Raw genomic sequence first — 144179 nt, forward strand, 5'->3', positions numbered from 1 at the left:
ATAAACAGGGGTAGCTTTAAAGTTATGGCAATAGATAGTCTAAGTGCAGCTCTGAGACATGTCCTGTGTAACTGCAGACGGACAAGGGACAGTAAAGGATGGCTTGCAATGCATTGATATAAACTACATCCACCTCTTCCCTGACTTTATCTTAAAATATTGGAATAAACTGAAAATTTAGTTGTGAAGAAAATATATGTATTGGGGGGTGGGCAGAGACCGAGTTTCTAATTCCAGGCAGGACTGGGTTGGGTTTGGTGCCAGCTTCTCCCCCTCCAGAGCTATTACAAGGATGGGAGGTCCGGGCGCAGCCTTCCCATCGCCTCCCCGGGGCGCCGCTGTCCGCCCATCGGCCCGACCCCCCCTCCCGCAGCACTCCCCCGCCGCTCGGCCACGGGCAGGTACGCGGGGCCGGGCCGCTGCCCCGCCGCGAGGTGTGTCCCTGTGCCGCGGCTCGGCGGTGACTTGGCGAGCGATTGGGTAGGACGGGCGAGCGGCTCCCCGGCTCCCCCGCTGGGCTCCCCGCCGCCGCGCTCCCGCAGTAGCAGCGCGCTCCCCGCCGGCGCCGCCGCCCGCCCGCCCCGCTCCGCTCCGCCACCGCCACCGCCCGGCCCGGCCGCCGCATCATGCCGCATCCCGCGGCGCCCCTCGGGGCCGCCCTGCTGCTCGTCCTGCTGGCGGCGGACTCCTGGCAGAGTGAGTACTGCGGGTGATGGGGGGGGCTCCGAGCATCCCCCACCGCCCCCGGTGTGTGTGCGGGGGTCGGGAGCTGCTGGGGTGGAGGGTGGAGGCCGGGGATGCGCAGCTTCACGGCTGCGGTGGGGAAGGCGGCGGCGGGGTCGCGGCGACCCACGGGCAGGGGTGGGCGCCGGGTAGGGAGGGGGCTTGGTCCCCCACGGCGGGGCGGTGGATGCCCCCCTTCCCCGGCCGGGCGGTTTGGTGTGCGGGGCGGGGGGTACGGAGCGGCCAGGCGGGCTCAGCTATTCACCGCTGCCTCCCCTTCCTCCTGCTCCTCTCCTCCTCCCCCTCCTCGCCCCCCCAACCCTCGCCGACCCCGGCGATCGGTGGCCCAGCCGTGCTGCTGCGCGCCTCGGAGGCTTCCCAGTTCCTGCGGCAGAGGCAGCGGCGAGCCTACCAGATCTTCGAGGAGACCAAGCAAGGGCACCTGGAGAGGGAGTGCGTGGAGGAGCACTGCAGCAAGGAGGAGGCCCGGGAGGTCTTTGAGAACGACCCCGAGACGGTAAGGGCGCGGAGCCGCCGCGGAAGACTTGGGTGGGTTGTCCGGTTCTGCTCTCCCGCCCTCCCTCCATCCATCTGCGGCAGGGTTCCAGCTGCCGGCACAGCTGGGGAAGCCGCTGGGAGGAGGAGGAGGAGGAACCAGAACCATTAGGTGAATGACCGGGAGCCAGACGGGGTAACCAGCGCTCAGCCTGCGCAAGGGCTGTGTCAGTGCTGTCCAGTTACAAATGCCACCGTGAGGATGGTGTGGGTGAGGATGGTCTGGGTGAGTGGCCCAGCCGCTGGCAGGGCTTCAAGCCATGAAGCAAGACCAGTGTGACAAAATGCTATGGCTTCTTTGTCTGGACACCTCACCATCCCTCTTTCCTTCAGTTTCCCATCCCAGCTGTATCTATAATCCCTTAATGTCATGCCATATGTCTGAAAGGGGTTTCATGGAAGAAGTATGTCACAAACACACTTCAATCCTTTTGGGCCATATTCAGCTTGGTCAGCATTTTGGAATCAGTAGGTTCAGTACCTGTCACTACGACAGCCCAAGAGTATGCGGATGGGAACGTGGTACCGCTGCATTTCTAACACTAAGCGCAGATTCACACAGTTACAGCCCACACACCACATGTGGAGCTGACTTTTCCAGTCTTCTCAAGGCTCTCACTCCAGTCATCTTCTCACTTTGGCCAGCATGTGGATGCAGTTGTGTTGCTTTACTAAGTTTGGCTTACTCTTCCAGTTACTTTACACCTCCTCTCCACGCTGTTTTGGATAGGCTGTTCTCATTGCAGAGATTATCTGGCACTGATTTAGCAGTGGGAAGTGGATTTTCTTGGTGTCCAACTGAGGCTTGATACTGCACAGCGTGTTCCTGTTAATGGTATGATGCTCTAGGGAGAAGATAGGACACAGAGAGAGAGAGAGAGAGTATATGTGTGTGTGTACACAGAGACACACACACACCACAGGCAAGGGAGGGACTCATCTGAGGAGATGTTTTATGCTTCAGTCAGACAAGTCTTGACATGTGTGCTTTGTTAGCAGGCTCTGTGCTGGATAGACAGTGCAGTAGCTTGTTGTCACAAGGCAGTAGTAAGTATGGCAAAAACATTGTGATGCTGGCTTTGCTTTTTGACAATCTTTAATTCAGAGCTTAATATGGAGCACTTGCCCAGGCGGTGTTTAATGGCACACCTCTTAGGTGTACGTGTAGTCACATCTGCATGCCAGGGTGTTTGCTTCTGTCCTGTAAAACTGAGCTAATACAGAATATAGGTAATGTGGTGAGAATGGCTGGCACAACTGTTTCCATATTCGTGTTGAATAACGTAACTTCAAGCTCAGTATAAATATTCACCATATAGCAGCGAATGGAGGAAAAAATATCCCAAATGTGAGTTTGTAGCATTCTGGTGAGAAGGTGATCTGAGGTCACTTGGCTTCTGGCCAAGAAAGTAGCCCAAGGCGATGTATTGATAGATCAGTTTAGAGGGTGGTGGAATGTATAAATGTGTCAGGAGTTTTTACCAATATTTGGTACTTATTTTGTATATTGGAAAAAATATACAGTTCTCCTACAGTAATGAGAATAGCAAAATCATTTTGGTTAAAAATATTTTCTTATGTAATATAAATTTTCTAAGATCCAGTCATGCCATTTAAATATGTTTTGCAGGACAATGCAAACTTTCCGTATTGCAAATGATTTCGATTTTTTTGGAGCATGTCCTTTGTTACTGCTGCTAAGTCTTTCTCTAGTTCTGAAAACCTCTGAAGCAAGATCATTAAGTCTAGATGAGCTTCTAGTGTCTGTCCTCCTTGCTTATTTTACATGCGCTTCTACACCAGAGTACTGTATTTTATAGCACTTTTAGGTCTGCAGTGACATAAGATCCTGCCTTTTCTGAGACACAAACCTCCCAAGAGCTAGGAGCTTGCTTTTTATGTGCAAGCTCATAGCTTTATATGTATATGATAGAATCATAGAATGGTTAAAGTTGGAAGAGACCATAAAGATCATCTTGTTCCAACCCCCCTGCCCTGGGCAGGGACACCTCCCACTAGACCAGGTTGCTCAAAGCCCCATCCATATCCTGCTTCTTGCCGTTACTCTGCTTCAGTTTGACTGGGAAGCAAATGTGCCACCGCCTGTCAGGGGGATTTATGGCCCTTCCTATCCATTTTGCAATCAATGTGTGACACGAAGGCAGCAGATGCTGTTCAGTAGCAGTTTTCTAATGCATGGTGGCAGAGGTCATGTGTGCGGGCTGTTATTACTTTACACATTGGTAGCCTTCAGTGCTTTGTAGGGCATAGGTGACTGCTCCTCCAGCAGTATCCGTGGATTTGATGGACAGAGTATTAATACGCATCTGAGGCAATGGAAGTGTTTCTTAAATGCTAGGAAGTGGTCATGCTGTCATTTCAGTGATGCTGCCGTGTACGCCCTGTCCTGGTGACTGACAGGAGAAGGACGCTAGCTGAGACAGACTTGACTCAGGAAAGATAAGAACTGTTGATAAACAACACCTAGCAGTTTGAAGAATTACAGGAATTGCAGCCACGCTTCAGCATATTGTCAGGCTGCAGCTGGACCATGCTGGTAAAGTGAGGACTTTTTATTGACTGGGGAAACATACATATTGCTGTTGACAGCTGATGATTCCTTTTAGTTGAGGAAGGCTGGCATTTTTGTCTCTGCCTGCTGAATCTGGTCACAGAGATGAACTACTTGGGTCCTAACAGAAAGAAACAGCCATGGCACTTTTTGCCCTGTGCTGAGCCCTGTGACCAGCCTTGTAGCAGGCAAGCCGCTGGGAGCACATCAGCACACTGCTCATCTGTGCTGTTGCATCTCCCAGATTTTATGCTTTGAAGCACCAGATGAGCATGAATGTAGGCATTTCGCTGTTTACTGTCCCATGGGAGCAATGGTCTTGCAGCTTTGACAGCTGAAGATTAGTTTGAGATTAGTTAATAGCTTGCTGCTTCTGTTCGACCTCAAGAAAGGCTTGTGATGTGAGCACAAACGTGTTGTCTCTCTTCTCTGTCCCCCCCATCAAAGGACAATGAAATGTATGAGTCTTCCTTACAAACCTTGCCATTTTTAGGTCTCCTATGGTTGTGTGAAGAGAATTTCAAGGCCTAATGTCCAAACCTGTAACTTAAAGGTGTGATACGAAATCGTATTAACCAGTTCAATCAGACAGCACCAGAAGTTCAGGTAAGATGAAGCAAGGCTGTAGTGTAGCTTGCGTGATGCTTCCCAGGTTAAACCATAGCTTGAACCAGCCAATTATAACATCTAGCCAAGAATAACATTTTATGGAAAGATACTTACTGAAGCCATGGAAGGCAAGGAAAAAGGGTGCTCTGGTGTAGGTAAATGACATCTCATTTCTATTTACTGGTGTACACCAGTAAACAGATCCTTTACCTGTACCAGAGCACCCTTTTTCCTTGCCTTCCATGGCTTCAGTGATGAGCTTTCCAAAGCAACATCTGCAAGCCGTCAGCAGAAGATACACATTCTCTGAAACCTGAATGCGGGTGTTACCACATGTGTGATTGCTTACATCAGCTGCTAAGAATAGTGTGTTAGGCGGGGCTAAATAGCCATTCATTTGCAGGCCAGTGCAGCTTTTGTCTTTTATGTTACGGAAAATATAAATATCAGCTTGCCAGACTGGAGGAAGGAAGATCAATTGAAACACTTTTAGATTGTGTTTTTTTTTAGGAGGTAGAACAAAACTCAGTCTGTGCCATTTGTATGACTATACATGGTAAAAACAAGCATAAGCCTAGGTTTATGAGTCTTGCAGCCTATCCTTTTTTATGAAGCTGATTATATTATCATTAGATATTATTGCAGAATTCTGGGATGGTTCCTGTTTTATAATTCATTTATGCTAGAGGTACCAAACGGAAAAATGAAAAGATAATATGAGGGGAAAAAAATAAGGATGTAAAACATGTTCATGGGAGGTATGAGGCCTGTTTCTAAATGTGATCTGTTAAAAAGATATGCTAGGTGTGATAGATAGGATGAAGTTACAAAATATCTTGAATATAGAGATAAGAATGTTATCTTATTTAAAATGTTGACGAGCCTTATAAAAAGCAGAAATATTTGACCTTGGTATGCAGTCAAGGTATTACAGCTTGTTAACCAACTGATAAACTGCTCAGGAATTTGGTTGACCTGTTCTAAAAATGTGGTCATCCAAGCATGTAAAACACAGAGCAGAAGGGAGTGTAGTTGCTGTTGATCTTGGAAACATTGGATTTCACTAAAGAATGAATTCAGCAAAAACGTGTCCTTGTGTAAGGCGTTTCTCTGTTTTGAGAGGCTCAGCACAGGGAAGGTGTTTGAGTGCAGCCTCTTACCATTTGGTACTACAGTTTCTCAGTACAGCATCTGTCACTGCACATCTTGCTTACTGTTGTTCCTGTTGAAGAATTGCTGGTCTTCCTGCAGGTCACCGTTGAAATTGCCGTGCTGAAAGCTGTTAGGCCCACCAGAAGCACTGACGTAGGTCAGCCTGGCCACCTGTGTTTGCTGTTTATGGAATTGTCCCTCAATAGAGTACCATGGAAAGCCAGCCGGTTTTCACATGTGTGCAGAATTAACATCTGATTCACAGGCATCCAAATGAAAAGTTCTCTTGCTTTTTGAGGGACTTGCATCCAAACTCCTATTAAGATCTACGGCTTGGCAGATACACAAAACACTGGCAGAGGATCACAGAGTAACTCGGGCTGAAGGGGACTCAGGAGGTCCCTAGTCCACCCATCTAGTCCAGTCTCCCACTCAATGGCAAGGGCAGCGGTGAGACTAGACCAGTTTTTTGGGGGCTTTTTGCAGTCGTGTCTTGAAAATTACTCATCCTAACAAAACACCCAGCGATGCCAGCATTCTTTCTGCTAGGCTGGGTTTATCGAGAAGCTGAAATGCAGATGAAGCAATATATAGGGTGTGATAATGGTCAGTTTGGTTGTGTTTCATAGTGTTAGTGGGTCATTGGTTTTATTTCTTTATTTGTTCCATTTTGTGACATGGTCAACGATAACACAGATGAGCTGCTTGCGTGGACTAAGTCATCCAGACTTTATGCTGATCTTTTAGGAGGGGTGGTTGGCAGACAATATTTAGGTCTTATTTCTAAGAATAGCAAGGTAGATACACATTTGCAAATACTAATCAGAAAAGTATGAAGGCATGCAGGGGGAGGAGAGGAGCTAGTGGGAGAGTTAAGCAGTATAAAATTTCTTTGAGTAATTTAGTGAATGTTGTGTAGTCTAGACGTGAAAAATACTGATACCATCTTTGAATAGACATTTCATTATCCTTCTATAGAATATTCCTTTCTAGATCCAGGCAAAAATACCGATTTACTTGCTGTGAAAATTCTTCTTAATATCCCAATTTGTTATGGCATTTTGGCAGAGTATGGAGGAATGGCTAGATTTATAGCTTGTATAAATTTTTGTATCCCTTCTTGTTGGTGCAGAATTCATCTGAGGGAGGGAAAGAGTTACCAGAGAACTCTGTGCTGATGATTTAACCTGCTTGGACTCAGTATATGGAAGGATGGATTCCCAGGAACAGTGGTACCTGCTTAATAGATTCTGAGAAAGGCAATAAGGGAAGATGTAGGCTTTTGTCCAGGAATAGCTTGAAGGAGAAAAGAACGAAGTAGAAAAGTCTGAGTGCCCAGATGTATGCCACACTGGCATCCCAGCTTTCTGCTTGGATGAGATCTGGGTGAGCACCAGTTGGTGTCCCTTCCCTTTAATCCTTCTCCCTGTAGTTTCTCATAAAGAAAACACGGAATGGGAGAGTTGTACCAAACTCCAGTGGGTCTAACTGATCTGGAAGGCAAGCAGATTGGGACTGTGGAGCAGGATACATCTATCTTGGTGGTACAGACAGAGCATTTGTTCGTGGTGGTGGAGTTCAGTAGCAGGAAGGTGCCAAAAATACTCCTGCCTGCCTTAGAAGTTTTATTAGCTAGATGCTGCTTTATCAAAAGTTGTTGAGAAGGGTGAGCAGAGTTTGCTGTTGGTGGAAGCAGACACAGCTTCATCAACTCTGCTGGACTCGTGCCTACCTGATCTTTATCTGTTTCCACTCATGCGAGTTTAGCCCAGAAGTTCAGAGCAGACCTGGAAATACTGAAACACCACATCATGAAAGTACTACACGCCAAACCTGCTGTGCAGCAGGAGGGAAGGAACAAGAGAAAACAAAAGTGGCGAGTATTACGTTGGGGGGAGGGGGCTGTTTGAAGTTAGGATGGAAAAAGATGCTAAGAATGGTAAATTGAAGGTTTAGGTCAAGAAGGAAGATAATGGAAAAAGCAGATGAAGTTATTAAGTCAGTTTTTTTAGAGGAATACAATAGGTTTTAATAAATATGTGAGAATGGAGGAAAAGCCAATTCAAAATGAAGAAAACTGTTTTGTGACTAAGGGGTCATTTAATTTTCTTTTTAAATTAAAAAAGGAGGAGCAGCCTACTGGGAATTAATACAGAGTTTGTTAGTACAGCTGCAGGAGAATCAGGTAAGAGAAACATTGAATCTGTGTAAATTGGCAGTTGTGGTTCATGTGTGCTCCAAACTCTAAGTGAGCTTAATGAATTACAAGCAATTACTTTCCAGTAAGTATGAAGAACAAAACCAGAATCAGCATCAGATTTAGAAGAAACTGAGAATGGACATAGCGAGGGAGCTGCAGACGAACTCCACTGCTCTGAAGACTGCGGGACACAGAGCTGGGGTATGAAGAGGGGAAAACTTTGGGGCTGAGCAGTTACTAAAGAAGCAGCAAAAATATTCATTATCTCTTATTGCAGTCCCCAGTTAAGTAATTCAGCAAGTGCTAAATCACTAAAACCACAGTGATATGAAAACAGAGCCAGTGGAAAGGGGGGAAAGGGATTCTGCTAGTTTACTTCTCCTCCACTCACATTATGATCTTTTCAGGCTTTGGTTTCACATGTGGCAGCTCAGCTGATCTAGCTGGAGTAAGCAACCCCCTTGTCTATTCTGTTCACACTGCCTGCACAGCAATTTGTGCAACTGCTTGGACTGATTTAAGGAACTGACCTAAAGCAAAGTGGTCTTAGAGAGAAAAAATGATCATTTTGCAGCTGGATCAGTTCCCTGGTCCAGGTCACAACACACCCTCACAAAGGGTTGCACCAACGCATTGCAAATGACAGTATAGATTTAGGATGGGAAGGCCAGGTGCCGGGGGAGAAGCAGAAAAGGTCAGCTCAGGCTGTCGTAGAAGTGGATGAATAACCAAGCCTTGGAGAATCTGACTGAGGTTTTTCAGCAGGTCTCCCTTCCATATCTGTACCTTTATCACTGTTTTGTTATGACCTGCTGTTCTAGAGGCTCTCCACACATGCACGTGTCTGTGGGGAAGTTTCCTTATTTATTGTTTTCTTCCTGTTCCTTTGACCATCAGCAGTGGGACGCAGAGGAAGAGCAAAGCTGAAAAGTAAGGAGGATACCCAGGGAGGGGGGGCAAGTGTTGGTGTTGTCTTCACTCTGCACACCTGCCAGGACAGAAGGGTGCATAAATGAAGAGGTAAAAGCAGAATGGGTCATGGTTGCACTGAACAAAATCACGTGCATCTGGAGAGCTACCACATTTGGCCGACTCCTGGAACAGGGAGTCCTAGTTCAAATCCAGAAAACATTTAGGACAGGAACAAAAAGGCAAAAGTTACTTAGTTATTAAAATAATGAACAGGGAAGTATGACAATAGATTCTCTCACAAAGGCCAAGTGTTGTCTCAGATGTCACTTTCCTATTCCTCACTTGCCTGTTCCATCTCAGACCAAATCCAGCGATGCCTTAAAGTGGCTGTTCCTGTGAGTTGCAACCTCTGCAGGTAAGCAAATTCCTAAGAAACAGTATCATAAGATTACAGGAAGGGGAAAAATACAGTATTGTGTCACTTCAGTGGATAAAATGTTACAGAGCCTGTAGGAGAGATCACAAACATTTAAATCATGTTGGTTGGGATATATAATCTGTTCTATTTTAAATATGACTTAAATAATTGCAGAGTAATGACACAATATAGGATGTCAGAGACATCCTATAAAAGGGAGACAGCCTTTTACTTATGCTAGGTGTTTTTTCAGGTCCTGCTTTGCTAAATTTGACTGAAGTCTCTCAGTGAGTGTTAGTTTAACCACATGTACAAATATTGTAACTATTGCAACAAGTAAGGATTCAAACAAGCAACACTGATTGAAGATCTGTTGTCAAATTGGGATCCTCTTTTCCAACTGCACATTAATACAGCTGGAGGGAAAGTAGCCTTTCAATCCTGAAGCAGTGGAAGAAGACTCAAGGCATTCCTGATTGGGACGTGTCAATAATAACTTAAAAGCACACGCAACCAATTCATTGGAATCACTCTACAAATTATTTTTGCTAGAATATTTGGCCCATGGCACCAGTTACATCCATTTCACACCGTTACTGTCCAAACAACCCTTACCTCGGGTCACATATAGAAATCATCTCTCCGTCCCCCTTACATCTTCACAAATGTAAAGTATTTGTGTTTTGCTTGGTTGTGATATTCAGGGACTTTTTTTCTTATTTTCCTCTCATTACTTTTTTTTCCTGTAATTGTGCATTCTAATAATTGGTGAGTTTTTCCTCATTGCAGAGCAACATCTTTTGCTGAAATGGCACCTCAGTAAGCTGTTGGGAAATAGTCCTGCCCCTCAGAAGAGGGCAAGGGAAGCTATGACAGTAGATGGCTTTTGTTTCCAGCCTTCTGGATTCTGCGGAGATGCCTGGTCTCTATGAAATGGATGAACTGCAGAGGGTGGTCATGAATACTTTTGTTTGGAAAGATCAACAACTTAGTGGAAGGGGCAGTCACAGTCTTTGTGCACCAGAATAGCTGGGATGGTGTGAAATGAACACTTTGCAAATAGACACAAAATCAAAAAGCTACCCTAAGCAGCTGCAACTTTGGTGAAAGGAGATTAGACTTGGAGACTACTTCTGGACTGTAACATGGCCTGCTTGCCTCTTTAAAGCCTCAAAGTTGTGCAGAGAACTTCTCTTTGCTCATAGCATGAAGAATGCAGATCTACCCAAAGCAAAATAGGAAGCAAACTAACCTGGCTGAGTGTAAGGTTCCTTACATTGAGAAGGAAAGCTTGCGCAAGCAACGTGCCATTGATTTGAGCATAACTTCTATAACTATAGGTTCTACATATTTAAAATTCTGAATTGCAGGACTGTTTAATTACATTGCATGGGAGGAAGACCTAATCATTCAGCATGAGATTTGCTATGCCTCAAAAGCCTAGGGCTGAGTTTTAAAAAATGCAGAGAGCTCTTGAGCATTAATGAGATTTGCATTCCCAGGTCATAACTGTTAAACAACTGTCGAACAGTAAATTATAGCCAATTATGGTTGGGAACGGCCATAGAGCAGGCCCGCAGTGTGGAAACATGAAGTACATTTATAAACGAGGAGGTCAGGCCATGCCCAAGACAAACATTCAGTCCTGAAGGAAAGAGGAAAAGGGAGAGTCATTATATGGAAATGAGAAAAGGGCATAACGTGGGAGTTGTTGCTGTTCTCTAAGAGGTAACTAGGTAACTAAGAAAGTGCGTTTTAGAAATTATCATTGCTAACACAAGTCTGTGAGATCCTCCCATGTTAGCAGTGCTGCAGTCGCAGAATCGCAGTATCACAGGGTGGCTAAGGTTGGCAGGCACCTCTGGAGGTCGGCTGGTCCAACTCCCCTGCTTAAGCATGGCCACCGATGGCCATAAACAGTCCTTCTGTAAGGAGGATAAACTACTAAACCTATCAGGTAAACGACATTTATCTGCTGCCACTACAGCTCAAACATGGTTTTGATTATAGTCAGTGCTGATCAGTCTTACCTGACCTAGTACTCAAGCAAAACAAACAGAAGCGCTTGGCAGGCCCTTTTGGCTGAGGTTTCCAGTGTTGCCAATTACTTTAAGCAACAGTGAGAACATTTTCCTGGTGTAGACAGGGTCATTGTTATGTTTTCACAAGGGCTATTTTTATACAGTGACTCACGTTAATGCCTGTTCTGATTTGGTGTTCTTCCATCCTCTCTAAAAATGCAGCAAAATTAATGCATACCCAGTGTAATTTCACTAACTTCTGGATTTTACCATTAAGGGAGAGTTTGACCATAGAGTTGAAAATAGATGGTGACCCTGGTCACATTGTAGGTTTCCTTTGACAGGGAAGCTGATGTAGGTACTTCTCCCCTTTGACTCCACAATGCTGCTATGAATTCTTACCTTCTCCTCAGTTGTTTCAATGCAGGGTGTTGTGGGGTTGGCTCCACAGAAACCATTCTTAACTATTTCACTGCAAACATTAACAGTTGGAAGAAAAAACAAAGACAAAAATGAACAACCTGGAGTTTTATGGGGGAGTTTGGGTTGTTTTTTTCTGAGGACACTTTTAAACTTACGCTCTTTTTTCACGTTAGATACCCACACTAGGTGTTATAGTGGCTGTGTTATAAGGGTAGGAATAATAAAGGGTTAGGAAACCAATGACTGCGTTCAATGTATCGAAAGACTTGCTTCTAGCATGTACACGTGTTCATGTGGAAGGGGTGGGGGCTGTAGAGCTTCAATCTTTTCTGTTAAAGCACAGCTCTGTCTCCTGGACAGCAAGGGAAAGGTCTCTGGAACTGAGCTGGAGGGACTGGCCCCATGCCGTACTTTCCACTTCACTGAAAGGTCAGAGACTTGTAGATGTGCGGCACTTCTCTGTCTCTCCTATTTCTCCCTCTTTACCTGAGATCTCTGCCAAGCTGTACTTCTGGTGGCACATGACGCTCCGTGCAGGTCTGCAGTCTGTGGGTGTCCTGTTGCCAGGACCTTGATGATTGAAGCTTCTGGTCTCCCAGTTGTACTGATTGATTGGTGGGAACCAGACAGACAGAAGGCATGTTGGGTCAAAAGAAACAGGGGTGGAAATACATTAAGATTTTCTTGGTAGGAGCAGGCACAGAGGTTGGAATTGTTGCAACTACGTTTGTGAAGGTTGGTCTCTTGTGGAGGGTGGTGTTTCTGCAAGGTATTGTCTTCCTCTTGCATGCACTGGGACATGACTACTGGACAGATGGGTTAGAAAGCTTGGTGAGATCAGTGTCTGTACAACAGATTATCCAAAGGATGTTTATGTCCAATGTGCATTTGTTTATAGCGTTCTATGTAGAAGAGCCCACTGCTCCTGCTTTTATTTTCAGCAGTAATTAGGAAAGCAAATCCAAAGTGGAAAGGCTGACAACATTCAAATGTTGACTTCCTTTACTGGAGTCCAAGCTGAAAATTTAACACTTACTATAATTCTGTGGTGACTTTTGCTACCACAGCGGTCACAGTTAAATAATCTCCTGCATTTTGATGCTGTGAATATCAGGTGGCTTTGTGGATGGTGATGTGTTTGGTGAACCTGACATTGAAGGTGACCAGTTGAGAATTCAGTGAAGTAGTAAGAGAGAATCTTTGCTAACTCCTTGTTAGCAAGTCTCAAAGCACTTCCCTTGGCATTTTTGTTGGATCTTGAAAATACAATTGAAGACTTCTGGTGGAGGGAAGATGAGTCTCAAACTTTTAACAGGGACCTGACCTTGTCTGGGATTTTGGTCTTCCCTGACATCTGTGGGTCATTAAGACTTAGTGCAGCATAGAAGACTGAAAAGGTATTGTAGAGTTGAGCTTTCACACACAAGAAATAATGCATGTCTGGCTATCTTTCTGTGTAGCTTAGGCACAACTTGTATTTTTAAGCGGAAAAACTTCTCATCAGTGTTTTTTGAAAAGGGACTGCTACTTTCAGTTAAAGCAAGTTCCTTTTCTCAAGGTGGAAGATGATTTGTCCTTCATTCTTGATTAATCTTTTGGTTGAATGGAAATACATTGTCACTGTATTTCCAGAAGCCTGTTGTAAGGAAAATTGATTACAGAGAAAAATTAAAAGTTAATCATACAAGAATGAGTAATGTTCGAACCTGCAATCATGTTGCTTTATTTCAGAATGGTATTATCAGCAGGTCCTCTAGACCTGGAGAAGTGATACTGATCAGGAAGTAGTTTTGTATAATGTAAGCACATGAGGAAGATAGGGAAAGAAGAGTTAAATTTCTATGCTAGCCTCCTGTTAAAATCACTTACCTCTGTTGCGTATCTCGTGAAATGAAGCTTCTGGTGGTACAGTGCCTTGGAGTTTCACTCTTCTGCTTTTCAACTGGCATTGAATCAATATACAGTCAGTTTGCATTTGGAAGGTTATTTGTGTGATGAAAATAACTAGTTGCCTTAATCTTTCATTCAAAAGTAAACTCTAGACAACTTTTCTAGCACTCAACTCATTCATCAGAGGTCAAGAAGAAAATGAAGTTTTATGCCTTTGCATCACTGATTGGAGCAATTAGGCTGGTAGCCATGAATATGAAAGTTCCTATTTCTTGTCCTGTGAGTGCAGAAAAAGTTGTTCTTGCCAGTGTCTGAATTATCCTGTTGGTGGTTAAACACATCTGCACATTCTTGTGATGGATATTGAATAAAGGGGAAATAATGAAAAAGATATTTGGAATATTTCATCACATGCCGCTATCTTTTTCTCGAGTGCTGGCAGAAGTTCAGTTTGTGGTTATAGCACAGCTGGACACTCATCTGAATACTTAGACTGTTTACATTCAGTTTTATTTTGACTGTATTTTTTGACTTATTATTTCCAAAACTAAACCTAAAAAAAAAAAAAAACAAAAAAAAAAAAAAAAAAAACAAAAAAAACCCAGAGGGAGAGGGGACTGTAGTGAGTTCTGAGCTCCTCACTCAGTTTGTTGACCCAAAGAGATATTACAAAGCTCAACCCCAAAAGATGCCAAGCCTATTACCCTCAGGTCAGAATTGAAAATTAGAGTAAGTTTAAGCTACTTCTTCCTCTTTATTGATGCTTTCATGATTTAGGCTGAATATTTACATGGTGCATTTCAGTAAGTAAGTAGAGCGTATTTGCCGGAAGTGATTGATTTTTTTGGAGGATGACAGCAATGCAAAACTTTTAGTTTATATGACCTTGTCAACCAATTGATTGCTCTAGACAGTCCAGGTCAAATTGAATCACGGTGTGTGCCTGTCTCTGTTCTATGTACATGTCTGTATGTATGCACGAGCTGATCCAAACGTGTAATAAGAGGAGAAAACAGAATAGTTTCTAATCTTGCACCAAGACAGACCAAATTAATTTTGTAGAATACAAGATATTTACTGTCCCAATCTCACTGCAGATAGTGTTGTATGAAAACTGCTCATGTTGCATGAGAGAGAATTATACTATGCATATGCTTTCATAATTAGCTGAGAAATGGTTTATTTTAACAAAAAAATTAGGCGCTGATACAATCCACAAGTTTTCCCTCGTTGCACACCTCAGTTACGATTTTAACAGCACTTGAACTAGTGACTTACACATTATGAAATCCAGTATGAAGTGAAGTTGGAAAGAAACGCTTTTCCCTGGCCATGAATTCTTGTATTTTTTTAAGGATGTGGTTTAATGATCAGCTTAGGCCAATCTGTATTTTCCTGCTGTTTCTCTGTGTTGCTGCAAGCAATTATGTGACTGGCAAGGCCTCACCAGGCTGAGTATTTTTCTGACGTGCATCACATCAGCAGACTGCTGCTCTTGCTGTATGCCTACACTTTGTTGATACATGGTAGGGACAGTAACACATGGTTCTATACCATGAGAAGAGTGGGAATGCCTTTTGCAGTCCAGTTTTAGGTCAATGAAAGTCGATTTTCCCCTCACTTGTAAACTTTCATCATTCCCTTCTTTGAGTGGGCAGTCTCCATGATGTGATGGAGTAGGTGACATGGCAATGGGTGCTGGTAAGTTGTCGGGTGGTATCCTTTTATTTTAGTGGTTATGGTGTTAGGATGCTGCCCGTGTCCTGCATCAGCAGAGAGCCTCTGAGGAGGCACTGAGTGACTAAATGTTTCTATACTTTCCCTCTGGGGTTTTGTCCCTAGATTTCTCTTCCTTCCCCTACCTCATGCCACCATCAGCACCTTTACCTCTTGGGTAGCGGGTAAGTGGCTTCACACTCAGCCACTGCCACTTACCAGGTCAGCTGTCGGCAAAAAATACCTTGAGACTGGAGCTAACCTACCTTACCTCTTCGAAACACAAAATGCATGTATGATACTGTGCTGCTTCGGGCTCTGAATGAAAAGAAATGAGGATCATAGAATCGTACAATGGTTAGAGTTGGAAGGGACCTTAAAGATGATCAAGTTCCAACCCCACCATGCCATGGGCAGGGACACCTCCACTAGAGCAGGTTGCTCAAAGCCCCATCCAGCCTGGCCTTAAACATCTCCAGGGATAGGGCATCCACAGCTTCTCTGGGCAACCTGTTCCATTGTCTCAGCACCCTCACAGTAAAGAATTTCTAGTATCTAATCTATATCTCCCCTCTTTCAGTTTAAAACTGATGTTGGTGTTTGGACCTTGTTAAACAACTACCGTGCAAGACCATCAAACTAACAGCAGCTCTTAAATAGTTTGACAATAGAAGCAAATATTGTTCAATAAATCTTTGCTTTTTTTTTTCTCCCTCCTACAGGAGTATTTTTACCCGAAATACTTGGGTGAGTTGCAGCTTTTACTTTCACTTTGTGGCAGTGCTGGTGTGTGGTGCCTGACACTGGAGCTTGTCACAGCTGAAGTCTCTGCTGAGGAAAGTGATGAAAATCTGATTGCAGTAAACATGCATTTCTAACTTTTAAGATAGACTGTACATTCCTTATGTGATTTTGAGGTGTGTCTTTTACTTGTGTATAGATTTGCATACAGACATCCTTTATGTGTTTTCTGCATGTTAAAATATTGATGTTGTATTTATATCTGTAGCTTGCATCATTAGTAAATGTCTTCTACCTTTTTCCCTTTTTAATTAATTTAGCTATTAAGTAGTGTCCTTATTAAAAAAAAAGTGCCTTTACTGATTGAACCACTGGCTAATTCTATTGACTGCATAATAGTCATGGCATCATGTTGTTTTCTATTTGTATTTAATATGTAGTACTTAAGATTGCAGATGCCAACAGTTTGAGAAAACTCCATGCGCTTTTTAGATTTTTTTTTTAAAGAGATTTAGTAGGTTAAATTTGAGTAGCTACTAACATGTTTTTAGAATCATAGTAACGTCTGGTTAAGTGATCATCCTCTTCAGATGGCTTATAACTCTATTGTACATCAGAGGTAAAAAATTTTAATGAACTGAAGAATTTTAAGGCATCTGGGAGATTATAATATTGCATAGGTTTTGCATTCACCCTCCAAATCCTTGCTTAATGTACCAGCAGGATAGGTATCGTTTACATGCTTTGGACAGCTGCCATGTCATCATTATAATAATGACAATTTCATTTTCTGTTCTTCAGCTTGTATTCAGAAATATGGGTCACCGTATACAAGAAGTCCAGATTTCCTTACATGCGTTCATAGTAAGCATTTTTGTTTTGTATATTGTAGTTACATGTTCGCTCATGTTACCTGAAGGAGTGGAACCAGCTCAGCCATCTCCATTTTTATTATTATTGTTTTAGTACTAGGCTTCCTATTCTCTAGGCTTGAGGCTCCATATCGCTTGCCCTATCTAAGCAGCAAAACAAGACCTTTTCCCTTTTATCACCTATTGCCGCCTCGCTCTCATCTTTTGGTGCTTTGGTGTTTTATGATGCGAGATGTTTCTTTCCCACCAGTTTCCCAAGGTCTGAATAATCTGAGAAGCAAGAGGGACGAGAAATAGGATTTACCAGAAGGTTGTGCGCTATGCTTGGCCTTTCATTTTCTTTTTCTTTTTTTGAATGCTAACTTTGGCTCACCCCTCTTAAGGAACCTTAAAAAAAGCTTGAAGTCAAACTCAGGCTTGTGTCAGGCCTCTGACAGCTTTACCTAAGGAGATCAGTATCACATGTCACGTGACTGTGCTTTAAATATTACAACCTTTAAAAATTCAAATCAATTTGGAAGTCAAACTGATATCTGTATAGAAGGGGAAGGGCTATTTGTTCATCAGTAACACTAGAGATCGGAATTTAATTAACTCTTCTAAGACCTTTCCAGTTCCTTCTTGAATCTTAGTAGTGCTAAAGATATAAAGCTGCATAAATATTCTAAATATGTTCTGGGAGCAGATCAGTTCAAATGGAGAGAAAATCACCTGTATGTATATTTATTTTCATTTTTACCCCTGTGGTTCAACCTCTTACTGTGATCAAGTTTGATTAATCACTTGTTCATACTAGTGCTATGAAAGCACTGAATTTAGTCGAGCTTTCATGTTTATAAACTGCATTACAATAACCTATTTTGACGAGTGAAGTCCAAGGTTAATGTGGTATGTTGAGACCTGCCCTGATATGATGGAGCAGTATCACTTGCAGATGTGAGGGTCCTCTGAACTGGGAACTCTCAGATCTGTGGTACCTGCATTGGCTGTGGTACCTGCATCAGCTGTGGTATGCAGCCATAGTGGGACATGAGGCTGAAGGCTTCCTTTTGCTCATGTGTGTGGCATCGCAAAGAGGCAGAAAAATAGTGGTATCAACTGGAAACACTTGTTCCAAACAGCTAATAGTGTTTTAGAAATGCAAGTCTAAAGGGTATGGATGAAAAAATCTGAAAAAATAAAAGCTGAATAATTGTTTTTAGGGATTTTTGCCCATTGCAGATGCAGTGGTTTGGAAAATAAATGATAATATTTTCCCCCATTAAAATATTAAAGTATTTTTAAATGGCTGAGTTTTGGCTAGCCATTGTCAATTCACAGGAGATGTAACGGAGAAGGAGCCTGAAATGCGCTTGGAAGAATGACAGGCATTGTGCTTGGCCAATTTCAGTGTGCCTCTTAATTTTTCACAGATGCTGCCAAAAGACTCTGTAGCTCTGTGGGGTTGTGCCTGCAAGACACATTTAAATTTTGTTTCTTAGCAGTCTTTCTCCTCTCAGAACAAGGTAGTGGAAGACTCTTTTAATCTGGCATACAAAGACATTGCAGAACCTAAGGGCTAGAGGGTGATTAACTAGACTAGTTTATACTAGAAATAAAAAGGTACAGATTTTAACTGTGACAGTGATTAGATAGCTTAGCAGAGTATTTGAGGATTCTCGGTTTCATAAGATCTTTAGATCAGGGTTACAGGTAGGATTCAGCTCTGGATTCAGAGAGGTGGATGCAGATGTTTCCAGCATAGGTGCCTACATGGGCGGTATTCCCATTGCAGTCTGTGGTTCTAAAGGGATTCCACGGACCAAACTGTGTCTGCTCTGGGGAGAACGGAATCACTCTATGGACTCAGTTTATTGTACTGACTAGATCTCCACCGGCTGCAATGACAATTTAAGACAAAGACTTTGCAGATAGATGCTTGCCTTACACATAGATAGATACCTGCACTTTTGTCTGCAGATCTGGATTCTCTTCTAAAAAAGATACTATATGTCAGCTAGGAATTAGGGACTTGGTTCTGTAAGAGTTTGGAAAACTGTACAGGATTTTTTTTGAAAAACGTTGCATGTAGCCTTAAAAAACACAATGGGATTTTTGTTAGGTCCTGTCTGCTTTTAATAGTGAGTGTCGTAATCTTCAGAATCTACCATTTTTCCAATGTATTTTTAATTCACACTGTTTTGTGAATATCAAAAAATAAATTCACAGTACAGAGTAATGAACTGGAAGCAGCAGTCAGTGTACTTAGGTGAAGTCTTGTTTCCATACTGACTTCAAAAATGGAACTGGTAGTTCTGTTCTCTGTCTGCATTTATGAGCCATATATGTGCTATCAGATATAGCTCAAAGCACACAAAAAGGTCATACCCTTCCTTACCTTTAATACCTTTTTCTAAAATCTGCCATGTAAATGAATGGAAACAAAAGCTCCATTTTGTCTTGCAGTGGTTTAAATCAGGAGCACCTTCTTCAAAGTTAGCAGAATTACACAACTGTGAAGCCACCAGGAGAGTATAAAGCTGTGTCTCATGTTTTCAGACTCTCATGATAAGAGGAGCAAACTATTGGCACAGTATTGATGCAATAGTAATGTCCGTGGTTGTTCCTGCCATTTATCATGTGTTGTGATAGGGTGGTACTCTGCTGGGCAGTGTTATTTCCAACCGGCTTTGCAAGGCACATCAAAATCCAGTTTAAAAAAAAGAATCAGAAACTTGAGGATACACCAGATAAGTCATGCATTGCCCTGTTGACTTGTTTTGCTTATCATCAAGTGACTTTGAAAACAATACCATGCCTGGGAGGCTTAGTTTGGGCTGCTTCAAGAAAACAGACTTGGCTTACTATACCTGAACCATTCTGTTTACTGTATACAAATTCTGGCCTGCCTAGGAAAAGAAGCACGCTGATCAGAGCTGCTCTGTCATGGCTCATCTCTGCCTTAACCTGGCCTCTCCTTCCCCGACTCCTCCACCTCCAGTGGTGTGTTCACTAGGCAGTGATTTATCCGAAGGTATTCTGGCAGGTGGATGTTCAGGCAGCCCATGTAGCTGTGTCTTCTTTTGTGTGGCCTGGCTTCAACCTCAGCTGTGGCTTTGACCCACCTCTGCACAGCTTGAGTGGTGAGGGAGGAAGATAATTAGGCCTTGCTTGCAGTGAGTGGATGGTTATTTCTGTGAGGCTTTTAGGGTTGTGTACTCATGCTTTTCCTGTAGAGTTTTCCCAGGCACTAGCTTCTGAGACTCAAGGCAAAATACTGAAAATCAGCATTTCTTTAGCCGATTCACACTCCATTCCTTACCTGCCCTCTGGCTCTCTCCTCCCTTGTCCACGATGGAGCACCTTGCTGAGGCTCAGGATAAATGCTTATCTTCTCAGCTAGAGGCTGAAGCTGTTCTGGTTATGGAGGAGGAAAGCAAGACACTGCCTGGAACCAATATGTTTTGGCTGTATTTTGATAGAGGTGAATGAAATCACAACTTGAAATGGAAATTCCATCAGTTGTGGAGATTTGTGATCCTTTATGACCTTTTATAGAGCTCCTTTCTTTGCTTCGTTTATTTTGTCCTGCTTGATTCAGCCCACTATATTTAATGACAGCTGTTGCCAATCATCTGCTGATTTCTGGCATCTGTTAGTCCTCTTTAGAACAAGAGTGGAATCTTTATTATAAACATAAGCATAGTGGACAGGTATGTTTGTCATAGTTTTTGAAGTTGCACTAGACAGTCCTTACATCCAAAGCTCCATTAAACACCTTACAGACAAAGGAGTGGTGAAAACTTTAATATTGTACAATGCGATAAATGTAAAGAAATATGTAATTAATACTCCATGGTAATCTCAATAAACTGCAACACTGTGTGCATCTAACTTCAGTCTCCAAGTAAGTCAGTTGGCCCCATAGGAACATCGTGCTGACTCTAAACTGTATTAGTGGTTGGCTATTGTTATGCTGTTAACACATTGGTATTTCTGTTTTATTCTTATTCCACATAATAGAAAAGTCTAAGTTGGACAGCTCTGACCAAAATTTCAGATGTAAACGCTTGCTAGCAACAAATCTATCAGCCCTGGTAAGATCCTCAGTTGATCTACCAAAAGTAATTGAAAAGAGTACCCATTCTCGCTTGAGTACTTCAGTTGCTTTCTGCTGTCTGTTTTCTCCAAAACTAGGGAGAGTGTAATTAACTTTCTTTAAAAGGAGCTACTTGGAGTTGTTCCTTCAGGACGTGCCCTTCAGATATGGGGGTGGTAGCTCACTCCCTTTTGTAATGAAATGAATTCCACTGCATGTGCTCTGCAAAATTCCGGGCACAGCTTGTTTGGCATGTGAGCACTAAGAATTAGCTTCCAGTTTTGCCAGGTGTGAGTGTTTCTGATAGTGATTCTCCATTACTGTTTAGGCTTCTTGACTTCTAACAAGAGTGAAACACCCGGTTGTCAGTGACTTCAGTGTATTGTTATGTTTTGTTTTGTTTTTTATTCCTTACATAAATCAGATTTGCCAAACCAGTGCTCTCCTGATCCTTGTCACAAAGAAGGGACCGTCAAATGTGAAGATCTCAAGGGGGATTTCTATTGTGAATGCAAGCATGGCTGGCAGGGAAAAACGTGTGAAAAAGGTAATTGGGTTTCGTTATCTTTTATACCTGTAAGAAAGATGTACTGGGTTTTGCTGTATCCTCAAATGGGCACTGGTACTGTGCAGCACAATTTGAAAGTCACAGAATTGAACCTGGATTACACCCCACTCATGATTTTACCCTTCTGTGAAATCAGGTAACCCTTTCACATCAACATTTTTTATATGACTTTGTTGAATCTCAGCTTGGTCTTGGCAAGGTAATCTAAGAAGTTATGCTCCAACTGACCAGTCTGAAGCATATCCCCTCTGTTTCTTATAAAATGCTGTGAAATATGCTGCTCTACCCATCAGCTAACTCTAGAGTCCCAGATACAAATTGGACATAATGAGCAGGTAAGGCACATCGAGGGTGAAATCCAGGCTCTACTGAATTTGGTAGGCTTGTGCTACTAACTTCAGCGGAGCACCGTTTATGTCACTGTGCTCAATATCTGTGAACTTAAAACTTTTTGTGTTCTCATGAGTTCTGTAGTAGTAAGGATATATCATTCTTGGGTTTTTTTAAAGCTTTAATTAAAAGTTACTGGTCATGGTATAATTTTAAAAGTTAGTTATGATATAAAATGTGGTAATTATAATTAGTTTGCTTCTGCAAACAAACTTCCACCACAGTGACTAAAGATACTTTTCTGCATTCTCAGAGCTGTGAAAGAGATACTCAGTTACAGTTCCTTCTCTGTCTTTTTTTTTTAATTTAATGAACTCGAACTACTGTACTTGAAGTGTTTGGATAAAATCTTTGTACTTTTTGTAATCATTGTGTTGCAGCTGTAATAGACTCTTGTTTGGTCTTTCTCCTTCCCAACTCCTATGCGCTCTCACCCTCCAGATTATTTACAGAGGTGAAAAGCTGACTGTAACACTTTCTTTTGATGCAGATATTGATGAGTGCAGAGTGCAGAACGGTGGCTGTAACCAGCTCTGCCTCAACAAGCTAGGCAGCTACCGTTGCTCGTGCTACAGTGGTTTCGCTCTTAAAGACAGCAAAACATGTGAAGGTAAGCTTTGCTGGGCCTTTCAGTTTGCTTCAGCGAATGCTTAGTGACTTGTGACTGTATTTCAGAGAGCTGGGTGGCACTAAGCATCCCACATCCACTCCCTAGCCCAGCAGAGATGTGCTGGTTGCTCCTGTCGGCTGTGCTCTGCTGGGGTTGTACTGGGTGCTCCAGCCAGCACTACATGCCTGGGCTTGTCAGCGATCACACCATGCTACTCTCCAATATCATCACACGGGCTGTGATTCACAGAGGATTTGTGGCTTGGATTGTGCTAAATTGGTTTAGCTGATCAGTCCTGATATCCTGACATTGAGAGGAGGAGAGGCTGGCCAGATGCATTGTTATGATTCTTTCCAGGCTCACGGTGTCGTAGTATATGAGCCGTTTGTTTTTCTTTTGTGTGTTTCTTATTTTAATTTGTTTTTGTAAATTTGGATATGTGCAGCAGCTAATGAGTTCAGATAGATATGGATGGATAAGTTCACTGCAACTGAATATTAATAGCTGTAGAAAGGCCATAGTAAAGGTTGGCAACTGTTTTACATAGCAACTGAGAACAGAAAGTAAGGATCTGGAGTATCTGATTGAAACTGTGGAATGAATTTACATAGCCCAAACTTAAGCAACTGAGATTTTAAAAGTGTTAAGAAACTGCGTGCTGAGACACAGACTCATTAATGATCATGGGTGGCTGTTAAAGTTATGTGTATCTCATGAAAAACCAGGCAAGTGTGTGTATATGCCTCTTACAGATGGATGTGACAACATAGTTCTAAACAGTTTGCATACCTGATCTGAACAACATATTAATGCTGCCGGCAAAAAAGACAAAGAGCAGGATTTTATTTCTGTGTCACTTCCACTGTTTAAAGCGATGACTATGTAGATTACACGGTATCCCTTTCTAATGGGAGCAGCCGCTTAGAAGAGCCAACTTCCCTTTTGAGTGGTGCCTTTCCTCTGGTGCCGGTTGGCATGGACAGGCGGACGGTGAGTGGGCTCACAATTACATTTGTTTTCATATGTATGTGTATTTGTATAGTACCCTAGTACTGTCTACTAGAGCACTGTGAATGTAGCATATAAGCATAGGCCAGTTCACTCATACGTGGGAAAAGAACAAACTGTAACATGTAGTAGTAGTTTTAACATGTACTAGAAAGCAAAAGTAAATATTAAACTCTCAGTATAATGCAAATGTTTTGTCAACACCAGGATTTTGCTGGGTATTAGTTAACACATTAGAAAAACATTTGTTTGTTTTTATGGACCTCTGGTTGCAGTCCGTTGCCTGCCTTCACGGTGAAACCCCACAACGTCTCTCAGACATAACTTGTTCTTTGTGACAAATTGGGCTGCTTCAATTCCCCTTCACCGCTACAGATCTACAGGTTTAGATCTTAGTTTTGTGAATGCGTGAAAAAGGGTAGTTTGCTTGTCTGAGGAAGGAGAACAGAAATCTGTGATGCTCCACAGGCTGTGTGTTCCTTCTGCGTTTCGGTAAAAATCATACTGCTTTTCCTCATTGCTGCTTTTTAACCCAGTTTCAGGCCCTAGAGTGGAGTGGGGTTTTTTTGGTTTTGTGGGAGCTATTTTGTTTTACAGTACTTCGCCTGGCTCACTTTGCATTGTTTTTTCCAATAGTGGTTAATGGCTTAAAGAAAGGAGCAACAACTGGTTTTGAAAGCCTGAAGTCACTTCTTATAGCTAAGCCTAAAGGTAGATTCTAAAAGATACTGTTTTTTCAGTTACCAAAAATAATAGAGGGATCATTCAACCCTGAGCCCACTCCAGTGTGTGAACAGTGAAGTGATTATACTCATCTGAAGGAATGTTGTTTAATTGCTTGTTTTGCAGACATAGATGAATGCACAGCATCAACAGACATCTGTGGAGAAGCTCATTGTAAAAATTTAATAAGCTCATACGAATGTGTTTGTGATGCAGGCTACAAGTACGACAACGTGAGAAAGACTTGTCAGGGTAAGCTCATGAAATAACATCATGTTAGCATTTATTAAATGATTTAAAGCTATAAAACCCCAGAAGTTTAATTTCAGGCTTCGGTAAAAGCTTTTTTTTTTTTTTTAATCTTGCTTACACACTGGACTTCTGTTCCCTTTCCCTAGTTGTGAGTGAGTTTGCCATTTGTTGTCATCTTTGAGTTCATCTAGTTTGCAGTCATCTTCGATGACTTGAATGAAGCTGTATGAGCCAGAGTCCTGAGATTTCTTGAATTTATTACAAGTACAAGATCTGGTGGAAGTTCAGAAAGCATCTGTGCATGTTGCTGTCTCTCTTTGTAGGACAAGAAAAGTTACAGAGCAGTAGCTGTTGTTCTTTCAAAACCTGTCTTGTGGTATTACTCTGAACTAGGAGCTTAATATGCATTGGGACCATGCACAGTTCTGCTGGCTACACTGCCTGCAAGCTTTTTCAACGGAGTAAGTTTTGAAAGTATTCCAAAACTAGCATTGTTCTCTGCCTTTTGTCTAAGTTAACGTAATGGCTTGAATCACACGCCAACCAGCCCTGCCGGGCTCTAAGTGTTTATCTCTGCCTGAAGAGATCCCTGTGGGCCGTCACAATTTGTTTTCCTCTGTTTTTTTGCAAAGCGGATAAAAACAAGCCAAAGAAACAAAAAAAAAAAAAAAAAAAAAAAGAAAATAATGAATGAGAAGCTCAGCTTTTACTTGTCTGTTGAGGATCCAGCTGCTGAGTAGCAATGAAGCAAGCAGTCCCTGAGTTGAAGCTGAGTTGAAGGAGCAGGAGCCAGTCAGCACAGGCATAGCAGAAGGGGCCTGAAGGGAGGAAGTCTTGTCTAGAAGTTCAAGCCCAGGGCTCTGAACCAGCAGACAAGGAGTTGAGCTCTGCTTCCAGCCTTCCCACTGACTCGCTGTGTATCTTTGGGCAGCTGGAATCTGTCTGTGAAAACAGATTTGTGCAGATGCTAATTCTAACTCTTCCCTCCTGTAAAGATGTGGCACAGGGTAAGTACTGGCTGCAGAGCACTTGGGCGTGCTCAAATGAAAGGTGCTACAAAACAGCACTGATAACGTATTTTTCCCCCAGATGATTCATGTTTAAACAAACTCAATTGTTATTTTCTCTTCTCTTTTTTGCTGATTTTGTCTAGATATAAATGAATGTGAAGAAAAGCTCTGTGAACAGACCTGTGTCAACTCGCCAGGGAGTTATACCTGTCATTGCGACGGCAGAGGGGGAGTGAAACTTTCCCGGGACATGAATACATGTGAGGTATGTTAGTCTTTGTTGCTGTAACTGCTGAAGAGACCTTTATTTTACATTGCAATTAAGAATAACTGATGAAGCTCTGGACCAAAGCCATTTAAGCTGAGTGACCAGCAGGAGGGAATCATATTGGCAAGGCCATGTGAGCTGGGGACAGCAGCTCTCCTGAAAAGAGGGGTCTTGTTAGCCTTTTTGGGAGGACGTTCATCCAGAGTCTCTGTTCTCATGCTCCTCCTGTCCCCATTCCAATAAGAGCATACCAGTGATAGCCCTGCCAGCCCTCTCTTTGGCTGTGAGTTACCTCTGGCTGCACCAGCTTTTCTGAGTTAGCCCCTGGTGCAAAGGTCTCAGGGCATGTGGTGTAAGTTATGGACCAGCACTTGCACTTGCAACTTTCATCCCCCAGGCATTGGAGACAGATGGGATTCAGGTGGATGGGCTGCTGGTTGCAGAAAACAACCAGCAGCAAATTCTTAGGACATCTTTTGTTGCAGGCACGACATTGCAGTAGAAAACCTTATGCTGTACCTTATGAGTATGATTTCATTTTGCAACAGGAAAACATTCCTCCAAGGCGGATAGGAGGGAGGAGGGAAGGAAAGAGGAAGTGTTCTCGGTACCAAAACAACTGTATTTTGAGAGTATAAATATTAAAGTACCATAGCCTGCTCTATGTGTAGCAACTACATGAGAAAAGAAGAGGAGGCATACTCGCTGATTCTCTTTCTGCTGTGTGAGGAGAATAAGCACTCAAAAATGTGTTTTGATTATAGAACATAATACCATGTGTGCCTTTTGCTGTTGGAAAAAGTATTAAATCCTTGTACCTGGGGAGGATGTTCAGCGGCATTCCTGTTATCAGACTGCGCTTCAAAAGGAAACAACTGACGAGGTGAGGACAATTTAGAGTTGGATGCGTTGTCCGGCTTTAATGCATGCAATGGAGTTAGGTCATTACAGTAACAATTATTTCTATGATCATCCTTATTTGTTTGGATTATGGAGTCCTGTAAGGCAAAACATCATCCAAACCAGTAATAGAGAAAGACAGCCTTGACCGCATCACTCCTAAGATAATTACTGAAGTCCAATAATGTATTCTTTATTCTTGGTGGTATTTTAAAAGCCATCTTCACAGCTTAAGTCTTTTAGGAGTGCATTAAAAGCTAGTATGTTTTAACGGAGCTTTATAACTGCTAGAATTGATGCTATCTGTATGGAAAGTACTCTGTGGTTTTTGAACTCTGCATAACTAATTTATTTCTTGGCACCTGTGCGGTCAGACTTGTGGCTGAGTTCGACTTTAGAACCTTTGATCCTGAAGGTATCCTTTTCTTTGCTGGAGGCCATCAAGACAGCACATGGGTAGTCTTGGCTTTGCGCAAAGGACGGCTAGAGTTGCAGCTGAAATACAACGGGATTGGCCGCGTGACCAGCAGCGGACCCCTCATCAACCACGGCATGTGGCAAACAGTGAGTCCAGACCACTGCTGGGATCTTATCCTGTCTTGTCGTGCTGCTGGTGGGCTCTGTCAAGTGCAGCTAGACTTTGTGTATTCTTTGTATCCTTGAGAAGATGCTTTTCCAACCTATCCATTTAATGCACGCCAATACATTATACATCCTAAGGTGAGAATAGGGTATTTTTCCTAAGAAATTGAATTATACTTTATATCCCTTGTAAACTAGGTTGGGTCACTAATTTGTACAACGCCAGCCTGACCAGAGCAGACACAGTAGCTCTGAGATGCAGCAGCGCTAATGTGACTTCATGTTAGTTTGAGAAGATGCCTTCTGGGTGAGGGTTGGAAGGGAGTAAGAGGAAAGGAACTCAGTAGCTGCTCTCTTAAGGAAGTTTTAAGGGTGGTTTGTTTGCTGTATGTGTGTGGTTGGTTGTGTTTACTCATCTATTTGTTTGTTTAGTCAGAGGGCTCATTGTCTTGAGCCCTTGACCAATCTGTGATGCTACAGTATCCTTTTTTAAACTCCTCAGACTTGTTTATATAAAAAATAGTCCATTTCCCTTGCAAAGATATTGGAGTCTATTGGAAACTAAGTGGGTCTCTGCTTACTAGTCCCAGCAATCTTACAAGATGATGCACTGCATCTTGGAGCTTGTAAGGATTGATGTTCTTGACACTGTCAGAACATCTGGTGGTTCAGGAAGCGTCATGGGTGTTACTACTTGTGACAGGATCAGGAAAAGCATCCTGTAGTATGTTCTGCACTAAATCAGCAATTCATATGTGCATCTTCTCACTTGTGCCTTTTTCCCCCCTTTCATTTTGTCTTAATTAGATCTTTTGACTTTTAAGTTAATGTGTCTCTTGGGGAGTGGGTGGGAAGTTCTTAGCTAACTCACATACATGCTGGTAACTGTGAATAATTTTCTGCTTTAAATTTTTTAGTATAAAAAATTTCAGAATTATTCATTAAAGAAAAAAGCAACGTGGGAAATATTTTGTTTTTAATGAATAAATAAAGAAGTCCTTGAGTGCATTCACTGTCAACTATTGACATTTGGTAATTTTCTGAGCAGATGAGGTGATGTTTAATTCAGTTCCTTTACTGTCACTGAAACAATTCTAGATTCCAAATCCAAATGGAGAGCTGTAGAGGTTCAGCAAAGCTGTAGATAAAATGTATGGCATGCTGTATCTTTACAGGTAGGAATAACCTCAAGCCAGTTCTTACTAAATTTGATGTAAGATTTGGTCTGCTAATTTGTAATATGCCAAGAAATATGCTTGACTAACCTGATCTCCTTCTGTGACAAGGTGACCCGCTTAGTTGATGAGGGAAAGCCTGTGGATGTTGTTTACCTAGACTTTAGTAAAGCCTTTGACACCACTTCCCACAGCATTCTCCTGGAGAAACTGCTTACGGCTTGGATGGGTGTACTCTTTCCTGGTAAAAAACTGGCTGGATGGCCGGGCCCAGAGAGTGGTGGTGAATGGAGTTAACTCCAGTTGGCGGCCAGTCACAAGTAGGGTTCCCCAGGGCTCAGTATTGGGGCAGTTCTGTTTAATATCTTTATCAATGATCTGGACGAGGGGATCAAGTGCACCCTCAGTAAGTTTGCAGATGACACTAAGTGAGGTGGGAGTATCGACCTGCTTGAGGGTAGGAGGGCTCTACAGAGGGATCTGGACAGGCTGGATCAATGGGCTGAGGCCAACAGTTAACAAGGCTAAGTGCCGGGTCCTGCAGTTAGGTCACAACAACCCCATGACACACTACAGATTTCGGGAAGAGTGGACGGAAAACCGCCTGGCGGAAAAGGACCTGGGGGTGTTCGTTGACAGCCAGATGAATATGAGCCAGCCGTGTGTCCAGGTGGCAAAGAAGACCGATAGCACCCTGGCTTGTACTAGAAGTAGTGTGGCCAGCAGGACTAATGGAGCGATCATTCCCCTGTACTCTGCACTGGTGATGCTGCACCTTGAATACTGTGTCAGTTTTTGGCCCTACAAGAAGGACATTGAAGTGCTGGAGCGTGTCCGAAGAAGGGCAACAAAGCTGGTGAGGGGTCTAGGGCATAAGTCCTGTGGGAAGCAGCTGAGGGAACTGGGGCTGTTTAGCCTGCAGAAAAGGAGGATGAGGGGAGACCTTATTGCTCTCTACAACCTGAAAGGAGGTTGTAGAGAGGTGGAGGTCGGTCTCTTCTCGCAAGTAACAAGCAATAGGACAAGAGAAAATGGCCTCAAGTTGCACCAGGGGAGGTTTAGATTGGATATTAGGAAAAATTTCTTCACCGACACGGTTGTCAAACACTGGAACAGGCTGCCCAGGGACATGATTGAGTCACCATTACTGGAGGTATTTGAAAGACATGTAGATGTGGTGCTTAGGGACATGGTTTGGTGGTGGACTTGGCAGTTCTAGGTTAATGGTTGGACTCAATGATCTTAAAGGTCTTTCCAACCTATATGATTCTGTGATTCTAATTGTAATTGCCTGCACAGGGAGGATGGTGACAGAAGACGTGAAAAGCAGAGTTCATGCCACTGGGGTGACTTGGGAGTCACAAAAAGCAGTCAGTGAAATTCAGTGAAATTATCAAGTTAAACCATTTAACACAGGAGAGTAACATACTTGTTAAGTGCCAGACCTCATTATGAAGTAATTACAAACTTTCCCATAAGCTGTGTTTGCTTTCTGCAGGGACAGAAGTCAGTATGATAAAATTAAGTATCGTTTTTAGGCAAGAATTACTGGTCTCCTGCCAGCCAGCAGTGTCAGGGCTCTTATGTCCAGGTACCATCATAACCAACAAATTGTCTGGTTGGGTTGCTGCAGCAACGCACTCTTTGTGCATTCTCTTTGCACGTTGTATAAATCCCCTGAAGACTCTTCCCCAGGGCATTTTGGGACAGTGCAGGCAGAGCTGTGGGTGCTGTGACAGCAGCGCACGCCCTGGGCAGTGCAGGTGGACAGGAGCCATGCCAAAGTTGGGGCAGAGGTGTCCCTGCAGCCAGAATTGCTGCCCTAAGCATGGGCTGAGCAGGGCCTGGCAGCTGCCGGAGACATAGAACGGCATGAGCAGGGCAGAGAGCATCACAGTGCTGGCACAGGAGTGCTTGCGTGGAGCAGTTCGATGGCCGTAGGTCTGATGACTGTCTCCCAAAGTGAAACTGTTAATGCTGTGCCTGATACTGGCCCAAGGCAGAAGGATTTACCCCCAGATGAATGGCAGCAGGAGGAAGGAGTCCTTAGTCTCTTGACTTTATGGTTGACTCGCCTCTGAGACTTGGGATGCTGCTTGCATTACTGGGATACTGGTGGTTTCTTCTTTCTCTGCTCTGCTTTCTTATCCTTTGCCTCTACCCTACAGGTACTTTGTTCTCTTCGCCTTAACATCCAGGGCCACCCCTGTCTCTAAATGCCATTTAATCTGTATGTTGGAGGCATAAAACTATAAATCTGCTCCCCACCCTCATTTTTCCTTTTTCCTCTGTCTGGCATGGTTTTTAATTTGGGCAATCCTGTTGAGGAGAAGTTATTCCTTTTTACCTGTCTCCATTTACAAAACATGTAGCCACACATTTCACTTGAAGTATGGACTTGTTTGTACTTTTCAACCTCATCTTCTGTGAAGCCCAACCCCAACAACCTTCGGAGCAGTTGGGGAGCTTGACTCTGGATTTCAGTATGCACAGGATCAAGCTCTTAGTTTTGGTTAGACCTGTAACAGTGGAGTTTGGAACTTGAGAGGCTGTGAGAAAATAGTACTTCTACTATTTAACTTTCAGCAGATGAAGAAACAATGGCTATTTAAAAGCAAAACATGAGTAAAAGCACCAGCAGTGTATGACTTAACAGTCTCTTGAGCAAAAGCTGCATACTTTTATGGTAATATGAAGGCATTTTCAAAACTCAGGGCCAGTATTTGTACCTAGGTATTTTCTCTGATCTCTCCTAATCTGTTTTTAAGTGATCATTCCCAGCATTGAAAACACAAACAAGCACGCCTCAGGAAAAACTTCTAATGTAGCTATTTGTGTGTAATCCATCTTGATGAAGTGGCATGTATGAACTGATGATAGTAGAGAATGCACTCGCCTCCCATTTGTTTTACATTTCCAAAAAAAGTCATCATTTTGTCTTATTTTCAATGTTTAGTTTAGTACTGCTCTCAGGACAGTATGGTTAGCAAAAATATAACCTACCTGCACTGTTAAATGTCAGAACTGAAGGTTAAGCAATCGCAAGCAGATGTGTCTTTGGCTTTAACCCTGCAGCTGCCTGTAGTCCCGTCTCTTTTCAGGGCTGTCTACTTGCTTTTCAGCAAAGAGCAGACAGGCTGGCTCTGTGCTATGGGTTATCCAGGGCAGGAATTCAAACACGAAGCTGACTGCCTTTATGGCTAGACCATATGGGAACCCTCAGCTATGAGAACTGCCCGCCTGATGGTCCCTGAGCACACTATGGCAGGCAACATCTAGTTGCAAGGAGGGAATTAGAGCAGTCTGCTAACTACTGAAATGCTTCCCCTTTTGGCTCATAGGTGATGGTGGTGCACCAGCAATTAAGCTTTGAATATAAAGAACAGCAGCTGAAACTGCCAGAGGGCAGCGTGAAGTAAGCAGAATGTAATTTCCTAAACTGGAATTTGCTAAGAGCTTCCATGGGGATTAACTCCTTCTCCTGTGGAAGTTTCCACTGGTTTGGATTTGTTTATATTAATGATCAGAAGCAGCTAGGAACTCAGACTAATTCTTAAAGTTTCTATGTTATTACTTTCCATACAATCTGATAAAATTTTAGAAGGCCCTGAATTTTGGTGGCCTTGCAAGTTGCAGGATTTCTTCACAGAGGAAGCACAGTACAGGCATTGCTGGAGCCGGCCTTTCCCCGTTCTTGTTTGCTCCATGGCTGCCCACAATCCATGCTAGGAACAGGGAGAGGGTCTGTGCCAGCTCCTTATGGCACTCTGCACCCTGGTGCATTAGGGCAGTGGTGACCATGACACCGAGCTGAGGTGTTTGAGTGAGTTTTTAGCTAGATGGCCAGTGTCTCTAGGCCAGTTGGGCTGTGGCTGCCAGGACCTGTGGGCTAATGATCCCACCCACTGAGCGGACTTTACAGACTGCCAATGCCCAAAAAAGCCTGTTTGAGACTGGCGTGTGTGTCTCCATGGAATGTAGTCAGGAGGTGTAGATGCCACTTTAAACAAGAAAGCTTCAGACAAGTCAATTCACGTCCTATAGGATACAGCATGGAGCAACACACCAGGTGTAAACAGTGTTCTAGCAATATAAGCCAGACTGTACTGGCATCCACAGGAGAAGCAGCTTGATAGTCTGTGAGTAATCTTTTCAACTATCAAATTCACTTAATCTTCATTACTGAAGACTGCAATCCAAAGGGAGTGTCCAGGTATAAACCTGCTCAACCCTGTTGTCCTTTATGTTACAGCCACAGAGCGAGAGCTCAGCATGGCTGATGGAGACAATTTTGGGGCAGCTACTCTTGAAATGCAAAGGGAAAGATGTTCATGACCTGGCCTACTAGCAGGAAGAGGGAAGAACAGGTATAAACAGTTGCTGAAATAGGTATTTGGTTCTGTACATCAGCTCACTGATGGTGACAGCATCTGGGTGTCCCAGGGAACAGAGCTACATGGATGAAGAGTGGGTAGGTGGGGTATCTGTCATGGAGTGGGAAGAAGCAGTGCTGTGTTGGAGATACTGAAATAGAGGAGATGCGCTCCTTCCTTCTCTGCAGGAAGAAAGGGGTTGTCTTCTGCTACGGCCACAGAACACCCACATTGGTAGCAGGACCCAGGTCCCAAGGTGCAGAATCCATGATGCTCTTCAGCAGCCTGCTGTGTGTCATCTTTGTGCTTTGCCTCCTCCTCTTCCTCTGCAGAGCTGAGCTTTATATTGCTTCTCTGTGCAGCCTGATTATAATTAAAATTATGACTTTTTTTTTAAAATTTCAGTGGGATAGAGTCTTCCTAGAAGTAGCTCTTTGGAGACATGGAGGTGAAACTTGCAGAGACTTTTTGCGAGTAAAATTGTTGCCCATATGACATCTTCTGTTGGTCTTTTTTCAGGGGTCAGTATTCAAAGACTAGACTTAGTGTGACTGGACGGCTTCTGCATTTATTTTTCACTCGTCAAACAAAAGACATCTTCTGATCTGTCTTTCCAGTTTTTCCTTTCACATGCAGTTGCAATAGGAAGTTTCTCATTAATAACTTGTTAATGCGTTTACATTTTGCATAGAGCAACCTACAACTGTCATGTAGTTAATCCACCTGTATTTTTGTGTAGGTGTTTTGAAGCAGCTGGGCTGTCTTTGCCACTAGGGCAACCCCAGGTTGCTTTCTAGACTAAAGATTTACCTATCAAGGTGGAACGGAACTTAAAAGGTGGACAAAAAGGCTTGGGGACAGAAAATATTTCTCCATCTTGGGGATTTCACTAGTGGTGTCTGTCCTTTAGTTGAGGTTGCAGATACTAAGTTATTTTTATCCTGACTTACTCTATTTGCAATTTTACTTTTTCAGATCTCTGTTGAAGAACTTGAAAGAAGTTTGATTATAAAGGTCAACAGGGATGCAGTTATGAAAATAGCTGTCTCAGGGGATCTCTTTACTCTAGAAAAAGGACTGTATCAGCTGAATTTGACAGTAGGAGGCATTCCATTCAAAACGAAGAACCTTATTCTACCTGTAAGTATAGCATTATCACTCATGTTGTTTTGCATGCCTGAAGGGCTTGATTTCGTCTTCTCTTGGGGTGATGTAGGTCCTTCCTGAGAGCAGTTCAGCCTGCCCTGATACAGGTGGAATTAACACCTTCTGGATACAGCTTTCTCTCCACTGACTGTAGAGGGAGCCTAAGACAGTAGCAAAGGTGAGACTCCTGATTTTTTGATAAGTTTGGGTGAGGTTGTATCCCACCCTTGGCCTGCAGAATTAGGACACAGCAGAACTGGAGCACGTGACAAAATTAACAGTGGTCATCCTGGCTTGGAGACCAGGAGTGGCCCCAGTGGGTCAATGGACAGACGCACCGCTGTATGAGGGTACCATTGTGCCCACTAGGTCTGGAAACAGCATTGGGGACACTTCCTGTGTTGTGACCGAAGTTTGTGCTTCACGTATATTAGAATTATAGAATCATAGAATTGTCTAGGTTGGAAGGGACCTTTAAGATCATCTAGTCCAACCATCAACCTAACTCTGATAAAAACCATCACTAAACGATGTCTCTAAGCACTATATGTACCCGTATCACAGTTTTGCTGCTAGCGTTTGCTGTTTCAGTTTAGTAAGACCAAAGAAAAACTGAAGCTTATTTTTCTTTATTTCCTCCTAATTCAAATAGATAGGGCATATGAATAAAATGTTAGGCACTGTTTGTGTGAGATTGAATGATTGCTGTGTTTCTGGAATAGCTGCTGCTCAGGCTGTTTTGAATGTCCACCACACACAGAGTTGGCACCTTGAAACCCAGATTGGCATCTCTTTATTTCTAAATGAGGTGACAAGTTTGCAGCTCTGTGACTGGGAGTGCAGCAGCTGAGGAAGGCTCCTGTTCCTCACAAGAAGTCATTCGGGGCCACTACTTGTCTGAAACATTAAGCTCGGGGTGTGGTCTGAATATAGGATTGAGAGCCAAAAACTCCTGAGGTTTTTATCCTGGCTCAGACACTTAATTCTCTCTCTGCTTCAATTAATTGGGGGTAATGGTGCTGGTTTAGACGCTTTGCGAGGAGCCTTCTCTTTACATGTCACATTTTATTGCTGACAGTTGGTACGGGATGATATAACTAGAAGCTGGAAGGAACAAGGTGTGTACAGAGTGGTGTGCCCGGCTTGTGGCTCAGGCACCCCTCCCTTAAACCAGAACCCGAGAACTTATACCAGGATCAGGTCTTGTGTGTCATGAAGGCTGTTTGCAATGACAAAGAGGACTGGGTTTTTTAACTACAAGTTAGACTCCAGCATTCACAATGCAGAATTACAGGAGTTACAAAGCTTTGGCTACAGAGCTTTAGAAGTAAATTGCACTAATCGTGGGCAGCATGTAGGAGCAGCTAACAGAATCAATAAAACCAAATCACCGCCTGCATTAGCTGCTGCCCTTCTGTCCTGTGGAGACAAGCTGAGCTAAGAGGAGTTTCCTGGGGAATACTGACCATTTACTTGCTTGGGGTTGCGGGACTGGGATTGCCGCCAATTGGTTTGCATGTGTATAACACATCAAAATGATTTCTCCTGTTTAGTATCATAATATAACTCAGTGTTCCTCTGCACCCAAAATCAGTTATGCTTCACTGGGCAGTACTTCGAGGCATGAGATACTGCTTTATCTTCCTAGATAAATCCTCGGCTGGATGGCTGCATGCGGGCATGGAACTGGCTGAATGGGGAGGACACCACTATCCAAGAGACCATAAAGATGAATGAAAGGATGCAGTGCTTTTCTGTAGCAGGACGAGGGTCTTTCTATCCTGGCCGAGGTTTTGCTGTGTTTAATTTTACTTATGGTAAGTACTTTTTTATTGTTATTTCTGACCTGTTGTCCTGCCATTAACCATACTTGACAGTTTAAAACTTGCGTGTATGCCAGACTCAGTGCTGATTGATGCAGAAAAGGCTGGCAGCTGTGGATGGAAAGGGAATAGCTAAACTTGTGGTTAACAGCAAAGGCAGGCCTATGTATGATGGTTAGAGCCAGTACGAATATGACCAGGATGGATTAGCTTGAGTAATGCATTTCACATCCAGGCTGGTTCCAGCTCATCCTCAGAATTAGGGGCTTCACTTCCCTCTGCTAGCAGCATACATGGTTCCAGCGCTCTCCACTGTTTTCTGCTAAAGAGGGAGAATGGCACACCATAGTGCTGTATCTTGAGTTTATGATGGACCAAAAATCAGTATCATGTGTAGCAAAATTCGATTATCTTAAAGATCCCATCCAACCTAGAAATTTCTATGAAGGTGTCCAAGATCAGATTCACTTTTAATCCTTGGGTGGTATTCGTTACACTTGGGACAAACACACTAAGCGTATCTCTGATACAAGCTGAATGAAATTGGCCTAGATACAATAATAACAAGTTTCAAACCAAACCTGGACATACTAATTTAGCACTCAGAAGGGCACCTTTATTCTAGATTATTCTGTTTGTTTATGTGCGATCAACTGTCAGTATTTTTAAGCCCGTACAAATGCCAACCGTCTATTATAGTTTTATGTGCAATTCCTCCTCTGCAGAAGCCTTTTGTGCATCATTATGTGGATTTTTCTGCTCTGCCATTGTAAATTAGGGAGTATCAGGTGTCTGTCGTCTTGTTTACCACATGGATTCAAAAGCTGCAAAGTAGAGACAAGGCAGCATCTGAAGTGCAAGTGACAGCACTCAGCTGAGATGAGTCCTCAGCACCTTCATTTTTATATTTTTTTTCTACAAAAAATAATCTTCCTTTGGTTTTGGTTTTGGTTTTTGTTTTTTTTTTTTTGTCTTTGTGATGTTGCTTCATAAAGAACTTATTTATTTTATCTCAAGATGTGGTGAACAGCAAAGCTAATACTTCTATGACAGGAGGTTGCAGAAGCAGGATTGAAATCTTGCTTTGTAGCCAGCGTCACTTTTTAAATTACAAGGGCACTGGGTCAGTAAGAAAGATGTCAAAGAGTTCAAAGTTCAGCAGGTGAGATAAAACATCCCAGGTTTCTGAGGGGTAGGTGATCAGAAAGTGATTAGGTAGGTGATCAGTGTAGCATGCTTATATCCTTTTTCAGTTCAACACAGGCTTTCATAGAAATGTTTCCTGCACGTCAGATTTGGATTTAGGTTCCTCAATGATTTTTGGACAGTCAAGAACAATTCAAAAATGGGGTGCCCTGTCTTGCAGCAGTTCTTTGAATGTGTTGGATTGACAGTCGTGGGAATTTGAATCTCTCTTTGTGATGAAAAAGCTTATCCTTGTCCTTTGACATTCTGAAAGGCAGCAGAATGCAGAAGGTAACAAGAGGAAACACGGTATTTTCTTCTCTATGTTCAGGTGATTTGGATTTTTTTTTTTTTTTTTTGAGTAAAAGAAATGTGGCAGTCCCTCCATATGCTCATCCGTCTATCCTGTTCTCCAGACAGAAATTGCATAGCCTACCCTGTTAGTCCTATGTTTGCCACGCTACACATTTCTTTTTCTGCAGTGCAACCTTCATCTGGAAATGAAACCAAGGCAAGCTGGGAAATAGAAGTAAATGCTGCAATCCAACCAGCGACAGATACCGGTGTGTTGTTCGCTCTAGTTACAGAAGAAGCATCTGTCCCTTTGTCACTCTCTCTGATTGATTATCACTCCACAAAGAAACTGAAACAACAGGTACAGATTTAAGCATTTTTCTAGAGAAGGTTCCCTGCTATTTCCTGGGAACTGAAAGTTGTCAGGCTTGCTGCCTGCGGGCCTATTTGCCCCCACCAGTGCAGAACTGAGGTGCTTGGCTGACACCAAAGTTCTGCTTCTTACAGGTATGTGTCAGACACTACTAGGGAGCTCTTTGCAAGTGCTGTCTAGGTAAAAGCTGAAACTGGTCTCTCGTATGCAGTCATATTTTCTTTTGGGTTTTTTTTTTTTCTGACACAGAAGCTGTTTAATATCATAAGCAAAGAATTTCTATTCTCTAGAGCTCATCAGTAATAGTCCCAAGGTCATCAAGAGACAGGCTTAGGTGTCACTCCAGGTGCTGTGAAAGGCCAGTTATGATGGAATGCCAAAGCTACTGATTTAATGGCATTTATACTAAAGGGCTAGATTCTGGCATTGCATGAGTGTAAATCAGGAATAATTATACTAAAACCCACAAGCCAACTTTTCATTTATAATAGACCAGCTGTAGTCTGTTTGGTTTCAGGGCAATAAAACAAGCTCTGTAAGACCCACTAAGAATTCTCTCTGAAAAGACAGTGGTTACGACTAACTATTAGTCCCACTGGTTCCCTGGTTTTTCATCTATGCAAGTGAGCTCAGAACACAATCAGCAATGGTTGCTCTGCAAAAATCAGCAATGGTGGCTCTGCAAAAACGTTGTAAACAGGGGTCATCCTGGTCTTGGATAAACATGGCTAGATATATTTCTGCTCACTGCATCTTTTTTCTTCTTTCTCCTACTGTCCAGTTTATCATCGTGGCTTTGGAGAACACAGTTGTGTCCAGACTGGCAATAAATCTCTGTGACAAGAAGGAACACTCTGTAGACATCCTCCTCAAGAAGGACCACTTATCCCTGACGGTAGATGGGATAGCTGGAGAGGGTGAACTAAGCACCTCTGAGTTAGAGGACAGTCTGTCCATCTTGGAGAGCTCTTTGCAGTCAACGGTGAAGACATATGTGGGAGGATTGCCAGGTGAGCATCCAGTTTTGTAGCTTGGACTACAGACTCCTAACTCATCTTGCTGAGCTGGCAGTCAGGAAAACTGTTTCTGTTCATTCAAGCTGGGAGCCTCCTTCTCTGCTTCTGCTTCAGCAGGCTTTGTCTGCGATGAGGGTGTGCTTGACAATTATTTTCTTTTTGAACAATCACATCCTTCTGAGGACAGCTGGAGGCAAAAATAGAGGGCGTTTTGCTGGGTCAACAATAGGAATGATTTTTCTGAAGGGCAGCTGTAAGCAAGGTCATAGTCTTAAACCTGGTAGAATTCGTAGGAGCTGTACCACAGGCTTCTGCAGTGCTTCATTCGTGCTCATTAGGTGAGAGTGTGTGAGCACTCCTTGTGGGGAGTACCAGTGGCCCCACATTGTTTTGCCTGACGCTTGGGAAGCCCAGTGTGGTGATTCTCCCTGGCTGATGTTCTCTGTGAACTCCACGATTAACAGATTGCCTCGCAGCAGAGAGTATTCATGGCACAACCCAGGGGCTACCACAATTTATAGTTTCGCTGGCTTTTCAGCAACAACAGGGCTTCTTGTGGGAGGTCAGTTTACTCCTCTGTTCTGAACCTTCTCCTTCTGAACCTGGAAGGTCAAATTTTCATCTGAATCATGAATTTTGGCCAAGTTTGGGGGTTTGTTCCTTGTTCTAGCTGAACTGGTTTATCAGTCCCTACTGCTGAGGAATGCAATTAAGGAAACACTTATTTCTCTGAAGCACAGCAGTACATCCTATTTTATTGCCAGCAGCTAAGCAAAATCTTGCCCTTACTTGCCCAAGCAAGGGAGGGGCAGCAATGTTGGCCGCTTGGTAGGTGGTGAAGCAGTCAAGCTGGAACAGGGTGGCTGAGATACCACGTGTGCTAGGACACATGGCGTGACCGTTCCCACCATGAGCAAGAGTTTACAGAGTGTTTATGCTGATGATGTAAATGGCTCCTAGTGACACCTAAAAGGGGGAGGCCACACACACTGCGATGTTCACACATTGATGGGAACAAGGCTGAATCCCCAAATGTTGCGTTTTACAGTGTCAGATTGAATTGTCCAAGCTGGCCATTGCAAAAGGAAGAGAGGTCACCTGCTTTCTTTCAGGTAGCTCTCAAATACACAGCAGAGACTTTCACAGCTCAGAAAACAATCCCATTCTGTAGCTATCCCGAGTTCTCTGTGGTTTGCTGAGACTATCCATGCTGGGTGAAGCAGAGAAGCACAGCTTTTAATTATGTAGAACTAAGTGTGAGATATCATGGCTGTGACTGTCTAGACCCAGCTGACTTCTGTAGGTTTAGCGACTTTCCCGCTTTGTTCTGTTGTGCTTAGCAACAGGAATTCCTGCCTGTGGTCTGCTTTTGCCATTGAGAGGAACCCAGCACTTGCATCAAAAAACCTTGTCGTTTGCCAAATGAATAAACATTTCAGCACTTTGGTCGGATTCATCACTCTGGGTTAAATAACTATACCAAATGGTCACATCTAAGTGAGTTTGGCTCATTCAAATTTTGAAAACATTACGTCGTTTTTGGTTTTTCCCTGCCTCCATACCCTGTGGAAAAAACAAAGTATAGTAGTTACACTTAATGCCTTTATTCCATTTGCCAAAATTAAAGAAAGAATTCTGAGTCAAAATATGTAGCACGTCCCATCCTAAGTGCAGCTAATATTGCAGATGTGGAAGAAATATTATTTAGAGTTTCAAGAGATATTTACTACCTTTTCTATGGTACTTTCAGTTCTGTTAAGTCCTTAATTGTGTAATTTATACAATGCATAGGTGTTTTTCCAGGCAGTATGTACAGCACCAGGTGAAGGAGCCTTTAAACAAGGCTTTTAAGTCTTTACAGGACCACATTTCAGACATATCCACTTCTAGTCATAAGAGAAAATTAAATATTTGACCTGATTTGCAATTATAACACAAAGAAATTTTTTTTCTAATTATTTTTGATAGTATCTTGCAAATCCATCTCAAAGCTCACACTGTCTTTCAGTCAGTCCTGTGGCACATGTAACAGCAATCTGCATGATTCCTTAGATGAGTGTTCAAGCCATTAAGCCAACACTTCTGTCAACTTCTTCTGAGTCAAAACTTAGTTTACATTCATGTGAGGTATTACAGCACAGATGCCCCCTTCTCTTAAGCAGACTTCACAGATCGAATTTGGCAAATGAAGAGGAATAGGAAATAGCTAAAATGATTAGTTTAAGCAACTACTGAGCAATGGTACTTTTCAGTCAGGAAGCTGAAAAATTTATAGTATCTCTTTGTGTCTTACAGATCCCACACAAATATTCTTTCTCTCACTCAGTCCCAAAGTCTGTCCTCAGTCTGAGCTGTGTTTGATCACATCAGCTTCAAATTTGGCCCTGCATGTCTCCAGGCAGAACCCTTTGAATTGCATATAATCTCAGGTCAACAGGACAACCTATTGTTCAAGTTGTCCTTGCTTCAGTGTAGAGATTAGTGGTTTACTTAGCCACCTGCATTAGCTGTGAAGTTAAATAATCTTTGAGACGTTGATTGCCTTCCATTGTACAACCAGATTGATTGGGTTGGCTTTGGGTTGTAAATAAACTAACAACCTTTGGGGAAGGGTAGAGGACACAGCTCACGTAACTTTTGATGTTATTACTTTATTACATGCAGGTTTTTTTGTTTATTTAAGGTCAGTTTGTATAGGATGTTACAGAAGTTAATAATAACATTGACTGATTTTCTCTAGTCTGTTGGATTGTACTTAGTGTCTTCAACCTTGCTATTTGTTTTCTGCCTTTGGTAAACTGATCAAAAGTATGTTACCAGTGGATCTCCATAGAAAAAATTAGTCTCATTAGTCTTACCAACTCAATTGATGTATCCCAGCACTTTTCTGATGAATGCCAGCAACCTCCTTGTGCATAATCATAGAATGGTAAAGATGAGTGCAGCAAGTGGTAGAGGCTGTGTATAGGAGGAGCTTTCCTGTCATGAAGTTCTTCTGATAATCTTTTGGCAGACATTTTGAAGAGGGAGAGGGAGAGCATTAGAGGAAGGTATAACAACTCCACTAAAGACTAAGTTAGAGGGTCCGGAGATGGAGGGGGAGGGAAACATTGAGGTGGAAACCAGCGTGAACACAGTGTGCAATTGGAGCGAAGCCTTGCTGCTGAGCAGCATGTAGTTTCATTGGTACTGGAAGCCTTGCAGAGACACAGAGCAGCTGTGGAAGGGTTCAGCCTGGGAGAAGGGCTTTTGTGCACAAGAGCAGATGGTGTTTTCCCTGCATCTGGGATTGTTTTCTTACCTCCTGGTGAGAGGGGTGAGGAAGAGGTAAAAATCCCAGCATGGAGGAGAGTTTGAATTCACTGAAGTGATGCTCATCTAAGCATAGGTAGGTCAGGTATTTATTCAAAACCGTTCATCATAGATATTTGTCTCTCCTTTCACACAGATGTTCCTGTGACTTCCACTCCGGTCACCGCGTCCTACCACGGCTGCATGACCATCAAGCTGAGCAACAAGGCATTGGACTTAGACGAGGCTCTCTACAAGCACAGTGACATCACCTCACATTCCTGTCCTCCAGTCGAGGCGGGTCAGTAGGTACCACTGCAATGCGAAAGTTTTGTATTCAGAAACTTTCAATGCTTTTCTTTTTTTTTTTTTTTTAAGATATAAATTATTCAGACCTACCGCACTGCGTGTATAGTTTCTCTTAAACACTGAAGTTATGTAGGAGCTACTGATCCTTATGTCAGATTGATTATTGAAATACTCCTTTGCTTTAAGGTTTAAAGGTTGTAATATATTTGTAAATAGTTCAGAAGACTAATATTAAATAAGCCAAAAGTACAGAATATACAGAAGGTGAATGTTGTCTTTGAACTGTAAGAGACAGTTTTATCTGTAATGTGGAAAACCTGGTAATATATGAGTGTGGACTGGAAGAAAAATAATGTCTGTATTATTTTTTATTACCAAACACTGCTTTCTGATTTGCAAATATGAGAGAATAAAATATTTACATACAAGTTTTTAATTTACCTGTACTGAGATTATTCTGTATTCTGTTATTTGGAGATAATGACTCAGGCTGTGCCTGACGTGGAGATTACACTAGTGGGGGACTTTTTTTGTTTGTTTGATTTTTTTTTTTGTTTGGAGGCAGGGGGTTTTATGTGCTTGTGTCAGTATTATGTGTCTTCTCGGCTGGACATCAAATGGTTGCTGCTATTCTTATTGCTAGAGTTTCTTTTTCTGGTACCACAGATAGAAGACTCAGTTGCGATCTTTAGAAAAACTCTTGGTCAACAGAAAAGGTAAAACAAAGTTGGGTCAGCAGGAAACAATTAGAAGAAAACATTCAAGAAGTTTAATGCTATATGGTTTTTATGTCAATAACTGCTGAAAAAATGATGAGGTGTCAAGAATTGGAGTATGTTATCTGATGATGACATATTTTTGCTTCTTAGTTTTTTAGGTTGGCTCATTCACTGTGAGCTTGGTGGGAGTTGGAGAGGCTTGAGACTGTAAGAGTTAGCCAGGCTGAATTGCAGTGTGGTGAGAATATGCGTGGGGGTTTACTCAGGAGAGCTTGTAGAGCCATAAAGTGCATTCAGCTTTCAGGCTGTCCTTGTGAAGTTGGAGTGGGCTTTGCCTAGCCTGCTCTGAGTCACTTAAATCTTGCTTTATTTGGTCCTTGTCTTGCATCAAATTAATGAACTGAAAAAGGCAGGTATATACTGTGGTGGAAATCCGAATAATGGGTGGCTAAGATTACGCTATGCTTCAGAGGGTTTATGTGGAAAAGGTCTAATTCTACAAGGTCTTTTATAAATTATACCTGGTCATTCTATGCCATGTTTTGCCTAGTCAAATAATGGAGATGACAGATTAGCTGGATAGTCCACACATGTGACAACATCTGTGACCAAACTGTGGAAATATAACTGTCCCAGAGGAAAGGATGGAAGAGGGGGAAGACTATCCCAAACATATTTCCTAGTAAGGATTTGCTTTATTTAGCAGAGAAGAGGAAGGTACTCTATTAGCCATTAGCCAGCATGACATCATAGCTCTGTATCATGGCCAAATCACTCAGCAGTAATGCAGTAGGGCAGAAAAGACCAGAGTTCTATCACTTTCAACCAACCTATTTACACTTACAGAAGGACCATTCAAAAGAGTCTTTACACTCAGGTGTGACCAGATGCAAGCTTGAAAAGGTAGTTGCTCACTAGACAGTTATAACTTATTGGCAGAGTGTGCATGGATAGGAAAACCCAGAAATAGTTCTATGTTTTTATTTTTTATTGAGCAAGGAAAACCTTATTCCTGAGAGTGCTTTCTGTTAGAGTTGATGACTCTGCATCAACTTGTCATATGATGGAGAACCCAAGAAACCTTAGTATCTCCAGTGAGAGCCAGGAATCCTGAAGATACTGTGGTTAATAGCACTTCCACACTGCAGTGTTTTGTTTTCTGTGTGTTTTTCATGGATATTTTTGTCCTTTACCAAAATACATCTCCCATCTTTTTAACTTGGAGTAGCTCTAATGAAAACAGTACAAACTTGGAAGACACCTACTATTTTATAAACCACGTGGATGAAACAAACCCTCTTCTACTTTGTTCTTTTCAAAGGAAACATGTTAGCAAAATAGTCTTATGTCTGGCATTTTTGCATAATTTCTGTGGTAGTTCCCAAAAAACTACCATGTGGCATAAATGAATCACAAACATGTCTGACCTTTGTGTTAATGTAAGTGGTACTATTTATGAGGCCAGACTTATTTTGGATCCTGGAAACGTGAATCCTGTGGTACAGTATCATACTCTGCAGTTTCAGACTTAATATGATATGAAAAAAACCTTTAAATCCATTTTCTAAACCAATTTAATTCAGATCAAAAGTTTCTCCCGGGCTGTGCATATGTGTATATGTATGCAAAGATATTTTGCATAGACTGCAACACCCCCAACCCCAAAATGTGGTTTAGAAGAGAAAGCCAGAGTTTTTAAGTTTGGAGAATTACAGAAAGTGGGTGTCTTTTGTGTCAAGCTGGATTGTTTTTAATACCCTACAGCAGTACCACACTGGAGGAAGAGGCAGCTACTTCCAAATACCAGTGAAACGAGGAAAAAAGTGATAAACTTTCCTTCATTCCTCCTCAGTCATTGTGCTTTGATCCAAGAGAAATACTGATTTCATTTTTGTTCTGTTAGCAGTCTAGGTGCTCAACTCAAAGGGTGAAAGTCTGTTCCAGGCTTTGAGTCCCAAAAATGAACCCAGGTGGTTCCCCTGGTAGTATTCATAGTAAGTAAAAAAGCAATAAATGTGTAGTTCCACTCATTTCATGATCAGGGTCATTGTGCTCTTCACAGCATGCATTTGCACAAGAACTGAGCATTTTGGATGCATTAAATTGTTTAAAAGAAAAATAATAGTCTCCTCTCTGACTGCTGTTTCTCTCAACCAGGTTCACATAACTCACCTTGTCAACAATACACATAAGGCACCTTGTCACTGATGTTAACATCACTGGCCTAAAACTTTGCATCTCAGAGAAACCTTCTTAACTGAACAAAATATGGCTTTTACAGTCCATTAACCTCATCTTACATGTATTAGTACTGAATCTGCTTTTTATACACAGAGGTACAACACATGAATTAACAATTTCTTGAAAGGTGGAAAGTATTATGTAAAAGGATGATCATTCCTTGTTCTGTTTTCAGCTGGTCTGATGGTGTCAATTCCTTTCAAAGGAAACTGTGAAGTAGGCTGGTTTTGTTTATATAGGGGTTTTGAATATTTTCATAATATGAAACAGCTGCTTATAAAGTTAATGAGAAATACCTTCCTTTCCCTGCTTTGCTCTTTGGCCTTTCAGGAAATGTCTATAGCTTCATTGCTGTCTGGACTACAAGATCTGTAGAGCAAACAGCAGCAGCACCACCCTTCCTGCAGGAGCAGAATGCAGGGAAGGGATACAGCAGTTTGATGGGTTTTCATGCTGGTGTAGCCACTCCTGCCCCGAAATATGGCAGCCCTGTGCTAAGAGAGAGCCCAGCTGATGTGATGCACAGCAAGAGGGCAGGGTGCACACAACAGGGACAAGACTTTGTTCCTGTCAGTGGCACTGCTACAGGTATTGTTGCTTAGCCTTGCCAACTTATCTCTATACAACGAGAGAAAATAAAATAGTAATAAAAAAAAATACAAAGAAGGAATTCTGACCCTTTTCCCACTCTGTTTCAGTCATCGTAAAATACCTGGATCAGGTCTTGATCAGTTTAAAAATAAGTAACAAAGGTTTAACATCGAGTGGTTTGGGTTGTGGTCCTCTTGAAGGAAATTAACTTGAACACTAAAGTGAAGCTTAAAATACCTGTCTGGAAATTGCATCTTCAGCACACTGACATGACATTTTACTACACAGACTAGACTGGCACAAAGTTAGGATAAAATAGTCCCAATAAAACTAGGCTTTGTGTTTGAAATTTGAAAGAGGGAACTATTGGGTTCTTACCCAATCTAAAGATTGGGTACTTATTCCTCTGTTCTTTTGTTTTCCTGTCCTTACAAACATACACAGCCTTAGGTACAGTATCAATAAACACAGTCAATTTTATTGTAAAACAATTGCCACACTTTATTTATTGGTATAACACTTTCACCAAAAAGGGTTATTAAATAAATACTACAAGCAAACAAACACCTGATCTCTTTCTACCCAAAATGATTGACTCGGAGAGCTCCCGACTACCCACTCAGACAACACAGGCTAAAACCCCTCTATATTGGTTTATGAAAGCAGAACATGTATCTGGGGCGTTTTCTTCATTTCTCCTCTTGAAGAAAATTCATTCTACAGTGTACCAAGAAGGTCTCATGGTCGCCAGAAAGCAACACTGCATTTGACTGCAGGCAAACTGGGTGGCAACTGGTCACCCCACTGGTGATGTCTCTGCCCTTAGGTTTCCAGGGTTCTGCTCCGCTCACAGTGAGATGCGGGTAAAAGCAGAGTGGCCGTGACACATTCTGTGGTGGGTTCCTGGGAGGTCTAGTGCCTGCGCAGCACAGTTTCCAGAGGTTTCTTAAAAACAAAATAAAAGCCTATGAGCTACCTAAAATTCTTTGTTCTATGGTGCATATGGTGGAGGCTTTTCTCCAGGCAAGAAGTAAGTCGGAGTATAGAGGGCTGGAGCATTGGGGGGAAGACCATAGCTGGAGCTGGACTGAGACGGAGGCTGAGTTTCTTCTGATAAAGAAATGTCAGTAGATGATGTTCCTGGGAAATTGCTGGCAGGCTGTATATAGACAAAGAAAAATACTTTCTTCAGTAAAGGATTACAACCACATTTGCAGCTCTGCGTGAAGTGTTTATCATATAAGTGTTATATAATAAACCCCATGATTAAATTTCTCATGCATTGCAGTACAACACTCAATTTTAAAGCACCTGCTTAAGTATAGCAATGATGGTGTCTAGTGAAACAAGACGGTTTCCATTTGTAACCTAAGTCATTTTTAACAGACATTGCGCATACAGCTAGGCAATAGAGCGGAACAGGAATTTCTGCAGGAAAAGATGCTCCAGCTTCCTGGGTGAGGCACTGTACCCAACAGGCTGATTAGGTTACGTGTAGCTGCTCATTTCCAGGCATCACCATGAAATATAAATTATCTCAGTTGTAATTACTCTCAGTTATAATACACGCATACATGCAAGGTCTTATCCCTGTGCCAAATGCAGACTCCTCTTAAGAGAAAATTTTACAGGTAAGCATGTGTCTCCCTGTAGGTCTTTCACTTTGGCTGTCTCAGCTATAATGGGGCTTTGGGTGAAAGGGGCATGAGAAATTGATAGAGCTTAGGAAGCAGCCCATGTTCAGGAACAAACACAGTTTGTTAAAACAAAGGAATGCATGTAGAGACTAATATTCTAGATATTAATTAATTAAAATCCTGCCACTGCTTTAAACCAAGTTTTGTCATTGATTTGACCCAAGAGGGTCAGGATTTCACTCCTCCCCTCATATGCCAGCACATGCCAATCCATGGGCTTCAGCGGAACAGTTATGCTCAGCTTCCCTCAGGTTCAGGCCTAAAGTGCCTGGAATTGAAAAAAACAAAACAACAACAAAAAATAGTAATCATGGGTCTTTTTCAAGGGAAATGAAAAATCTGGGCAAGTAAATGCTGTTCTCTGCTGCTAAAAAAATAATAGTTACCATCTAGAAGTCTGCCCAGGGCTGGCACTTGGACAATGTCATCTCAGAGCTGCCCAGGGCTGGCAGATCCCATGCCGTGGTGCCTGGCTTCTCCATGGAGCTCCAGGCCAGCAGGGGCTGCTGCCGTGGGTCAAACCCCCATGGCAAGGAGAATGTTGTCCTGCATTTGTACCACAGGGTGACTTAGTGAGTAAGAATGGGTGTGTCCTGGCAGGAAGGTTGATTATGCCCTTTAACTCTCCAGGCATATTGACAGACCTGCTAGCTAGATCAGCTCCAAATGTAGTTGTTGGGGTTTGGGGTAGTTTGGGATTTTTTATTTATTTTGGAGTTGTTGCTTCCCTCTCCCCTCAAACTGTAGCCACTGTCTCCATCTGTCTGCTTGGAATTGCTTTTGTAATGAGTTCTCCTCTGGCAGGAATGACTGGCACAACCCTTACTGCTGTCATCACCACCAGTCACTGCACAGCTAATCATTTACCTGACCAGTTGGCAGGCTTGTTACCAACACTAGTTGTGACTGAACTGTACCAGTAAGGGATGAATGATTTTGTTAGCACATGCCACAGTAAACAAAAGAAATGCCGGTTACATCCTTGTCAAAATGCATTCCTGTAATCACCCTTTCTTTTTTCCATTTGGCTGATTTCTGCTTGTGGATTTGGAAGCATGAGGTGAACTGAGGAGCATTTACCACCAGCTCAGGTTGTGATTTTTTTTAAGACTTTGTTTGCCCCTCCAGCAAGCAGTGATTCAGTGAAATACCAGATTCAGCAGAGGACTAGGAATTAATCTGTTCAATGGTGGGAGCCACAGGTGAACTCAGGTTCATAGCCTTTGAGCTAATGGAGCTTCAGTCCATGCAAGCCAGGGCAGTGCTTAGGCTAGGTGTGTTGCGTGCCACTAACCCAAGGTGGGATATGTTCCTAGGAGAAGGAACTAAGGTGTGGATTTCCTCTGGCTGAGGTGAGAGTTCAAACAAGAGTTATTAGTTGGTGATTGATTGCTAAGTTTACTTCATTAATTGGCATCAATTCACTTTTTTTTTTTCTCCCTAACTCTTAGCTGAAGAAGGTTTTGCTCCTTTTATTGTACTGAACCAGCACGTGTGTGACCCTGCCCCAGCTGAGGGCAAGCGCAGGGCAACGTGAAAAGCAGGGGCTTAGGAACAGTGTTTAGCTAAAGCTTCGGCGAGCCAAAGGGAACACTGAGAAGAGAGTTGTGTCTTGGGGCCCTTATGTGGATCTTGGTGGATGTGTAAGCAAAAAAGTTATGCCTTTTGAGATGCCCAAGGGCACCCTCGGCCAGCTGCTCCAGAAATATGTGCGAGTCTCACATAGACCTTAGCTCACATCAGCCAGCCCTGTATGGATGTCTTCTGAACATTAGGCCACCTCAGATGCAACTGAACTGCACCCCTAGGATACAGGGTTCAGCCTCAAATTTTGATGTCCCAGTTGAAGGCTCAAGAACATAGACATATAAGCACACAGCGCAGTGACATGTAGCAATTGAATCCCACCCCTAGTCAGTGGAAAGGGTGCATTCATATCACTCACATCATACATCTTTAGCCTGAGGTAATCAACATGTGAGAAATGCCTCGCTCTCTCTGTGGACTCTGAAGGGTAGACCAGCTCAAGTGGAACCTCCTACACTGTAGACAGCGAGAACTCAATTCAGCTGCCCGCTTCTAAGAGTCTAGCCCTTTTGGGATGCCATGGGACATCAAAGACATCCAGAAAGATGTGTCATAGGGACTACAGGACCTGGACCCTCCCGGAGTGGCAGCAGGGGCCAAGTGGCTACCTGATCCCATTATCAGGCAGCACTAGATCGCTACACACCAACAGCCCCTGTGGACAGCCAAATGAATCCCAGCCTCAGGGCCTGTAGTTGCCTTAAGGACCAGGACCAGCTGAGCAGAGCTTGTGAAGGCAGCTGGGCACTGCTTGGAGCACTCAGATGGGCCACAAAAACCTACCTCTAGCCCCTTGGCTTCAGCCTGCAGCACTCAAGTAATGGATGTGGATGCCGGTTAAGCTTCTGGCTGTTCCTAATCAGGCCTGCTTCTAACATTCACCTTTCGTAGCTTTGAGTGAGTTTATTATGATTTTTTTAACTCATATACCAATGCAGAAATTAATACTCTCCAAACTACAACATAATGAGTTCATACATGCAGGAAGGCAGCTTGCTTTTTTTAAATATTTTTTTCCAGGAAAAGGATTAAGCGCTTTCCCTTGTGGAGCCCAGTGCTTCTTGCTAACCTTTCATGGCTTGGGGACAGCTGGTGCTGTCTACCTCTGAATGTTATGAAGGGGTGAGAAGACAAACGAACACACTTAGTAGAAATCTAGGAAAAGTTGTGTTTATTTTGGAATGCAGTTAAGATTTTGGGGTCAATATGATGTATTTCTGTTTCTCAGTGGACATAGGACTGAACAGTTATAATTGATCCTCATGATTACTTACATGCATCTTTTCAGCTTAATTGCTTTCTTTCGTCTGTTTTTATCCCCTTCTCTCTATTCTTGGCTACGTGCTAACTGAACTCTGCAGAACAGCACAGCTTTTCAGCTGAAAGCAAACAAAAAAAGATCTCCGAGTGTGCTCTTTTTTTCCTCTCAACCCGTGGTCTCCAAAGCGCCTGGCCCCATTTATGTTAATAAGTAAGACGTGCCAAGGACTGTTCTCTGACTGTGAAGCCAACTGACACAGCGCATATCACAACCCTACAGCTGAACTCGTACCACCAAACTAGTGTGACTGTATGCACACTACCTACCAGGAATGGTCCACTGTTCTTGCCGTCTCCTCACCCCTTACTGGGTGTTTTTGGGAGACTGTTAGGTGGTCTGGGCCAAACCCTTACCAGGAGCATGCTAACAATTCACTGGTCTGGATGATCATCATGTCCTAGTACTTGTGCCTGGTAGCTTATTGGCCCTGAACAGATGTAGTCCAAGAGGCTGTGGGGAGCTGGTCCACAGTTAGTTCATGCTAAACTTGCAGTGTTTTCAGTGAAGAAGTATCGCAAAACTTGTGGTACCCACTGGTCTAGCACTACACAGCCAAAGTATAACAAGCCATTGGACAGAACAAAATAGTCTTACTGTGCTTTCAAAAATCTAAAAATTCCTATGATTGCTCCAGGGTCTCCGTACATTCAGTTATTTACCAGCTCACCCTACATTCTTCACCTCATTCTGGGGCAAAAAAAAAAGCAAACACCATCCTCAGCACCACTCCCTGCCTTTTCCAGGCCAGCTCTAGGCTGGAGGCAGCACAGGCTTGGAGCACGACTGGCACCTCATCCTTCTGAAGGAAGCAAAGCAGTGTTGACTCAGCTCATGTTGTATCCCTCCCGCAAGGGGAGAAAGCTGCATCTCCGGCAGCTTCCCCTCCTGCCTTCAGGCCAGCTGTCTCGGGTCAGTATGGCTCACAAACCTCCGCCAACTGCCATAGCAGCTCTGTACCTGTCCTCCAGCGGTGGCCTGTACCAGATGCTTATAGGAAGCTCGAAGAAAAACCTTCATCTTCTGATAAGCCTCCGTTGGTTCTTGTGGCAGGCAGCCATCTGGGGACTTGCAGGGCTGCAAGTGACACCTGAATCCCTGTATTTAAGAGCAGCTGGTGTTCCTAACCCCTCATTTATACTCTTCCACAATACCCTGTGGCACTTGAATCTTCTCTGGTCTGTAAAAACACTTCCTATTTCTGGCTTATCTTGCCACCTAATAGCTTTACTGGGGCAACCAAAACTTTGTGTGATTAGAAGTTATCGCTAATAGCCACCCACAATCCTTTCCATATCACTCAGTTTCACAGACCTCTTATTTCCTCCCCTTTCCTGTCTCCTTTCCATCTGATGAGTCCTAATCTACTTATTTCCATATTAAGAGTAAGGTGGGCTAAGATGTGTAAACTTTTCTGCCAAATCCTGTGTGTATCAGATACTTCCTTTGGCTTCCCCAATGCCTCTGCTGCTGCTTTATCTTGCCCAATATGGTGGCTGTGTTCACCTTCACGACTACTGTAGCGCAGCTCTGATCCCACATTGGGATTCCTGGTCAGCAGACAAGAGTCCAAAGGACAACCAGAGAAAGCCTGAGATCTGAGAAGAGACCTGAGAACCAGGCCCAGACTAAGTCATCCCCGAGACACATCTGTGTGTTGAGATCCAACTTCCTTGCCTCGTTTCAAAGCCCCAGGACCCAAGATCTACCACTGCAGAGTTTGTACTGAGTAGCAGCTTTTGCTTTTCTGATGGAGTAAGAAGGATACCATTTTGTACTGTACCTGAAGAGGTAACGGGTAGGATGGATATGTAGAAATTGCTGCGGAAGGACAGAAGCCAGCGTACGTCAGGATCTGCTGGGCAGGGTTGTACAGGATCTGAGGAGGAGGTGCAGCACTGAAAGCAATTTGGGACAGAGGTACCTGTTGAGCACAGAAGACAACAATAAATCAGCACAGCGCAGAGGGGGCTGGAGCAGGAACTGGTCCTAACACAAGCAGCTAGGCAATTTAACAAGTTTCTGTTTTCCAACACAGTACCGGTACTACAAAAAAACAAGGAGCAGACAGAATGAGAGGGTGTATCTGGAATGAATTTTCTCACCAGACATACACAGCTATTTTAATTGCTTTCCCTTGGAAAAAGACTGCTGGTGCTTCCCTAGCACCAGTTACAGAAGCACTGGCAGGACTCCAGACCCGAGACACCCTGAAGAGCACAGCACACAGCTCTGACTGCCTCTTCTTACTCACTCCAGCACCAAACACCCAGTCCTTCACAATTTGCTGCAGACTCTTTCCAATAGCAACTACCTGATGCCCTCATGTCTCTTCTCTCTGCTTTCCTACACAGATCTACAAAGATCTCCCTTTCCAGACCACTTACTCTTCCTTCACAGCTCTCTCTCACTTGTGAGATGGAGTTTGCTGCTGGCTGTCCAATACCACCCCCCATGTGCATGTCTCATTCCCACTGCATAAAATCCTTCCTCATATCCTGTGGCTTTATTGGCATGTCCCTTAACTGCAATGTGAGAAGAGGTTTGCAGGAAGAAGTAATAGCTCATATTAAAACAGCTAATACAACTGGGGTAGGAAAAAAAAAAAGAGCAAAAGCTAAATGTGAGAGGGGACTTGTGTAACCATTTGTGAAGGACAGTAGAGCTCTGTGAAAGATTTTCATGTCCCTCTGCTTTGCAAAGCAAGACAAATACAGTGGTTTCTTTTCTCTCTTTTGTTTTTATTAGCAGATTCCTCTACATGAGAGCATTTCTTTTTACTGAAATAACAAAATATGGAGGTTGCCAGACAAATGCAGAAAGCAGCAGCCAGAATTTTTTTTTTTTTTGTTGGCATTTCCTTTCAGATTTATCAGTGAGAGACATAAACCACTGCATCCTCTGGAGATAGTGTGAGATCCCTCTGTGATTGAGAAAGAGGTACATTAATTGTGTTTGTACATGGAAAACATGGCCTAGGTCACTGATACACCACATGAGGTTACATGAAAATCTAGGCCTTAGCTCTCTGGAGAAACTTAGCACCCTGGGAGCTGGTGTAGAGAAATGCTGGAGTCAAAAGCAGAGCACCTATCTCATGGAAGAAGGTAAACTTCTCATCTTCAAGGTACCCTCCTCAGAATATCTCCTTTCTACCCACCTTGCTGGATGGATATGGTGGGGAGAAACAAAGAGATACTGCTTTTCAGACAGGAGTAGCAAAGCAGGTAACGAGCTTGCCTCTGACCAGAAGGTTTGGGGCCAGTGAGATGGCCTCGAGTGTGTTCTTCCTCAGAAGAAGGAGGCCCTGGCACAGTCAGATCCTTCTGGCCATGGATGCAAATGCAGCAAGAGATGCTTGTTTTGCCCAACATGAAATGCAGATGCCTGTTCTGCATCTGCCACCAGCTCTCTGGTGTGGGTCCCTTTGGGTGCTGCTGTCCTTCACCCAGGAACCTCTCTCAGTCCTCTTCTGTTCTCTCTGCCTGTAGCAGCAACGCTCTCCAATCGCTAAGGAGGAACAGCACAACAGTCCTAGAAGACAGGTTTGGAGAGTCATCTACCCCAAATCTACAGATCAAAGCACCTTATTATCAGGCTATCTGGTCTCAGCCTTGAGCCACCAATGATTTGCGGGTATTGAAGCTGGTTAGATGCTTCTATCAAGTATTCCAGCCATGACACTATGTTAAATTAGTCATATAAAATACAAGGACAGGTGGAGACTTTTTAAACTGAAATGCCACCCAAATCCAAGAGATAAGGAGCTGTAAACTGGTCAGGGAGAGCTGCCAATGCCATGGGAGGGTGGGGAAGCCAGGGGGTGGCTGGAGGGGCTGCCTGGCCACCCCCCACCTGCTGCTCACGGTGAGCTGTACTCTGCGGGTGCAAAGCAAGGCAGGTCAGCTCGCTGATCCGACACAGACCTGCCAAAGCGTTTATTTCTGAGCTATGACTACTTCTAACATCAGACTGCACCTTCTATTGCACGAGTGCTAAGACATGAATGCACTGGCAAGTAGTTCAGTAATGAGGGGTTCATTTTGTTTTCCATTTCAGAGCCGGGTGAGGGAAGAGGAGAGGGGATAAGGGAATGGTATTTAATCTGTTCAGATTCCCTTGAGGAAGAAAGAGACTAATTGAAAAATAAAAAAAAAGGAAGCCAGCAACCCCTCCACAGGACCAGTATTTCTGATTAATTCAACCCTGAACTCAGGGCAGGCAGATTCCTTGGCAAGGTGTGTCAGGAAAACATCTACAAGTCATCAGATGAATACCGGGGCAGGGAAGGGAGTTTCTAGATTAACTCTTAGTACCAGCAAGTGAAGTTCTCCTTGCATTTCTTTACCTCTATCTTCTGTGAGAAATAATCAGGGGTTTTTACCATTTTGGATACTCCAAGTACACACTTCTATTTACATAGTATCTTAATTGTTAAAGGCGACTTTAAGGTAATCGTCTAGCCAGTCTCCTATATCCAAGCACACAGTAGATTTGAAAAGGAGGGCACTGTCGTGAGGACTGCAGCTCCCCCAGCACCCAACAGATCACAGAGGACATCCCCATGGGTAACACAGGGGTCAGGAGAGGAGGAAAAGTTTCCTACTGAGCCAGCACGGCCCTCTGGCAGGCAGCGAAACCACGGGGAGCATGCCAGGGTCTGCAGGGAATTTGTCACAAGAAAGAAAACCCGCAACAAGCAAAACAACACTTCTCTTTTTTTTTTTTTTCTGTCCAGGAAATGTGATGAGTTTAAAGGACACAGCACTATTTTGCAAACTCTCCCCTTTGTAACATGTTTTGGCTGCCAGCATTCCCCAGAGATAAACATGATGTTTTTCGTTTGACTAGTCAGCCTGGCCCTGTGTTTTCTGGAAGTCAACCTCGGAGCAATGCCCTGAGGCGTTTCAGCGGGATTTGCAGCTCTCCCTGCAAAATGCCAGTGAGCATTTCTGTGGGAAGGTGACATCCTGAAAGAAAATTGTTCTCCCACACATTTTGAAGAGTTTTTTTTCTTATTTCAGTCCCATACCCCTTACTCTCTCTCTTCTGCTTAATGTTTTCTTGGCCCTCGTCTTCCTCCAAGCGAGGAATTATTCCTTTCCTAACTAAAAGCAAGCAGCAGATTAGCAAACCAGCTTTGGCACATCACTCAAAAGGACCCTGAAAAAACACAGGCGGTGCAAGGAGCAGTCATTGCATTTTGGATTGCTGCTTTAGCAACACTTTCACAAGCACAGCATAGCTCCTGTGCTGAGGTAACAAACTCATCTTTCCCTTAAGATGGTGAGGGGTTTTTTTACACTCCCGCTGCAGAGGAGGCATTAAATAGCTCATTCAGATCGGGTTTTTAGCCGGAGCCCTGACAGACTCGCTCCAGCTGAGCCCCAGGGGAGGAGCTGCACGTCCACTGCTGCTGCCATTTCCTTGCACAGCTTTACGTCACCTGGTCAGAGGACCCAGAGTTTGACCCAGGCTTTGCCTCCCAGCACGGGGAACATGTCAGGTCATGGAGACCCCAGTTGTCCCAGGAACATCTCCTTGGCTTGGTGTCTTGCACAATCAGTGCAGCGATGGCCCCCATGCAGCACAGAGGTGTACCTGGGTTGGAGCTCACCCTGGTATGCAGCATCAGACCAAATCCCATGTAAGCCTGGGTTTGTGAGACAGATTAGGTGGACTCAGGCTGGCTCTCTGCACCATTCCCCATCTCAGAGGAGCACCAGCAACTCCCACAGCTGCCCTGCACTCACACCCTTCTGCCAGGCAGGGGAAAATACTCAGCAGCAAAGGAAAGCTGAAGTACTCTACCATGGACATACTGTAGATGATGCCTGCCTTCCCTTCCTCATGTAGCTGCTCTTCCCCTTGTTTCCTGCTGTAGTTGTTTCTGCTGCCCTTCTGCCGTTGCTCCTCTCACAGGGAGGGGATGAATTAAGCTGGGAAAACTGCTTCCACTCTCTCCTGTCAGGCAGCCACAACTCTACTGGCTGGCTGCAATTTGTTATCAGCCCCTTAAGAGTCCCCCTCACAAAAAGAATGGCTTAACTGCACATTTCTTACGTGTGAAGTGTGCTTGTTTGCCTTAAGATAAAGAGGGGAATAGTTCCAGCAAAAGTTTTGCAACTCTTAACAAAGGTGAATTTCCAATAATTCATGTGGCCCTGCTCTGTCACATAGTTTTTAGCACCCAACACATGTTGTAAGGGACATGCTTGCTAAGGGACACTGTGTAGTCAGAGCAGGGCCTGGATGGCCTCCAGTGCCTAGTAAACAATGAGCCACTTGGTTGGTTGTTAGGCACTGCGTCACAGATAGGACTTGAGTTTTACACGTTAGCTATGAACTCGCATCCTTGAACTCTGTGCTGGCCCACATGTTTAGTGATGAATGAGAAGAAAAAAAAAAAAAAAAAGAGGCCACTAAGTGAATTGCCAGCATCTGTTCACACAGACACCGGTTTTTTATCTTTCCATTCATGTATTGACCAGGCTTGACCTACTTAGCCGTGAGCAGCTGGCAACAGCTTAGCCTCAAGATGTGACTCCAGACTCCCAGATCACACAGGAAACATGTTTAAAGCGCCTCCTTCGTACACTTATGCTTCCTTGGTTTTAACCCACTTGGTAACACCAACAAGCATAGAAGTCCTCACACACAGCAAAAGATTGTGAGCCTTACCATGTCTTTAAATGCCCCAAGAATGGCTGCCGTAATAATCCCCAGAAACAACCCGATGATGTTGAGGACTGTGGAGGACCACAGCAGCCTATACAGGTGAACCACGTCCTGACAGCTGCTGACGCCGAGAAATTCATAGTAGCTGGAAGACTGCTCTGAACTGAAAGGGAATGCAGACAACGTCACTGCTGTGGGAATGGTTCTGCACATAATACAGAGCACTAGAGGATCTGAACCCCTCCTGCTTACTTTCCTCTTTGGTGAAGTACTTCATCCATGCTCCCACCAAACACTGCTCAGGTGAACAGGCAAAAGCTCTACTGTAGATAAAAATTGGCTCTCCTAATGCCAGCATTAAAAAAGTGGTCCAACTAATACCAGCCCTAGTTTGTCTGATCAGTGTTGTGCACCAGCAGGGACTGGTTGTTTTGCTTTTTTTTGCTGAGGGTCTCTGAACACAGGCATGGTCCTGACATATGGATGCTGCCCTTGTCATTTAGCTACCAGCTAAAGCACACTTAGCACTGATTTTTTTCCCCTCCAGCTCACCTGGAAATCTGCTGGCATCTCTGAAACTGGGGAAGGCAAGTTGCTTAAGCATTAATTCAACCACAGAAAGGGAGATTTTGCCAGCTGGCTACATTTGTTTATGTTGTCTGTGGTTCCAAATTAACAGCTGCAATACAGTACAGTATAAATATGTGCCTTTACGCTATGGATTGTACTCTCCAGAAATTTTTGTTTGTTTACATTTCTGTTATTGTAAATAGGGCATGTTGTGAAGTCAATCCTCGACATCTTGCTGAAAGTCAGAAATATCCTACTGCAAAATTTGAAACCACAGCTTCCTGCAGTTCTTTCCAGTACCTGCCTTAATGCTAGCCCACTAATGAGCTCCTAGAGCAGCTATTTGAGTCGGAAAGATTTTTTAAATGCCAAGTCTGTTTTTGCACTCAGTTTATGGTGCTCACTCTTCTGTTCCTCCATCCCCAGCACACGGGGCAGCAGCAGAGATGGTGGTTAGGGGAAGCTCTGCAGAGGAAGGTAGCAGCATGGAGAAACCCACAACATTTCTGAGCAGAACCAAGCCAAACACAGTAATTCCTGGAAATGTCCAATCACTTGTGGGGCATGGTTCTGGCACTGCAGATCCGCTACTGTTGAGTTCATTTGGGCCTTGTCATGAGCTCAGATGCTGCTTAACTAAATAAACCTATACTTAGGTTTATTTAGCTTCAGTTGCCATGAGGCTGAGGAAATCTGACTTGCAATCCTGCCTGTGTACCAGTTTATTGCATGGCTGACGCCAAATCACTCTGTGTGACTGCGGCTCCTCCTACTTCTCTCTAGCCATCCTGTGAACTGGAATTCCCAAGTCTACAGAGCCGTAAAACTGCTTCTTTACTCTGGATTTGTCCATGCCAGTGCCATAAGATCTTGCTGTCCAGTGTGGATTGCTGACAATAGCAGAGCACACATGTTTAATTATATTGTGGAATATATCATGATCAGTCCCAGGTGTTTCAGACAAACCCAGTGTCTTAGAAAAATGGCACTGAGGATCTCCATTGTGACGGGGGGTATTACCTGATCTCTCCTTGTTGTTACCTTATGCTTTAAGCAACAGTTTCAGTCACTTTATTTGATACCTCTGAATGCTTTCACCCCTTTAAGACCCTTGTTCTTTTCTGTATGCATTGGGCTGTTTGATTCAGTGTCAACCTGTGTACCATGGAAGAAATCATTCTCAGTGTAAACATACTGCATTGCAACTATTTGTCTATCATAGAAAAGGTACCAAAGTTGTGCATACGCTACCTTTCCCATGTAATTTGTTTTGTATACCTCCATCGTGTCCAGATTTAACACTTCTTACACAAGAGGAAGATGCTAACATTCGTAGGGGATTTTAATCCACTCCATAGACCTGCACTCATTTCGTGTCTCTTACGTGCAAGAGAAATACACATGCATAGGTGACTTCCCTCTAGTCCCAAATTTAATTTTGCTTCTCTAGTTGTGTCAGGATCTGGGCAAGAACTACTCTTTTAGGCAGAAGCCTTGTGTAGAAGCCTCATTGTGCCAGCCTCATTCCCCTACACCTAAAATGTTTATGTATGTCTGGCAGCATGCTAGCAAAAGCTTACAGAGGACTGGGGTTATTCAGGGCTTCCAGCATGTGAAAAGGACACAAAACCAAAACAAAACAGATATGTAAGAAGGAAGATGAGAAACACATAAAGGGAAAGAAAGAAGAGCGACTGTGGAGGAACTGCAGAAGATTGCACAGGCTGCATGAGGGTGCATGGTAAGATGATGCTGAGGTGTGCAGAGTTTCTTGTATGTGGAAAGACATGATTTTGCTTGCAGTTGAAATCTCTATGTGCCAGGTGGTCAGTCAGTTGTGTGAGTTCATTTCATCCGTCTTCCACATTATAAACCCTTGGAGGATGCTGTGATGTGGTTTTCCTAACCACCTTTTTTACTGCTGCTAAATTGCCGCGTGGCAACCCTGTGCTAACCTTTAGCTGATCTTCATAAGCATATCCAGACATTTCCTCTCTTATCTTCTAACATCTTATGCTTTGGTAATGATGAAGTCAAATGGACAGCTTCAGAAAACACTCACGAGACCCTCTGTATCTGTCCTACGACAATTTAGAAGAATCCTGTGCCTACAGAGGCTGTTGCTAACAACAGAGCTCTGCATATGCCTACAACATGATCTCTGCTTATGGGCACCTATGTTCCTATTAAATTTTTTTCCCTCCGTTTGGTAGGAAAAAAAAATGTCACTCATTAAATCTAATGAGAAAATTGCATTGCAAGATCAACAGTAAATCTTCACAGGGTTATGACTGAGTGGTCAATTTCAATCACATAGCAAAGAGCTTATGGGTGTATTTAAAGAAAAAGAAACGGAAATAATGCCACTACTAATACGCAACCCCTGACCTCTTCTCTGCTGGAATCAGGACTTCAATTGCAGAGGAACTGGATTGCTCAGCACACAAGCCCCCAAGCCCCTTGTGTTGCTTCTCCAGGCCTAAGCCCAACCCCCCTCACCCCCCATCATTTAAGAGGAGGGACAAACAACCAAGGATTTCTTAGAGACCATTGACTGCACACAGGTACTTACTTCTCACAGTTGTACAGGTCACAGCAATAGCACGTGTTACTCTTTACTTTCAGCTGGCACTTGCTGTTTAAGTTATAACATGTCACCTGCCAAAAAAAGAAGAGACTGACTTTCATTCTCAGCGTTTCACTGTTGTGTGAATCATCCTACTGACCACAAAGAAGCAGCTACTGCAGTGTCAGATTGTATTACCTGTTGCGCAGAAAGATCCTGAGATTCCAAAATCCACAACTGCAGGGCAGAAGGACATCCCTGGGCTCCCAGGAGTTTCATTCAGGACATCAGCCCCTGAGTCTCGGGGCATTTCCACTATGGAGCTCAGAGCCCCCAGCACCGGCCTGCAGGAAGGGCTGCCAAGAGTTTTCAAGCATTTTGCTGCACTGCCTGGTGCTATTTTGCTAAGACCCAGAGTTTGCAGCTGTGAGATGTAGATCCCTATGGCTGTGATGCAGAGACCACGGGTCTTGAGAGATACACCACAGCAAGCCATTGAAGTGGGTAAGAATACCACTCCATTACAGTGGGGAAATGGGCGAAGAAGCCAATTTATCTGAACAGCTTCCAATAAATGGGAGCTCTCTCCTTTCAGTTACACTCTCCTGAAGAGGAAATAATTAGGAACAACGAGAAGAACAATTTCCAAACCCACAAACAAAACAGCTCAAAAAAAATCCAGCAAATCCAAAAAAGCACTCCAGCAAATAAGTACCGTTTACTGTAGGCTCTTGAGTAGAAAACTGAAAAGGTTTATTTGTGTGTGCAGGAATTGCAGGGATGCACAGATGTTAAAACAATAAAGGTAGGTCCACGTAAGCCACTCTCCATCCAGACAAGAAATCATTTTAGTGACTCCTTAAGTGTGGTAAGCATTAATCACTTCTATTGCGCACTACAGACCAATTGAAATATTTTATATGTAAGGCACTTTTTTCCTAAGATTTTTAGCTTCTTGGCTTTGAAATCCTGGAGAAATGTCAAATTTTAAAAGCTGGCAGGTCAGAAAACACATTCTTTCTATAGTTTTTATTTTGATAGAAAAAATGTACTGTAACCACTAAGAAGTATTTTGTTTGCAAAATGCAAATAAAATGTATTATTGAACGGAAAATTCCTCACAATGAAAAAGTAGAAGGATCATGCTTGGGAATACATGCCTGCTTTTGAAAAGCTTCTGTCAGACAGTTCTGCTTAGCCGTGAACATGTCAGTCTGTGGGATAGCCTCCACGGGAGATGTTAAACCAGATGTTTTTCAGCTCCTGAGTTCTGGATCTCTGCATCCTTTTTAGTGTGAAAACTGCCACTGTTGCTGACGCTGTACTCCTCACGTGTTTGTTCCCAGCAAAGAGGAAAGCCTTAAACACACACACTCAGCAGCAGAGAAAGTTCATCTTGCAACTGGTCTCAGACTTGCCGCACTTGTCCTTAGCAGGATTTTGTTGAGCAGTGGAAGTTGGGTGACAAAGTTAAAGTTAAAAGGAAGTTAAAATGATACCTTGGGATTGCTTTGCTGTCCAGGACAAGGCTATACCTGTGGTTAGTGTCTCATACAAATCAGCTCCTCTAACCCAAAACAGAAGTTAGGTTATAAAAGGATAGTCTCAGTCTAGGTTGCAATCTGGAAATGGAGCTCCCACTTCTCACAAGAATATCTTACCCTGAGATAGGACTTTGTTTCTTCACCTGGTTCTGTTGTGTCTGAACTTATTGGAATTTCACATTTGTTGGCCTGAAGTCACATTCAGCTTCAGATGTCCTCAGCCTGAGCTGCAATTTACTGCAGAAGAGGAGCACGCTATTGACAACAACTGCATTGGGATGCCCTAGTGCTTTGGCACAGAGTGGAGCTTAAGAGTTTGGTTTTGACCCCCTCTATGCGGCCAAAATGGCCTAGGACCTGCATAGTTAAAAATACCCTTTTCCCATTACCCATCGGAGGGCTTCATAAGATGGAGTGGGCTGCTAAAAAGGTGGTTCATTCTGATGCATGGCTTTGGGGACACTTCTGATAGGAAATAAAAGTAATTTTCCCCTCTCCAAGCATCAATAAGGCCAGTTTGCTCTTTTTTACTGCAGAAGGTTAGAAATACAAAAGAGGGAGATCGGCAAGATCTTAAACATGGTTTTAGCTGCTCCTAGGCTACAAGACATTAAATTATTGGCTAAGGGAATTACTGTAGCTGTCTATTTTTATCACTGTGTTTTTAAAACATGCAAAGAGCAAGACACTCCTTTTTAGGAGAATAATGAATAAACCAAAATAAACAAATTACTGTGTGGTGTGAGCAAGGGTGGTGAAAACAGGCCATTTGTGGGTGTTCTGCATGTCAAGACCTATTATTTCATTTTAGTGACCAGACATTTAATTTTTTCATGTTCTGGCTGTTTGTGCCTGTCTGTCCCCTCCGCACAAACTGAATAGATGTTCTCACCTCATGGTAATTGCAAGAAAATCAAATTCTTTTTGCTTTGAGCAAAGAGAAGAACCAACACAGGCAAACTACATGAGCTGGAGACCACTCACAGGCTCGAGATGGCAATCAAAGAGAAACTTGCACCCAGTGAACAGTCTGCCTTCCTAGTTAGGTGTTCACCTGGCATGCAGGGCATGTCCCCTGCTCACTAGCCGGCTAACTTTGGAAAAGCAAAAGCCAAGCTCAAATGCCACAGATCATTAACTCTGAATAAGCACATGCTGACACTACATCAGTGGAAAACCAGACAAGAATGTTATTACAAACTAACTACACTATAACAGATATGTGGTGTTTTTTTGCCAGAATAGAGCAAGGAGCTCTTTAGACTTTTGCAGAATCTGCAGAGCCAGGGAAATCTGTCTGTCCAGAAGCCTGAGACTGGGGTCACCTGGCAGGAGCTGTGGTCAGTGTGACACCAGCTACGTGCTTATTAGAAGAATTAAAAAAATTTCTCGGACCATGTCTGTGTCTGACTGTGCATGCACACTTTAGAAGAAGATGAAGTAAAATTTATAGGAAAGGGTGTTGTCACAGATCATAAGTTTGTCTGGGTAGGCCTACAGACAAGGGGGTCAATGAAATATTTTTGTCATACATTTTCTGGAATCAACAACGAGGTGCCCTAGCTGCAAGATTTAAGGAGTATTAGCTGCTTAACCTGGTAATACACTTCACTAAGCTGTCTAGAATTATTAACAGTAACATTCCCCATACACTTTTTCTTAGCCATGGGAGGAATAGTGATGAAGGACATCTGGCTTCTTGTAAGTTATACCACTGTTTAGCTGTTCTCAGTCCTGCTCTGCTTGATTTTCTTTTCATTCCCACCAATTTACCACAATAATAAAATGAAAAATAGGAAAACAAACTAAATCTGGACTTCTCAGGAGGTTAGCCACTTGGATATGGGCACTTTTCCGACCATGTTAATGTCACCGAAATAATAAAAAAAGCTGCATTCAAACCACTGACATTCTTGGCCTGTGCTGGATAAATACAGAGAAGACTTGAAGTCTTCTGGACAATACAAAGGGATTCATTTAGGTATTCCCTATTCTACTTGAAGTCGACAAAAACCTCTTTAGAGAAAGATGCCAGTGTGACAAATACATCCCAGACAGCTATTATACAGTATAGATGGACTAGGAATCATTCCAGTCTCAGAGTAATGTACTGGATAGAAACACTGATGATGACTCAAAACCTCACTGGTTGTAAGGATTTGCAATCACCAGAGGTTTGGACAAGCGGGGAGTCACTTGTGTGAGAAAAAACAGTAAGGTTTCTATCAATTTGTTACCTACTTGCACAGAAATACTCTCAAACACCTCCTTTCTCCCCAGCCCCTCAAAGCACAGCAGAAACAAACGTGATGAGGTGAGTTTGTTTACCTCTGTCTGGTAGGCATCATATAGGAATCCTATTCCACTTGAATAAAACTGGCACCTTTTGTTATACAAAGGTCTGGGTTCCTGTAAAGAGAAAAATAGTCAAAAAAGTACTCAGTCTGGAGGAAGTGTGAAGGCACCATGTCTCATGTACCCATGGCAGATGCTTACAGCTCTGAGGAGCTGAAGCCAATGCAGTCACTTGGGTGAGTGGCTCACACACCCCCAGGCTGGCTTGCTTTCCAGAATAGCTCTCCTCGGAGTTATATTTTCCTTCCTCACTCTGCCATTAAGCTATGTGAGTATCATTTATTTTTCTCTGTATCAGCCACCTCTTTTAAGAAGACATCACCCCTGGCATTTAACCCCTTCCTTTCCTGATGTCAAATACTACTGCTTTATGAGAACGGTCCACTCACTCTTTTTCCTGGTACAGTTTCTTACCTAGCACAAAGAATTACTTTGCTATTTGTCTTCAAGATATGGGACTTTCTTTTTTAAAGGATTTCAACAGTGTCCATAGTGAAAACAAAATAAAATAGCTAATACTTTAAGCATTCCACTTACTACTCACACTTCAAACCCCCAAACCAAAACAAAGAATAATGAAGAAATGAAGTCATAAAGGGGCAGTAACTTGCACCAAGTTTGATTTTGCCTTATTTTCCTATGCTTATTGAAAAATATGCATTTGCTGCTCATATTTCATATTTTGCTTGTAACGGTTCCCATAAGTGACATAAAGGAAGAACACAATGAAATATTCTTGGCCAGATGGAAGATGTGTGTTTCCAAACTTGGTGAATGGCCACTTGAAGGCTAGAGGGCGCACGCCTCAGCCAGTTTCAGAACTACACCATATTTGCCTAGGGAGGATTTGATGACTGAAGAGTTCTCTATGATCAGATGTCTATCCCAAAACAAAGTATGGGAATGACTTATGTTGGCAAAGAAAAAAAAGTCTTTTTCAACTTTCTGTCACTTATCTAGTCCTAGGTCATGATCTGTGACTTCAAAAGCACTCAGGTGCTCTCCAGTGTGTCAGTCATACCACTTCCAAGAGAGAAGATGGAAACCCATTATATGCCATTTCCTCTTTCCATGCTAATTTACAAGCAAAGGACTACGTAAATTGTTAGCAGAAATCTGTGCTGATTAACTTTTACTGCATTTTAAAGCTTTGTGACCCACCCAGGAATAACCCAGAAATTGCAGAAAGATCTGTACTGATTAAGATCACTTGTGAGTGTTCTACGCTTGTTGGATAATGAAGTGTGAACTACACAAATCTGCTGACCCAAAATACATAATCAGTAAAAATGCAGAGCTAGGCAGGAATGCAGACAGGTCAATGAATAAAGCTCATCCATCAGCTTGTTTGCTTTTCTGATTACTCTGGCAAACCCAAGGAAGTTTGGACACCAACTCCTAAGGGTTAGGGAAAGGTTAGCTTCCTGCATCCAAAAGTATTTATTTATATCACACAAATGTAAGAAGAAATGCTTCAATAATTATTTTTCTCTAGAGGAAGAGCAAATACAACACAAACAGCATGCCATTTCGTGAACTAGGACAACATTCTTCCATAGGCCTGGGAAAGCATTAGCCTTTAGCCATGACTTCCAGGGACAGATCTGGTTGGGAGGACTAACAGGATGGTAGTTTCTCTGCTAGCACAGCAAGCATGGGATCAGCCACAGCCCCTTCTTTCACAGACTATCATACTCCAACCCTGATTTCATCTGTTGCATGGGGATGAAATGAGAGAGAAGGGGAATGAGCGGTAGGAATGGCTTTTTCTACCATGAGGAGCAAATCCATGAAAAACTGCTAGCCATCATATTCACAGCAATAGCAAGTTTCAGTTTCATCCTGGAAGATCCTGGGAGGGGGCGATAGTCAAGAGCATGGAGTCCAAGTGGTGTTCTCAACCCTGCTGGTGAGGAGAAATGGTTTGAGGAGGACTGGGTGGATCCAGCAGGTCAACAACTGCTGGATCTGGTGTTGGGAATGGGACTTTGGCTTTCATGACCATGAGAGAATCTTTCACGATCAAGGACCTCTTGGAAGAGATGGGATCCACCTAACTAATTGGGGCAAAAGCATTTTTGCCTACAGTCTAGTCAACCAGTGACAAGAGCTTCAAATTAGGAGCAACAGGGGAGGGAGGACCAACAATCAAGTGAGGAAACAGTGGACCAATGAAACAAGTGAAGTGAACAGGGTGATGGGGGAAAGAGAAATCTCATAATCAACATAAAAGGGCTAAATGGGGCCCACTTAAGTGAATGCATATTAATAAGGAAGAGGCCATAGGACAACACAAGGAAAGTTCTCATCCCTCTTCTGGGATGCTTAGCACCCTTCGAAGTGTCTGTACACTAACACACAGAGCATAGAGAATAAACAGTTTGAGGTTTGTGTGCAGTCACAGGGCAATGATCTCGGTGGGGTCACAGAGACACGGTAAGATAGCTCACAGGACTGGAGTGCTGTCATGGATGGATACAGGCTTTTTCAGAAGGACATGCAGGATGTTGAAAGGGGGGAGTTGCTTTTTACGAGAGAAAGCACCAAGAATACATAGAGCTCTGCTTAGGGACAGATGAGGAGCCAGCTGAGAGCTGTCAGTATTAGAGGCCAAACCAAAATGGGCAACGTTGTGGTGGGTGTCTGCTACATACTGCCTGATCAGGAAAAAGTACATGAGGCTTCTTCAGACAACTGGAAGAAGCCTTGCACTCACAAGCCCTGGTGCCTCTGTAGTTGCCTCAGCAACTCTCTGATTTTGTGAAGAGGGTCGGAGCCTACCTCAGGATATGAGCACAGTAATAAGTTCTCTCAAAGTACCATAGGTTGTGAATTTAGTACATATACCCTAGCACCTGGAGACAGATGCTCCCTGATCTCACCTGCTGGGCGTGCATGTTCTCACTACAGGTTGCTGATGAGTGATGCCACCGCATCACACTGGGATTCTGTGTTTGGCCCTGAATGCTAAAATCCTCCCCTCAGACAACTTTATATCTTGTTAAAGGCAGCGAGAGAGCTGTCTACTCTGCCTCCATCATGTACAAGAAGACCCTCACTTTGACACTGATCCCCTGGCTCACACAGCTTTCCTACCTTTTACACTTCCTCTTAAAAAAGAAATTGGTCCTTTTATTGGTTTGGTCTTTTAGCACAAGTGTGCTTGTGACCAGAAGCAGCACTGTTCCCTGGGAGAGAGAGGTGATTGATTAATCCACACCAACTATTATCTACTTCATATTTCTGTGCAGCAAAAAGGTCAGAGCTGTGACATGGAAACAACCACTGCGAATACAGTTAATACATTTGCATGCACAATCATGGCAAATGAGTACTTTCCTTCATGCACCAAATTTTGAAAAGCAAGCCTGCTGTACCAGTAAAGCCAGCTTTCTGCATTCAGTCTGTTCTTCTCAATGCATCTGTATGTGCAATCAGTCTGCCAACTCCAAATCAAAATAAATGAGTGATGACTGAGTGTATAAAAATAAAAAAGATTAGATCATATTAACTTTATCCAGACAGCCACAGAACTCGACACCTAAAGCATGCAGCTTTTAAGTAGAGGCCACTGGGGATGCATTGGTACAAACTGCCATTTGAATTAGATTTTCATGCTACCAAGGTGCTGTGGTCTGCCTGTCTACTAAGGCATTTATATGAATAAGACACTAACCAGACATTAAGAAGTGTTCAAAAATTATCCAACAGTATGTCACACTGCATTAGCATCCATTGGATTTTATTGGCCTCTCTAAGAACAAAGGCAAACGAGACATACTTAAAAGCTATAAAAGTATTCCTGATGGACTGCTCATAAAATACTTGATATTTTTACAGTGTTCACTGCAGACTGTGTATGAATATAGGATACCTACCAGTCCTTGGTTCTACTTGATTTTACTGCTTATAGCAATACCGGTAGAGACAGAGCTACTTTTACATACTATATATGTAAGTACGTATATATTTCATCTATTAACAGCTGCTTTAAAGTATTTAGCAACAATATTCTGTTTAACTAATTTGATATCTTTTGATACCAGGAACTTCCTCAACCACTTTTATTGGAACAGAGCTATGCAACACCTTCCACTAATGTGTAATATTTATATATTAATATATAACAAATAACGCATTCCCCTTCTCTGCTTCTTTGAGTAGCTCTAACTGGAAATGGGCAGGTGGAAAAGATCTGTTAGAGCTCTGCTGATACAGGCAGAGGACAAACACCAGTAGGGTGGCAAAGAGAGAAAGAAATCTGTATAAAAATGGAGTTGCATGCTTGGGTTTGGAATAACATCTTTCTGAGCACTGGAAAAGATGATTTCTTAGCTAATTATGTATGAGTGTGTTTGCGTATAATGGGCAGATACAGTCAGACGGCAATCAGTCTAAGTTTAGAAAATTTTCAGAGGTGTCAAAAAAAACCTGGACACCCAGTAATTCTCTTTAATTTCAGGCAGAACAGAATTGTTCAACCTTGAACCCTACAGAGTGACCTGTAGCTTTCCCTGTTCTTGCACAGTTTTCATTTTATTATTTTGCCTGCATGTGTTTAGAACCTGTGAGTGACGAACAGACAGCTAAGAAGGAAGGCCTTATGCCAAGAAAGAGAAGATTTGGTCCAAATATAGAAGGTTTTGGTTTGATTGGTTTCTTTCTTTTGAGAGCATACAATAAAAGTCCCACATTCTCTTTGATGGTGGGAGCCTTGCAATACATTATTTGGGTAAGGAAAGTATTCTTTGAACGGTATCTTTGGTGGATTTGATACGTCTGTGGGGGAGGAGGTTGTATGGCTTTTAACTGAGCTATGGAAAGTAGATTTTTCTACACCAGTTTTTGTTTCCTTGGAGAACACATATATTTTGGATAACATAAGGAAAATTCTGTCTCCCTTATGTGAAAACCAAGATATAGCATAAACCATATTGACTGAAATTTATGCTATACTTTACAGACACAAAACATGGCTAATAATTTATTGAAATAATTATATAGTGAAGGCTTTTTTTTTCCAATTAAAGTATTTATTTGGTCTTAGGTTCCATGGCTGCATCGATAGAAGCGTAGATTAAACAGTGCCAGGGAATGTTCTCAGGCCTGAAACTCGATCATCTAGCCCATTAAATTGTTAGAATTATGCCTGTGATGGCTTTGGCCTGGGCAAACTATCACTCTTCCAAAATAATTTCTGGGCATGGTTTGAAAATTAGTATGGGCCAAGAACCATTCCCAGTAAGTAACTTGGCCATTGCCATGCTGCCTGTGACTCTAAGAGACTCTAAGGGTCTCTAAGAGTAAGGACGTGGGCTTCACCATGCCAGTTGGCCTGGGGACCACAGAATAGTCCCAGGCACATGTAAGAGATGAATATAGATAAAATTGAGGAGTCCAAAACCAGACTAATGTTTTTAGTTGCTCGTTAACTTGAAGTTTCTCATTTTCTGCTTTCTTCCTACAACACTTTTGTAGGTCCTTTTCATCTGCAGCGTAGCTAGCAATGAATAGGAGAGGGAGCTGCCAAGATTTTTCAAGTTTAATCCTAAAAGCAAACCAAAACATAACCCTTCAGTGCCAGCTCAGCCTTGTGCCAACAGCTGGGTGTTCTGGAGATTATCACTCCCTTCAAGATCAGGCTCTCTGCTAACTTTCTGAAAGCAAGCATGCAAATATGAACAAATAAACGTTATTAGCAACTAGCTTTTATGCTTTTCTGGTGGGCTGGATGGAGCATAGGTATCTGTGCCTGCCTCACGCTGACGATCTGACAGCACTTGGCACATGGGAGCATACAGACCCGAGAGCTTTCAAACCAAAGAGAGAACAAACTCATGAAAGGAGGTGCCACCATACTAGGAGTCTGGGAAAGCAGGCAGACTGGACCACTGTCTGGGGACATGAGCTAAAGCTGAGTGGATCCCACCCTGTATAAATAATGAGAGGAAATGCTACAGATTGTCATTCCTCTCTCTGTCTCACCAAGAGCTGTTTCTCAGTCTTTTCCAACAACATTCTCAATGAGATGGTTGTCTCCTGAGGAAGACCACTGCTAGGAGATCCCAAGGATTCATAGGAGTGATCAATACAAACATATTTGTGCTTTTACTCATAAACACAAAAAAAAATTGTGTGTTTTTAAAATGTTATGAACAGCTTCTATTTTGAACAGCTTCTATTTTGGCTGTGACAAGATGGTATTAAGTAACATCTGAGTCTAAGGTGCAGGTCAGTGTCCTCAATACTGCACTGAGGGGGTATCAACTTTAAGAAACAAAACATCTTACAGTTTTGTTTGCTCCTGAGCCTTGCAACTCCTACATGAAACACATGATTATACCTTCTGGAACAAGAAGCAGGGGTGGGTTTTTTTGACAATTTTTTGGGGCTTTTACTTGTTGGCAGCTAAACATGCAATTCATTTTTCAGTTTGCAATTTCTGGAGCAGAAGAGCTTTCTGAAAAAATTTCTCTTGCATAATTTCACTATTTTAAGAAAAGAGCAGAAATAATACCCCCCCCCAACCTCTCCAATTCCAAATTTCCAAATATTGAACCCACATCAACTGATGGAAAAGAAAATAAACTAATTAAAATAACCATTTTAAACTGGCTAATTGCTTACAGACCTATATCTTCTCTTATGCTTGATAAAGAATCTTTAACCTCCTGGTAGACCAACAGAATGCCTTACCCATAATTCATGACAAGTTAAATTTTTCTACCCATAGTTTACAGATAGTTATTAAAATACTACTCCTCATATGCCTCATTGAAATGTATTTCTATAAGTAATGGCATTATTTTCATAAACTTTGCATTTCAGAGAGCAGCTGGGAAGAGAGGAGTCACGGCCCAACTGCAGGAGCCTCTGGGCAGGATGGAGCGTGTTCTCCCACGGAAAAGGTGCCTCCTTGGACAGGCCAGTGCCCTGGGGCTGCCCATCACAACTCTGGGGCTCATTTGGCTTCTTTTCTCTCCCTTCAACATCAGGGATTGGTCCTATGGGAGTGCCAGGCTTCATCTCCTGGTCTTTGCTGCACTGGGTTGAGCAGATGTGCTCTTTCAGTCAGTGCCAGGGATGCTAAAGCACCTGGTACTTGAACCAGCCGCTGCATCTCCATCTCTCTCATTCACTAAGAAACTCAAAATACATAATAAATTGGCTGTAAGCATTTGGCTGACAGCAATGCTGTAGTTGCTACAAAACCCCAGGTTTTAAAAAACTATGACCCTGAAAGGAAGTCCAGATGCTAGAAAATAAAGTCCTGAGATGCCTGAAAGACAGGGATTGTAAAAAAAAAAAAAAAAAAAAAAAAAAAAGTGAATTTTATTTGAAATTAAGGAAGTTGGGAAAGTACAGTTATGAGAAGAAAATGAACTGTACTGGTGGACTTGGCAGTGTTGAATTTATGGTTGGATTCAATGATCTTAAAAGTCTTTTCCAACCAAAATAATTGTATGATTCTATGATAATTCCTACCTGCTTCACATTTTGACCATGAACAAAGACAGTCTTTTCTAGAGTTAATAACAGCTTTTATCTCATTGCCACCAAATTTGTGGTGAATCCAAATGTCAGTTTAGTTTTACTTCATCAATTGGGCCTCCAAGTCTTTCCATTTCTGCATTTCAGCAGTTTTCCCCCCTGTGGTACTAGTGGTTTTTTCCTACTTTCTCTTCTGTGTTTTGTCCTCTTCTGTGAGAGCATCACCTTGACTAACAACATAGGGAGCCATGGGTTGTCAGGGAGTGCACAGTGCATGCTGGTTGGGATTTGGAAGGATGAATACTAAAAAAAGAAAAGAGCAAGCCACTTCTGGACTCCCACAGTCCTACATCTGTGCAGCAGCCTAGCCCTGAGGTTATGCTAGTGCCAAGGGCTGCAACTGATTGGACCATCAGGAACAGAATGTTTTCAAATTTTTTGCCATTTTTAAAAAATTCAGCTGATAATTAGCAAGCTTTATTAAGAAACCATAAGCCCTAGAATTAGGTTTTCACATGTTCTTTTGACCTAAGCTGCAGACTTGGCTAGAGTGTGTTGATTCAGTTTCTACACATATTGCCTTTGCCTTAAAAGTCAAGAGTTCCCAAACGTACAGTTGAACAAACCCTGCAAATTGATGTAGATGGAGACAGAGAGATGGGATGCTTCTGTCCATGCCATACCCCTACTGTAACTACAACACATTAGTGACCCCCTGGTGAAAATAATACATTCCCAGTTTTGTTTAAATACTTAGGAGGCAGTTTTGTTTAAATACTTAGGAGGCAGCCATGTCAGTATTTGCTTACACGCCTTGGGTGAGGTCACACCATGAGAGGTTCACTCTAGACTGCAGTCAGCACTTACCCTTTCTCGTGCTTCTCCATCTGCCCTGCATGAACTTAACTTAGGAGCTAATCTTCTTCCAGAAATGCTGGGGTCCAGCCTAGGGACCCTGCCCGTCTCGACTGCTATGCTCAAATAACCCAACTGCAGCACTGAAAACAGGAAAAGCAGCTGGTGTGGCTTAAACACTTCTTTACTCTCACAAACCAGATTTACTTCACACTGTGCTTTCCAGGGGCTCTTTTTAGGATTCCTATTTAATTTGAAAGACTAGATGCTACAGAATCCCTTTCTCTTAACGCTTGGGAGCAGTAGATGCTCATTTCAGTTCCTCCAAACAAGCAAGTACTTGGAGTACCTTGGTATACTATCATGGCTGAAAAACACACATACATGGATCTGTCTCAATTTGTATTTCCTCATTGATTTTTCTTCTATTTAACTTTTTTTTTTTTTTTTTTGTAGTGGTAGCATCAGTCTCACTGTCCTTTGTTTGGGAAAGATTTCTGGGCTGGTAGTACTGCTACAGTCAAATGAAAAGCCTCCAGATGCTGGAGCTGCACCGTTGCTAGATGATGTGTACAGACAGATCCATTCCTGATGTGGACACACAGGTCGGTTCTCAGATCAATATCGTTCCACTAGGAGAGGTTAAATCATCTTGAAATAGTTTTTTTTTCTTTCAGTGACTTTTGGCCACACTCTGGAAGGTGGAAGGAGAGGCCCATCAGCCCTCACCAGCACACACAGTGCAGCAGGAGAACTAGAAGAAATGTGAGCTGACTCCCCTGCACGTCCACAAGGAGGTTCAGCAGCCCTGGTGCCTTTAGCTGATGAAGGTGCAAGTGGTGGCAGGAAGAAACGAGGTGTGTGCAGAGCTGCTGAGTGACACCATGCCCATCCGCTCAGGGGCTGCCGTGCTGCAAACCAGTATGTCACCAGAGGCAGTCGCTCTGGCTGTACTTGGGAGTGGGGGCCACACAAGGCTCCAGCAAGGAAGCCTTCTCCTGCCTTAATGCCCCAGACCTCTGGCAAATCCAGGCCTGGCACTGGGGTATGACTGCTTTTCTTTAGTCAGGTTTTGCCAGCTAAAGTCTCTCAGGATGAGGCTGTAGACTTTCCCATGATACCTGCTATTTTGTGTAGTTAAAAACTTAGATTTACCATTGGCTTTTACACAACTTGCTAATGATGCAATTAGCTGATATTATTCAAGGCTGTAATTTTAGTTATTGCTTGATGCAGTTAGATATTTAATTGCTTATTATAGTTGATTACTTACATTGATTACATTACCTTGATTATAGGGTTTGTTATATGAACTGATTGCTCTGTCTTGATTATAATGATGTTGTGCCATGCGAGTAATTAACTCTTCCACAAGAATGCAAAAACTGTTTATTCTGTTTCTGGTAATGTAACTAAAATACATGAAATACAACCCATCTCCTCCCTTTTGCCTTAATGCTATCAGAATATGTAAGAAATATATAAGTCTAAGTATACTACTGCAGGAAATGTCATTTTGCAACACACTAACCTTTACATATCTGAAATACTGAACATCCTGTTGACTGAAATGCAGGGTTTACATTTATAATGCTTTTTTGGATTTATTTTATATTAAAGAGAAGGAAAAGAGTCTGCATTAAATGCATCTAGTTGAGCAATATATATATTGAATATCTAGATATACAAATAAAATGCCGGAGGCTTAATTAATGTTGCAGTGTTGATTTTAATTTTCAGGGCATGGGACACCACTGACAGGGACCTTTAAGTATCTCCATTATAACCTAGGTAAAGTAATAAAAGCTTTATGTATGAAATTTTTATGTTCGGTATTGAGCAGAAAACACACAGAAAGTAGGTGTTTAAGCCCAACATTTTTCCATCAAAACTCCCTATGATGCCTGTAAAGGGAAGACCCCCAGTGACACACATCACAGCACACTAGAGCCCAGCCTGAAAGGGTTCATCCAAATGGAAGGGACTGCAGGACTAGGCCCCAAAACATAAGAGAGCAAAAAGTCTGTGAGAGAAGCCCCAGGAGGAGTGGAAAGATGTAAGTTTCAAAATTAAGATGGTATAAACCATCAGTGAAACGATTCATGCATACCCTGATTGCTCAGGCACAATGCCCTTTTCCCTATCTCCACCCTCTTGCCATTTTGAAGCTCACGTGCATTTCAGAAGATCAGAGATGTTCAAATACATGGGTTTCAGTGCTCCAGAGGCAAAAAAGCCACTGGATATACTACTCGCTAGGAGTGTGGAAAGACCCGCACTGCGGCATACGTACAAGGAAATTCCAGGCAGGTTCAGTAAAAAAACATTTTTAACTATGATATCTTAAAACCATACTTTTTCAAACTTGGAATTTCTCATCAAAGACTAAATAAATATATTACAAGTGTGAACTTTCATAATCTATCAGTGCTGGTGCAAGACATATTTTAATAAGCTCTTAATAGAGCCATTAATAATCATCAATCAAAACTCTACTGAGTACCTGGGAACATACTTTTCATGGGCACTATTTGCAACTGAATAATCATCCACTCACAGAGAGAAACTCCTGCTACATGATATTATTATTCATACTAAGCATGACGACTTCTTAAAGATGAAACAAATAAAACCTCTGTCTTTCTGAAACCTTTTGTTAGGGCAAAATGCAGCATGCTTAAATACCCTAAATTTTTACTCTAGTTAAATTTAAGGACTTTTTCATGCTTTGCTGATTTAGATCCATTTGAATAAACAGCACATTTTTCTTTTTTTAACTTCGCTAGTTTCTGTACAGGGCAACTCAAAGCATTGTTTTCCTTTGACAAATGATGGGAAAAAAATGCCAGGTATTTTTGCTGTAGTCTAAAGTCTGCAGGTGGTTACTCCCTCTCCCCTCTATATATATGCATAGCAGCTTTGAATTTTTTTCATAGAACAGAAACATCTGTTGATAGTCTAGAAACATTTCTGAGAACAGGAAACAATGAAGGTAATTATCTTCTGCTGGCAGCACATCAGAGGGAAGTAGATTATGCTTTTCAGAGAAAACTGCAAGCCCTTTGCCCCAGTCACCCACCTTTCTTCGGATTAAACTGTAATTAACTTGCTTTGTATGCTTTGCATAAATTCCATCATGGCTAGTGCTTCGTAAAGTAAAGTTAAAGATGGAAGTAGACAGTAAATCTCTCTTGATTCAAGCTGCTATTCTACATTGCTAAATAAATTCCGCCCGCCCTCCCCCAAACTGATTTTTGGATGTATAGGAGCCACACAGATGCTGAAGACTATAATCTATGGAAACAGATGTAGGTTATAGAAGACTATAATCTACATACAAATGCAGAAGGCCATAATCTATGGAAACTAGACTACCAGTGTCATTTTAAAAATGGATCAAATCCTGCTTACTTTCTCACCTCTCATATTATTTCTCACAAGAATAATAATCTGATTATTAATGTGAGTAAAATGTGAAGAATTTCCCTCGTATCTCTGGATTTGATTTACAATATACTCAGTGGAGTTCTCACCTATCTAATTACACTGGAAGCAAAGCTAAAAGAAAATTATTTCATTTTAAGAGCCAAAGAAATTGAAAGTGCCAGATTTGCTATTACCCCAGTGCACTGAAAATTCTTCCCTGTTGCACACTGACATTGTGCTCTCTGTGAGACAGAATCATGTAACTAAATGGCTATTAGCTTTCACATACTCAAATGTGTGGATCATTCCCATAATGTTTTCTCAGAGTGCAAACTCCTAATTTAAAATAAAAGAGTAGTCTTCCTCCCTCCCTATTGCACGCAATTGTAGTAAGATGTCCCATGCTGTATCTTCAAGAAATTTTTACCTCAGAGCTGCCTTACTGCAGCTTGAATGACCAAGCTAATGACATTAATGAGGGATCTCAATGTGGGCTGTTACATCTCAACAAGGGAAGCCAGTGGACCAATGTTTGTGTCATGGGACTAAAGGAGGCTGGACGAATCCTTGGTTTGGCCAGCAGTGAAGACTTTTGTCCTACACAGTAGTGCAGATGAAGAGTCGGGAAAGCTTGAATCATAGAATCATAGAATGGTTTGGGTTGGAAGGGACCTTAAAGACCATCGAGTTCCAGTTCCTCTCCCACTAGACCAAGTTACTCAAAACCCCATCCAGCCTGGTCTTGAACACTTCCAGGGATGGGGCATCCACAACTTCTCTGGGCAACCTGTTCCAGTGCCTCACCACCCTCACAGGAAAGAATTTTTTCCTAGTATCTAATCTAAATCTCCCCTCTTTCAGTTTAAATCTGTTGCCCCTCCTCCTATCGCTACACTCCCTGATAAAGAGTCCCTCCCCATCTCTCCTGTAGGCTCCCTTCAGGTACTGGAAGGCTGATATAAGGTCTCCCCGGAGCCTTCTCTTCTCCAGGCTGAAAGGCTCCAGACAACCTTCTCTCTGCCCCTGTCCTGGGGCTGCAGATGAGCACGTGGAGACCATGTGGTAGATGTAGAGAGATGCTCCTGGAAAAGGAACCGGGAACCTCTCTTATTCCCTCCCATCGACAAATTAATTGCTCTTTGGCATCCAAACACAATGTATGAGCTGCCTATAGTTTAGACATTTGTGTTTAGCTGGTGCAATTGTAATCCTTTTCCCCCTGGAAAACAAGTCACAGCAGGGAAGGAAAGAGGCATTTGAAAGAATTTGCAACTTGGATAAACCTGAAAAGAATTTCAGTGGGGGAAAAAAAAAAAAAAAAAAAAAAGAGAGAAGCTGTATAAGCAGGGGGCTTTGTCCCTGCCAACGTGAGAGGCCCTGCAAACTGGAGGGGGGCACTTCAGGAAGTTCTCCAAAAAAAAGGGCTGCCATTATTTTTCTTGCTGGAAAATATCTGGTGACCAAATTAGAGCATCCTACCAGTCTCTCCATAATGTCAATATATTCAGGCTGTATGCATAGTACATACCTGTCTGGAAAGAGAGGAATATCAGACTGCAGATTCCTGGGGAAAAATTCCCTGAAGCCCTCCCCTGTCCCTTATACTGTGTAAGTTCTCCCTGTTCTAGTCCAGAAAACATTAGCAAAATGACAGTTTTGCCCTCAAGCCCTTGGATGCATCTAATACCTTCATCATTAGGTTGTCTTGTGTGTTACCCAGTATTGGAGGAATAGTGTTTTTAGTAGAGATATTATTCCAGTTATGTTTATGTTAAAGATTGCATTTCCTTTGCAGATTTGAAGACCAGCAAACCTGGATCAGAAATCTTGATAAATGGTTTTCAACTGTTTTTAATCTGTGAACACCTAATGATTTTCCAGCAGGGACCAGGTCCTGGCACCACACAGAGAGACTTACTGACAAGAGGCAATAGAGCGTTTGCCTGACCATAAAAACAACTCACAGGACGCTTCTTTGAAGACTCCGCTCTTACAATCACCTTCTGAATAACATAGGCTACGTAATTTCACCCCAAGACATCTGTGTCAAGTTCATAACTTCTGGATGAGCTTCATAAGATCATATGAAAAGAAGCTTGGGATTTAAATATTTCAGTGACAGAGAACCATCCATACTACTGACAAAGCTGTTCCCATAATTCATTATTGTCAAAATTGTGACTTTGTCAAGGTTTGAATCTGTTTAGCATTGATTTCAACCCACTGCACTTTCTTGTGCTTTTGTGTCAGAGAATAAAAGCCCTCTGTTATCAGATAACCTTTGATTATGTAGATACCTTACAGAGACCAAGATCAATTCACCTCTCAACCTTTTCTTTGATAAATAAAATAAATCAAATTTCTGAGTGCTGTTGCTGCAAGGTGCCATTCCAAAGGTCACATTTTTCTTCTCTGAACTCCTTCCAAGTTGATAATGTCCTTTCCAAAGCACGAAGAAACACCAGAGTCAGTAATCTAGCAATGGTTCCACAGGTGATACCTGTATTGCCAAATAAAAGCTACAGACCAATCTCCAGTCCTGAGGCCACATGGTCCCATCCACGCTGCTCACACCCGCACAACTTAGCACTACCCTTCTAGTTCAGATTTGTTTTCAGGAGAGCTTATGGGGGTGATCTGAAACTGAGCTGAAGTGGCAGCTAACCATTAGACAGAGGTCTGATGCTTGAGTTTATTCCATAGTAGCAGAGTAGACATGACCACTAATACCTTACAAAATACTTGTCATTATAGGTAACTCAGCTTCCTCATGCTAGTAGACACTACTGTCCGTTAACTCATGAGTTATGTTAGTTCAATTAACTACAGTATCTCCCCTGAAGACTACTTGGCATTCAGATTTTTTACCACATTGATGTTTCATTCCTCCTTAGACTTGCTGCTTTCCAAAATGCAGTGGCTCCATCCTGGAGCTAGGATGTCCTTTTTCTCTACTTTGCTCCTTGTGTGTCAGCTGAAAATACCAGCGTGGCAAAAGGCATCCAAAAAAACCCTCCTTTGGTGCATGAAGGTTCTTCTGGCAAAAAGACGATAATGTACAATAGCACCAATATAACTGTAGTTACGGTGGGGGAGATCTTCACCTGAAAGTAGGTGATTTTGCCAGAGGAGACAGCAAAACAGAGCTTCCAGGCTCTGATGTGTCAGGAAGCACCAGACATCTGTAGATATCTGTAACTCATTCTCAATTAGGTTGGAGACCTATCCAGCATGAGGAGCTCTTCTACCATCTGGATTGGGATGTTCAAAGAAGAGTATTAGTCCTTTGATTTAAAGTATACTCATTTGCATTTGGATGCATGAATGTAACTGTTACATGAATGTTGTCACAGAACCATAGAATGGTTTGGGTTGGAAATGACCTTAAAGATCATCTAGTTCCAACCTTCCTGCCAAGGCCAGGGACACCTCCCACTAGACCAGGTTATTCAAAGCCTCGTCCAACCAGGCCTGGTCCTCTTGCTGTACAAAAGAGAAATTTTAGCAGACTGGCTTAAGCTGGTTGCAAGAGTCCTCCTTTGCTGCAACCCCTAAATTAAGTCCATAAAAAAAAAATTAATTCCCCCTTGTAATTAAGCAGTACTATAGGAATGAAGTCTGTGCTTCCCATCTCAGTGTCAGATGCAAGGTCTAATACTATTATTTAATACAGTGGGATAGTTGACCATTGGCGTCAAAATGCACTGCTTGCAAACTTAAGCACTTTATAATTAGGAAGTTTGTCACTAAAACATTTTTCACTTTGGTGGACCATCAATATAAAAATCTCTACTGAACTAATGCTAGTTTTTAGTTATAAATGTTTAGTGCTCACTCTGCTAAAAATACCAACAAAACCCTTTATGGTATATGCTATGCCATGCTATTATATTAATGAGTGAGTCATACAGGATGGAAATGGAATTAAAAGTAATTAGCTGCAATTCTGTCTCATGTAGCAGCATGGAGAAAGTAAAATGCATTTAGTGTTCTTCTCCAGAGAAGCTAGCTAACTTAATTCCAATGAGAAATTCTTTTGAGTTGCATTTTCTACCACCGGTCGTCAAGGTAACTTCGTTAGACATGGAATACAACTATTTGGTTTTGATTCAAAGGAAAGGCCAACAGGCTTGCTCAGAACATTTTCAACTGGCTTTTTCAGTGATCTGGCTTGAAGCACACAAGGCTTTGGGGCGTGACAATAAGCCATGTCACATGCTATGGGCTTAAGAATCACATAATCATGGAATTGTCAGAGTTGGAAGGGACCTCTAGAGATCATCTAGTCCAACTCCCCTGCTAAAACAGGATTGCCTAGAGCACATTACTCAGGACTGCATCCAGGCGGGTCTTGAAGATCTCCAGAGAAGGAGACTCCACAACCTCCCTGGCCAGCCTGTTCCAGTGCTGTCACCCTCACCGTAAAGAAGTTTTTCCTCATATTTGAAGTCACTCCGTAGTAAAATGTAGTGGTCGTCAGCGAAGCTGCTGGGCACCCCTGCTGCAATTCTTGACCCAGTGTCTGTAATCTGGACATGAAGCTTCAAAGATGGGAAGAGGATCGACATTCTCGGCCATTGCATGTGCAGCCACCAGATGGTGCCATCAATTCTTGAGCGCACCTATGCAGCACTGCATCTTCTGCCCAAGGCCTGGGGAAGCTCGTTGCTGGGTGGGCCTCCCAGCCTGAGGTCCTGTGCTTGCAGCAGACATCAGATCTTCACAGCATTTCAGACTGTACTTCTCTGACTAACTCACGTCCCGAGCTGAGGCCTCGTAATGTTTGATTGTTTCAGTCATCATGGGATTCATCGTTTCTAACTTGGCTTGACACTGGCTTTAAGCTGAGCCAAGTGAACGTTGCAGCCCCAAGACCTGATCCTGCCTTCCCTCCAGCTCCCAGCTGTGCCTCCCTACCGCTCGCGCTGACAGTTGTCTATCTGTCTGTCTGTCTGTCTGTTTGTCTGTGATAAAAGCACAAAGGGTGAGTTTTCCCTTCAGTCTGCCCTAAGCAGGCTCCTGCACCTTAGTACAAGAAGTGAGGCAGAAACGTGAAACCAGGGGAAGGAGGGTGACGCTTTTGGACAGCCACAATTTTATTTTTTTTTACTTCTGACAGCTGATCTGTATTCTGTAATCTGTAAAACACTGAAAGCACTGGTACTTGCTGAGGCTGATAAACCTCAGAGTGCCAATGTGGCTTCTCTCCTTGGGAGAGAAGCTACAGCACCAAGCAGCCATGGTGATTTTGCAGCTTCTCAGTCTGAAGGCATAAAATAGCACATAACTAAGAGTAGTTTACACATGCTTTGTGTCAGAAAAAAGCAGCATTCAACTCCCTGATCTGGGTTCTGTAGCACAGAAAGGTACAAAGCAAAGCAGCCCTGATCTAAATCCTTTGGACAAGCTGAAGGAACCAAAACCCACATCCACTCACGTTATTTTCTGGTGGGGCTGGCTGGGATTGCAGTTTTAGGAATGTATTTATTTGTTCACTGGATGGGGGCTGCCATCTTGATATTACTTAGCACAACAGCTTTGAGTTCTACCAACTAGAGCCTAATTCACATCAGCACTCCCCAGATGAAAGACTCTTTTTTTCCCATTGTCAAGTCTCTATGCTTCCCAGAAAGTGAGTTTATATAATGCCACACTTACTAAACAGTATTTTGAGTAAACATACATAAAAAGACGATAAATATCTGAAGTTTACTTTCTAAACTCCCAAATCTATAGGCAATTACCCAGCTGATGTGACTCAGCAGTACACGCACTGCACTTAAACCATTTGGGTGAAGATCCCATGCTAGGGATAAGTACTTTAGTGTCCTCCAGTTCAGCTACGGGTTCATTTCAGGACTTAGTGCCTGATGCTGTGTTCCATTTTAATTAATTCCTTAAGCCACCACTATCAAGAGGAAGAAACTAGATCAGCTGAAAATGAAATTACTCAATGTGACACAGAAGTGATTTTGCAGAAGAGGAGTGGAATCTTAAGGGACAGCTTAACACTTCCTGGTTTGATGTGCATCTCATGATGGACAAGCAACTCTGCCTTTCCACAGCACCCTCCGTTTCCTTATACACATATCCCTCCAACACCTACATGCATTTTGATAACTTCAGTCATCAATGTAAAGCTGGCATATAGACATAAAGTCTGTAAAAGAGTGCAAAATGGGAGCCCAGGATTGGAGACTGACTCTGTTTCAGTTCTTGCACATCTGAAGTGCTCAGAACAGCTTGTGAGAATCTGCTATTATAAATCAGAATCTAACATGTTGTCTCTGCTTGTAGGCAGGATGGGAATTTGAACCTTTGCTTGAAGTGAGTGATGTCACGCCTAAGGCACCAAGAAGCATTTCCTCTATAATGCAGTCACATTAAAATGCTTCAGCTAGACAAGATCACTTATCATGTGTATATACAATATACAATTTCAAAGCCATGGCAACACATTTTTATCCCAGAGGCACTACAGTTGGAATCTAGTCTCCTTCAGAGTAACTACTGTTAATAGAATTATCCTACATCATGAAAAAATTACAGATGGTCTCTTATTCCTTTGCCATTTCACTACCATGACCCAAGGCATTTGGATCCCAACATTTTCACATTCCACCACTTTCTCAGTTTCTTATTTGTGGAGACTTAAGAAAATTCTTGAATGGATTAGGATCTATTTGTACAAAAATAGATGTCTGAAATCACAAAACAACAGAGCAAGATGCTCTTCACCTCAGCCTCTTATAACATGATTTCCCTTAGCGTAGTCCATTTCAGGTTTTAGTTCCAAATACAGTACCTTATCAGAGTTTTCTCAAATTGCCACTAATAAAGTACTGAAGTAAGCCACATTGCTGGCTACCTGTAAAAGCTAACCTGAAGTGCACCTGATCATTCTGCTAATTTGTCACATCACCACTCACAGTCAGAAGTTGTAAGCACCTTATAATCTTTCAAAGGATCACCATCCATTACACTATCCAAGCACTCATCCAAAGATGTGCCCATTCAACCCAACCAGATAAAAAAGCGGGAGGCTGCTTTTAGGAAGTCCCTGATGACTATTTCAGAGGAACATCTTGGAAGCACTTCTAAGACACTTCAGCTACACAGCTCTTGGCCAAGTTTTTCACCAGACCTTACAGCTCTCCGTGGCAGAGGAACCCAGCTCCAAGCACAAGGGAACAGGACATCATGTATGTGCAGCAGTTCTGGTCCACAGATTTATGCTGTCCCTTTACTGCACCACATAAAATCAGACTGTCTTAAAAACCACTTCCTTTTAAAGCAAGTTCATGCATGCCTATAAACTGCATTAAACCAGAACTTCAGCTAAGAGGATGTAGCAGTAATTTATGATAGGGTACGTAAGGGTCATTATCAAAGTCTTAGGCTTTGTAAACACAGAAAATTCAGCCTGCTTCATTCTTAAAAGAAAGCCAAAAATGGCAATGAAATGGCAATGAATAGAGCATCCAACCTTTTTTATTCTTTTCTGTTGGTTATAGAAATTTAGAAGAGAAATCTAGTGCATCTTTAAAAATAGTTGAACCTGAATCTAAATTCTTTGACTGTATTCTGTTAGCTTTTGTATAGTGTCAATGTAAAATCCTGCATCTGAACTGGAATAACCCCAGGCAACAGTTCAAGCTGACTAAGGTAGCAGCTTGGCAAAGGAAAAAAAGCAGATGTGTTTGTGGACCAGTTGAACATATGTTAGTAGGTTGTTTTTGCAAAAGTGATGGCCAACACCGTACTGGGCTGCATTAGCAAACCAGCACCAGTAGGCTGGAGGAAGTGGCTATTCCTTTTTGCTGAACGCTCATGAGGCCACATCTCAGTACAGTGTCCAATTTTAATCCCTCTCCAATATAAGAAAGACCTTGACGAATTACAGTATGACCAGTGGAGAGCCACTAAATGATCAGAAGACTGAAGGACAGGATGCACCAGGACGTGCTGAAGGAACTGGGCTTGTTCAGTGAGGAGAAAGAAAGGCCTAGGGGTTTATTTATTGCTGTATTGAACTACCTGAAGAATTGTTATAGAGAAGACAAAGCCAAAGAGATGCGTAGAGAAAGGATAATGGCAACAGTCCCAAGTTGCAATTTCACTGCTCTATCTTCTGGTGTTCTCATTGATACTATCCCAAGCTCTTCAGCTCTACTTTTTATTTTTAGTGGATCCCCTCTAGTAAATCTGTCCAGATGTGGTCTGTGAATTCCACTCAAAAAGATCAAAAAGCAGTTCTTATAGTCAAGCAGAGAGGACTTCCCCTGCCTCAGCCCTTGGTTTCTCCTAAGGCTTTCAAGCATGTCAAAGTCTCTTTTTATCCCACACTTCGGGAAAATGTGACTGTCCATGTGTCAGTACCTATGTTCCATGATTCCCAGCTAAGCACGTCAAAAGATGATACAAAGCATTTGTCTACACAGCTTAAAGTATCTCCCCATGTTTTCACTACCTGTCATTTTCCTAACCTTCTCAGGAAGCTCTTGCAGGCAATTTCCTCACTTCATAACTGGACTTCTTGCTGCTGGCTATTTTAGGTTCTGCCTGGGGGATACCCACAAAGCTAAGGATCACATGGCAATGGTCAAGGCTCACAGTCCTGGATAGGAAGGTAGTAAGTACTGCAGACAATATGTATGTGAGGAGGAACAGATGGTCTTCCGTATGTGGTGAGAAGATGCTGTTGGAGGATCTCCACTAGTTCTTGCACAACTGGGCTATTCTCATCTGCTAAATAACAAAACGTCTCAAGCAAACGCTAATGCAGATAATGGATTCCTGTGATCACCATATTTTTCTGAAATAACATCACTGCACATTAATTCCAGCTTTGATTTGTTTCATTTGATTCTGGCTTCTTTTTTTTTTAAGGTGAAAAGTGCAGCTGAAGGGAACAATGGCAAAATTAACTTTATACAGTAAATTACATCTGCATTATTTTTTAAATAAGCTATTGCTATTTTAAATCAAGCTACCTTTCCTTCAGTGTACTTAATTTTATAAGTGCTGGGTTCCAGAGCTTTCTATTAAACAAATTGTTTTAAAATTAGTCTTAAATAATTTAAATATCTCTTTTCTGAAATACATCCCTTCCCTGGAAAAATTTTTGTCAATTTGATGCCTTCTTGGGAAGAAAATAAAACAGAGAAAGTATTTTATTATTCCATCCACAGATTTACAAGAGCAGGAGAAAATGTGCAACAGTAATAGTCTCCATGCCACAGCAGGCGCACACTAAGAAAAATCTATAATAACATGATTTGTCTCTTCACATCCCTCCCAACTCAAATGAAGTTAAAAATAAAATGAGACATTTCTTATTCCAAATTGATATGGAGGATGTTGTATTTGTTGTTGCTCTGACGCCTGTCTGGCTTCAGCTAGTACTTCTCCCCCCAGGAGAAAAGGGACCGGGAGCCTTGGTATCAGCACCCTGATACTGGGGACCAAAAAGTGAACGCTGCCCAATTCCTCCTCGTGAACACTTTATGGCTTCGGTGTAGACCTGGGTACCCGCTCTGACATGCCAGGAGCTTGTCCTCTCCCTGAACAGAGGACAGTTTAGTCCCATTCTCCAGAAGTTATCCCCCAAAGGCATGGCCAAAGTACCAACAGCACAACAGAAGTCTGAACACAGCTGGTACTGGCCTGTGGGGAATGGAGTGAATGTAGCATTACTATTCTCCCTGACAGAAATTAGCTGTGACACAAAGCGTAGGTACTGTGGTGGCAATGACACCACAGTCTGCATGACACACCTTCTTTTGATAAGGCCCTACTGCTCCTGTAAATCAAATTGGGAGTGTATTTGCAATACCACCCCTACAGATTTCCCCTGCTGTGTTAGTCAGTGAAATTAGGTGATGTACACCTTTATTTCACCTGATCCTATTAAGCTCCTTATTAAACAGTGGAGGAGAATGAGATTAAGTGAGTGTGACCACGTTAACACACCAATTAGTTTTCCAACAAAATGGTATTACTAAGTATTTCTTTGTTCTGTAATACGTGAAGGAGACCAGAAGAGACAGATGTAATAAAACTCAGCCCAAACGCAAACAGCTGGAAATGGATTTCCATGACGTGTGTCATGCCATGACTGAAGCAGCTTCATGTCATTGGGTTGTACATCTCATCTCCAGCACTCTGAGGGATGGCTGACTGGTGACCAGCCCCGTCTAGTCTACAGCTCTGCACAGATGATGCAGTCATACCCAGTCACTGACCTAACCAGCTAGGGAACTGCACCGAAGATTGTAAGATGCCTTCTTCTTGGGTGAGTGCAATGACTTTGTGCATTGGTGTTTTCCTACAACAACTCGCTGGCCCACTTTCTCCCCAGAGAGCACTGCAATGACCTGAATCACTTTTAGTCCGTAACAACACATCAAGGGCATGCCATGACAGCAACAAATGCCACACAGCTATTCATGCTACAATAAAGAGGAGGCAAATATAAAAGCTAGGTATTATGTATGAGATGCTGTTTCTTCAGATATAAGGGCACAATAATATTAAAATACAATATTGTTGTTTGATTTAGACAGGAAGCAGTGTTGTTTCTAGAATAGCTAAGTAACATGTGAAAGGAACTTAAAGCCAAAAGAGTGCAAACTGACAAAAGAAACACCTAGAAAGATGACAGGGGTGATGCGTGTCTCTGGGTCTGAGATTTAGCACACACACACACTGTCCTGTGACGCAGTTACTCGCCTCAGAGAAGGTGATGCCGTGTTCAACCTCAGCACTGCAGTTGGACTGCAGTTACAAGCTGTAAGACTGTACAAGTGCCATCTGAACACTTCCTAATGAACATATCAAAACAGGACAAAAATAAGTCTGGTTCACAGAAAATTAGGAGACAGGCCCAAGATTTGAATAGGTGGAAATGGTTTTCTGGGGCACAATCACTGAATTTTCAGGAGTAGGAACCTAAATAGGAATCTACTCCCCTCCTCTTTTAAGCAGCTCCTGTGGAAAGGCCCCCTGGGCTCATGCTAATCAGAGATGAAGTTATACCAAGTGTCACCCAGAGCAACAGCAGGGTGAATCCGAGTAAAAGCAGGCCACTTCAGCATCTGGCAGGGTCTGTTTAGCACAAAACATGATTACAATCCAGAGTGTTTATTCGTGCTCAAATTGCACAACTCGGTTGTTTATACCAACAGATGTCTCCTTCCTTGTGCAATGCATGTGAGGTTCTGAAGCCCACATTTGGTTTAAAGTCCTCTTCAATAACAGTAAAAAAGAAATCAGTTTACAGCTTTATGCTCCAAGTGATCCAAAGCCTAATTATTCTGATGTATTTGCTAGTATAGTTCTTAAGTATAGTTCTTAAGTATTAAGTATAGTTCTACTGACGCCAGTGGTGTTATGCTGCCCCTCAACAAACATAAGCAGAAAGATGAACAGGCCCATGATACTTCATAGCAGTGAGGGGGTCATACAGCCTCACACTATGCAGCACATTACATCTGAGTTCTAGTGTCTGTTAAAACGTAACTAATTATTTCCTGATGCTTTTGGGAATCAAAGCTCAATTAAAAGTTTAGGTTCAGATTGATTTTTAGGTAATCTATCACAAAAGATAGAACGGCAAACAACACGTCTATTATGTAAACTGGCATATTCAAATCACCCCACAACTCAGTCTGGTTTGTTCTTCTATTGATCCTGTTTGTCTAATATTTTAATTTGAACTCCGTGAGTCAAAAATAAAAAAAAAAAAAAGCTTTGTTCTAAGTTTGTCTAGTGTTTACACATGAAGGTCATGAAAGATTCTTGGGCACACAGAGACAGTAATGAACTACTAGTAACACAGCTGCTACTGCAATACTGCAAATGCCTATAAATGTCCTTTTGAAGCAAAGATGGCAGTAAGTTCGCAGGAAGAAGGAGGACTGGATTTTGAAGACACACTGGAAATACTAGTCATTCTGGTTAAATGACCTACCCTTTGACGGCAGGCAGATGGTGAATTTCGGGTTTGTCACTCAGTAGGTTCCCCCTTCACAGTACCTCTAACCAAAGGCTGCTACTTCTTCTGCTGTCTCTGCTCCAACAAAATGTTCCCTTTGTGCTATTGCAATCCACCTCCCTCTAAAGATCCCATGGGGACTTCTGGTGCTCATCACTGCCTGGTGCACTCCAAATCCTGACCATGCCCACAAAGCCTTTGTGCAAAAGGAAATAAAAGCTGGCAGTGGCTGAAGTGTCTTCCCTTTCCCAAGCAGGTATGCATTTTAGCACACCTGTCATTACATCATTTTATATCACCTCTGTATTTGGAACTCCCTGACAGATGAATAAGCAGTTGGCACCATCTCTGGGTATCAGCATGATGGGCTTTTCTGTTGATTTTTTGCCAAAAGACATTTCTCCAACAAGGAGAACTATCAAAAAGCCTAATATGCTGCTAGACATAAACCAAAAGAAAATGCTTTTCTGCTAGAAATTACATAAGTGATCAAAAATGAAAGATGACAGAAAATCACTGTACTTACTATGTGTCGTGCTGCAAACACTCCATCAACTATTGCACAACAGAACGCTGCTACCACGCCAAAGCTGATAAACACGATGGAGGCTACTAACTGAGAAGAAAAAAACAGATTGAGAATGCTTTCAATAGAATTCTTTAAGTTAAACAATTACACTAATTTTTCTAGTAGTCTTAAACCATGTTTCCCCCCGCCATAACTCACTTTAGGTCAGTGAGGCAGTACACCAGGCACGCAGTAGAAAAAAGGCAAAAATTCTTGATGCTGTGTTGACATACCATCAAGTCTACTAGAAAAGCTTAAATCTTTCTAGAGAAAATTAGGTCTGCTGTAAGAGTTATTAAATTCAGCATCAATTTCTTCTAAATCAACTTATTTAATAAGAACAGTAGTGGTGTCCATAGGGAGCATGGCAAAAAGCCATGTTGCTGTTGGCTCACATCAACCTCTAGAGCTTTACTACAGTGGTAGCAGTCCACACATACACGTAACTAGCCCGTGAACTCTCAGAAAGCATTCATCATCCCAAATAGCTTATGAGAACTTTTGCCACGAACAGAATCAGGGACTCATGGAACTGGTACCTCTGGAAGGGCTGGGGTGTGCTGCCTTGGCACTGCACCTCAGTCTCAGACTGGGCACGGCAGAGCACAGCAGAGTACATGTCCCAGCTGCAGCTCAGACAGCACACTGTCTTTGATAACCTACCAGCCATAGCTTCAGACCTCATTTTACCTCTCAGGCTGCTTCATTCATTAAGCATTATTAATTCTTTATCAACAGAACTGAGGATGGCATAGTGCTGGAGCACTGCTCTAGCACAAGTGGTAGTGGTACGGAGGGCTCGGGGGAAAAGGCTGTGCAGGTTGGGCACGCTGAGCCCCCTGCTAGCCACGCTCACTTTAGCTCCAACGATGACTATAGCTGCAGCTCTAACAGCAACTGCAGGGCTAGCACAACCCCAGATACAGCAAGCTTACTCCCCAGTTCACCCTGAAGAGAGCAATAGAACCCAGAAAGGCTGAGCACTGGTATGTGTCTCCATCAGAGACCAGTCAGTGTGCTGTCAGCACACACTCTTGAGACAGCACTTGTTTTGAGGGCATGTCTGAAGGATGCAGTGCTGTGAGCGATGCGAGATAAGTGAGTCCTGAAAAAGAAACCCTGTGTACACCTGGCAAGGTGCTCCTCTTGGACTCATTAGCCACAACACCGTCAGATAAGGGAGAGATGCCATCACTCCTTCCTCTCTCAGATTAGAGGGTTTTGTGACTTTGAGGACTCTGCACCATCAGTTTGGATAGGTGGGCACCTGCAGGATATAAGGTGAACGTAACATGCACTCTCTGGCTATGATTTTAATATAATTTAATGTACATCTCTCACGCCTCTGGAATTTCTTGTGCAAAGTCACAAGAGGAACCCTTTGAAATATCCTATATGATCGATTAATTTTAATTTACAACAGTATTGAGTCATAGTTAATGCCTGCAACAAATTAAAAATTTCCCTTGAAAACTGACAGAACAGCATCCTTAATTGACAGAGCACACGGACCAGGGTTTCAGTTCAGCATTTGGAACCTCTTTGTTATTTACTGGTCATTAATTGCTCCTTAACATGTATTTCAGAAATGCCTAGGTATAGATCACCACAATTATATCCATGCAGTTCATATATCCCTTTTGCCTACACAAAATGCATATCTGCATTACTTAAACACTGTTTTCACACGTGTACAATTTGTAATCATCACAAAACTACTTGAAAAATTGATTCTTTTGCTTATGTTAGGCTAAGAACAGTGCAACGTCAACAGGGAACACAGCATTGGTGACTTCCTCAAAAAAATGCGTATTGGGCAGGTAAGAAACTACAGCCATATAAGCCCATAGCATTGGACACACAGGTCAAAGCAATATCAAACATTCGGAAATAAGAGCTCTCGGCAAATCAGCACAAAATACAACTCAAAAGCAGAAGCAGCGCAGCTTTGAAATGCTTTTACACTCTTTTAATCTCTCATTAGCTCTCATGGCTCTAGATCATGCAGTCAGAGGCAAGCCAGCGCTGCCACAGGGATTGCTGTGTAAACTGAATCCTCAGCGCTGGGAGGAAATGGGCACACAGAAGTGGCTGAGGCTGACGATACTGGCTGATCTTGGGAGCCTGCTGCATTCCCCCTGCAGCCAGCTCCATCCTGCCCTAAGGAGGCAGAAACCCTAAGAAAGCACTGTAGGCTGCTCCACCCTTCAACCCCCACTATCCCTTGGCTCTCTGGTATGGCAGGTCATGTCTCATGACTCTGGTTGTCTGAAGATCTTGGCATGCAACTCATAGATCAAGAAGGCTGTGGGCTCCTTGTAAAGAGCTATTATCACTGCAGACCAGTGGGCTGTGCTGCCCTGTGGCACCTGCATTTGCTACAGGTCCTGAGCTCTTTATTTGAAAAAGCAGCAGCGTTTAAAAGTTCAGATTAAGTCATTATTGTCCCATACCTCTATCCTGTTTTTCAAGTCATAGCAGTCAATCAAATAATTAGTGGGCTTAGCCAGGTGTTTCCAAATTGCCTGAGCTCAGAATGAATTTACTGGAAGCTGACCTCAAGGTGGGTTTTCATTTCACACATGAGCAACTTATTGATGATCTACAATCCCCAAACCAACATTTTCCACTTATGGAGATAGCTTAAATCACCTAATGAGTATGCTGGCCTTTCAGTTTCACCATATAGCTGTAAGAGACCACATATACAGGTGGACGGTAAATTGTAGTATAGACAGGAGCTATGGAGTTGGCTTTGCATTCCTCAGCCATGTTGGTGAGCATCTACCCATTCGAGGAATTGTGTATAAGTCATATGTTGTCAGCCAGAGTCTTCTGTTTTTATCCATGACTACTAGCAACTACTTCAGTGAGTGCTCCCTTTGAAATTAAGAGAACTATTTCTTGACTGAAGTAATATTTATTACAATGCCAAAGTGGCAGAATGTGACACACAGGTTCTTACGACTTAAATTGACTTCTATATGTATTAGAGTGACAAAAGAAGTAAAAATACAAGAACAACACAAAGAAATCCTTAAAATAAAACTACAGATTTATATTCTCTCTCAAACCTCCCACTGCTTATTGAGAATGTGAGAAACACATAAACAAAGTACAAAATTAATTACTTCTAAAAATTGCAGCCAAGACAGCCAAATGAAGAGCTGTTGTAAATTCAAAAGCTATTTTTCCTGAGTGGTAGGTGATTGCTGGAGCTGTAAGTTCACAAGCCTATCACTGTCTAGAAAGAAAAGCAGTGCAGTCATTTAAACAGAGAATTTTTGTTGATACGTGAAAGAAACAGCACTAAAAAAATAATACATACTGATCCATCTCATCATCTCATCTCATCTCCATTTTTAATAGCAATATGTTTTGTCAGAAAAACTATTCATTATTTATAACAACATATTTTAACAGTTATTCAAGAAACCGTTTTGCTCTTGCTGTTCCATTGCTCTGCAGACAGGCTTCTCTACAGCTATTATTAGAACACGTTTACTCCTGGTTCTTGTACAGAACACAACAATTTGGTTATTTACAAGGGAACCATGAAGCTACTTATTAAACAGTGAAAATCATACTGTGTGGGCCTAACAGTCAAAACCAAAAGCAAGTTCTTTAACAGTGGTATTACGGCAAAAAGGAGGGCAAAATAGCCTTTAGAATGAGGGACTTTTGCACACAATATTAACTCAAGAGCTGTTATCTTCAGTCACACAGAATGATATGGGGTTGGAAGGGACCTCTGGAGATCATCTAGTCCAACCCCCCTGCCAAAGGAGTTCCACCTAGAGCAGGTTGCACAACACTCAAATTTGAAAGGGACAACTGATCAATTGTGCCTCAACTGGGGCAATGACAGTCACTTCTAGCACCAGATGCTGTGTGAGATGCCTCATTCTCTCAATTTAGACTACGTGGGTCTGAGACTTTGAAAAATACATGGATTTCTGTTTTCGAAATCACCTTGGTATCAGCTGTAAGTTAAATTATATCTAACAGACTCACTTTGCTCATGCTAAATGGCTAGTTTTGCATTGCACAGCCTCCAATGTCTCCAAGGATTGTGCTGTACATCAAGTCTCTCTGGGATTTTTTTCCAGGCAGAGGAAGAATCACAATTACCCTGATCAATGTAAATTGAGAAACACTGTCATCCAATACCTTTTACTCTGGAAAGTGAAGGCTTTGCAAAAGGCTGTGTAAATGTTATGCCACAGGTTTGTAAAGTACTTTTTATTGCTGCACAGGTTCGAGAAAATGTATTTGAAAAAAAAAATAAATGCATGGGGCAGTTTGTTGTGGGCTGCCCCTAACATTACATTCCCCAAAATACAGTTTAACACTGTGGGCCTTCTTACTGGTTTGATTTCCCTATGTCAGAATTTAATATAGGCTTAAATAAATCTGCTGCGCTTTTTCAGTACGCTGAGGATGAAGATGTAAGAGCAGAAGTTTACAAAAACTGTATCACAAATCCAAAAGAGAGAATGGCTTTCCACTCCTGGTGCAATCTCAACCTGCATCTGTTACCACGGCACCTGAGCAGGGCACTAGATTAATAGCTTGCAAAACTAAGACTATAAACTCATTGCATTGCATTTCAGATGCTGCTATCAACTAAATGCTGCCTGTCTTGTGAGATGGGAAAGTATAAAGTACTTTTGAGTTAATTTTCTCTAATTTGGAAAGTCCTCTCCTGTGTGGCCCCTTCCCCTCCCACAATGGTCACTTTTTCCCTTGCCCTTGGGACAAGTTTTGCTGCTGTGATGAAAATTAAGCTCAGGAAAGGCTCCTACTACATTGGTTTTCACAACTGTGCTAATTAGGAGGTTTCTCACTACACCAGGTAATATGCTTCACAATTTATGGCCTGCCAACTTACTCTTTTCAAAGGTTGCTTCTTCAGTAATAGCACTGCTGTAATTGAGGCTCCGCTGGAGAGTTGTCACACCACAGGAGATAGAATTATGTCATGTTTGTTATTCATTAATGCCAATTGCAGTCACAGCACTAGTTACAATGACATGAATTCATAATGATGAATGACTTTTATGACTGCCCAACCTGTGCCTGAAGAACTATTTCCTAGACTGGCTTCCAGATGAGGGAAGGAAGAAAAATAAACACAAAATGTCTCTTGGTTGTAAGAGCACCAGTTTTGGTACAGCTCAGGAAGACAAGGACTGGGTCTGGGATCCCACGAACATGTAACTTGTTTCTCACTGTAATATACCTAATAACCTAGCCAATGACCACAGCAGATACCCATATTACGAGGAAGGCCTTCAGACAGAGATACTGCACACATGATGTTGTCAGGTGTTTAGATCAAGTCTTGCTCTTAGATCAAGTGACCAAGTTAGAAACCTACAGCATTTCCACAGTATCATCAATACTGAATTCAGCAAGTCCAGTCATACATCGTGGAATATTATCAGCATCAACACAGACCTTCAATTCAGATTTTCTTCCCTCTTGCTGAGGCTAATAGCACCTCAGGGCATAGAGCTGAGCCTGTGTGACTGCTCATTGCCACCTGGAATGGCCTGGCCTCTCCTCTCCTCTCCTCTCCTCTCCTCTCCTCTCCTCTCCTCTCCTCTCCTCTCCTCTCCTCTCCTCTCCTCTCCTCTCCTCTCCTCTCCTCTCCTCTCCTCTCCTCTCCTCTCCTCTCCTCTCCTCTCCTCTCCTCTCCTCTCCTCTCCTCAGTTTGGTTCCCTGCTGCCCAGTCCTCTCTCCCACTCTCCCTCCCAAAGGGATGTGTCCCTGCATACCAGCTCCCCTGCTTGCCCAAATACACAGCAAGTCACTCGCTAGGCAGAAAACTGTTCCCTCAAACTAATTAAATCAGGTAACTGTAAGGACTGACAAGCACTAGACCCAGGGCAAATGAGAGGGTGAAACCATGCAGCCAAGACAGAAAGGAAGGAGGTTGAAGTGCTGGCAGCAGCTATTAGATTGTCTCGCCTATTTTGTATAATTTGCGCTCCTAGGGATGATCAAAGTAAAAGTTAGGTTTTAGCTGTAATGAATAAATGATAAGGACTGGGGTTATTTTGCTGTTTGTGGTCAAGAAGACTCTTGCTTTATTGCCTGTGAAGTCTGCTGTTTTCCAGTATCGTGTCAGGCATAATTAGGAAAAATAGCAACATGAAAAGGCCAGTTGGTGTAACACAGGCAGAGGAGAGGTCCCATGAGAAATTTAAGCAACCTCGCATGCATAAAAAGGCAGAATTAATTAGATAAACAAACACTGGGAAAGAATACAGAAACCACATGAGAGGTATCAATTATTATGCCAAGGAGAAAAAAACAAGATCAAAATCTGCTTTCAAACTAAAGGTGGCATTTTCATTCAGAAAATTCCTCTTTTTTTTTCTTGCCCCACATCTCGAAGGGTAGAATGGTGAAAGACAGAATTCGCAGTATCTTGATACTCACAGTAAATTTGTATCATGTGTAGGCATAGTTAATGCATATTGCTTTCTCTTTTTCTCCTCTGGTGGTGTTGATGCTGAACTTTTGCAGATAATTCATCCACTGCGCTACTCACATGGGCAAGAGACTGCAGAAGTACCCTTAGTCAGAAAATGCACAACAGGATGACTTAATGGTCCCAGCTCCCCCCAGCCCAAGAGGGCTTAAGCAGCACAGTTGAATAAGACAAGAAGGGGAGCATGGGCATCTGAGTCTCCGTCATCTCCGCCATCTCTGGCTCCTCCAGGCACACACAGAGATCTTTACGACAGGGACTGTTTCTTGACTGGTCAGGTAAATGGACTCCTTGAGTTGTTGGGAACTTTACTTGCGCCACTTGCTGCGACAGTTAGTTATGGAGATGCGGGAAATTAGCATCTGATCACAGCCCAGGGTTGTGTGATAGGTGTGCTGGGTCCCACAACAGGAGGTGGCTCACAGCCAAGCTGCCGTGGAGGAATGTCCACAGTGAAATACCATGCGCTGGCTGCCACACAGGCCATTGTCCCTACAAGCTCGGGGATGTCTCTCACCAGGCACAGCTGAGCAACCCAACACCATGCTACATCCAGCATCCAGGGTCTCTTGGGCAGGGGAGAGACAGCAATGCCATGCTGTGGGGTGGGAAGTATGAGATGGTGACCAGCAGGCTGCATGTTCCTCTCAGTACCTGAGGCTTGAGGGAGCTCTGCAAATTAACAGGTGTCCATATAGTGTTCTCCCTAAATGCATAATAGCACATAATTGCTCTGTACACATTTACAAATACACTTACTTGAGTCAACAGGCAGGGCTGACACTCTCTGCTTTTATCTCTTTTTCTAGTATTAACACTGGATTCTCTACCGCAGATACTCTACTATTGATATCTCTGTAGATGCTTCATGATTTCTTCCTAGCATCTTTCCCAGCAAGCTTTGACTAACTGTTTAACTGGCTTTGGTTCAGTCTTATTTCGCTACACCTTTTCAAAACAAGTATTTTCTTGAGGAGAAGCACAGGAAAACCCATCTCAACTTCCTCCTCTATCACTTTTGGCTTTCTTAATAGTTGTCACAATCCAGCATCCTGTTTCAGAAGCGTCCATCTATTATTATTTCTGCATTCATCAGCATGTATATTACCATCTCCCTGCCTCTATTAGTCTTAGTTTGAGCAGGTGCAGTACACATGCTCTGCTCCACCCATGTTTTAGCTGCTTTTAAAGAGATTTCTTTAAGTAGCTGCTCTACTTTTCTTTCAGTCCATTAAATAGAGTGCTGGCTATATGATCAAACCCCTTCCCCCTGTTTCTGCTTCTTTCTGGTAGGCAGAGGAGCACTGAGGCTCCCCAGGGCAGTTCAGACGTAGTGTGCTTTTACAGGCAACACTGCTCTCCAGCTACCTTCTCCTGGTTTTGCAAGTCCTCGTCTCCCTATTCCAAAGTCACTTTCAGAATCAGAGCTGGCACCTCCAAATTAATAGTTTCAAGAGTTGTTTTTCGGCAATGTACTTTTTCATTAATGTTCATCTTTTTACATCTGTAGGAGTTTTAGCTTTCTAATTTATAGGGGTGTATTGCCATATCCTATGGCAAATCACATGAACTGACTCCAAATGACTTTTGAGACCAAAATCATTGGAGCATTTGGTATTATATCCTCATGACTTGATTCATTTGTGCACATGTAAGTATAGACTGGGGGATACCAAAGTCAGGAACAGCACGCCTTCACAAAGCAGATGGGCCCGTATTTGGGAATCAGCTAGGCTCTGCTCAGTAGAACTACCGGGTGTGAAGCCTCAGTACGTATTTCTGAAGTGGGGATGTTGCAGTGCTCCATCCAAAGTGAAGCGGTAGTTCTTATCCAGGCTTCTGGGTGGTACCACAAGTGATGTTTTGTATGTGGTGAAGCTGCTAAGAAAAGTCTTAGGCTTCATCATACGTAACTCCAGCTATATTAAATATAAGTATTTTTCTCAGGTGGTTATCTGTGCTCCTCTGTAGTCAACAGAGAGCCAGACAATTCCAGATACCTCTTACACCTACTGTAGAACGGGATGAATTACCTTCTGGTGGCATCTGTCTTTTTTTCCACTGGCTATAGGAGGAGCCTAGATGAGGAAGTATCTGTGCTGCCAAAACCAACATCTTGTCAATACTTCTTTCATTCCCTTGATGTTGGCTGCTCTGATTTGTGCTTTCTCTTCTCCACTTCAGAACATTCCTTCTGTCATTTGCCTGGGGCTCGCAAGGGAGGGAGGGGAGTAATGTGGAAGGAGAGAAGGATGCCTGGGATCTGACGAAGCCAGAGTGATGTTATACAGAAAAAAAAAAAAAAAAATCAGCTGGATTTCACAGCTGGAGAAATGCTAATGGTTTTGGAACCAGCCGAAGCAAGCCTTAGTCCAGTAGCCCCTTCAAACTGGTCCTTGCAAACATCAACAAAAGCACTTATCTAAGAATGGTTAAAAACAATTGGGGTTCTAAGGATATCAAATACAGTCAAGAAGCAAAAACTAAATGCAGCATTAAAAGGAAAAGAGACGAAAGTGAAATATAAACTTAGATTCACTGGTCAGCAGTGCTGACACTATAGGAATCCATCACATACTTCCTTTCATGGAAGCTCTTTTATTGATTAAAATGGAACAAACTCATTTCATCACTTAAGCAGAGGTAGCCGTTCAGAGCCATATGAGAACAATAAAGCAGAGATAAATAGCATACCACGTGTCATAAAAGGTTATGCTTCCTGGTAAAAAATGGTAGAATCGACATAGATCAAGACTACTACAGCTGACACTTTTAGCAGCAGGAACTTTTTTTACACCAAACTGTTAATGTCTTTTTAAATCCTCTCTCACGTTACAGTGACTGGACTGGTTTCTCAAGACACACACACTCTTTATCAGAAATGCATTACAATTAAATTACAAGCTTTCACGTAGAGAAGTCCTACCTGCAGAGTCTGGAAGATTGTATCTGGCCAACAGGGATACTCATCTGTTTAATTTGATCTCATTCTTCAACAAGAGGATCAGAAATCCCCTGCCCTTTTCATAGGAGACACCCCACCTCACCTTCTCCCCCAGGCACACACCAGTAGTTTACCCCAGATTCCTTACGGAGACTTTTCATCCCCCGCTCCTGCTTACTAGGGAGAGTAATCAATTTCTTTATTGTTCCACAAACACATCTCATGGGCCATAAAGTTTACTTTTTTTTTCAGCTGTGTGACAGTAATGCTTTCATTACATAAACAGCACAAGAAAACAAACTGGCAGTTAAAAAGTGTCCTATTATGCACTTGATTCTGTGTGGTGTTTCCAAGCACAGATCTTAAAGGAACCACATCCCAAAAGACTTCTACTTAATAAGATGGAGGACTTAAATCAAATTGGTGGTTTCAGTCTATGACTCAAAAGAACAGTGCCAGCCTTTAAAGATTGGAGTGTCAAAAATAAGCTGTGCTGGTACATGCATATTTTCATATATATATAAATTTTTATATATATATATATATATATATATATATGTATGTATGTAGGTAGGTATCTCCCTTCTGTTTCTATAGAATTTAATCTTCCAGAAGCAAAGTGAAGCCATTCTGGCTGCCAAAAGAATTCTGCAAATAGAAGCCAAAGTCTCTCTCTCTCCCTAAAATTTTCCCTTTGGAATAATTTCCCATTGCTTTCTACTAATGATAACAGTGAAAACATGGTAGTTTCCTCTCTGAGACTGAGCTAATGCTGTGTTGGATCACAAGCTGGGGAACCTGGGATAGGGAAGACCTGGGACTGGTACAAGCGACAGACCGGCATAGGGTTGTATGAGAGGGAAAGAACCACTGTGCCAGATGGCAGCTGGACATAGTTGGTGGCATCTCTCTAGGTGTGTCAGACAGACGCAGCCCTGATGATGGAACAGAAAGATTACTACAGACCTGACTGTACTTCTCATTACAGCTTTACTAGCTAAATCATCCTGGCAGCCACATCTATAAAGAGTGCAAAAAAGCACTTTGCACAATAAAGACATAGTGTCAGTGGCATAGTGGCATAGACTTTTTTGTCATTACACCAGGTATTTGCCAGCTGTAAATACATATATATATGTGAACATTTATTCCATGTTATAATTTATATGGTTAAAATATTACAGTGCATTTATGTATTATAATATTTACATATAAATAAATATTTGCACGACTAGCTGATGAATCTGCACTGGTAAATCTAAAAGCATAGACCTGTAGATAAGCGACATGAAATGCTGATCCATCAGGAACTAGGCAGTGAAGAGCTGAAACACTCCCCACACTTCCTTTGGTAATGCACACAGTGAGAGCATCTATTTTTGTCTTTGAGTCCCTGAACTTCAAAGTTCTCAAGACACTGTGGGGAAATCTATACTATTTAACTTCAGACATTTAACTCACTGACAGCACTTAGATGATGGTTTTCACGGCATAGTGAGTTGATATAATACTTTATTCCTAGCAAAAGGGACAACTCCTGTTCCCTCCTCCCACAGACTCCTCTCTACTCACAGCCATGCAGCCCACCAGTTACTTGTGCTATGTCTGATCTCACTTGGCTATGAACCTTTTAACTCACGAATCCAGTGGAAACTATTTTTGGCTGGGGGAAGGAAGAGCAGAAGGAGGAGTTGGCAAGACAGAGGAAGGAGGAAAGGAGGGAAGAGGAGAAAGGAAGACCTCTCTGTGTCAGTGGATATTTATAATAAATTGTAAATCCTCAATTTAAATGCAAAAGTTCAAAGAACTATTAAAAAATATCCCAGATATTGAAGCCTAAGTTCAAGGGAGAAATAATACTTTGGTAATGACACCGATTGCCTTTACAGTATCTGCATTTCCCTTGCACTATAATAAAGACTTCTTCCATTCATTTGTGCGGGAGCATAGACAGTCTCAGGAGATCTACAGAATCGTAATGGGTTTTCTTTTTACATAAACAAGCAGCTTTAATTTGATTAATATGTGATATGGAATCTATCAGCAAATAGCACCTTTGATCAAAATCTGCACTAAAGCCAGTTTCTTCCAGGATGTTTGATTTGCATGAAAAATTAGATGAAGCACAGTATGTTTGAACAGAGTAGATATCCATATCAGTATCTTTTTTTTGGTGTACATATTAATAACCACCACCTTTTCACAAAATGTCCAGTGGGCATTTTCTGATGGATATAACCAATTTACAAGATACAATGGTTTTGAAAAGAGGTTTGGCTCTTACAGTTCTGAAAACTGGCTCACACGTGTAACTCCTTTAAAAAAACTTTTCTTCTGAAACAAACGCAAATTCTTGTGGCAAGAAAATAATCAGAGATAATACTGAAATACTACCTCACATAAATCTCAACACAGGGTAGGAACACATGCACTGTCAGGGAAGTCTATCAACTAAAAACAGAAGAGAAAATTATTGATTTGTTTCTCCAACTTTTGCTATAGTTGCTTTTCAGCACTTATTTTGAAATCTAATTATTGTTGACAGAGATTGGGAAGCAAGCATATTAAGGCACCTAAATTTAGCATCCCTTGAGAAGTCTGAAGAAATAGCTTTGCCTTTTCTGTTTGTGTGCAGAGCTCCATGTTTTAACCTCCCCTCTGTTTTCATATTCTGCTTTTGTCAGAAGCATCTCCTCGGCTAAAATCACTACAACCATTTCTCTGAACAAGTCAAGGACCAACTTTAGCCAGCTGAGCATTAGATTTATATCTGAGTATGTCCTAGACATGTCAGCAAGAAAATTAACTGTGTGTTAGCATGAGGAAGAAACAAAAGCAAGACAATGAAATGGATGAAATCAGGTCTCAGACCTGCTGCAGGCAACTGTCTTCATTGTAAGGGTTACCGAGGTTTGTGCTAACTCACACCTCCCGAGGGGTCACTCCTGCTTCTCTGACCCCTCCTGTCCTCTCTGTGTCCTTTATGCTCCTGTAACTTCTCCCACTCCCCTCCTGCCTTTGCTGCTCTCTAGCGTAGCTGTGCTGTTGTCGGGGTGACTCCCACAACCCTACGGAGGGTTCTTGCAGGAATCACTGTGATATTGCCAGTGTTCAAAACCCTGACAGTTATTATGGTGCCCATGCATCTCCCCATCACTCTTGCAGGCACCACAGTTTCAGCATGCTCATTCTCAGCCGTGTGAACAGCACAGCCTGATGAGACTGCCATTGGAAAGATGTGCAAGTGGAAACTGTGAGCCAACACTTGGTTTATCTATTGGGTTAGCTAAAACAACATGCGTGGTGTCTTAGCGACATTGCACATTTAGAGAGTGCTTCATTTCTGGGTGCTGGGTCATGCCACCTCCACATTTATCTGAGGAGAAACCTTTTACAGCACTCCCCCAGCACTGCTTACTGCTCACAGCTCAGCTCTGCTGCCATAAACCCCCCGTGCCCCCAGCCTTCCCCACCTCTGTATGCAACTTCAGCATCTCATTTTCTAACTGGAAATACTTTGTACTGTAACATGAGGAGATGGCAAGCAGGCAAACAAGCAAGGACACTTCATGTCTTACAATCAAATCCATTTGATTTGAGCAGCATCATATTTTCCACTATCCGGCTGGACTAACTGTGACTTTGGAACAAAACAGCGTACAGCTATACTCTGTTCTTCGATCCACGACCTGCTTTGCAGGGGGCAAGAGAGGCAAAAAGGGACAGCAAAACATTATTCTTCAATTTCTGCTGTTTGCCAGTGAGAAACATCTCTAATCAGTGCAAATCTTTAGTCAAAGGGAAATTTTCTTCTGCTGGTGACAAGTTCTGCATAGCAGAGCCAAGCACGATTGCTAAGAGGTGAAGTGAAATCACACCAGTCAATGAGGCAGAGCCTGCTTCTGCAAGCGGCAGTTCCTTTGAATTAAGGGTTGTACCTTGGTCAGCACAATCGACTCCTGCTGTGGGCCCTGGGATGCCAAGAATGAGGTCAAAGAGGTGCAACATTATTAACGTTGTGTTTTAAGAACAAACCATTGTCCATTCTGCCTAACTGTGCTTTCCTTCTTTCTCAACCCCCATACTCACATTTATTGAGTGCTGGATATTTGCTGGACTAGTTCTGCTAACCATTACAGATTTCGTGTTGCACTTAGCATTTCATCAACCATGACTAAACCTGGACTTACAGAGGATGGGTCACAAGGAAGTAGAACTTCAAGACATAAAGAGAAATAGATTTATGGAGAAAAGGTCAATTTAAAATAGGTTTGGGTTTTTTTTCTAGCGTAATTGAATCTACATTCATTTTCAATTTAAAAAAAATTAAACTCAAATTATACTGCAGTAACTGCTCAAAGGAAGTCCAGTTAAAATAGAAGCAATTGAGTAAACAATTTCCTTTCCTTCCCACCCCCTTTTGTCCTGCTACAATGCATAGAATTTTTAGTTACAGGAATATGACATTTCTATTACATATCTGTGCTTGTATAAGTCTTTACAATCTTATTGATGGCTGCAAATTTGTTAAAGCTGCTCTAAGCCCTTTCAACCGAATATACTCAGTTACACTCCAGGGAATAATTGCTGCCCTCAGCTGTAGTATGACATAAACCCTTTCAATCTCATTTCCGTAATGTTTAAAAACAAGCAGCTCAGTCTTAGCAAAGATAGCGTTAAAAGGCTTAGCCCAATGTGGATGGTACTCGTCAAGAAGCATAACTAAACTTTCAAGTTATTTTATTGGTCTGTTCCCCAGAAACCCAATCTTTCAACAGCCAGATCATCACTAAGTGTTATTAGCAGAAAGCACTTTTCCTTGTCCCATGCTGGGAAATGCACACAGGCACTAATACCAAACATGCTGGATGCTTATTTCTCCACAGTCCTTGTATAAATGACACAACACCTTGAGTATTACATGGTTTACCTGCTGCTTACCCACCTTATGTCTTTTTCAGCCACTTTACCTTCTGCTAAGGACAGAAGTGATAGAAAACTAAGAGGCAGAATAGAGGAAAACTGAAAGATAAAACAACCCTTAAAAGTTAACCTGTTAGTAAAGCAGCATAAATGCTGTGGAAGACAAAGCTATTTTCATCTGCCCACTACTGAGTCTGCAACTTGGAACCTGCTGTTCATCCTGGTCCCTGATGTAGAAATCAGGGGCAATAGTTCTTAAAAAACAAATAAGCTGTTTTGTTAGTAGCAAAATTAACGAGGCCTGGCCTGCTGCAGATTTGTCCCTCCCAGGTCATGTCCCATTTGGATTCCCTAGTGTTTAATAAGAGGTGAGCTGACATTGCAGCCTTTACCGCCATGGGGGAACTAATTAATAATTCTCTCCTCTACCCACCTGTGAATTTTCATCAAACTTGAAGGAATTGCACACCTTTGAAGTCTCTACCTCCCTGCTGAATTTGCCTGAGATTAGTCACCGCGTTCAAAAAATGGAATGGGGAACAGAGAGACACAGACAAACATCATGGCTTTATAAATCTCATTCCTTTGGGAAACCCAGCTAGAAACAAAAGTTAAAAGCAGAGGAATACTTACAAATACATAACCAAAACTTAAAGGCAATGAAAAAAAGTGATATTATGACAGAAGAGTGTCTACAAATAGTGACAACAAGACTGTGTTTATGAAGAAGAAGAAAACAGGGAATCACAGCAGACTACTTGTAAGTGAAGTAGCTACTTATTAATAAAAAGCAAGGTAAATCCATCATTTCCTCCTCTGAGCTTAACACCACTCTTGATTTCCACCAGTGAAGGCTCTGAGTTATAAAATTAATCACATTTCATGATGCTTGGCTATAATCAGTCTACTGTAAAGTGCACATTAGACGTGCTGTTATTCAACCAAGACACTATTCTCAGCTATTTTTTGCCAAGAGTGAGGAAAGTGTAAGACTTTCCACAAGTCCGGTTCTACAGACTTTCCTTTACCCAGGTGCCCCAAGGACTTTCTGTGACTTCCTCACAGAAATAAAAGCAAGGGGTTTGTAAAGCCAAGCTAATCTAAAAACAAACTATACAGGGTCGTCAGCTCCTGTCTGACCTAGCCAGGGAATCTTGATATGAAGAGCTCAGGGTTTTTTTTCTTCTTTTCAAAACAAAGTTTCAGGAAAGTGTTCCTGACTTAAATTTCTTATGCAGTATGATATCACCTGTTATGGTTGAGCTGATTATGTGGCTTGTTGCTGCCCAGACTGTCATGACCCATGTGTTTGGTGTCTCTCCCTGTCCTTTTCCCAGCTACATGGTCCTGGCCAAGCTCTGGCACTCGTCTGACCCTGCCCTGGTCGATTCAACTCACTAAACCAGCAGGAAAGTAATTCAGTAAAAAAATGTAGGCTGCTCCCGTCAGAAGCGAAACCACCCCTTACTCTGTACAGATGGACTTGCTGGCCAATTCATGCTTCTCTGAAACTTCTCAGAAATAGTGAAACAAATGACAACATTTTGAGGCAGATGCAGCAGTTTTACGTCAACTGGAAATCCCTGCTTTCCGTGTTTCTAAGACATTCTGATATGAAAAAATGAAAACAAAAAGGGCTGTTGCTTACCATTTGTCTTCTGTTCTCTACCAGGTGGATGCCAACAATCCCTAGGAAAGATCCAAAGCCAAGCTAAGGCAAAGAACAAAACCAAGAGAAACACGTGAAGTCAGTTTATTTGGTCAACATACCAAAGCATTATAGTGTTGAGCTGATATATCATACAGATGGGCTAACTGTGGTGGGTCAGGGGAAAGGAGCCACACACCTGCTGGACATAAACCTTACAATGTAATGGGGAATGACCATAACTGCAGCTAGTTGGTATTTCAGAGCGAAACTTGTCATGTTACAACATGAATACAATACAATGGAAGCCTGTATGGACATATGTGCCTATAAGCTAGCCATTGTTACCATAGTCATGCAGAGTTTTACACACTGCAAAGCAAAAATCAAGCGAAGTAGGAGAAAACAACACTTACATTTGGCCCATACATCATTATTTTGGAAAATTGTAAAGCTTTAGGCAATTGCAGATAAACAGCTTTCCTCAAAAAATGGATGTCTTGCTGCTATGCAAGTGACCCAAGTTCAAACTTTTCAGGTTGGGTTTGTTTGACTTTAATGACTACCTATCACTATCTATGACTGTGTTTGACTTCAATGATTATGAGTGACTACCACACATCCCAGAAAAAGTCCTTGGTAAAACATCAAAAGGACCAGTATAGTTAGTTTCAACATGGGACAGCTGCAGCATCAATAGGAGAGAGAGGAGGAAGGGACGCTGGAGTAAGCTGGCTGTACTGTTCCTACAAGTGCTGCTTCAATGCCAGGCTGGCAGGAAAAGCCTCCTCCTTATGATGAGGTTTGAAGAGGTAGAAACTCCTCGGATTCGTGGTTAACACGAGGTAAAGCAGCAACAGGTGAGACCAACCTTTCACCAGACCATCCTGGAGTCAGGATTCCCACTGGGCTCACATGGGCTTGGAGAAAAGGGGTCTCCTTGGTGCCACACACCTGAGATGTAGCTGACAACAGACTCAGAAGCGGCCACAGCAGGAGAGCAGGTGTCAACAGGGTCTTTCCATAGAGCTCCCTCCTTGCCTTGCCTGGCCACAAGCTGCCCTGCAGTCACCTCAGTCTCAATCCCCCACCATTTCCACACTCCTTGCTCCCCTCTTCACTAGGGCTGACACTCTGCCATGCCCAGATACACCCCCAGTCAACCCCTCTGCTCCCACCCCACCCACCCCATGGACAGGGCATGACGTGTCTGCTAAGGTATCTAAGCCCCTGTCTGGAGCAAGGACTCTGAATCTGGTTGAGAGCCTCTCCTCCAAGCACAAGTTAAGTTTTTAAGGACTACGTGTCCCAGCCAAGGGCTTAAGCAATGCCCATGAACTCCTTGTTTTACGCACAACCGCTCACAGCAGAAAGCAAATCTCCTGCAAGCACTTTTACTCGCTCAGTGTCACAACAGGAATCTGTCACTCCCTCTCAAGAAAGCAAATGTAGGAAAAGGAGATTTGCTATAGAGTGCTTTGAGAAGATTTATGTGAAAGGGAAGCACAAGCACTAAAAGCAGAGGCTTTGAAAAAGAAAGAGTGCCTAAGTGCATCCATGCTGACAGCTGAATAGGAGAGAGACTTGGAACCGTGAGCAAGGACACTCTGTTCAGGGGACAGCAACTTTGTACATTAAGATAACTACATCAAAATGACACCTGGTTCCAAGCCCCATTTTTCATCCCAACAGGAGCCATCCATAAAGCCCCATTTATGGCTGATGCAGGGAACACAGAGAGGAGTAATATTATCCATGTGAAGAAAAAATGAGCAAATACGGAACAGTAGCAATTAAATCAGAAGGAGCAGGACCATAGATAGAGATCACGATGTAAGCCACAGCATTGCTGAGATTGGTTTAGGGCCATATGCACTGCTTTTTTTGTCTGTTTAGACAATAGATTTTGGGTTGGGAACTCTGGGAGTCCAGGTCAGTATGGTGACTGGGACAATTGGACACTGTAAGACTCCTGGTTGAAAGATTATAAAAATAGCAAATGAAAATAGTACAAGCAGTAGTCATAGAGAAGTGACATTAAATATTTCAGTATAAACAATATTTATAAGGAAATGAGGTTGGAGAAGCTCCAACTCTGGCTTTGCAGCCTGTCCCACAAAGACAGCCCTAAACCCAAACTGATGATCAAGCAGTAATCTACTAAACGCAGACACCTCTCAAAGTGGAACATTATACTAATTCATCTACACACAGAAATATTTTATGTTAAATTATATTGGATGCATAAATGCAGATAATACCTACCACTGTAAAAATGTCTTCAGTAAAAAGTTTTTTCCAAATAAGTGACAAGTGACCACAAAGGCAGAGAACTTAAGGCACCTATCTCATCTTGAAGCCAATATGAATTAAGCAGAAGACCAAATTATATTATGGATCTAGCCCTAAAGCCCTGCTCTGCGAATGCTTCTAGATGCAAGTAAATCTATGCAAGTGGATAGTCTTACTCACATTTGTAGGTGTTTGCAAGATAGGGACCAATTCTGCATGGTTTTTAAGACCAAAATCCCTTACCTAAGGTCAGTGGAGATTTAGATCTCACCTATCAGCTCTGAAGTTAGTATTTTACTACTGAATTCTATGAGAACTAGACCTTATTTTTAATTGTAATTAAAACTATCTGTCCTCATAATCTTTCTTTTCTTTGATCCCAGCTGTTAAACAGAATCATAGAATGGTTCAGGTTGGAAGGGACCTTAAAGATCATCGAGTTCCAACCTAAATAGGTGGCGTTGAATTCAGTCCCCTAGCTTTAGGCATCTAGAAGTTTGGGATCGGTGCCCTCTTGGTTTCCTAAGCTCCCTCTACCGTCAGTGGAGAAGAGAAGCACCTCTTGAGGGCTATTCAGCTCATCCTGAAAGAGGTGGCTGACTTTGCGCAGAGGTAGAAGAGAGGCCACCCCATAGTCCACCTGCCAGTGCTGCACTGGAGTCAATAACCTCTGGCAGGAACACAGCAATGCCATCATACACCTCTGTCTACGCTTTTGGCAAGATATCATGCAAGATTTGCGTAGCACCTTTAACTCTTGCTAAATGTTTGGGATATTTAGTGCATCAATGAAGTTTACACTAACAATTACCCGTCACTCACTCTCAGTTACTTCAATGATCCATCACATGTGCACAAAAAGAATTCTGAATTTTATGAAAATGATTTGGCTCCAACAATCTTCTGAGGGGCAAAATTATTAATAAAAAGTTTTGTTTTCAAAGTGTTCTTATAAATTCCAGCTATTCTCTCTAGTTATTAATAGTGACTCCAAGATTTAAAAAAAAATATTTGAGTAGATTATACTTTTCAAATGAGTGAATAGACATTGTGTTATTTCTAAAAGAAACTAAATGCTGAATTAAACTGGTTTATGCACATAGGTTTATTACTTATTACACTTATTAAAGACAATAGTTTAAAAATTAAAGTTCTTTCAAGGAAATGAATGCAGCTAACATGGTCTTCTAAAACATTTTAATTCAAATTACAGAAAAAGAAGAGACCTTTATCAGTATTAATCTATCTATTTTAGCTTAATGAAAGGAAAATTCATTCTTTTAAGGTTTTATTCTTGGAACTACTTTTTGTTCTATTTTTAAAACACCACTCCCTATAGATCATTATCCCAAAATTATCTTTCTGAAAGACCTGTTCTCAGCATGACACTAAGATGTAAGAGGATTTGCTTAGGAGGAACAGTTCTAACTCACAAATTATTAATGACAGTGCAAAATGTATGCACAGTGTTAAAAGATATATATCCCTCTTTTCTGGGCATTTCATTCCATAGAGAACAAGAAGTACAGCACCTTACAACAGATTTTAGTCATGTTGGAGACACATACCTAAGTAAGTGCCTAACTCTAAGTGCATGAGTTTCTTCCTTCACCTTGCACCCTCTGCCTCCTCTTGGCTGGCTTGGGGAGACCAAACGAGGCAGATGGGCCTTTCTCTATTTGCTGCCCGTACTCCTCTATTTTAAAACTCAAGACCAGGTATCCCAAAAAACTTTTTGCCTCCAGGGGTTTTCCACCCTTTTGGATATGTATGATCTCTTCTTCTGAGATCAGAAAGGAGGAGGATCAGAAAGGGAGTTGAATTGGCACCACAGGACAAAGCAGATGCAACTCAAACCTTGTGCCCAGTGCAGGAACGTGTTTAAGCAGTCTGTTCCCAAGGCAAAAACAAGACCAAGGATTTCAGAACGGGGTCTTGTACAAGAGGACTGAAAGCAAGACTGCACAAGAAGATGTTAGGAAGGCTGCAGGGAGAAGTTCCATATGCCCATCTGCAGACCTCTCCCTGCAACAGACCCAGCAGAATTCCTGGCACACGGACACAAGACCAAAGTGACATTTCATCAATGTAGTAAACCTCTAAAAGGGCTTTTAAATCTATCCCATGCTTACCGTCCAGTTACTTACATGCCCACATTTAACAGAGATCAGTGGGATGTCAAGCCCAGGTTCTCACATAGTCCCCCAAGCCCAGCACACTGCAGCCTGGACACCCTTGTGCTGCCTAACAGCCTCTCTTTTGGGGCACTACAGAAAAACAGAGTTTATCCCCCGACCTCATCACACCTTAGAACTAGATCAAAACAAAGGAGCACCTCTATCCTAAGAAATGCAACAAGACTGAATTTTCTTTTTTTTTTTTTTTATTCAATGCCATAGGACTGAATTTTCTTCTTTTTTTCATTCAATCAGAGCTTCCTGTATCCAGCTGATAATAATTAATCTGGTCGGTACCTAATAATCTAAAATAGGTTTCTTTACTCACAACGATGCCTGGGTAGTAGCCTCCCACGGTAACATTTTCTGTTCTTGTGGTAGCTGCCAGACCTATGGTCAGTATGAAAACAGACACTACCAGCAGAGCGACTGTGAACCAAAGGGAAGTCTTCTTCCTTTTTGCAAATTGTCCTGGAGGGAGTGGGGAGACAAAAAGAAAAAAAAAAGAGAGAGAGAGAGCTTTTCATTGCAATTATGGTAGAACAAACACAAAATAACAGAAGATTTTCTTTTGTTAATCTTTTCTGGTGTTAACCCATCGTTGTTCTCCCACTAAGGAAAAGAGCTGGCAGACAACAGGGGGAATTAAAAACCACAGAGTTAGCTAGAGCTCAGCACAACTTAATACACACGCATTGGGTACACACATGAGATGAGTTTTTAATAAGCTGAACTGAAAGTCAGTGAGAATGATAATTATGCCTTGTCTTCAGTAACATTTATAATTAAGTGTTGCTCACATCCCTAAGTCAGATCCTGCACGCCTTAAACAGTTACCTACGTAAGTGCAACTTTACTGAAGACAATTATCATCTATTGAGCTTAGGCAAGTCTTTCACCTGCACGTACAAAGTCTTCCTGCTAAAGATCAAGAAATAATTCATAAGACTCTCCAGACATCTCCAGACATCTCCCCTCCAGCCTTTGCCCCAGCTGCCTGTCTCTGGCAATTCCCTGTTAATCCATGGAGGGTCACTGGGGCATGGAAACGGAGAGGTTCTTCATTATCAATCATTTCTTCACCAAGTGTTCGGGGTTAAAGGCAGTTCTTTCAATGCAGCCAGTTGACATGGGCAAGAGGGGAAAGAAAACGTCAGATGTAACTCCACAGATCAGTTGCCCTTCCCATAAACTAAAATGATCCATTCAATATGTCTACCAGATTTTAAATAATATCTGATGTCCTTGCTGCATTCTATCACCTTTGAAAAGTCATGGAGATTGGGGAATCCCAAATATTTGAAGAAAGGCAAATGCTCCACCTACCTTTGAAAAAGGCCAAAATGATTATTTGGGGAATTACAAGCCTCAAGGAATTACAACCTCACTTTGATTCCTGGGAAGCTGGGACCAAAACTATGAAGCAAATCCTGTTGTAAGACATTTCTGGGCACATAAAGAAAAGGTGATTGGCAACAGTCAGCGTGGATTTACCACAGCCGAATCACGTCTGACCAACCCAGGTGCCTGCTATGACAAAATGACTGGACGTGTGGAGCAGTGGATGTCTTTTACCTTAAATTTAGCAAGGCTTTTAACACAGTATCCCACAACATTCTCATAACTCAGTTGAGATGGTTAAAAAATCAGCTGCATTGTTGGGCTCAGAGGGAGTGGTTAATAGATGGTACTCTACCTAGAGGCCAGTAGCAAGTGGACTACCATGAGAGTCTGTCTTGGTACCTGTCCGATTTAGTGTATTCATCAATGACCTAGAGAAAGTGCTGGCATACCTGCTGATCAAGCTGGCAGATGACACGAAACCAGGAGGGGCAGTCAATGCCATGGAGGGCAGGGTTGCCATTTAAAGGGATCTAGGCAGGCTGGAAAAATGTGCCAGCAGAAACCTTACAGAATCCAACAGAGAGATGCAAAGTCCTGAGCAAAGGAAAGAACAACGCCTTACAATGATACAGGTAAGGGACAGCCAGGCTGGGGAGCAGCTCTGCTGAAAGGGACCTGAGGGTGTTGGTGTTCAGTGAGCTGAACAGGAACCAGCAGTGTGCCCTGGCAACAGCATCCTGGGCTGTATTAACAGGAGCATCATTAATAGATCAGAGGAGTAACTACACCCCACTATTCATAACTTTTTAGACCACATATTATATATTAGACCCAGTTTTGGGCCCCCAGTACAGGAAATAGATCAATTAACTGCAGTGAATTCAACAGAGGATGTCAAAGAAGGTCGGGGGCTGGCATACTTGCTGTATGAGAAGAGGCTGAGGGAACAGGGCTTGCTCAGCCTATAGATGAGATGGCTTTTGTCAGGGCTAGTAGTAGTCTTCCAGTGCTTGTGAGGTGGTTGTCAAGAGGACAGACTCAGGCTCTTCATGGTGGTGCACAGCAGGAGGACAAAAGACAGTGGACATAAACTGAAACACATTAAGTGTTTCAGACTGGATATATGGAGAAAAAAATTCAACATTAGGACAGTCAAGCATCGGAACAGGTTGCCCAAAGAGGTTGTGTTGTCTCCATCCTCGGAGGTTTTCAAGATCCAACCACAAAAAGCCCTGAGCAACCTGGTCTGACCTCATAGTTGACCCTGCTTTGAGCAGAAGGTTTGACTAGCAAGTTCCTGAGGTACCTTCCCACCTGAATTATTCAATGGTTTTGTGATAGTCAAGACAGCTAGACTAAAGGTGGCTTGGGTATGTGTGTTCATATCCACTGTTATAAAACTGCAGCTGCAATGTAGACACACTCTAAAAGGATGTAGGAACACAAACCTTCTGAAAGTCAACGGAACAGATGCTCCTCAGTCAAGTGTTTCTGAAATCACTGAATGTCTGCTTTTATGAAAAGTGTCTGAGGAGACAAGCCTCCACATTTTTCTCAAAGTAACACCTGTACTGGCAAAGGTTAATCAGATCGCACGGAGATAAACTAAGGGTCCAACCTGCCCTAAGTAATATTTGTAAAGCAGCGTAGTATCTCCAGATGAAAAAAGCTACAGCTGCAAAGGGCTCCTACTATTAGCTCCCTTTGCTATTTCAGTAATGTTGGCTCCCAAGATTTTTCGAGTCTTTTGTTTACTGGTGTTTGTAGCAGTTGCCACGCAGTTTTTTGGATCTGCTTTTACTGTATCTACCAGCCAAAACCCAATGTCAGGCTGTTCCCTCAGGATCCCTGTCCACAGCACAGACAGAGGGGCTGGCCCAGCCTTCTTCCCTGACACTCTCTATGGCAGGGCTTGGACCGAAGGCTGACCATATACAAGAACAGCCAAATTAAGAGCAGAGGAAATGTTGCTGTCAGTATTTCTAAGCTGAATTTTCTTCCAACAGTGACGTTCTTGTAGTGCAGGAGACAGTCAATGTAGGGTATTGACTTTCCAATTTTTTAATACTGGAGTGACTCTCAGAATAATTTTGACATTTAGCCCCTTTAACATTTTAACAATGATTCAGAATGAACATATAAACTCTTAGTCTGGACCTTACTCCAATTTAGTTATAGCTTCAAACTCTTATCTCTAGTATACCAAAAATCAAGCATGTAGAAAGAAATCTTCTCATCATATCCTTATTAGTGTGAGCTTGAGACCAGGGTCAACAGAGAATGTGAATATGTTATTCCTTCTATCAGCAATATTCTTCAGCAGTTTTGGCCAGTGACGCATTAACTGAGTTTTGATACTGCACCAGTGGGCACTACAGTAAAAGTTGGGAGATAAATTAGAGAGGTAATGCTGCTTCCACATCACTGGCTTGTGCTCTGCCTGCCATAGACTTAAATTGTGCGCAAAAAGGAACAGTCCCAGAAACACTCTCTGCTTTGCGTGCTAAATATCTGTTAGCAAAGTACCTGCTTGAGCCACTCAGCCCCACTACTCCAACGGAAGGAAAGAGAACACTGCCAGGACAAGGAGGACAGACACCAGACTGCTGTCTCCTTGGGAGAGAGAAAGACCCTTGAGGAGAGAAATTGAGATCATCCTCCAGAGAGTAAAAAGTGCCTCCTGAAGACTAAGATCTGCTGGACTCAGCAAAACCTTGCGTCCGTTCATCAGTTGCAGAAAACAAAATTGTATTTACAATGCTCCGTTCATGATGGCTGGGGGATAAATTTAATTTGTAGGAAGACTACAGAAAATGAATGGTTTCGTGGGGAGGGTATAGATCAGATTGCTGGTAGACTGCAAAGTGATGGATCTAATGATGAATGGTAGGGTCTAGATTTGAATGAAGCAAAGGGTGAGTTGAAAAGGAGAACAAACAAATTTATGATGAAACATGTCCATGGTATGGCATGAGTCTGACAGTCAAAGGAAAGAAAGAATAAAGTGAAACAGCATCTCTCAACTCTGGAAAACTTGCATATGAGCTGCAATTTAACTTTTAAGGAGTCTACATTTAGACCAAGGCACCTATACTTTGCTAACTTCACTGCTCCTTTTAAAATCCAGCTCTAGATGTCACAAAGTCTATTAAAAAGTGTGGAATGATTTTTTGCAAGGAAAGAATTGCTGCAGGATGTAGCAATTTGCTGGGATCACCATCACATTTGCTGAATATTAGCACCACAAAATTTCATACCTTCCTCTTTGATCTAGTTAAGGTGATCTAAATGGAATTCAATGGATTTCAAATAATGCCCCAGCCCAATGTACATTAGCATCCTAATATGAAAAAAGATAAGGGAAGAAAGTTTTGTAGCAGAAAAAAACAGTGCATTTTTAATATCTAATGAATATTACTAAAAATTGTGACATGCTTCAGGGAGTGGCATTAACCATACACAGTAAGATAATTTAAACAGAAATTCACCATAGACAGAGGAGTGTAGTATCAAAGGTATCTGCTGCTTTGCTGCTATCAAGAAAATATTTAAGGGAAAATCTTTGCAGCTAAATTAATAATTTTTAACTACTGCAGTGCTCACTTCAGTGCCATCTCTCTCTTGGCTACAGTTCTCATTGTGTATTTTCAAAAAAGGTTTATGCCAGTGAAATGGAATTAATTCTACATTGCCTTCCAAAATTAAACGTGATGGACTGAGGTGCTTAAAAGAGATATTCACACCTGCTGTTGGTGATTATTTTCCCTTTTCTGATTAAATGCTTGACTTGTCCAGAGGGCTGAACTAATTAAACCAGATGCAACAGCATTCGTTTCAAGCCACAAGATAGCAGACTTTTTAAGGCACATCTCTTATCTTTATTAGGAATTTGTGGAGGAAGAATTCACGAGTGTGTTACATATTCAAGACCATAGGAAACATTATTGTACTCTTTTACAATTTTACTTTAAAAAAAATAAAACAATAAAAACAACAAAACCCAAACAAAAAAACCAAACCCACAAACCCCGCTATACTATGTCGTATAGCTATAGTAAGTGATACCATGCAGTACCGCTATGACTTCATTGCTTTGGCAGCAATTGTTTCACTAATAAATAATGTAACGAGCAGCTAATCGCTAGTTTAAAGCTAGGATATACGTTCTGCTTTTTCAGCTGCTTACCTGGAAACATTTTTAAGTTGCAGCACATCTTTCGCTGCTACCTTTTCAACACTGATACCATTTTTCCTCCAAATTTAAGAAAAAAAAATAACTTTTTTTAACTGGCTGTTACAATCCTTGGCTACACAGCGAAGTCTATCCTTTCAAACACTACACACACAGAGTCATTCCTACCAATAAGTTCTGCAATTTCTCGACTTCAGTGAAGCTCGCTGGAATAATGAAATGTTTGTCCTTTCTCTAGCGTATGCCGCTAATTTTTCAGGAGGCGCGCTGTCAGTACAAGCCGCGCATCGCCTTCAGCAACGAACCCCTCAATTCGTAGAAAGCGGAGGAAGGAAACCCGGCTGCCACCCGGCTCGGATGCGACCCGACCACAAGCCTGTCACCGCCGGCCGCCCGGCACCCCGCCAAGCCCCGCACCCCGCTCCTGCAATAGCAACTGCCCCTTTTCATCCAGCAGAGGAGGATTTACATTCATTTTCCATTAACGTCCCACGTAAAGCTATTCGTTCCAATGCCAAACCGCCGGCACGGCGATTCATTAAGCGCGGCGGAAAGCTCAAAGAAAAATAATCGGTATTTTTCTCAGGGAGGGAGAGTAAGACAGACGGCGTGACCCGCACAGGCTGAAATCCCCCGGTGTCCCCGCTCCGAGGGGCACAGCCCCGGCTTGTGCCCCGTTAACCCAGGCGGGGGCAGCTGCGCCTTCCCGGGGGAAGCCCCCAGCTCGCCTCCCCGCCTCGCCTGGACTGCGGGGTCCTGCTGCCGCCTCCCGCCGCCTCCCCGGGGCAGGAAAGTTGCGGCGGGGCCGGTGCCGGGGCTCACCTGTGGGGTCCAGCACGGCCAGAGGACCCGATACCGCGGGGGCGGGCGGCGGCGCCATCATCTTCCGCGGGCGCCTCCGCTCCGCGCCTCGCCGCGCTGCGGCCGGCGCCGGCCGCGGGGTGCGGAGGGCCCGGCGGGCCCGCCCCGCGGGGGAGCGCGGTGGGAGGCAGTGGCGGGGCGGGGCGGGGCGAGCGGCGCTTGCCCCCCGGCGAGCGCCGGTGGCGACGGCCGATGCTCGCCCCCCCCCCCCACCTCAGCCCCGCGGCTGAAGGCGGCGGGTCCCCGCAGCCCTGCCGCCCTCGCCCGCCCAAAGCCCCACGGGCTGGAGGGGTCGCGTTCACCGGCCGTTCGGTGGCCCCCGGGACGAGCTCCCTTGTGGACGGGCGCACTGGGTCTCTCGGCCCCGGGTCCCTGAGGCACCGCACACTCGCCTTGCCCGGGTCCACCCACCCTGCCCAAAAACTGAGACGCGTCACAAAGTCCCCCAGGTCGGCTCCAGGTGGGGGCCCATCTCCTCACTGCTTTCCGGTTTCTCCTTTACAAGGCACTGCTCTCCTCGTGTTTCAGTTGGACACCCTTTTCCTCCCACCATAGCACAGAATCACAGAATGGTGGGGGTTGGAAAGGACCTTTGGAGATCATCTAGTCTAACCCCCCTGCCAAAGCAGGTTCACCCGGAGCAAGCTGGACAGGAACGCAGCCGCGTGGGTTTTTAATATCTTCAGAGAAGGAGACTCCACAAGCTCTCTGGGCAGCCTGTTCCAGTGCTCTGTCATCCTTAAAGAAGTTTTTCCTTATATTGAGATGGAATTTCCCATGTTCCAGTTTGTGCCCATTGCTCCTTGCCCTGTCACTGGGCACCACTGAAAAAAGTCTGGCCCCATCCTCTAGACACCTGCCCTTTAGATATTTATAAGCATTGATGGATCCCCTCTCAGTCTTCTCCAGGCTAAACAGACCCAGGTCTCTCAGCCTTTCCTCATGAGAGGTGCTCCATTCCCTTGATCACCTTCGTAGCCTCCGCTGGACTCTCTCCAGCAGTTCCCTGTCCTTCTTGAAATAGAGAGCCCAGAACTGGACACAGTGCTCCAGATGTGGCCTCACCAGGGCAGAGTAGAAGGGGAGAATGACCTCCCTTGAACTGCTGGCCACTCTCTTTTTAATGCACCCCAGGAGACCATTGGCGTTCTTGGCCACAAGGGCATCATGAGCAGCTCATCTCCAGGCTGACCTTTGAGTGTGTATGTGGGAGGGAGGGGGCGAGGACGAGGTCTTCATTTGTGAGGTGGGCAATAACTTAATTCATTACGTGTTCTACCTGTGTCTCAGGCTTGCCTTCACTTCTGGATTTGTTCTTGGCCTATGGCAGTGCACTAGTTTGTCACATTGTGGAGATCAGAATTATCAAGCTTTCCTTTCAGCTTTCCTCTTCCCTTTTTTTAAAGAAAATAAATCAATATCAATCAGAAAAACAATACCACAGCAATCTGAAATATTAATAAAATTAATAACAGGCATCTTGGAGACAGAGGTTAAGGTAGGCATAGGCTAAGATAGGCAACATCAGTGCTCAGATACTGTAGAGCTGTTATTTTTCTTACATGGTGGCTATCAATTTCTGAACCTCACTGGCTCCCTCCTTCCATCTCAGTTTCCATTCTCACAGCAGATGCTGCCACTTGTCCTCCTGCTACCCAGGAACTGCTAGCTGCTGATCCGAGTGCTACCAACTGCAGGGATGTGTGACTTCTTCCTGAAAGACTCTGGGAACAACTGAGAAGAAACAGCCTACAGCTGCTGTGCTGTTTTGGTGCCTGCTGTTGCTTTTGCAGGACATTTCCACAGCAGAGAATGTAACAGCATTTTCTTGTGGGCAATGTTTTTGATAGTCTGCCAAGAGCTTTGCTTACACTAAGGCGTGTTCTCCCACTTGCAACAAACACAAGTCTAACATTCTTGTTTTTCTTTTGCTCAAACATCTAAATGTATACATGTGTATGTATTTAACTTCTTCAGTCTTTGGCTGATTTCCCTGGAAAATGGTTACATGGAAAGAGACAACTTTCTCAGGTACCACCTCTAGTCTGTGAAGCCAAGTAAGCCAGGAGCTAAGGCCGACCATGAAGCCACCTTTTTTCTCCTTAACGTTCCTCTAACCTGGAGGGGTTAAAGAAAATAGAAAAATTAGGACAGAGGTAGTATTTGTTCTACCTATTAATTGGTAATTATTAATAGAAATTAATGAAGCAATAGATTGAGAAGACAGAAGAGGTGATGGTACAAATAAAACATTTCTTTGAAAGTAACCGTGGATAAGAGTGATGAAAAAGCCTCCAAATCTGATAAAGACCCTCAGGTTCAGGTCTGAGGGTCTGATGATAGAGATTTCCACCAATGCTAAATAACAGGGAGGGCTGGGGAAGACTTTAATTCCCCAAGCAGTTTGGAAAACGAATATCATATCTATTCTTGGGTGTGACAGGCAATAAACTTTTTCTACTAGCAGCCACCGAACAGACCCAACAGGCCAGAGGGAAGTTGCTTTAGAACTCTTTTCAGTAAATGAAAAGGATTTTATTACAGAAAATAACCTTTGATGAAGGCTCATGTTTTTCACTGCAAATTTCAGGAGAGTCAGAAATAGATCTGGTCCTACAATCCTGGATATCAGAGGGCAAACATTAAGAAACTATGGAAAAATGACTTGTGAGACTGCCTGGACCTAAACTTCAAGCATTTGAATGTGGAGGAATCATGGACTTACTTTAAGTGCAAAATGAAAAATCCTGTATAGCACTTTCATCTCCTAAAAGAGATCGGAATAGATCAGCTGTAGACCTAATGGATAAGTAACTACCTGAAAGAGGGTATTTAAGTAGTGAGTGAACCTACAGGAAAGGAAATAGGAGAGCTACAGTTTGCAGGGTTAGAAACTGCAGAACCAGAGAGAAAGAATGGATAAAAATCTACCTGAGCCAGATGTTGCGAAGAAAAGGATAGCAGATAGCAAAGAATTCTTCAACTATATAAATAAAAATGATTCAAAGAGGGAAGAGGTATGGTCGCTAAACACCAGGAATGGGATGAAAATTGAGGTTGCTCCAAATCATGAATGAATACATTGCCTCAGTTTTCAATCAAAAAATTCTTTATATGAGGGTATTGGCAGAGAATCTAAAGCAAGTGAGGATAATGTAAATGATGACATCAGCAGATGTGAAGTAGAAGCATAACTTGGGCTGTTTCTTGTGACAGGCCCAGGAAAATTGCACCCCAAATGCTGAAAGAATCAGTGGCTATCTTTTCAAGTCCTGAGCAATGTTTTCAATGAATCAGCCAAGTTGGAGGTGAAGCACTATTACTAGAGAATAGGAAACCTCTTTTTTTATAAAAAGGCAGAGGAAATTGAGGGGAACAGCAACTCCACACCCTGTTGATTTGACTGGGGAAAGTCTTAGAGGTAAGAGAAAAATGAGTTCAACTACAGTATGGTTCATCAAAGCTAGATCATGTCAGCCTGACAAGATCTTTGATAAGGTAAGTGATTCCTGAGGCAAAAGCAATGCAGTGAAGCAAATCTGTCTGGATTATGCTACACATTTCATAGAGACCTTCAGAGAAAATGACTTAACATGGAGCAGACAGCTACAAGTATGGGTCACCATCAGGTATGGAGATTGCTAAAGGGAAGCCAAGATGCTGAAAGAGCCAGGCTGTCTGAGGTACACCTCAGGGATCAGTCCAGAGGCAAGATCACCAGTGTATAATGAGGTGGTGCTGTCTTTGGGGGAAGGTTTTTTGCTTGTTTTTAATAAAATTCAAAGCAAAACCCTATTCCTTCCAGCCTTCCTCCGTGACTCCTGCTCTCAGCAGGGGTTTGTTTCCCAGGCCCAGGTTCAGAGATCCAGTCACAGAGACTACCAGCGTGAAGCAGTTTAAATGACCCCAATGCTCTTAACTCTTTACCATAGTACTTGGACTGCTTTTGTATTCTTCAAAAAGTTTGGGGCCTGTCTCCTCCTCCCATTATTTGAACCCCCAGCAGAAAGGTAAGCCAGTCATCACTGAGGCTAAACTCAGGATTCATACTAGGCCAGCTTGCCCAGTCACACAGGGTCATGACGATGAGGTAAGTAGATTTCCTTTGTTCATAATTTATAAATAGTATTTATTGGCATAGTTACAGGTACAATCCCTCTAGGAATATGTTGCCTTAGTTCAGCTGAGCAGTATAAGGAAATCATGCAGGAAGTGAAAGGAACAAGAGAAGTAGCCATAAGGTTGAGGTTAATGACCTCTGACCATTTAACTAAAATAGTCAATGGCTATTAAAAGACTGCTGGACAATCCCCTTCAAAAATTCTGCTTCCTGGTGCCAGCCAGTTTCCAAGGTGTGGTGTGGTTTTATTAGGAGATTTAAAAGACTGCCAGCTTAAAAAGGGACTTAAGAAGGTATAGCTATTCATAACATTATTCAGAGACATCTGAGATAGATGAATGACACACGGTCACATGTTTGTCAAAGGAAGGTTTAAAGTCTTTAATTGCCTTCCGTAGACTTTTCATCCATTCATTTGTGCAGTCAGTTTTTGAACTCTGTAAACTTTTAGCATTCACAACATGTTGTCACAAGGAGCTCTGTGGATATCTGTGTGCTGTGTGAATGAGTGGGATATCCCAGTGGGAGCAAGAAGCAAACTGAAAAGAGCAAGGTAAAAGTCAAGTTAAATGTCAGGTATATTTGGAGTCATAGGAGAATGTACCAAGGAAAGGTACATTGCCCTTACAAAAAAACCCCAATTGCTACATGATACCAAAAGTCGCTTTGGTCATTTATTTCTTAATAAAGCTAGATAATAAGAAGTCATATGGATGATGTACAAGAGACTACTCTTGCGATGTAGCTCATAACCATATCAAGGCAATATTGTGAGAAATGGACTTGACTTTGCTGAAGACTGACAACTGTCTCTTAGCTGGGCTGATGACAATGCTGCTTCTTTCAGGAAAAACTTATGGATCACTGAAAGAAGGGAATTAATCTCATAAGAAAGGAAGACAAAACAAAATGTGAGGGGTAACCAAAAGGCAGAGATGAAGGTCTTTTGCAGTACTTTGGAGACAGGCATGACAAGATGCAAAGCTGTCAAATATAACATATTCAGAGTCCTTATATTTATATGTCCCCATTAGCACAGACATGAAATATCAGAAGACATACAACCCATGATATGAATGTGCTACTATGAAAACGAAACATGCTAAGGCTTTGCGTAAATCTATAACAAAGAAATGAAGTCACTGTACCCTAATCTTACTTCATGGAACAATCAACATGGTTCTAGTAAAGCAGAAGAGTATCTTTTCCTTTAGGTGCCTTCTGAAGGATTGACTCAGCATAGAAATAAAATCTCTGAAAATTGAACTCTTCCTTTGATAAAGTGACTTTCTTTGGAGAGTCATAGGTCAATGACTGAGAGGTACAGAAATAACATAGCAGACCTTTGTTAGGAAATTCCTATTGGAAGAAATAACCCAGTGTTATAGTGAAGACTGCACAACAGAAAGCCTTTTTATTGGAAAAAATCTCTGAAAACTAAAGTAAAAAAGGGTTTTCAGAGAAGTACCTGGTTTTGAAATATTCTTATCTTGATAGAGCCTAAGTTTATATAAACTGGATGTGTATCTCTGCAAGATGATTAATAAAGGTATGTTTGAAATTCACCAAAAATAACACATCAGACATGTGACTGAACAAAAAAACCAAAACACCCTTAGTTTGTGTTGTGAACTGTTACATTAATTTGTACATAGGTAAAAATGTTTACACAGAGGTACTTATACCAGCCCAAACAGGAACAGATCATCAATTTTTGGAATGCGTGAGGAAACTCCTCTGGAAAATGCAGCTTAAATTTCAAAAATATGCCATCACCAAAAGAATAAATCAACCTGAAATACAGATGTGGTAATGATATTTTTATAACAGGTGTAATTTAAATTACACTTCTAAGCAGTAAACATAAAGTTTGATTAATTATTTTGCCCATCGCAAGGCATCTTAAAAAATCCCTCTAACACAGTGAATTATACTACCCATTGAAATTATAAATTTTTTTTAAAGCCCAGGAGTAAGCAAGGCATCCCGTACCTTTGCTCATATCAGCTGGTGCCTAATTTAGTCAGGTGCCCTTCATGTCTCCTGCAGTAGACACTGTTAAAGTCAAGGGCAATGTATAATATAACCTCAGTGAGGGAAAAGAGTTCCTTGCACCTGTCTCTTCCCATGTAAGGTCGTTTCCTCAGTATATTCTCAACAGCTCTGCTCAGTTCAGTTTTAAAGGCTCAGTTATGAGGTTCTCCTCCTTTCTCTTGACAGGCTCTTTTACAGTTTAATGGAAACTGAGGAGACTCAAGAGCCAAGTTCCACACTGAGAACCCCCTCAAGAGTTGTAATCTACTGCAACATTTGTCAAACTGACCTTCTAATTGTTTTATTGATGTACTTCTTAAATAACTCACAGTACTCTTCAGAAACTCTGGACAATGAAATATGAAATTAGAGTAATATTCTGACACGCTCTGCAGTTTCCGCTGTATCAAAAACATCTTGGTAAGGAGAACAGCAAAGTTTGGTAGTGTGGCTCAACTGGGAAGAAGAGAGCAGAGGGAGAGGGTGAGCAGAGACGAGCGGGTCAGCCTTTGAAGCTCATTCTAGAAGGAAATGCACCGGCTGTGGAAAGGTATCCCAGTAATGGGATCTCAGAGAATGGGTCTCTTTGTCCCTCACAGAGAGTCCTTAGGAACCAGCCGGGTAATTATTTAGATTGAGATAGGATGATGGGCACTTATAGTAGCCCAGTGTCTCTCCAGTGCACACATCCATTGAAAAGATCACAACCGCGGCATTTATTTTGCACAGGAGAGAAGCATCTTGCCAGTTTTTAAAAGCTTGTGTTTCGCATTAAACAAAGACATTGCAGGTGTAACAGAAAGAAGGCCATAAAACCTGATTTAGAGGCTGGGTCCTCCTTCAGGACGTTGTGTGATCTAGCTGGAGAGATGAGGATTCCAGGCTACTTGGCAGATTAGGGTAGCGAACAGGGTGAATGACATTTAGCTGGAGACAGTGTAGGGTACGCAAAAAGCAAGTGGGCTCTGGATCAGCACAGTGTCTTGGAGCAGCCACTGCTTTAGCTCAGCTGTGCCTTTCAGCCCTGGAAGGGGCCTCCTTGACATCATCCCACTTGTGGCTGTACCCATGTGGGCTCAAAAGCAGCAGAGGAACTTGGCCTTTCATTTTAAAAGGAAGGATGATGCTCCATTCCCTGTTGATACCTCTGTGGGGAAGAAATTCTTCAATTAAAAGTTAAAATGTCAGCACTTTATCTTCCAAATTCTGAGCTTGGTTCATTATGGCAGCACAAAGGAAGGGCTACAGCCTGGTTTATTTCTTCTGCTTGATTTGAAAGTACCAGAATTAATGGTGCATGTGGTGACATGGACTGCTTGTGGAGATAAAGAGGAGACGTAGGGTTGAAATAAAAAAAGGTGACAGGTTTTAAAATGCATTCTCTATCCTCAGGGCCAAGACACTTTCAGCAGCAGTTTAGAGTCTTTCAGTCACATTGTTTTGTAAAATACTAAATTATCGATAAAGGAAAGAGAGTTAAAAGTAGCTGGTGGACCATGACTTGCTGCCGGGAAGGTTTAACCATCCAGGAGATTGACTATGGCTTGCTGCCATGGAGGTTTAGACATCCAAGTAAAGGACAAAAGATGCAGAGCCACTGCAACTCAAAGCATTTCACAAAGGAAAAAATGCACAGAATTAAAATACATTTGGAGATTTTTTTTAAAGTGTTTTCCTTTCCTCCCCTGCCTCTTTTTTAAGCTTTGCGGCCCTCATTTTCACAGTGGTCAAGGGGAACACATTACGTGTCTTCCTCTTTTTCCCTCCGACCTCACTGTCCAAACAAAGTGTTCTGTGAAGCCATCATATTCTGATGCTAATGACAGCAATAAACTTGGTCTAGGAAGCACACATCACTTCTAGGTTTCTCATGTCCCTAATTTTTGTCTCTTTCAGTTGTCAGTCATAGACGTTTCTCCTGACCTCAAAGCTGTCACTTAAGCAGCAAAGTCCCTGTGCCTTGTGTAGTTTGATCACGAGGACATTTTCCACAGTGCAGGAGACCCACAAGAACCCAAGAGAAACCTCTATTGGCTGAAAAGATTTAAGCCATGAATAAACGTTGAGATGGGATTAAAACAACCATGACTCAGACTGTTATTTGCAAGGCCTGCATCCCCGTTAATAAACCTCCTTCTTTCCTGTCTGTGGATCCCCACAGATGGAGCTCTTAAGATGCCAGGGGCAAGGGGCTGTGTAGAGTTGAAGAGGGTGCTCCTGAAGGAGTAGGACAAAATCAAAGCCCTTCTGTCTTGCTTGCTCTCCTTCATGCAGAACTGCTTGCTGCCCTGGAAGAAAGCTCTGCCAGCGTTGGCAGTGATACAGGGGAGTTGAAGGGTGACAGCCCAGGGAGGCTGTTCAAAAGTTGACAAAATGCAGTTGCCCAGGAGGAGTTTCAAACTCCCTGAGTGCAGCCATTGAAGACAGCCACCTTTTAATTAGCTGCTGTGTTCCTCCTCAGCCAACAAGCTACAGCACTGCATAGCAAAAAGAGACATATTCTTTGCTGATGCACAGATGAAAGCAGATAGATAAGAGAACTGGAACGAGAGCAGGAAACCATTCTCCTTACGCACTTTTTCAGTGCCAGTAACAAAAATGGTGACTGAAATAGGAGTGGAGAAAAAAGAGTGAGAGGTGAAATCAACCAGTTTGTGTGGGCTGGATGCACTGAAACACCTGTGGAGGTAAATGTGCACACGGTGCCCAGCATCACTCTTGATTTCCTACACTTTTAAAGGAAAAAATGGGTTATATTTGGAGATGAGCTGACTGTTCATAGTAATCAGATACCTCGATAAATGAGGCCATCCTTCTGTCTCACATACTATGAATGATGGTGAGCATCTGATGTTACATTAACTTTTTCCACTCACATGACTGTTCATTTAAACAAATGTAAACTCAAGGTGGTAAGTAGCCATTATGGGTTTGCCTCCAAGGTCCCTTATAGTTCCTCTCCAGATTTTGATCAAGGCATCATTTTCTCAAGTTGCTCTCATTTGCCATGGCATCTGCTTGGTTCCAGCATAAATACAACAGCAACAGGTGATTCACAGATTTCTTTCCCTTTTTCCTGAGGATCTACAAGAGTGTGATTAGTTGTCAGCAAATTGAGCTTTTGTTTATGTTGATAAGATAAATGAAGCTGTTTGCCTAATTTTTTCATAAATCACCTTCAAACATCTATTTTTTCTGTTACTCTGTAATGCAAGGAACTTTTAGAAAAAGGTGCTGGCCATGTCCAACAAGAATACAATATTGAATATTTATTTATGTTAATATTCACGTCTCTTTGCCTTTCCAAGAACAACCTTGATATTATCCAATTACTATAAATAAGTCACAAATGCCATTAAAGAGCATGTCAACAGCATGTCTATATTATCATGTTTTGCTGTATCTTCCCATCTTCTGTGAAACTTTGAGTTGATAAAACAGAGAATATCTCTTAGCACAAGTCTGTAACATCTTGGTTACAGATGTTTCCTATATATATATATATTTCCTATAAATATTTTCCTATATATTTTTTCAAGTCACATCTGAATGTTATTTTTTAAATGATTGATGTTGCCAATAAAGCTGTTGAAATAGATATTGAAAACCTTGATCCAGCAGCCTAGAAGGCATCTGCTTAACATCCCTCCCTACATTCATCCCTTTGCCTTCCATGGACACCCCCCAACACCTCTACTGTGGTCCTACCATGAAGAAGGCAGATTCTGCAAACCCACAGGCAAATTCTTCTGACTTCAGCCTGGCCCATGGACTTGGGTCTCTAAAACACATAAATGCCCTTCGCACACAAATCAGTGAAAGCTTGGGTCCTCTAAGCTTGTAAGTTTATAAGCTTTTATTTTTCCAATAGAGAAAGAACTGATAGAGGTGTAGTAATAAAGATTTATTAGCATGACTGAGCAACTGCCTGAGCAACTGGTATATGGTAAAGGCCTGAAGGTTTCAGAAAGGCCATCGTTAACACATACCACCTATACCACCTCCAGCAAGTACTGAAAGGGTACAGTTTATATATCAGACAATGGTAGAAAAACTGCTGTACTTACTTCTTTGCAAAGATACTTAAGAAACTATGCTACTGATAATTTTCACATGACTAAGCCATCTGCAGAGGTACCAGACTCAAAAGAGAGTGAGACACTAACTGGTAAGTTTCTGAATTCTCTGACAGTTACTTAAAACTGCTTTTCCATGTGCAATAATGCCTCAGTTTTAGGAGCTGGGCCATCTGTCAGGAGATCGGCTATAAAGGTGGGAATCTCCATTTCCATTTGCACAAAACCTTCAATCCTGGCTTTGTTGCATGTTGAGGTTTCAAGTCTTAAGCCTGACTGTTTCAGGAAAGGATGTTACATTGCCTCGCTGTCTGGGTCTCTGGGAGGCATGGGGAAGGGTGTGAAGACAGGCAGAAAAGCACTGTGGAGATGGAGTGAGAGAAAGATCCATCTCTGGAGAGGGAGCGTTTGCTGAGAGCTCATGCTAGTGGGAGGGTATCACTTGTTCATCCTCCATGGCAGCAGGAGTTTGAAAGTACCAGGGATTTATAGCATGCAAACTGGTCCCAAAGGATACAGATTAGTGGGACGGGGTGCAGGAGGCTTTAAAAAATGCCTGGTGGATGAAACGTAATTGCACATAGCTAAAGCTGTCACATTGCCATAACTCCCTTACATAGGCATATCTATTTCTATTTAAATATGTATAAAGACATGGTTATGCATACCATTAAAACATGTTGTTGGATTCATAAATTCATGACCCATACTCTAAGTCCTTAGTGGGACTCAGAGCCAGTAGGATTTTTTTTTGCAGCTAATTGTAAATCTTTTCATTTACTTTGACTCTTTCTTCATGCATTGATCCTAAGGCTTACGCATATATTTGTTACCATAATTAATCCTAAGGACACAATTTAACGTGAGAAATAAGCCATTCACTTGATCTATTTGTTGTTTCTCTTTTTGTTGTGTGTGATCATAGAATCATAGAATGGTTCGGGTTGGAAGGGACCTTAAAGATCATCAAGTTCCAGCCCCCCTGCTGTGGGCAGGGACATCTCCCACTAGATTAGTCATCTACCTCCAAGGCTTTCCTATGGTCACGGCATGGTATTGCCCCAGAAAGAAAGAATGAAGGATTTCCCCTCAGAATACTCCCACAGTCTCATGTTATGCCTGCTGAGGTCCAAGGAGGCATGAGACTTCCTCACCATGCTGGAGGGAGACCTGATGGCTCCCAAACCTAGTATTTCAGCCCTCATTGCACAAATATTTCTGCTTCTGTCAGTGCCTCTGCACCTTGTCTAGGAAAATCAACCTTTTAAGATGAACTTGAATGACAATTTGACACACCCCCGGTACTACTGGTTGCTTATCAGTATATGTGTCTATACAGAGAATAGCCGTTTCTTCAGCATCAATGCAAACAAAAAAATCTCACCCACACAATGGTTATGAACAACATGTTAAAAAAGTTAAACATTTGGCAGTTATAAAGAAGAAATATCTGTGAACCTGTTTTTTACTGGGCTCATTCTAGCAAAAAAAAAAAAAAAAACCAACAAAAACCAACAGACCTCAAAACCAGGACTTTGCGTCAATATTACGAAAGAGAGCTCTGGCTTTGGGGAGGGGTGCAGCTTTGTGGTTCCCTGTATCGGTTGGGCTGCACATGACAGGAAGGAGATGGAAGACCTAGCTAAAAATAGATGTTTTCTGCATTTGAATAGCCAGGTCTCCACACACTATGTATGTCTTTCATTTTAAATAATACATACTCCAAGGTCCAATTGAGTCAGTAGATGCGGTCACAGCTACTAATATATAGCAGCTTATTGCAAGTGCTACAGGTACTTACTGCTTTCTCCTTTATTAAAACTTTCAAAAGAGCCTTAATTTTGCTGTTAAATTTTGATCTAGGTTCTTTCAAGTAAAGGCATTCTTTTCTCAACATAACTCCCTTAGTAATAACTAAGTTTACTGACCCACTTGACTATTGTCCCTGGAGGGCTTTCCAAGCAGATTACAGATGTACATTTTCAATGACACTTTTTAGTCACTTTATGTCCTAAACATAAGTCATTTATGTCCTAAACCAACTCTGTTTTTATGGACCTTGATTTTGCATTTCCTTGCATCTAAGTTCCTGCTTAGCACAATGCCAGCCTGGCGTGTGCAAGGGAAGTGGCATCAGACTCAAGGGCTCTCTGCCCTGACAGCATACTTAAGATAATTTTAGATTTTGAGTCTGGCCCCTCCTACATCTGTACTGCAGCTTTTACACATGATGTCAGAATTTGGCACAGTTCAGGTTAGCAAAGTCAAATGAGCTAAGCCTGAAGTCAGAGTCTTTTTAAACTAAAACTTCACACATTTCAGGAAAAAACAAGGGAAGTATGGATGGTATTCAGGGTTCAACTAAATACAGGTTTCCTGAACACACTCAGAGAGAGCTAAGCTGGAACCAACAAAAGCCACTCATAAACTGCAGTATGAATATGAGAGCTATTTAATACCAACGTATAGAAAAGAGTGTGCTTAAACACCTGGTTTTGGAAAAGCTCCTTTTCCCAGGCACAATTTCGTACCTCTACATTAACTCTCTCCGCAAGCTGCTGACAATTATTCCCTCAAATCTTATACTCATCTTTTTAGCAGCAGACAGCTGAGCATCACAGGGCGATCGTCTGTACTCACCATTAACGGGGGCACACCGTTAATCCAGGTCCTCAGTAGCCCTTGACTATGGTGGGGAATAGGAATACAAGAGCTTCTCTCTCCTGGATGCGATTGGAACTTGTTGCCAGCACAAACACCCCGGGCAGAAACTCAGCCCCACGTTGATTCATTTGTAGTATGAGAAGAGGAAAATACCATTGGGGTTGTTACGTGTTACATCCAAGATGGTGACTGCAAAATCCACCCTACAAAGCCAAATTCTTTCTGTTACTTTGGCCATCTTAGATTGTCCTTGAGTGTTTATATTTAGTTATGAAATGCCATGGTCTTTTAGGTTGAGAAGAAACAGCCTAACAGTTGGAACTGAAACTACATTGAGGCTAGCTGATGGCCAAAGTTGTGACCCAAAAAGCCCCCAGGCATAGAATCATAGCAGCGTGCCACCTCTGCACACCTCTGGGGTGATTCCCAGCCTAAGCAGCTCAGCACCTCTCCTCAGCCTAAGTGTCTTTTAAAAATATGGTGATGACCACATTTTACTTAATAGTTTCATGGCAACAGTGGTCACTCAGGGAGTGGGAAGCCACTATCTGAGGACAGTCTGTATTTAGTAGGCCAACAGTACTTTGGGAGGAGTACATCTGCTACTATTTACATTTGCTAGTAAAGGTGGACCATCATTACTACCTTGGCCATCAAGGAAGCACTGATTATCTTCCTTACCCTGCCAGTATTTAATGAGAAATGTACAAATATCTCTTGGCATGTGGGCCACAACTGCTCTATGTCAGGCAAGTACACTAGCCCCTAAAATACAACATCCTGTTGCAACTTAGTCCATCTCTTCCACAGTCTCCATGTGTTTCGTCAAGCCTTTATAGAAAAGTGCTAGCTGCAATGATGCTTTGGAAGCAAAGATGGGGAATTTTTGCCCGGTAAAGGAGATTAAATAGACAGAGGTATCTGCAAGCAGCCTTTAGGGATATCTAAAACTTGGAGTATGGAATTGCTGTAAACTGCTCTTCATGGTACCTTCTCAGCATGCTCAACATTTGGGATGCCATGTGAGAAGGCCTGACTCCATATACTCCGCATAACAGCCCCTGGGCTGCCTCTGTTTCAGAGACCTGAATGCAGTTTGGACAAAACTTGTAGGAACTTCAGCTTTGGGCAATTCAGATTTTACTCTGAGTTGAACTAGAGTGCAAATTTTGTATATATCGGATTCCTGCCATGCCTGTGTGCATGGGTTTTGTCCATGATAAACACAAGGTCATTCTCCACCTCACTGGAAAAAAGGTGTTATATTTGAAAAATTATAATAAAGCAGCGTAAACAATGGGAATAAAACAAGAGCTGAGACGAAGATTCCTGCTATAATGCAAGCAACTTTTGAAAGCAGTCAAATAAAAATGCACATCATTCTGGTTTCTGGTGTATTTAAGTTGTTCTTTCTGAACACAAACATTTAATAATTTTAATTACTGCAGAATGCTTATAAATCTAGAGGACTTCCACACAGCTGAACAAAACTGTCTTCATCAGTCTGGGAGATTATGACCACCTGTTGACAAAAAGCTTAATCTAACCCAGCCTTCAGAGACTTTTAATCATCAGGAAACCATTCACGTGCATGCATGTGGGTGTTCAGCTCTGCTTTAGACATAAAAGCCTGCCATTTCTTTTGCCCTTTTAACTACAGTGCACCATAAATAAACACAAAGTATTTCCTTCCTAGAGCACTTTGTTCCATTTTTCACTTCTTCCTTAGACATTTGTTTTTTAACTAGAAGCTACTTGTTGATTTATAAGCTGCAATTTTCTTATTGTGTTAAAAATTTCCTGCTGTACAGCATCCTACATTTCCCCTACCAAGCAAATGATGCCAGGTCTTTAATCTTAATATTACCTTCTCATCTATTTATATATGACAGTTGTTTGTGGAAACTCCTATCCTTTTCATTTTGATGAAGAACACCTTTAGGAGAATGTGTACAGTAAGCCTGCTGTGTATGTGCTGTTTGTGCAGCAGCCAGCATGTCCTGGCTTCTCATTTAGGGATAAAAGAGGGACTGATGCCTACTTCAGAAAGTCTAAACTTAAGGAGAAACACAAATGGAAAGAAAGGAAACGGGACATGAACTTCTTAACTGGGTTGGAGGTTGGCCATGCCCTGCTTACTCAAGAGGCTTTTGTTTTTATTTTATCCTCTGGAAATGTGGCTGAAGCAGTCATGCTGCCTGCAAGTGGTTTTTGAGAGGTGTCTCACTAACAACTTCTGAACCCTGGTCAAAGGAGCACCCCTGGACTTCAGCTCAAAGCACCCAACACAAGAGGCTCAGTACCCTCTGAGACATTTAGGGTGTATAAGCACATGTTGTGAGGGACAGAGGGTCATGAAGAACCAAGAGGCCAAGGCAAGACCTCAGCAGAGGAAGGAAGGAGAATGCCAGAGGAAGGATTTAGAGAGAGTCAGGAGGGAGACAGGTAATAAGTGCTGCAGCATTTTAACTCCTCACATAGCAACTGTGCTTTCAGCAAGACATAAATTGACCCCAAATTTATGGTGACTTTACAAATAAAAGATAACTTTTTAATTAATTGCACAGTGAACAAGAGAGAAATGAATGCTTCTTTTCCATAATGATGATGTGCATTTGGTTGTGCTCTCTTGCTGCCTAAATCAATGGCAAACAGAGTGTTGTGGTGCTCTGGCAGTGCTTCTGGAATTGGATTATCTCCCCTCCTCCACTTAGCATCACAGAACAGTCTCTCTTAATTGTGCATCCTATCTGACTATTAGCGGCTGCGTCTGATCATGCTCTATCTCTTCCCTCATCTGCTTTTCATCCTTTGTCTTGCCTCTCTATAATTGCAACTGCCTCAAGGCCCCAAATTATTTCCTATCATCTTCAGGTGCAACAGATTGTTTTGGAGATTTTGATGTCTCCACTTTTCTTAGGGCTGTTCATCTCTCGCCTGAAGCTCTGCCTTCTTGAGTTCTGACACTGCCCAAGAACAGGAGCAATTCCTACAGGCACTGGTGATCCAAACTCAATCTCAGGGGATGGAGACCCTGAACCAGCACAACATCATGTGGGGACAGTCTTCAAATAGCTCATCAGGCCCAACAGTGAAGGTACTATGAGCTACAAAACGGAAATCACAGTTTTGGTACCACGCTACCCTGCCGGTCTTCAACAGGGCAAATATAAAACTTAGCGGTGGTTGCCAGCCTGCAGATGTCAGGTGAAGCAATGATTTGGCATTGTAGTCCAGAGGCATTGGCATAGTGTAAGCAGTGTACGGCACAGGTTGTAAAATGCACTCATGAGAAATGTTTCATATACGCAGTCATTGCCTTCTAAAAATCCTCATGCCAACTCTCCACACAGCCAGACAGGAATTGCCCCAAAGTCACTGAAGTAAATACATTCCTTTTTTAAATCCTTGGAGACAGCCAGCCCTCCTTGCCAGGAAGATGATTAGGCCATCACTTAGAGGCTGGAGCAGAAGAAAGGAATAAATGAAAGAGATAATAAATCCATCTATTCATATTACAGATCATGAAAGGGGAAAAACTGGCAAGCACCTGATGTGTAAGAAACTGGTTTGGAAGTTGGGAAACAAGCAAGAAAGCGTTTGACTGGAGCCAGACTTCTCTGGAGGAGCAAAAATACCCAAAATGCCTAAGTCCTGCAAGTATCCTACACAATTAGATAGCAAATACTGAACGAAAGTAAAGTTCATATTGGCTGAGTTCACTAAATACCTAGCAGCAGCCAGCTCTGAGCTGCGGTGCTGAGTACAGCAATGCCGGAAATTTCAGACAGGGAAACTGAATACCGAGTCTGTATTTCTGCTATCGATTACTTTGCTTTCATTTATAAATAATGCTGGGTTGCTTAGGTTGCCAGTTAGGAGCTCTAAGACTATCTGGGGTGATATCTCATTCCTTTAGAAAGACTTGGTTTAATACATTATATGCTTTAAAGGGCGGCACTGCAGAAAGAGACAATAAAGCAACAAAGCAAGAATCAGTTGCATGGAAAAATGAGGTTTCATCCTTTATCAGGAGGAATCTGAGATCTTCTGTCATTTTTCCTGGGTGAAAACAGAGATAACTACCTCCCAAAGAGTCAATCAACAAGAAGTTGAGCTCACCTACAGAAATGCTCTGGCGTTTTGTACCCTGGTTCTAGAGTCACGTTCACTGAATTGAGAAAGCAAACCCACACATCCTGACGAGGCCTGTGATACAAGAGCTAGCACTTGGCAGAAGCACATCTCTGATGTAGGAATATGCAGTACACCTACACCTACACATGCACACCCACCCATATGCACAGTGTTCAAGGACCAGTGTGCTTGGTTTAGACGAGGTAAATTAAGTACAGGGGTTTGCACGTGCAGCTGCAAATGAAAATTCTCTTATGCAGCTGATTTGCCTGTTGAAACCTGGGATGGGTTTGGCCCCTTTGAAATTGAGGCCCCTTTAAGTGAGTTATCTACCATTCTTTCACACTCCAAAATGGACATCAGAAGCACCAAAATGATGGTTTTTACAGTCTTTACATTATGAATAACTGTAAGGCCCTTTTCTTTTGCAGGTTTTTATTAAGCGATATGCAGATAATGTATCTGTCCATACAACAGCCTCGTGCGGTAACTGTGTCTGCAGTGCAGGGACATTCTTCCACTCATTTATGAGGAAGAGAATTGCCTGGGAAAGCCCTGCTCCACCCATGTTTTAGCCAATGAATGTTTGGAGGTTTCTTAAATCATGTTATTTCTCTCCTTTTTAGTTCCCTCAGGAGGATTTTTATCCTTGTTTCCCCTGGAACTGAGACTTGTGCAATTGTGCTGCTTGTCAATCCCCTGTAATAACATTTGAACACACCAGCCAAACGTCATCGCACTTGGCAGATAGTTGGACCTCTCAAGGATAGCACAGCTGGGCAAAGAGGCAACCACATAATGAAGGGAGAGAGAGTAAGTTAGTACATTCACTGCAGAAGGGTTTCAAGGACAGATCAACCACACTGGGAGGCACCAGAGAAGTTACACAGCAGGGAGAGACCCGGGTAACAGCCTCTGCTGAGGCTGCTCATCACAGAGCAGCTTGTCTGAGGAGCCTTAGCTTCAAAAACCGGGATCACACTGACAACATCAAGTACATGTCTGCATGTAAATGAATTGCCTCTCCGTCTTTCAGCCTCCCAATAAATTCACAAACAGATGAGGTGTGCTGGGCTAGTTCATTCCAGCTCAGCTTTATTTTATCTTCAAAATCAGATTTGTTCTTCTTCTGCAAATGATTTTAACAGACAGTGTCCAGGAGGTAACCCTGGAACTGTGCCCTTCAGGAACCAATTACTGAGTGCTTATAGCCAACCACTTATAGGAAAGGGATATCTAGTAAAAAGTAGGCTAGCTTTCTTCCTCTCTTGTCTTAAGTTGTGCTTCTCAAACAGTCTATGTCATTATACACAAGAGGACAGCATTTCTTCTCCACCCAGTCCATACCACAGAATCACAGAATCACAGAATCGCAGAATGATATGGGGTTGGAAGGGACCTCTGGAGATTATCTAGTCCAACCCCCTTGCCAAAGCAGGTCCACCTAGAGCAGGTTGCACAAGAACACGTCCAGGCGGGTTTTGAATGTCTCCAGAGAGCATATGGCGTAGTCATACCTAACACAAGTGGTGCTGTACTGGGTGGTTTTCTAAATGCAAAGCAAATATGCTGATTTGTGTCACAAATATTGTGTCACAATATCTCATCGATGTCCTGGAAATTGTGAAGCTCCCTGACGGAAATTATGATGGACTGCAGGTATAAAAAGGGAGAAGCAAAGTTTTCCATCAGAACCCAGCAAAGTGACATGCGGCATCCAGTAATACCCTCCCAGCAGCAGGTTAGTGCTGCTTGCAGGAGGACCTTCTCCCAGCAGGAAACAAAGCTTTATTATGAAAGGACATCTGATAGCCCAGATTGGTCTACCAGGCAATCTATCATTTATTTATTGGGCTGTAATGGGATTGAATAGCTGTCTGCCCCTCCTGGATTCATCCTGCTTTCTGCTCTGTAAGTGACTGATAGGCACCATTAATATCGCGGTGGACAGATACATTGATTTTAGGGGGAGGAGATGGTTCTGAAGTTGAATACTGTCTGCTTCTCCCCACATCCAGAAAGCTATGGCAGAACTGGAAAAAATGTGGAGATGCATCAGGATGCACCTGTGCATCGGCAGTGAGGATGATCAAAGGTACCAAGTGGCATCTGCACCAGAAACCCCTAAATCGAGGAGGGCTCTTCTGACTGAAGAGGAGATGAGTGGGGGTGTCATGAGGGATAGGCCATGAATAGCAGAAAGAAAACAGCAAGGGACAGTTGCTGGCTGTCTCCTCAAATCCAAGAAGCACAGGGCAGCAAGCGAGCCTGTCAGGCACAGCAGTTTTAAAGGACAGAAAAGTACCTGCATTTTATGTACAATGCAGCTAATCTGTGGACTGCCTTGCCAGAGGCCTTTTGTACACTAAAAGGTCACCCGGGCTCAGAAAGCACCCACACCTGCTGAGGCACCATCCCTGTAGGTATTTAAAAGACAGGTAGACATAGTGCTTAGAGACATGGTTAACGATAGTTTTTATCAGAGTTAGGTGGATGGTTGGACTAGATGATCTTAAAGGTCCCTTCCAACCTAGACAATTCTATGATTCTGTGGTTCTATCATCACTGATTTGGATGTTAGAAGTGTCCCTCTGTCACTTTATTCCTCAGGGGCATTTGGATCTTCATCTTACACCCAGACATGATGGCAGGCAGCTGGATGAAGGTTGTCAGGAGCCTCACAGCTGCCTCCCACCCCCAGTCCAGCCCATGGTTGCCACTTAAGCGCAGGGATGCTCTGGGGCTTCCTGCCACATGGCACATGGTGGGGCTGGATGAGGCCAGCAGGGACTCCTCTTGTGTCTCGCTGGGAGAGTGGTCTCAGGATGTCAAGCAGTTCTCCATTGGTGGGTGTTGAACTGAGAGCCTCCACAGGGCTCAGCCACTTGAGCTGGGGAAAAACCCACACTGTAGCTGCTCTGTCATGTCCTGCAAACCATTTGTACAAAAAAACCCCAAAATAGTAATTTGAATGCAAAGCATATGTGCTGGGGAGACCATCCCCTCATCCCAGCCTCTGAGCTCTCTCCTGGAGCCTCAAGCACACAGGATCATGTTCCACTCATTCGGCACCCGGCGTATGCTCTGGTGACACCTTATATGCCCTCCTCAGGTATCTTCTCAAATATTCAGATGCATGTTATTTAATGAATCCGTCAGTTCGGTGGCAACTGAAAGGCCTGTAGGAAACCAACCCTGAGAGCCAAAAGAGAGGGACACTGCAAAAGCAACACTGAAGAGCATCCTGCTGGAGTCAACTGCAACCATGACCTGGAGTTTCTGGATGTCTGTTGCAAGAGCCAACAGCTGTGTTACTGTTCCCAGAGGAAAATAAGAATAATGTATTATAGGAAAGCAAATTATCATTTCCTGAATCTAATGTATTAGCTAAGGTCACTTTTCTTCCTTGTGTAAAACTTTTCTCAAAGTTAACAGAAATGGTGTATGTAGGGACATCCCGACAGAGTTAATGAAATTGGGTTGTCTTTATCCATCTGAACTTAACAAACACATTAAACCAATGAGAAAAGAAAATTTATTCATTTCTAGTATTTAAAAATGCATTTAAAATAACTAGAACATAAAAACATTTTACTTTCGCGCATTCACTGCATGACTTGCACTTCTTAGAACCTAAGAAGTAACAGGCAATAGAGACCTAAGAAGATGTCCAGTCCATATCCTTGCTGATGAAAGTGTTTGGCAGTGCTTGCCCCGTTGGCTGGGAGGCTGTGCTTTTAGTACTGTCCTCGAAAGACTCTTCCTTACCCTCTCCACTCTGCTCCATACTGCTGCTGGAGGCCAGAACAAGCCCTCCTGGTTGCTCCTGCTCCTCACTATACAACACATGCCATGAAATTCTACCCAGTCTTTGCTACAGTGATCTCCTAGCTTACAGTTTCAGAAGCTGTTTACAGTTGATCTGAAAACCTGTGGATGAAGTTCCCAAGAAGAGCATGAGCACATAAAATGTCGATACTCAGTACTTCACACCCAGAGAATTTTAATATCCCTAGCTTTCAGCCAGTAAAGTCCCCTAAGCGTCAGTAAAAACAGCTTCAATGGAAAATGAACCTTACTTTAGAATATAGAAGTTTTTTTATTAGTCATGCCCTTTCTGCAAGGTGACCAATGGTCAAACACAGCAGAACCAAAATCTCTGCCTTTCTGCTTCCTGCTCTGTACTAAGGACCTTGGTACAGGTGTGTCCTCACCCTCGGAAGCAGGCCTGATTTTGCCGGAGGACCTTTCCACAGCAGCTATTACTCCCAAGTTCAATCAATGTCCTGACAGGTTTCTTCATCTGCCACTCTTCACACTGAATCTTTGCAGTCATGATGCTGTTCTGGAAATACAGCACCAGGTTACTATCTGCCATCTCATCTATTCTCACTGTCTAGGAGGAAGACATGTATTGCCCAAATTAGCCCTTAATCCTTCAGATTAGTGCAATGGCACATGCACATCCTTAAAATGTGTAGCTTGAAAGGCAACTGCTAACAGCTACCTCACACACTCAGCTTTTACTCCATATTGTGCAGGTAGGAGAGGGGGATCAATGCTGTATAGTATACTGAGTGCTAGTGATTATTGATCCCCTTGACCATCTGACTGAAATTATATCGATTTATAAATACATTTGCAGAAATGCTTAGGAAGGAGCAGACACATGTGCATGCATTCCCCATGGACATGAATACAGAGTGGAGAAGTGTCATCAGTCCATACCCACAATCCCTCTCCCATACCCCCAGCAATGTAGGACCCAAACAACTGGACTTAGTGTTTTGATGGAATGAGACCACATATGAGTCAGTGATGGCAGTATATTTATACACACAGCTATCCCATTTCTGTCCAGTATGTCTGGGGGCGTGAGAGCTCCAGGTGAGTTTGGTATCCATTAGTGAGTCCTGCAATGAACTGTTGGAGATGTAAATAGGAATTCAACTAGGAACACTCTGGACGTTTACAAAAATTATTTTAGATTACTTCCTAAATAAGGCAGAGTGTTAGCAAGCCCACACTTTTCAGACACTTAGTAGACAGTAAAGACTTTTCAGCGTATGCATTGCCAGCAAGCATGTGCTCACTTGCTGAGCACAAGCACATTCTCTCTACAGGTCTTTTGGCCGGCAGCTTATAGGGAATGCTGCCTACTGAGCACAGGTAATGCACTTTGCCTTGCGCTCTGGGCCATGGCAACCCGCCAAGCCATTGATGTGACTGAGATGGAAACCTCCAAAACCAGCAATTTTAGCACAACCTGTGAGGTGAAGACAGCTGCCATGTCCAGGAACAAGGCTAGATGCCCCCCTGCAGGAAGCATCTCATAGGCAGCAGCACAAGACAGACGAAGCTGGTGGGAGGCAAACAGCAGCGGGATATGTGGTGGGAGAGGAAACTGGGTGAGCGGCAGGACCTCAGAGCAGTAGGAAAAGCATAGGAGAAGACAAGGAAGTAGAAAGTGAAACACCGGAGAGAAACAGAGCAGCAGACAGAGGAGGGAAAAAGTGTGAGTAACCTCAACAGGGAGCAAAACCGTGTTCTTTGCTATCCTCAAGGTGCATCAAAAGCTTTCCTTTCTCTCCCAAAGTTCATCAGCTTCATCCAGGTTTCAGTGCCAAGCTCTGGGCTCCTGAGGATATGTGCGTTCTGGTGATGGGATGTGGTGGAACTGGAAATTACCCACATTTCCCCAACTTTTTGGCCACACAGGTGCAGTTGTTCATTGTAACCAGGGCAGCTCTTCCTGTGAGAGGCCCTGGCAATGTGCTCCTGTGGTTCTGCAGCACCTGAAGGGTGAGGTTGGGAGAGATGAGGGGATGTGAGGAAATGCTAGCAAAGCCAAAGCACGAGGCCACAGGGCAGTTGCAGCCCCCACCACAGCCCCTAAAGCTGTGGCCAGGGCTGCAGGCCAGGTTGCTGCCCCAAAGGTTGAAGGCAAAGATGTTTAACAGCACCAATCCTGGTACCGACCCCTGAGGAACACCACTCCTCACTGCTTGCCACTTGGACATCAAGCCCTTGACTGCAACTTTTTGAGTGTGGCCATCCAGCCAGTTCTTTATCCACTGAGTGGTCCATCAGTCAAATCCACATCTCTCCAATGTTGAGACAAGGATGTCATGTGGGACAGTGTCAGATGCTTTGTGTAAGTCCAGGTAGATGATGTCAGTGGCTCTTCCCTTATCTACCAACACTGTAATGCCACTGTAGAATGTCACCACATTTGTCCAGGCACAATTTGTCCTTAGTGAAGCCACGTTGGCCGTCACTGATCACCTCCTTATTTTTCATGTGCCTTAGAATGATTTACAGGAGGATCTGCTCCATGGTCTTACTGGCTACAGAGGTGAAACTGACTGGCCTGCAGTTCCCCAGGTCTCCCATTTTTCCCTTTTTAAAAATGGGGGTTATGTTTCCTCTTTTCCAGTTAGCGGGAACGTCACTAGACTGCCATGACTTCTCAAATATGATGGATAATGGCTCGGTTCCCCCAGGACCCGTGGATGGATTTCATCAGGTCCCATGGATTTGTGCAGCTTCAGGTTCCTCAGCTGGTCTTGAGCCTGATCTTCTCCTACAGTGGGTGGTTCCTCATTCTTCCAGTCACTGCCTTTGCTTTCTGCAACTTAGGCAGTAGGGCTAGAACACTTGCCAATGAAGACTAAAGGCAGAAAAGTCACTGAGTAGCTCAGCCTTCTCCCTATCCTGGGTAACCAGGTCTCCCATTTCCTTCCAGAGAGGGCCCACATTTTCCCTAGTCTTCCTTTTGTCACTGACATACCTATAGAAGCCCCTGACATCTCTGGCTAGATTTAATTCTATCGGGGCTTTAGCTTTCTTAACCTGATCTCTGGCTGCTGGTACAATTTCTCTGTATTCATCTCAGGCTACCTGTCCTTGCTTCCACCCTCTGTAGGCTTCCTTTTTCTGTTTGAGTTTGTCCAGAAGCTTGGAAACCAGGGCTTGGGAATCACCTCACATGCAGTTGTGCTGGCTGACTGGTGGGGGGCAGCAAAACATTGGGGAACTCTAGACCCCAGCTCAGTACAGCCTGTGTCTGGCGTCAGCCATCCTTTCCAAGGGTAGTCGACAGCCTTCCTATCCACCTAGTTGTACCTCTTGTCCAGCTTCAGAGCCCAGCATGCGTCTACACAGACCAAAAATTGTTAAGTGTCCCCAAGAGTGCCCTGACCTCAACTCAGGTCTCATGACCTCTCACTGAAAGTCTCTGTATCCTGTTACCCATCCTCAGAGCCACCCACTAATAATTCATTTATCGATAATGGCATTTTGCTATATTGGCATTTAAAGTAACTTTACTGAGTCAAGAAAAAGAAGCTGCTTACAGGGGCACAGTCACTAAGCAGGCAGAAGTCAAAGATGATCAACGAGCCCTTCTGCCTTCTACGTCCCCACCTAAAAGTGGGCTGCTGTTCTGGGGCCATCGGAAGGAACAGCCTGCTCAGGTCTGTTGCCCTTGTGTACTCAATGATGCTATTGCCATCGCAGCTGAAGAAGGGAGGCTGGGCTTGGATTTTAGGACATTTTGGTGCTCCACGTATAACTGAGGTCATGACTGCCCATATGACAAACCAGAACAGCCATTAATGCAGGGGTTATTCAGGGACTTGTCAGTTCTTCCTCTGCCACTGATTACCTGTGTGACCTTGGGCACATCTCTGACCCTGTCTTTGCCTCCATTCCCAACCTGAAAACACTGATGACAACCCTCCCCCACATCCTCACAGGACTATTGCAAGGTGGTAAGATGCCACAGTGGTGGGACCCACATACGTAGCTGCAGTACAGAGTCCTGGCAATGGGAAATGGGATTTCCTGTGGATCTACAAATCTTGGGAGTTCAGCAGTAGGGCAGCAGTTCACACCAAAGTCATGATGGGGCTTCACTAAGAATGGGCATGAGCTTTAAGGGATTTTCATCTAAGTCTGAATTTAGCTTGAAGGGATATGTCAGCTTCCCAGATCTGAATTTTGCAGATCACTTATGCTTAGTTAAAAGCATGGACTGCTGTGTGCCCCAGGGATCTGGCCTCTCCAGGGTCCAGCCGCAGACTACTGCTTTCCTCCTCTAGTCTCTGCACTGCTCTTTTCCTGGCCTGTCAAACAGGGATACAAAAGTAAGGTATTCCTGGATCCCATCTTGATTCGAGCTGGGTTGAGACTGGGCTTGCTTCCCAGTGTGGGAACTTGAAAACTTCCAAATCTGACTAAGGCATCTGACATGTCTGCCCAGACACCACAGTAACATCGGTATTCATTCTGGGACCACTCTGTGTGCATACACACAGCTCCTCTCCTGCCCCGGCAAATCCTGAGTGAGCAGAGTGACAGGGCCAGGGTCCACCCTTCCACCTAGCCTTGGGAATTCAGAAATAATTCTAAATAAGTAATTCTTACTCAGCATCAGAGAAGCTAAATTGGTTGTTGTTCCTCCACTGGTTCTACAGGGAGCCCTGAATGGTCACATAGATGCTCTGTCTCCACGCCAGCAGGCAGCCAGCATGAACACATCCCCTAGCCATCCACATTCTCTCCACTTTCAGCAAGGCATGGGCACCTGTACGCCTAAGGTGCAGAGTCCCTGAGTTACCTAAGCACATGTTTCACTGAAACACTGCAAAGTATATTCACAGCTGAGAGCAAGAGCAGGATACAAAAAACCCCACAACAAAAATAACAGCAGAGTCTGCAAGACCTTTTGGAGGTCTGTTTGTCCACTGCATGAGCAAGAAGAGCCAAGGATATAACACAGGTAACTGAGAAGAGAGAGGACTACCACTGCTCACCAGCCTAACTTCCCCGTGAGCCATCCTTGAGATGTGTCTCTTCTCCATCATTCTGCAGTGGAGCACTTGGAGAATTTTTGTAATCCTCTCTGCTGTCATTAAGATGTTTCTGCACTTTAGTGATTGAAGTAAAGAGATTTTTTATTGGATTTCTGTGTATACATGGTTACACTTAGGACAAGCCTTAATGTTTTTCTAAACTGAAAAAAACTCTTTGGCTAATTCCCTGGCTTTCTAACTGGAAAGTGTCTTGTTGCCTGTTGTAAATAATAGTCATTATGTCCTCTCTTATTGTGCCTGTTTCCCCCTGGTTCTGCTGTACGTCATTCCACTCACTCTGTTTTTAGCTGAGTGCTGTTACATGAGACACTTTCCAAATGATCTATTATTACCGAGCTGCATTTCGAGTGCGAAGTCAGACTTCACTCGTAACAAAATGAATTGTTAAACACAAATGGGAAAAACAACAAAAAAGGGCACGACCTGCAGACATGTCAGTGATTTGGGGCAATCAGACCAAAGACCCTGTGCCATTACTCCTCTGGACAGCAACTTATGCCACTTTTGAAATCAGTTATTTAGCAGATATTACCTACTCACTTTTCTTCATACGGAAACAGTATTCAGTACAGTCTGTGGTAGGTTATCATACCATCTTTAACATCTGATTCCCTGCCACATTGCAACCTGAAGTCTTCATCATGGTGTTGTAGCTACAAGATAATTTGTTCATCCTGGGTGTATCCTGGAACATAACAAACAACTATGTATGTCAACAGAATGTTGACAAAATATTCTGACTACCTGCTCGGTTTCACTCATTGAGCAAACAAATTTAATCGAAAGCCCTGAAACTATAACTCTAAACTTGGAAGATAAATTTATGATTCATTTTCATGCCCAGCTGAGAATCTGGCCAGGGAGGAAAATAAAAATAGTACATAAAATCTACTTCTGGACATATGTGTTTCAGGGCTGGGAAGAAAACCTGTCTAGAATTATCAAACATGGTTTTGTGAAAATACGGTTTTGGCAAGTCTCTTGAATACTCCCCGCCTCCATGTCCCCCTCTGTAAGCACGCCACAGGGGTGCTGGCCCTCTTTTGGAGAATGCTTCAGGGTCTTGGGTAAGTGTTGCTGTGTATGAAGCAGGGCTGTTACTCTTTAAGAGCACTGGACCCCCAGGCTGCCCTCCTCAGGCCACCAAAATGCCAGATTTGCAGGGGACCCCGGTGCAGGTTCCTCACTGCCAGGTGCTGCCTGCCAAATTAGATCTCAAATACATCTTTGTACCAGTCTTACAGTTTAGGAGCAGAACGAGTTCTTTATAGCAACCGTGCTACATTTTGAGAGCCAGGGCTGGTATTCACAAGTATCTCCACAACTTATGCTCATAGCAGTAGCTAATTCCAAATACCGGGACTTCATACCAGTGCCTTGGGATCACAAGCTTCGTTACCCATTATGGGTGCTGATCCCAGGCACTCAGATCAATGTGAAGAAGCACTGATACTTAAATTCTGATACATAGCCATATTCTGAAATGTTCCCATCTCAGCAGGAAGACAGCTAAACATAAATGTGCCATAAATGCTCCTAACCCATCTTAGTGAAACAGTTTTAAAATAGTTTTTCTCAATGTGGCCTGCCATGGAAACATTGATTCAGCCAACATTTGTATTAATGGCATCTCCATTAAAACTGTTCACCTTGTCTCTCTGAAAACACAATTTTCTAAAACTTGTAGCCAAATAGCCAATAGTGCAACTGTTTCATCCATCACCATGTACCTTTTTAATGACAGGTCCCTAAATATAAGATTGCATCAGAAGACAGTGTAGCTTAGACCGTTGGCTTAATAGCTCCACAAACAGGCACAAAGAGGTTGTTTGATATGCAAACCTGCTTGTGCTCAGCCTTTGTCCTCAGACTTCTCTCACCTCCTCTTTTCTTGAGGATCCCTCCATAGCACTTGCAGTCCTACCATCAGGAAAAAGCTAATCATTTTTCCCACTTACAAACATTTACTGGAACAAGAGAAATGTGTTTGCCTCTGGATAAAGACCGAAATGCATCATTTTTGCCTTTTGCTCAATCATTTAGGCACCATTTTAAAACGCCTCTCATCACGCACAGTTCAGAAGATATGCAAAGGGAGATTTCTAGTGGTTTCCAGAGATGTGTAATAATGTGCAGTTTACCAAGGACCACCCTGGGGGCTCTTCCCCCTACACTGCATCCTCTTGGACAGCCCCGGAGGGATGTTGTGGTGGCTGCCCGTGCCACCACCCTGCTGCTGCTGTGTGTATGGGTGCAGGACAGGAGCAACACAGCCCCATTGTCACCCCTCCTGCCACAAGGGGAGGTGAGAGGTGACCCTTCGAGAAACAACCTGGGCTGAGTTTGGGGTCCCTTATAGCATAGCACCATTACCTCATGCTTTTCTATAGCTCAGGATACTTTATTTGATAGAAACAAGTATCTCTTCATGCAGCGACAGCAGCCATGTCACTTAAAAGAGCATCTGTCTGTTGTTATAACAAGGCCAGGAGAACAGCTGAGCAACTCCAGAGGGACAGGGAGTCTAAAAGGATGTCTGCATGCTGAAGTGAGCTCATTAACAGCTAAACAGCCACTGTGGTTATACTGGAAGATTGTTCTACTCTTTCTAGCTGGCCTCATTTTCTTGTATCAGCCTGGAAAAAATGCCTTTATATAGATATTTATTTAAAAATATATATATATTTTATATATATATATTTCATTGACACCAGTAGCAGAAATAAGGCCTGTGTGGATTTAGCTCTTAATAAATATGGTATTACTCAGATTGACAACAAAAGGAGGAATCAGCTATGCATACTTGAGAGGAAATTTCAACGAGAATGAGGGGCATCTGTAAAAGCAGATTTTACCAACAGTATTTTAACACCCACAGCTTGAGACACTGCTTTCCACTCGGTATTGATTTCTCACGTGGTTCAAGCTGACCTTTCCCTGCCCAGTCTGATGCAGAGTTAATGTCCAAAGCAGCACACCCAAAGGCTTCGTAAACCCACTGCATGCAGACAAA

General features: G+C 42.8%; 2 protein-coding genes across 2 annotated transcripts; one reads left to right on the forward strand and one right to left on the reverse strand.

The window, feature by feature from the left end:
- Positions 1-626: 626 nt before the first annotated feature.
- GAS6 (growth arrest specific 6) lies at positions 627-42612 on the forward strand. Its single transcript, XM_074147483.1, has 15 exons — positions 627-696; positions 1074-1240; positions 15914-15938; positions 16734-16796; positions 21307-21429; positions 22331-22450; positions 24308-24433; positions 25587-25708; positions 26476-26594; positions 26986-27175; positions 33717-33881; positions 35536-35704; positions 37378-37550; positions 38344-38572; positions 42027-42612. The coding sequence occupies exons 1-15, from the start codon at positions 627-629 to the stop codon at positions 42176-42178; spliced, it is 2013 nt and encodes a 670-aa protein (XP_074003584.1). The 3' UTR covers positions 42179-42612.
- Positions 42613-46720: 4108 nt separating this feature from the next.
- Positions 46721-115281, reverse strand: TMEM255B (transmembrane protein 255B). Its single transcript, XM_074155988.1, has 10 exons — positions 115221-115281; positions 112570-112578; positions 109191-109333; positions 104394-104456; positions 88338-88427; positions 64018-64098; positions 60152-60237; positions 57013-57172; positions 52115-52255; positions 46721-46888 (listed from the first exon to the last, which is right to left on the reverse strand). Exons 1-10 carry the CDS (start codon positions 115279-115281, stop codon positions 46721-46723), a joined length of 1002 nt encoding a protein of 333 aa, XP_074012089.1.
- Between the last annotated feature and the right edge of the window lie 28898 nt (positions 115282-144179).

The sequence above is a fragment of the Numenius arquata genome, chromosome 1 (genome assembly GCF_964106895.1).
Source record: "Numenius arquata chromosome 1, bNumArq3.hap1.1, whole genome shotgun sequence".
Lineage (NCBI taxonomy): Eukaryota > Metazoa > Chordata > Aves > Charadriiformes > Scolopacidae > Numenius > Numenius arquata.

Excerpts from the sequence above, each read along its gene's own strand:
- GAS6 (XM_074147483.1), top strand. The coding sequence starts at position 627 with ATGCCGCATCCCGCGGCGCCCCTCGGGGCCGCCCTGCTGCTCGTCCTG. Across the intron at positions 16,797-21,306 it reads TTTCCTTACATGCGTTCATA|ATTTGCCAAACCAGTGCTCT; the intron begins GTAAGCATTTTT and ends TACATAAATCAG. Across the intron at positions 38,573-42,026 it reads ATATGTGGGAGGATTGCCAG|ATGTTCCTGTGACTTCCACT; the intron begins GTGAGCATCCAG and ends CCTTTCACACAG.
- TMEM255B (XM_074155988.1), bottom strand. The coding sequence starts at position 115,281 with ATGATGGCGCCGCCGCCCGCCCCCGCGGTATCGGGTCCTCTGGCCGTG. Across the intron at positions 104,457-109,190 it reads GCTACTACCCAGGCATCGTT|CTTGGCTTTGGATCTTTCCT; the intron begins GTGAGTAAAGAA and ends TCTTTGCCTTAG. Across the intron at positions 52,256-57,012 it reads TTGGGGCATTTAAAGACATG|GTACCTCTGTCCCAAATTGC; the intron begins GTAAGGCTCACA and ends TGTGCTCAACAG.